Source organism: Nomascus leucogenys, chromosome 13 (assembly GCF_006542625.1).
Source record: "Nomascus leucogenys isolate Asia chromosome 13, Asia_NLE_v1, whole genome shotgun sequence".
Lineage (NCBI taxonomy): Eukaryota > Metazoa > Chordata > Mammalia > Primates > Hylobatidae > Nomascus > Nomascus leucogenys.
Window position 1 is genome coordinate 77361242 of NC_044393.1, and position 141941 is coordinate 77503182.

The window sequence follows — 141941 nt, forward strand, 5'->3', positions numbered from 1 at the left end:
ATCATTCTCCATCTCAGCTTTGTTTCCTTTGGCATTGGCTTTATTCTTAGATGGTGGCAAAGGTGATCATCAAAAACTCCAGGCCTATACCTTCCAGGTTGGCAACTCCCCAGGAAAAAGAGCTCTCCTTCCTAATTGTTCCAGCAAAAGTCCCAGAGCTGACTCCCATTGGTCTGGCTTGAATCACATGTCTATTGCTGAGCCAATCACTGGGACCAGGAAAATGCGGTACTCTGATTGGTTAGATTTGAGTCAAACCAAGGAAGGGGTCAATTGCACTTGGAATGAGAATGGGGATAGAGTCGTTTCCCAAAGGAAAAGAGGGTGTGTTACCAAAAAGCAGGAGAAATGGGTCTTGGGAAGGAAGAAACAACAGATTCCCTCCAGGAATGCTCTGAGCCTTTCTTTCCTGGCCTGTCTGATTCCTGACAGCTTTCTGGAACCTTATCCCAGTCTGGATTTCTTTCTGAGAGAAGGAAGAGACTCACTCCCTTTGACCCTTTACTTTTGTACTGAGAACCAAAACCAGCTCTGACTGGCTCTTAACTTCAACCACACGGCATCAAATAAAAAATAATGTTTGACCCCAGACTTAGAAAAGGGTGGAGTGATTGTCCTTGGCTCTGACAACTGCTTTTGATAAGAATGAAGAACATTTTTGTTATTGGTTATAGTGGATTGGGGCTTGATATTAAGTCATCCAAATTGCTATTCCTCTCATTGGGGTTATTTTACTAGTCTTTCTGCTTTGTCGGGGGTCACTCTTTTCCACTGGGAAATTTGTTCTTTTTTTCTTCCCTTATAATGGAGGTCGTGTTGTTGACACCTTATGTTATAGGGATGGCTGTTCTGACTGCTTTACAAAAAGCGTAATGATCAGAAGGATTCCTTACAGCAGAACAGCACCTTGCCATCTATAAAGCACTTTCACACACGTTATTACATTTGATGTCTACAATAAGCAGCGTTGAGGAGAACAAATAGTATTAGATCCACTTTCTATAGATATGGAAATAGACCCAGAGAGGTTAAGTGACTGGTTAAAGGTCACAGAGCTATGTTGCCTTAGGTAGCAGGAAAATATTGGCAAGGAATAAGCAGGCATTTATTTGAGGCTTGATTTATTTAATAAGACAAGGCTTTATTGTTACAAAGTTCATCAGGGCTAACTCCCCAGCTCCCTTCTTATTTTGGTACACAAACTACATAGCTCCAAAGGGACACACACACACACACACACATACACCCTGGGCCACCAATAGCAAGGTTACAGCCCAGCCAGGCATAAGCATGCAGGCTCACCCACAAGCAGGTCTGGGAGATGCAGGCCTGGCCCACGGTCAGGTGCCCAGGAGCCCACAGCTTGGTTCAGTCCTCCCACAGAGCTCCTCACCCCACCCAGCACCTTCTGTCCTCAAAGCGGGTGGTGGCTGGGGCTATGGGTAAGGCTGGAGCTTTGTCAGGAGGGAGGAGGCAAGTCTGGTAGGGCCTGGCGGGCTGTGGAAATTTCCTGAATGGAAACTCCAGGCTGATATGCTGGGGGCATTCTTTCCAGGGACTCTCCTCTCCCTCCACATCCTTGCCTTTTCTCTCTGTGCCTGAACCCTGGACAGAAAATGAGTATACTTTATGGGTCACGTGGAGACCAAGGGGTAGGGCTCACCCACAAGCAGGTCACAAGACAAAAGCAGAGAGCAAGGTCACCAGAGTAGGTGCTATCTCCACCGTCCCTCCTGTCATGGGAAGAAGGGCCTCGGGGAAGCCGGGAAGACCCCCACAACACCCCTTGCTGTGATCCTAGGAACCTCCAAGCAATCCTCCCGATTCCAACACTCTGCCTGTGTCCTAACAAACAAGGTAAATGGCAACCCCTGCAGAAGTGGGCCCTGACCCCGATCCTGTCATCTCGCCTCTAGGACTCATCGTGGAAGTCCTGGGCATTCAGCACGACAGACTGGCCAGCGGGGAAGTGACCAAGCCCCAGAGCTCTCTGGGAAACCTCTGCATTGGCCCCTGACCCCGCCCTGGGGTTTTCATAGGTCCAAGCACTTTCCCAGCATCCAGGTGAAAGGCCCAGCGCTTATTAAACCCTGCCCGACCTGGCCTGGATGCTTCCTGGATGTGCACTGCTGGGAGACTTCTATTCTGGAAGATCCTGTCACAAAGAAGAATAGGAAATGCCAGAAACTCATCTATCTGATAGGATTTGTTTTTTCCCCATAGGAGAAAAACCCAATCACACCATCTCCCGCTTGGAACAACTGCAATTACCCACTCCCCATAAGTGGAAGAACACCAGGGCCAATCAAATGACACCACTCCGGGAAGCCAATGGGTCCCAGTACCCATCTTTTTGAAAAGCCCATATGGAAAGCTACAAATTCTATTTGTCTTGTATGGGGGGAAAATGGGTTTTAAATATGTTGAATCAAAAATGATACATACCAGACACTACTGATCCAGAACAAACGCCTTGGGAGAAAAACTACTCTGAAAATGTTCAGTATTCAGGTTGCCAAAGAACTGGGAATTTAGGCTGACATATACAAGCACAGAACATTCACACTGGACAGCCACATGCCCCTTACTGGGCCTCAGTGGAATTGATCCTCAGACACAGCCCTGGTTCCTGAGCACTGGCCTCAGCAGCTTCCCCCAGGGACACTCCCTGTCCACCTCCTAGTGAGCTTCAATGTCTTCCTGCTGGGCCAGGCTGCCAAAGCCTGAAGAACTCAGGTCTGCCCTATGCAGCCAGCCTGACCGGGTTGAGGAAAGGCTGGGGAGGTAAAGAAGAGGTCCGCTTTCCACCAGATTCCCAAGCCCAGCAGACAATGATGCCATTAAAAAGTCAGTTTACAAACCATGGAGGGCACTGATTGTTCTCTTCCAAGACAAACCGGTGAGGTAGGAAGCTCCTGGGAGTAGGCACTGGGAGACCTGGGTTCTAACCCCAGCTCCACTAGTAGCTGCTAGGGCCAAAGGTCTTGGAGAAATCCCTTCTCCTCTCTAGTCTTTAGTTGATAAAATAAGAAACTGGATTTAAATGCTCTCTTTCGATTCTACAACCAACATATTTTTTTCCTTTTTGCTCTTTCAAGAGTCTGTAGAAAAAGATAGAAAAAGATCCCTCCTTTTTTTCAAGAGGGTAGAGAATGGTGAATAAGAGCAGCCTTTCAAATCAGCCTGCACGGGTTTGAATCCCAGCCCGGCTGCTTTCAAACTGTGTGACCCTGAGCAAGTAACTTAACCTCTCTGTGCTTCCATTTTCTCTTCTCTACCATGAAGATAGTAGTATCTTACTAACAGCCCTGTGAAAGGACACAATGAATTGGCATTCAAAGGCCTTTCAATAGCTCCTAGCACATAGCTATTATTTCTTCAGCAACTACTGGATACCATGCTCTGTCCCAGGCACTGCAGATACAGAAGTGATTGAGAGCCATGGTCCTTGCGCTCCAGGATCATACTGTCTCCTAGGAAAGTGTTGCCCTGGCAGCCTCTCTCTGATGGTCACATGTTTGCATCCCTAAGGGTGGGATGGTTCCTGGCCTTCTGCCCAGGCATGGGGTTGGGCATGAAGCAAGTCCCCCCACAGGTCTCTGAGGCGCATACCAGCTGCCTGACTCTTGATTTTTTCTTTCCCTGCTTCTTTACTGCTTTTCCCCTCCCAATTCCACTTGATGTCTAACTTCAAAGAGAATAGAAATAAATAAAAGCTCCTTCAAAAGAGGCTGTGGTCCTCCTCCCTCTGCATTCCCTCTCTAATATTCTCCCCAGTCTCTCCGCCTGTTTGTATTGCATCACTCCTGCTCACAGCCTCGCTCCATTTGCCCCGTTTAGGGAGCTACGAGATCCCTCGGTGCCTCCTGCCCTCCTAAGAACACACTCTGGCCTTGCTCTTCCTAGAACCCGACACGGCCATAATCTTCTTGGCTGGTGAGGACATTGGCTGCAGGAAGAGTCAGCTGTGTTTTCCCAGGGGATGGGGGTGGGGGCCAAAGAAATTGTTCAGCTCCTGCACAGTCAGCAGGGAAGGTAATCGGGATCAATCTGAGCACTGCCAAATGCAGACGAGTCCCCAGCCAAGGAGGGAGGGCAGGCAGCTACTGTCTCAGGGGCCAGCTGCGCTGCTGCCAGGGGGTCCGGGGATGAGGAATGAGGCGCTGGCACAGATCAGAGAGCCCCAAGCGGTTTGGACAGCATCGTGGAGGTCTGGGGCTGCCCAGCCCAGTCTGGCCAGGAGGGCTGCTTGGTAGCTGCCTTTCATGGCATGTTGAGAGCTGGCAAGCTAACTGTGTATGCACAAATGCACACTGGCTGTTTGAGGAATTCCCAAATCCCTTGCTTGAGCCTAGATTATGAAAAACAGGATTCTAGAGGAATCCTGTGGCCTCCCCTGCCACCATGCTCATTCTTGGGCTGCCAGGGGTGGGGGGTGCTGGGAGGAGGAGTGCAAATGGCAGCCCTTTGGCCAATTCTGTCAGGTTCTGGGTCAGATTAAATGATGGTAAGCAAGGAGCTGGGCAAATATTTCTGAGTACCTACTATGTGCCCGATGCTGTGCCAGGCTCCAGAGAAACAAAACTGAACAAATAGAGAAGCTCATAGCCTAGTGGGAAGACAGCGGCACAGGGGGACGCAGAGGCTCCCTGAGCTGTGGGAAACACGTGGAGGTGATCTTTGGGGTCCTGGTGCCCCTGCCACCCCTTCCTCCATGCCCCTCATCCCTGCAAGTACCATAATCCTTTTACAGTATTAGTGGCTGATGGAGAGTTACTTCCAGGATGATTTGTTTAAAGAGGAAATTCTTGAAGCCCTCAAACCCTCCAGTGGTAACAGGGGGCAGGGGATCAAAATGGCAACGTTTTAGGCCTCCTGCTACATCTGGGAAGGGGGAAGAAGTAATCACCCACTGACCTGAGGTCAGGATGTCGGGGGCCTGGTCCATGCCCTGTCACTCTAGGCTGGGTGAGCTGGGGCAAGTCACTAAGCTCTCAAAGCCTCCCTCCCAGGTTTCTGTGCAGCTTAGAGGAGATGCTGTAATTGGCAGGGAAGGGGCAGACCCTGGTGTGATGCACTGCAGAAGCCTCCCTGTCTTCATCTGGCAGCAGCCCTGTGGCCCTTTCCTATCCCTGGATGCACACTTGCTGCTGAGTTTCCTATGGGTCATGTTCACATTGATTTATGTGTAAACAGTTGTTGAAAATAATACAATATTTTATGAGGCTAAACATAAGACAAGGGGCCCTAATAAAAGCAGATGCATAAACCAGTGGAACAGAATAGAGAACCCAGGAATAAATCCACACATCTACAGTGAACTCATTTTCAACAAAGTTTCCAAGAACATACATTGAGGAAATGTATTTAATAAATGGTGCTGAGAAAACTAGCTATCCATATGCAGAAGAATGAAACTAGACCTCTGTCTCTCACCATGTACAAAAATCAAATCAAAATGAATTAAAGGCTGAAATAAGACCTCAAACTGTGAAATTATTACAGTAAAACATTGGAGAAACTCTCCAGGACACTGAAGTGGGCAAAGACTTCTTGAGCAATATCCCATAGGCACAGGCAACCAAAGCAAAAATGGACAAATGAGATCACATCAAGTTGAAAGCTTCTGCACAGCAAAGGAAACTATCAACAAAGTGAAGACAGAACCCACAGAATGGGAGAAATATTTGCAAACTACCCATCTGACAAAGGATTAATAACCAGGATATATAAGGAGCTCAAATAACTCTATGGGAAAAAAATCTAATAATACCACTTTTAAAATTGGCAAAAGATCTGAATAGATGTTTCTCAAAAGAAGACAAACAAATGGCAAATAGCTGTATGATCCAAAAGACAGGCAATAACAAATGCTGGCAAGGATATGGAGAAAAGAGAATCCTCATACACTGTTGGTGGAAATGTAAATTAGTACAACCACTATGGAGAACAGTTTGCAGGTTTCTCAAAAAAAACTAAAAATAGAGCTACCATATGAGATCTGCACTCCCATGTTTACTGTAGCACTGCTCACAATAGCCAAGATTTGGAAGCAACTAAGTGTCCACCAATAGATAAATGGGGCTGGGTACGGTGGCTCGCAACCATAATCCTAGCACTTTAGGAGGCCAAGGCAGGTGGACGGCTTGAACCCAGGAGTTTGAGATCAGCCTGGGCAACATGGTGAAGCCCTGTCTCTACAAAGAAATACAAAAATTAGCCAGGTGTCATGGCAGTGCCTATAGTCCCAGCTCCTTGGGAGGCTGAGGTAGGAGGATCAATTGAGCCCAGGAGGTTGAGGCTGCAGTGAGCCATGATTGTTCCACTGTACTCCAGCCTAGGCAACAGAGTGAGACCCTGTCTCAAAAAAAAAAAAATAGACAAATGGATAAAGAAAATGTTGTACATATACACAATGGAGTACTATTCAGTCATGAAAAATGTGAGATCCTGTAATTTGCAACAATGTGGATGGAGCTGGAGATCATTATGTTAAGTGAAATAAGCCAGGTACAGAAAGACAAACTTCATATGTTCACACTTATCTGTGGGTGCTAAAAATTAAAACAGTTGACCTCGTAGAGATAGAGAATAGAAGGATGGTTACCAGAGACTGGAAAGGGTAGTGGGGGTGGGGGGAGGGGTGATGGTTAATAGGTACAAAAAAAAATTGAAAGAATGAATAAGACCTAGTATTTGCTAGCATAAAAGGGACACTATAGTAAAAATTAATTTAATTGTACATTTTAAAATAACTGCTTGAGGGAATGAATAGCTTATTTACCTTGATGTGATTAGTACACATTTGCATGCCTGCATCAAAATATCTCATGTAACCCATAAATATGTACATCTACTATGTACCCACAAAAATTAAAAATTAAAAAAAATTTAAGGCCAGGCACGGTGGCTCACGCCTGTAATCCCAGCACTTTGGAAGGCCGAGGTGGGTGGATCACTTGAGGTCAGGTGTTTGAGACCAGCCTGGCCAACATGGTGAAACCCCGTCTCTACCAAAAATATTTTTAAAATAGCTGGCTGTGGTGGCGTGTGCCTGTGATCCCAGCTACTTGAAAGGCTGAGACAGAAGAATCGCCTGAACCCAGGAGGCAGAAGTTGCAGTGAGCCGAGATCGTGCCACTACACTCCAGCCTGAACGACAGACTCCGTCTCAAAAAAAAAAAAGAAAAGAGAGAAAAAAGAAAGAAAGAAAGGAAAGAAAGAAAGAAAGAATTAAAAAAGAAGACAAGGGACCTTTGTGGGGTGTGGGGAGGGAGTCTCTGTAACCCACACATTCTGTGGCCAAAGGGGCCAAGTATCTGAAAAGGCAGCCTCAGGATCATTTAAAATAGGCTTGATGGAACCAGGTACCCCCGGGGCCTGGACAGGGGAGGCCGTGGGTCTCCAATACGCGCTTGCCAGTCCTTTAAGCTGATTGAACCACGGTTTGTGCCCAGCGCCCGGTGGCTACCCAATAAACGTTGGCCCGTGCTCCTCTCGCCAAACTCAGCCACCGCATGGGTCGGGGCCGCGGTGCCTCAAGCCCTTCGTAGGCTTCCACCGCCAGGCGGCGCTCGGCCGAGAGGCCCAGCCTAGTCCTCCACGCCTGGATATGGAAAGCGCCCTCCACCTTCTCCGGGGCCCCCCTCTGCCTCACCGGGAAACCGCTATGGGTGCTGGGCAGAGGCAGTGTGTTCCCGCTCTGCCTCGCGGCTCTTCACGCGGCTGAAAGGGGTGGGGGTTGCAAAAAGCAAGGTCGGGGCAGGGACGCCGTCTTGGTCAAGGCTTTCCACGCCGGGCTGCGGCGAAGAGCGCAGCCACGTGGGAGAGTTAACAAGGGCACCCGCACTGGGATGCCAGCCACCAGGAGTCTAATCCTGGTGCTGTGTGGCCTGGGAACACGTTTTCCCCTTTCTGGGCCTGTTTCCTCAGCTGAAAAATCGCATCCTAGACCCATTTGCTTAGGTCAATTCTGCATCTACAATTCCACGATTCGGTGGATAGGTGTATCCGGTAGGATGACACCCAGTCAGACCCCCCCAGCAGCCACAGTCCTTTGCCTCTGAGCCAACATAACACGTTTGGAACACGCGTTCTATTTGCGGTGCCAGCCGAGCTCTGAGGCCACAGCTGGGTCCAGTGGGAGACAGGAGAGTACAGGGTTAACAGCTGGGCCGGGAGGCCGGGAGGCCGACGCCTGGGTTCTAGTGCCAGCACCCTGTGACCTTGAGCAAGTTACTCAATCCCTCCCTGCGCGGGGCATGGTACCGTGCTGGCCCCGCAGGGCTGGTCGTGGGAGTGGAATGAAACGATGTGCGCCAGGTCCGCTCGCGGGCCCGGCAGAGTCCTCGCTCCCCATGCAGGAGGACTGCCTGGGCGGACGTGGGAGGGCTGGGGACCCCAGTATCATCCCGGCTGTCCGCCCAGTGTCTCCCAGAAAAGGGGAGTAAGAATCTCTCATAAGGAGTCGAGTCAGAGGAGACTCGAGTCCTCTGGAAACCGCTGAGCTGCTGGGGTGCCTTTTCTTTTTGTCCTGGAAGAAATCTATCAGTACAGGAAGTGTCTTCACGATCCCCACCCCCGACTCTTCACAGAGCCCACCCTGTGCCCCTTTCTGACCCGGTCCAGGAGGGCTGGGGCCTCTCCCCAGGTGCCATCTCCGGCCTGGGGAGCCACGCACGGCCGCGGTCGGTGTCGGCAGGCGCAGAGCTGCGCCCTGACTCGCCCGTCTGGGGCTGGATGATCCCACCCGCTCAGCAAATTTCCCTTTTTTATTGTTGGTTTTGTCTGTTGGCTTTTACCCTCTTTCCTTTTCCTTCTTTCCTTGAGTCAGCAATGCTGAGCCCAGGGAAGCACAGGGGGCCAAAAGGAGAGACACACGGAGCGCCCTTGGGTCCCCCAGCCTCGGCGGCCCCCGAACCCCCCAGCCAGCCTCGAGCTGCGCTTCTGGGCCTCTTTTCTGCCGAGACCACTGAATGTCCATCCCCGAGGGCCCAGTCGAAGAGGACTGGAGAGGGTCAGGGTGGGAGGCGGGGCGATGGACAGCGGCGCCAGTGGTCCCGTGAGCGCTCCTGCTGCCCGCAGGTCCAGTACCCTCAGCTAACTGTACCTGGATGACTTCGGCCCCTTTAACAAGCACTTTACATTTAACTCATTTCATCATCTCAATTCTGTGAGTGGGTCCTGTTATCCCACACTGTTATTGTCAGCCACCAAGTCAAGCAATAACCATAACATAACAATGAAAGCCCAGCAAACCAGTAATTTTTCATCTGAGCGTTAAGATTTGAAGAGAATATTTGGAAAGTTCCTGCCCACAAAAATATCACCCTACACTCAGGTCTAAATATCTACCAGTGGTGATTTCTTCATTTGAATTAATTGCTGTTCTTTGCCAGGCTTGAGAAGACAAGTCTAGCTGTCTGGACTTTACATGCGTGTGCATGGGAGTGTGTGCTACGCAATAACACTTACACTAAAAATGCATCTGTTGTTTATCAGGGGCGTATTTACACTAGAAAACGATCTGTGGATAATCTGAAATTCAGATTTAACTGGGTGTCCTGTCTTTTTATTTGCTAAATATGGCAATCTTAGCCCTGTTGGCCCTGCACTCGGTCTCATCCAACTTGGATCTAGGTTGACCTAAGCAATGAAGTTGGATTCCTAGGACCTCACCTCCCTAGAAATTCCCTCTCCAGAACAACTACAGAGCACCTAGCTGTGGAGGAGCCCCCAGGAAGCCCTCATTTCTACCCCATTCTGCAGTGAAAAGGACTTGAGTCTAGAGACCTTTATTCTGCCCCGAGCTGAATACACTCCCAGGGATCTCAGAAAATGCCAGATATGTGGAGCCTGCATTCCTTCATCTGTAACACAGGGATAATCACACCCAGCTCACACTATTATAGTGGGAGTTAGACTAGAGAAGGCGAATGCCCGAAGACTGAATTAGGGACAAAACTGCAGATCTTCAACATTTCTGCTCCCTCACCTGCACTGACTGATTCAGGCTCCAGTAGGATAGCATTTACACCTTAGTAGAAACACCCCCCAGTGAGCATTTGATAGAGTCTTGAATGACAATGGTCAAGATCCAAATGAGCCACAGACTGAGCCTTCTGGAAGCCCCCAGCTTTGCTTTCTGACCCGCTGCTGACTCAGACAGCAGATGCCTCTCCCTCTAAGTATTGGCGTTGACTGCATCCTGCAAACCTCCCCTGAGTCTTCTGCCTTGTGGGACTCAGGAAGTCCTCAGCCCAGACTCTAGGATCCCATACGTGGGCCCATCCCTTGGGCCCCAGCATGTGTCTCTCTTGGAGCACACTTCCTCCTGGGACACCACCACGAGGCCCCAGCAGTGCCAGCATGGGTGGGAAAGACAGAAACTCTGCACTGTAAGGCCAGGCACGGTGGCTCACACCTGTAATCCCAGCACTTTGGGAGGCCAAGGTGGATGGATCACTTGAGGTCAGGAGTTCGAGACCAGCCTGGCCAACATGATGAAACCCCATCTCTACAAAAATACAAAAATTAGCCGGGTATGGTGGCATGCACCTGTAATCCCAGCTACATGGGAGGCTGAGGCAAGAAAATCGCTTGAACCCAGGAGGTGGAGGTTGCAGTGAGCCGAGATCATACCACTGTACTCCAGCCAGGGTGATATAGTGAGACTGTGTCTTAAAAAAGAAAGAAAGAAAGAAACTGCAACTCTGCACTGTAGTGAACCTCCCTGGTACTGCAGAAGCACAGGTGGAGTCAGGGTGCTCTTACGGAAAACCCCAAAGCTACAGCCTGTCTCCACTGACTCTTTCCTGAGACACATATTGGACACTTCCTTCTCCTCCAGCACTGGGGATGGGAAGACAAGAACAAAAGCAGCCTGGGCAACCTTCAGGAGTTCAGAAGGCCTTTCAAGGACTTCAGGTCTCTCAAGCTTTGCCTCTCCTAAACAAAAACTCCACAGGGCTATGAGCTGGCAGCTTCCCACTCTCCACTGCCTCCCACTATCCCAGATTCTCTGAGACACAGGGTCTTGCCCAAAGCCCTTCCCTACATTCCCCTATAATCCCATCCCGATGTCAGAGAGGAAAAAGACAGGGAAAGGATGAGAGGCTACACAGTGAGGCTTCGAGGTGCCTGTGCTGGATTCCCAGTGGACTCTGCCCAAGCTCCAGCAGATCTTGGTTTACTTCTTTTTTTTTGAGACGGAGTCTCGCTCTGTCGCCCAGGCTGGAGTGCAGTGGCGCAATCTCGGCTCACTGCAAGCTTCGCCTCCCGGGTGCACGCCATTCTCCTGCCTCAGCCTCTCTGAGTAGCTGGGACTACATTATGCAGCACATTTGTTGGCCTTTCCTGTGCCAGGCCTGGGTGAGGCCCTAGGGTACAGGAGTGAACAGAACATAGGGAGTTTACAGTCCAGTAGGAGAACAGCTTAGATCAATAGCAACCATATGATGTGATGAGGGCTATTCTGGGAGAAGTGAGGCTGCTATGGCATAAAGCAGGGGTCCCAGCCAAGCCTGAGGGTCAGGGATCTGGGTCAGAAAAGTGCCCGCCAAAGAAGGGATAATCAGACCTGAGGGCTGAGCAGGAGTTGTCCAGGTAGAGGGATGGAGGGGGCTTGCTGGGGATAGACAAACAGTGTTTTTAAAGTTCCCAGGCAAGAGAGAGACCCTGGAACCTTGAAAACAATATGTTCAGTGGAAGAAGCCAGACACAAAGGGCCACATGCTATGTGATTCCATCTGTAGACAGTGTTCAGGATGAGTAAATCCATAAAGACAGAAAGCGGGTTGGTATTTGCCAGGGTTGGGAGAAGGAATGGGCAATAACTGCTGATAGGCAGAAGTTCTTTTGGGGGTGATAAAAATGTTGTGGAATGAGACAGCAGTGACTGTTGTGCAATCTTGTGAATATATCAAGACCCATTGAATTTTATACTTTAAAATGGTGAATTCTATGGTATATGAATTATATCTCAATTTTTTAAAAAGAGAAGCCCTGAGGCCCACTGAGCAACTGAATGAAGGGCAGCTCCCTTGGCATGAAAGGGTGAGTTGGGCCAGGCCAGATCTTGCAAGGTCCACTTCAGATGGACTTTGTGCTGAGGGCTGGGGGAACCAGTAGAAGGCTCTAAGCTAAGAGGTGACATGGTCAGATTTGCACTTTAGGAAGGTCACTGTGACTGAAGTGTGGAGAATGCATTGGGCGGGTGATAGACCAGTTGGGAGGCTGCTGCCGCCACAGTCCAGATGAGGGATCCTGGTGACCAGAACCAGTGGCAGCAGGGAAGGAGAAAAGAAGGCTTCAAGGGAGAGGCAGGAGCAGAATGGACAGCTTTGGTGATTGCTGGGTGCAGGGGTAGGGTGAGAAGAGTGGCTGAGGCAAATGGGACTGGGGACCACTGATTGTGGGAGGAGTGGGGAAGAGGGGCTGAGCTCTGTGGGCTTGGGCCAGGTAGAGTTTGAGGCACCTGCAAGAGCCCCAAGGGGACTTGAGGAGGAGGTGTTCTGCTCCAGGGGCGGCACTGAGGAGACAGCCTAGATAGGCAGGGAGATCTGGGGGCGAGGCACCAGCAGGCAGGATCACCCTGCCCTGGGAGAGTATGGGGGAGAGAGGGCCGAGGGCCAGGAAGAGCCCTGGGAAATCCCAAAATGTGAGGAACAAGGACAGAGGAAGCAGAAACCAGGAACCAACCAGAAGAGAGGGGCACATGGGGGCCCAGAGAGGGAATGTCTCGAGAATATGGCGGGGCCAGCTGTGCAGAACATCAATGGAGATCACACAGGTGGGATTCGGGGACAGTTCAGTTGCTGGAGACCCTGAGGAGGACAGCTTCAGCACTGTGGTTGGACTTAAAGGAGACCAGAGTATATTGAGGAACAAGAGTGGAGGAGGAAGTGGAAACTGGTTCTTGGAACAAGTTAGTGAACGGGAGATGTGATGAGGGAGTGGGAAGGAAAGCTTGAGGGGGAGGCAGGGCAGACTGGAGCATGGGCCCGGGAAGCACATCTGTTTGAATTCTGAGAGCCTGGGCCTGGCCATCACGGTGGCTCATGCCAGTAATCCTAGCACTTTGGGAGGCCAAGGAGGGAGGATCACTTGAGGCCAGGAGTTTGAGACCAGCCTGGGCATATTGAGACCCTGTCTCTATCAAAAATTTTAAAAAGAAAAAAATTAGCCAGGTATGGTGGCACACACCTGTGGTCCTAGCTACTCAGGAGGCTGAGGCAGGAGGATCGCTTGAGCCAGGGAAGTTGAGGCTTCAGTGAACTATGATCACCCCACTGCACTCCTGCCTGGGTGACAGAGCAAGATCCTGTCTCAAAACAATAAAATAAATAAAAAGAAAATAAAAAGAATTCTGAGAGCCTAGAGAGCAGGAGGGATAAACACTGGGCTGAGGTGTCTAAGGAAGTGGGGGGCGGGGGGCAGAATTCAGAGCACCAGGTGCTCTGACCTCAGATGGGAGGAGGCTTGGGGTCTTTCCTTCCAGCAGGAGGGTGAAGGCAAGCACAGACCTGACGTGGTGGGCGTGCAGGTTTGTAGACTCGGAGATGAGGAAAGAGAATTGTCATGTGGCTACTATTTTGCCGCAGAAGCAGGGGACAACATCAAATGCTGAGGTTGTGGGGAAAACTGGAGGAGCTGACCAAACTTATGTCAGAACCTGCTGAGAGAGCCATGAACTGGTTGTTAAACATCGCTATTTTAAAAAATTAAATTACAATAGATCCACGCAAATATGCCCAACTGATTTTGACAAAGGTACAAAGGCAATTCAAGAGAGGAAGGAGAGCTCTTTCTTTCTTTCTTTCTTTTTCTTTCTTTCTTTTTCTTTCCTTTATTTTCTTTCACTCTTTCTTTCTCTTTTTCTTTCTTTCTTTTCTTTCTCTTTCTTTCTTTCTCTTTCTCTCTCCTTCCTTCCTTCCTTCTTTTTCTTTTTTTGAGACGGAGTCTCTATTGCCCAGGCTAGGGTGCAGTGGCAATATCTCGGCTCACTGCAACCTCCGCCTCCTGGGTTCAAGTGATTCTCCTGCCTCAGCCTCCCAAGTACCTGGGATTATAGGTGTGCACCACCACACCCGGCTAAATTTTGTATTTTTAGTAGAGATGGGGGTTTCACCATGTTGGCCAGGCTGGTCTCAAACTCCTGACCTCAGGCGATCCACCCCCCTTGGCCTCCCAAAGTGCTGGGATTACAGGCATGAGACACTGCACCTGGCCCTGGGAGAGCTTTTTCAACAAATGTTGGAGCAACTGGACCTCATAAAAATTAAAAAACTTTTGCTCTGTGAAAAATCTAGTTGAGAAGATGAGAAAACAAGCTACAGACTGGGAGAAAATATATGCAAACTACATATCTGACAAAGGACAGTATCTAGACTATATAAAGAACTCTCCAAACGCAACAGTGAAAAAACAATATAATTTTAAAAATACACAAAAGACATGAACAGACTTTTCACTGAAGAGGATATGAAGAGCACGCACATGAAAAGATGTTCAACATAGTTAGACATTAGGGAAATGCACAGTGAGCTATCACTGCACACCTACCAGAATGACTAAAATAAAAAATAATGATAAAACGAAATGTTCTCAAGGATGTGGAAAACTGAGGCCGGGCGTGGTGGCTCACTTCTGCAATTCCAGCACCTTGGGAGGCCGAGGTGGGTGGATCACTTGAGACCAGGTGTTCGAGACCAGCCTGGCCCAGCGTGGCAAAACCCTGTCTCTACCAAAAATGGCCAGGCGTGGTGGCTCACTCCTGTAATCCCAGCACTTTGGGAGGCTGAGGCAGGCAGATCACCTGAGGTCAGGAGTTTGAGACCAGCCTGGCCAACACATGAAACCCTGTCTCTACTAAAAATACAACAATTAGCCAAGCATGGTGGCAGGCACCTGTAATCCCAGCTACTTGGGAGGCTGAGGTGGGAGAATCGCTTGAACTGGGGAGGCAGAGGTTGCAGTGAGCTGAGATCACACCACTGCACTCCAGCCTGGACAACAAGAGTGAGACGCTGTCTCAAAAAAAAAAAAAGGTTATGGAAAACTGGATCACTCATCATGTATTGCTGCTGAGGATGCAAAATGGAACAGCCATTCTGGAAAAGAGTATGGCTGTTTCTTACAAAGTTAAACATGTGCAAATCATATGACCTGGCAACTGTACACCTAGATATTTATCTGAGATAATGAAAACGTGATGTTCACACAAAAGCTTGCATATGAATATTCACAGCAGTTTTATTTGTAATAGCCAAAAACTGGAAACAACCCCAATGTCTTTCAGCGGGTGAATGGTTAAACAAACTGTGGTACATCCATACCATGGAATATTAATCAACAAGAAAAAGAAATGAACTACTGATACATGCACCAGCTTGGATGAATCTCCAGGGCGTGTTGCTGAGTGAAAAAAGCCAGTTCCTCAAACATTACATACTGTTTGATTTCACTTATATAATATTCTTGAGATGACACAATTAAAGAGGTGGAGGACAGATAAGTGGTTGCCAGGTGTTAGGAATGGAAGGAGGTAAGAAGGCAGGTGCAGCTTTGAAAGGGTGACAGGAGGGATCCCTGTGGTGATGGCAATGTTCTGCATCTTGACTGTATCAGCATCAATATCCTAGTTGCAACATTGTATTAGAGTTGCATAAAATGTTACCATTGGGAGAAACTGGGTAGAGGTACAAAGGATCTATTATTTCTTACAACTCTATATAAATCTACAATTATCTCAGAATTAAAAGTTTAATTAAAAATACATTCAAAAGAGGTTACATACTGTATGTTTCCATTGATATAGCATACTTGAAATGACAAAATTATAGAGATGAACAGATTAGTTTCCCAGGGTTTAGATGGTGGGTAGAGGGAAGTGGCTATAGCTATAAAAATGTAGTGGGGGCTCCTTGTGATGGAGCTATTCTGTATCTTGACTGTGGTGGTCACCATGAATCACCACATGTAATAAAGCTGCATAGAATTAAATACACAGAGACATACACAAATGAATACATGTCACACTGATGAAATCTGAGTAAGGCCAATGGATTGTATCAGCATCAATTTCCGGGTTGTCATATGGCACCACAAAATGTTATCACTGGACGAAAAATGTAAGAGATACCTCTGCATCATTTCTTACAATGGTATGTACACAAACAATTATTACAAAAATCAGATAAAATTACAATAAATAAATTATATTTTTAAATATGTTTAAAATATATTAAACATATATATTAAAATAAATTTAAAATATTGAAGGACGTCTGCGTTGTTTCCAGTTTTTGGCTATTACAAATAAAGCTGCTATGAACCTTCAAATGCAGGCTTTGAATGAACATTAAGTTTTCATTCTCTGGAATAAATGTCTGAGAGTGCAATTGCTGGGTCATTTGGTAAGCAAACTAAAAACTCATCACTTCCTAATTATTTTACTACCTTTCCCTCCTATCTGTGTCCTTGAGATTATTTACATCTATTTATCTATCTGGTGGCCGACTGATGTCATGTTGGTATTTTGTTGTTGTTGTCATTGGTTCTGTTTTTGTGATGGATTATACTTATTGATTTGCATATGTTGAACCAGCCTTGCATCCCAGGGATAAAGCCAACTTCATCGTGGTGGATAAGCTTTTTGATGTGCTGCTGGATTCAGTTTGCCAGTGTTTTATTGAGGATTTTCACATTGATGTTCTTCAGGGATATTGGCCTGAAGTTTTCTTTTTTTTGCTGTGTCTCTGCCAGGTTTTAGTATCAGGATGATGCTGGTCTCATAAAATGAGTTAGGGAGGTGTCCCTCCTTTTCAATTGTTTGGAATAGTTTCAAATATTGGGGGAACCCGCCCCCAATATTTCAATGTAGGTTCTTTCTATTTTCCCTAAGTGTTGGCTGGTCTGAATTAAAGAGTACAAAGAGAGGAATTTTACAGCTGGGCCACTGGGGGTGACATCACATAGCGGTAGGACCATGATGCCCACCTGAGCTGCAAAACCAGCAAGTTTTTATTAGGGATTTCAAAAGGGGAGGGGGTGGACAAACAGGGAGTAGGTCACACGCTTTAAGGGGCAAAAAGCAGAGCAAAGATCACATGCTTCTGAGGAAACAGGGCAAGGACAAAATCAGAACTCCTGATAAGGGTCTACATTCAGCGGTGCACATATAGTCTCGATAAACATCTTAACAGAAAACAGGGTTCGAGAGCAGAGAACCGATCTGACCTCAAATTTACCAGGGCTGGGGCTTCCCAATCCTAGTAAGCCAGAGGGTACTGCAGGAGACCAGGGCATATTTCAGTCTTTATCTCAACCACTTAAGACAGACACTCCCAGAGTGGCCATTTATAGACCTCCCCCCAGGGATGCAATTATTTTCCTAGGGTCTTAATATTAATATTTCTTGCTAGGAAAATAATTTAGCGATATCTCTCCTACTTGCATGCCCATTTATAGGCTCTTCGCAAGAAGAAAAATATGGTTCTTTTTGCCTGACCCTGCAGGCAGTCAGACCTTATGGTTGTCTTCCCTTGTTCCCTAAAATCACTGTTATTCTGTTCTTTTTCAAGATGCACTGATTTCATATTGTTCAAACACACGTTTTACAATCAATTTGTACAGTTGACGCAATCATCACAGTGATCCTGAGGTGACGTACATCCTCAGTTTACAAAGATAACAGGATTAAGAGATTAAAATAAAGACAGGAGTAAGAAATTATGAAAGTATTATCTGGGAACTGATAAATGTCCATGAAATCTTCACAATTTATGTCCTCTGCCACAGCTCCAGCCAGTCCCTCCATTCGGGGTCCCTGACTTCCCATAACACAGAAGGAATGGTACCAGTTCCTTTTTGTACCTCTGGTAGAATTTGGCTGTGAATTGTCTGGTCCTGGGCTTTTTTTGGTTGATAGGCTATTAATTACTTTCTTTTTTTTAAAGATAGGGTCTCACTTTGTTGCCCAGTCTGGGGTGTAGTGGCACGGTCTCAGCTCACTGAAACCTCCACCTCCCAGGTTCAAGTGATCGTCCCATCTCAGCCTCCCGAGTAGCTGGGATTACAGGCATATGCCACCACACCCTGCTAATTTTTGTATTTTTAGTAGAGACAGAGTTTTACCATGTTGGTCAGGCTAATCTTGAACTCCTGGCCTCAAGTGATCCACCCACCTTGGCCTCCCAAAGTGCTGGGATTACAGGTGTGAGCCACTGGCCTCATATTCATATTCATATTCATATTCAATATGAGTCTGGCCTCATATTCATATTCTTGTGGGAATACTTATACCACAAGAATGGGCAAACACTACAAATCAGGGCTTTCCCTACCTCTTCCAGAGCCTGTTGTTAAGCATCTGCCAGCACACCACTGGGTTGGCCTGCTTGTCAGAGTCTGAGGATGTGGAGTGTGGTCTTTGAGGACGGAAGCAAGAGCTGAACTAGGAGCAGCAGGGTTGCTGGATGCTGCTGCAGGCCCAGCTGAGGGAGGAGACCACAGCTGGACAGGGCCAGGCCTGCTGGCATTAGCAAACGCCATTGGCTGCATTTGTTGAGGACTGGAGTTTTGCCAGGTGCCTATAAGGGAAGAACAATGGGGAGAGGGAGTTTAGAATGGAAAGAGTTAGTGTTTGGTACTGGAGCATGGATTTGAGATGGAAAGGGAGAGATGTGGAGAAACGGGGATTGAGGGATGGGGACGGCATGGAGGTGTCCACGGGCTGAAAGTCCCAAAGAGCCAGAGGAACAGTGTGTCACAGGTAACCAAGCTAATCTGCTAGAGTGGAGGCTGCAGTCAGGTGCATGGCTGAATGTGCTGTTTCCTGGCAGGTGGGTGGCCCCTCCAGGTGCACAGCATGGCTGCTGGCATGGGCTGAGGCAGAGGGAGGAGAGGGCCCTGAGGATGAGGAGTGAAGGAGGTGAGCGGTCAGGAGCTGGATGGGATGTGTCCAGGGAGGCTGATGAATCCTGGGGCTGTGGCAGGACTTGGAGCAGAGAAGGACAAGTAGAGAGGGAGAGGGGAGAATAGAGAAGGGAGAAAGGGAGGGAAGAGGAGGGGAGGGAGAGAAGAACCCAAGGGAAGAGAAAGAAAAACATTTATTTTGGGTAGAGGCAGGAAAGGGAAACTAATGTGTCAGGCTTGAGGCTGTTTGGGGGCATCATTTAGTGATAGTAAATGTCTCTATTTTAATCAATAAGGCTAAAGGACTTGATTGAGAATGTAAACCACCCCAGGGACCAGGCTAAATGTCTCCATTTGCAATTCTTAAATTGTCATAAGAGTCTGAAATGATCAGACTCTTCAGAGGTGTCCCAGATCACAGGACAAAGGGTACCCAAGAAAATGAAGAGTGGCTGGGACAGTTCACAGGGCCCAACCCGGCTGGCAGCCGCACACAGCTCCTGGCCTGAGGCTAATCTGAGAGAGGAGGCTTCAGAGGAAAGGGGTTGAGACCAGAAGGCAGGGGGTGGGACCAGATCTCAACTAGAAAAGTCTGGTCCCTCCAAGGACCCAAATGGGCACCCAAGAAATTCTCTCAGTCGGCTCAGAGAGTGAAAGAATGATGAAGGTTCTTTCAAGTTGCAGAAATCATGTTTTCCTTACTCAAATGTGGATTTGCTATACCCAGCCCAGTGTCTCATATAGAGCAGATGCTCAATAAATATTTGTATAATTAAGCAAAACTGATTTAACAGAAATAAGGAGAGGGTGTGTGCATGTTTCAACCTATCGGTTGGAGACCTGATATGTTCCCCTTCCAGACAGACTTTAAATTTAAGGGGCATATGTTTTCAGGATCTCCTGGGGCTGTGTCATGGAAAAAAAAAAAAAAAAAACTTTAAAGAAAAAAAGTTTAAAATGGAGAAGGAAGAAGGTATCAGTACAGTTAACTCTCTAATAGAGGACTCCCAGCTCTCAGTTGATGGTTTTCTTCTTCTTCTTTTGTTTTTTTTGTTTTGTTTTTTGTTTGAGGGGTGGGGGTTGAGACACAGAGCCATGACTTTTGAGCAGTCATGATCACAGCTCACTGCAGCCTCCACCTCCCATGCTCACACAAGCCTCCCACCTCAGCCTCCTGAGTAGCTGGGCCTAAAGGTGTGCGCCACCACACTGGCTAATTTTTAAAATTTTTTGTAGAGATGGGGTCTTACTATGTTGCCCAGGGTGGTCTCAAACTCCTGGCTCAAGCGATCCTACTGCCTTGGCCTCCCAAAGTGCTGGGATTACAGGCATGAGCCACTGCACCTGGCCCAGTGGATAGCATTCTATTCTCTTCATGGAGAATAGGTGGGAAGAGCCTTCCTTTGCTTCTTAAGTGACCCCTGACCCTGCTGTGCAGCAAGTGCAGCTGGCCACACATGCAGCCCTCACTCAGCTACTGCAACAGCTCTGAGTGCTGGGCACCATGCTGAGCACTTTCCAAGTAGCTGGACTTGCTTCAGCCTCACAGCACTCAGAGAGGAGGTTATTACCATTTCGTGTATAAATCAGCACCTTCAGGTCAGAGAGGATGCAGGGTGACACCACTGGCCAGGGTGGGCCTGAGCCACCAACCTTCTTTCAGTCCTCAGAGCCTGGGCCCACCACCCACCGTTGCCTGCCACAAATGATGGACTGTAGTCACAGCAGTCGCCCTCTTCTCCTCACCTGCTTGGAGCTGGTGCCCACCGATCCCTTTGGACAAACGCCTGCCCTCTCTGGTCACAAAGCCAAATCACTCTCCTCTTCTGTAGGTAGAGGCAGGGCATGGAAAACCCCAAAAATTCCACTTCGAAAAGAACTTCATTTTGCAGCAAAGGGAGGGGTAGAGGGAAGAGAGAAGTATAGAAAATGATTCAGAAACAGCTGAACTTTGAAAAACGAAGAAAAATCTCTCAGGCGCTGCAGAGAAGTGCAGTTTTAAATGAAGCCTTGCCAAGGGACTGAAAAATTGCTTATGAGCAGAGGACATCGGCTCAGGGAGCAGCTGAACTGACAGGGCAGACAGAACTGCTGGGATGACAGTTTGTTCAGCAGCAGCAAAGGAAACTCGAGCACGCTCTTTCTTAGTCACTGGATTTCAGGAGGCCACTGAATTCTACAACCACTAAATAGCATGACCACGAAATATGATCGATTCCAAATAGGATAGCCACTGAGTCCTATGGTGCTAATACCTGAAACTAAATACTAGAGTAACGAAATACTACAGATATGAAATACTACGTGTCCTAAATACTACAGCCACTTAATTCTACAGCCACGAATACTGTAGCAACTGAATCTACATCTCAGACGTAAAATACTGGTTGTTATGACTCCAGTACACCGGGTTGAAGGAAAATCAGTAACTTTGTTAAAAGAATAACAGCCTTGGCCGGGCATGGTGGCTCATGCCTGTAAGGGAGCCTGGGAGGCCGAGGCAGGCAGATCACCTGAGGTCGGGAGTTTGAGACCAGTTTGGCCAACATGGTGAAACCCTGTCTCTACTAAAAATACAAAATTTAGCCCAGCATGGTGGTGCATGCCTGTAATCCCAGCTACTTGGGAGGCTGAGGCAAGAGAATCACTTGAACCCGGGAGGCGGAGGTTGCAGTGAGCCAAGAACACGCCACTGCACTCCAGCCTGGGTGACAGAGCCAGACTCCATCTCAAAAAAAAAAAAAATGGCAATGAACTCCCAGAAAGGGCCCCCCAGTCCAGCAAGAGTGGTAGATGCTGGGGGAGGAAAGGAGAAAGGTTTCCAGAAAGAGTGATTGCTGAGCTGAGAATCAGCTGGAAGGAGGAGAGAGAAGGTGGCATTCTGGAGAGAAGCACAGAAAGGAGAAATCGCATATGAGTGGCAAAACCTAACAGAGCTCTCTGTTGCTGAAGCCTGAAGTTTTAAGTTAGAAGAGCAGGGAAATTTGGTCAAGCAAGCGTGGACCCAATGGGCAGAGTTCTTAGTGCATCAGGCTAAAGTTGAGCCTTTATTCCACAGTTGATGGGCAGCCACCATGAGGCTTTAGGTCAGGGAGAGGTCGACATGCCTGTTAGGGAGGTGACTCTGGCCAAGGCTGGCGTTTGAGATGGCTGGTGTGGAAACCATGGCACCTGTCCAGGGCAAGAAGTTTGAGAATCTGGGCAAATGGCTGGCAACAGGCAGGTCGAGGTGGGGCGGTCTCAGGAATTATTTAAGAGTAACATTTTACACCCTCCCCAAGAATCGGCAGAGCTTGGCCAGTGACATGGCATAGAGGTGAGAGCGGAGAAGTCGCCGACAACTGAAGTGTCTAGTGTGGATGATTGTGGATCATGGTGCCACAAACTGGGACAGATGATGTAGGAAAAAGAGTGAGCCAGAAAGTGTTTCATTTCCCTGTATTCCTGCATTAAAAACCTTCCTAAAATGTGGCCTTAAATAACAGTTTATTATTTCTCATGATTGTGTGGGCCAAGAAATGGTCAGGGCTCAGCGGGGCAGTTTTACTCCACACAACTTTACCTGGGGCCATTCTCTTGGCTGTGCCCAGCCAATGGCTGGGCTGGAAGGTCCATGTGTCCCTCACATGCTCAGCACCTTGGTGCTCCTCCACATGTCTCCTCTCTCTCCAAGTGGCTAGCTTGGGCTTCCTCACAGCATGGTGGTCTTAGGATAGCTGAACTTCTTCAATGGGGTGGCCTCCCAGAGGGTGTATTCTAAGAGTCAAAGGCAGATGCTCTATATCTTCCAAGTCCCAATCTCAGAAATGACACAAAGTCACTGTGCCACGTTCTATTGGGTACAAGAAGTCACTGATCCAGCCCATATTTAAGAAAAGGAGAAACAGCCTCCAACTCTGAATGGAAGGAGTAGCAAAGAACGTGTGGCCATTTTAACCCACAACAGCGGGTGCGGTAAATGCTGTGAGATGCCACCCAGGTGCCCCTTCGGAATAGAGGCATTTGGTTCCCTGAGGACGTATTGGCTGCTCATACCTGGGTCCCTCTCCAGGAACTGTCCTCCCCTAAAGTCACACCCCCTCTCCAAGGAGAGTTGCTATCCAGTGACTGGTGGTTGCGGGCATACCACAGCCCAGCTCCCAGCGTCTCTCTGCGACAGTTCTGAAGGATCATCTCAGCTCTAGAGCTGTGAGACCGGCTGATGGCTCCGTGTGTCGAAGTTCAAGTTCTCCCTCTGCCTGGTCTGCTTTCCTTACTCCCTTTGGATGCTGCTCCTGAGTCCTCCCCAGTCATCTCCTGCACTTAAATGCACCTCACAGCATTTGCCAAGAACCTGCCCAAGGTTGAGGAACCTGACCTCCACCAAGAGGCTGAGCTCTGACTGGGTGTGTAGTGGTTGGACAGCCTCTGCAATAGTCAGAGCCTCTGCAGTGGGCAGGGTTTGGGAGGCTGGAGGCTGGAGTCTGAGGGAGACATCTGGGCCTGTGATGGAGTCAGCAGAGTAACGGGATTGGGAGGCTGAGGTGAAAACCATGTGAACATTTACTCAAACAATCCGCTAATGGTTTTTTTTGTTTGGTTGGTTTTTTTGTTTGTTTGTTTTTTGAGACAGAGTCTCACTTTGTTGCCCAGGCTGGAGTGCAGTGGCATCATCTTGGCTCACTGCAACCTCTGCCTCCTGGGTTCAAGCGATTCTCCTGCCTCAGCCTCCCAAGTAGCTGGGGTTACAGGTTCCACCACCACACCCGGCTTATTTTTGTATTTTTAGTAGACACAGGGTTTCACCATGTTAGCCAGGCTGGTCTCAAACTCCTGACCTCAAGTGATCCTCCCACTTCAGCCTCCCAAAGTACTGGGAATACAGGTATGAGCCATGCACCCAACCGAAATCCACTAATGTTAATTATCCGGTTGTTTCCAATTTTCATTATTATAAATATAATACATGGCCTGATACCTAAATTCTTTCATTCACGGTTCTGATCATTTTTTTTCTCATATTTTTAGAGACTATGTCTCACTAGGTCTTGCTAGGCTGATCTTGAGCTCCTAGACTCAAGCAATCCTCCTGCCTAAGCCTCCCGAGTAGCTGGAATTACAGGCGTGCACCACTGCACCTGGCTCTGATCCCTTTTTTTAGTGAAAGATTTTGAGTGAAATGATTCATTGCTTGAGTGAAATAATGAATTAAAGAATATGAGCATTTTGAGGCTACCAGGATTTTCCAAGGCCCCTTTGCACACCGCATTTACACGGCATTCTCCTTCAGCCAAATTCCCTAAATTCACAAGAGGCCTGATTTAGGGAAGGTCACTGATTCAGCTGGAGAGTTAATTATTCATCTGAATTGGTTTGTGCAAAAAGCTCCGGAGAGCCCACAAGAATAAATTGAAAAGCTATTAGAACTAACAGGCAAATTTAATAAAGTGGCTGGATGCAAAATTCAATAGCTTCCTCATCAACTAGCAATAACCAATTAGAAGATATAATGGGGGTGGGTGGATGGGGAAGCAGAGATAGCAACAACAACAAAAATACCTCAGATCTACTGCATCAGTGTTAGAAATGGAAACTATCTCTTATAACTTTGTAGACTTTTTTTTAAAAACCCATGAAACAATTAATTCAATAGGAAATCATGCCATGTTCCCAAATGGAAAGGCTGCATGTGCTGTAGAGTTGACCTGTAGGTTGAACACAATCCAATTAAAAGTCCAAGGAGATTTGCTGCTTTGTTGTTGTTAAGCATGCCACAGTTATTCTAAAGTTTACTCTGAAGAAATACATAGGCAAGAATAGATCAGAAAAAAAATGTGAAGATGAATGAGGAGGAATTTTGCCTTATCAGATATTAAATATACAATAAAGCTAAAATAATGAAAATAGTGTAGCCATAATGCAAGAATTAGCAGACACATCAGTGGGGTCATATCTACAAGCAGGAGTTTGTGTACAAGAGGCTAGTGGCTAATGAAGATGGAATCACACTGCTGTGAGGCGAGGTGGCATTATTTGGTAAGTGGTACAGAGAAAATTGGTTAACGATTTGGGGGATAATACTCTCACATCTCACATTCAAATAAGTACATTCCGTGTGGATGAAAGAGTTAAACGCTGTCATGGGTTGACCTGTGTCCATAAAAAAATACACATGTTGAAGGTCAGAATGTGACCTTATTTGGAGACGGTTTCATTCCAGATGCAATTAATTATGCTAAATTGCGGTCATAGGAGAGTAGGGTAGGCCCCTAATCCAATATGACTTACATGCTTATAAGAAGATGGCATGTGGAGACAGAGGCAGGGACTGGAGCTCCACGCTGCTACCAGCCAAGGAAGTCTGGGGCTACCAGAAGCTGGAAGTGGCAAGGAAGCATCTTTCCTCTATGGGTTTCAGAGGGAGCGGCCCTGCTGACCCTTGATCTCAGACTTCCAGCCTCTGGAGCTGTGAGACCATACATTTCTGTTGTTCTAAGCCACCCAATTTGTGGCACTTTGCTTCACAGCCCTAGGACACTAATACAAATGTCTAATTATAGAACCATGTTAAAAATTCAGAGGAAATACAGGTAAAAAAAATGTATATACTGTACTTGCAAAAGCAGTAAGAAACTTTGGGAATGATAGCAAGAGGAGTCTAAAAATTTTAAAAAATAAAGCATTTTCACTGCACTCCAGCCTGGGCAACAGAGCGAGACTCCGTCTCAAAAAAAATAAAAATAAAAATAAAAATAAAAAAATAAAGCATTTTTTAAAAGCAGTAAGAACTTTATAAGCATAAAAGCAATGGAAAAAATCCAAAAGGAAAATCAAACTTTATATAAAAAACAGGTTTACCAAAATTAAAAGGTAAACAGCAAGCTTGGAAATTGAACCGCTACAAAATGACAACATGGCCACTATTCTTAATGAGTAAGGAGAACCTTAAAACCCCACTGGAAAATTGGGTGAAGAAGACCAGGCATGGTGGCTCATGCCTGTAATCCCAGCACTCTGGGAGGCCAAGGTGGGCGGATCACCTGAGGTCGGGAGTTTGAGACCAGCCTGACCAACATGGAGAAACCCTGTCTCTACTAAAAATACAAAATTAGCCAGGCGTGGTGGCACATGCCTGTAATACCAGCTACTTGGGAGGCTGAGGCAAGAGAATCGCTTGAACGTAGGAGGCGGAGATTGTGGTGAGCCGAGATCATGCTGTTGTACTCCAGCCTGGACAACAAGAGCAAAACTCTGTCTCAAAAAAACAAAAGAAAGAAAATTGGGTGAAGAAGATGGACAATTCACACAGAATATACATGACTATAAACATACAAAGGATCCAACCTTGTTAGTAATCAAATCCATATAAATAGAAGACATTTTTTTGCCTTTCAAATTAACTTAATCATGAGCGGGTACAGTAAAACTTGTATCCTTGTATGTCCATCCATAATACCATACATGGTACAAATTTCTACAATTTTTAGAATATAATCTGGTGCTATGTATAAAGAGGCTTTTTAAAATTCATACTCAGTAATTCTCCTTCTAAAAATCTATCTTAAGGAATTAATTAGAAAGTTAGGCCAATGTTTATCTACAAAGATGTTCATCACTGGACAGTGGCTCATGCCTGTAATCCCAGCACTTTGGGAGGCTAAGGCAGGAGGATCACTTGAGCCCAGGAGTTTGAGACCAGTCTGGGCAACAAAGGGAGACCCACATCTCTACAAAAAATAAAAAAATTAGCTGGGCATGGTAGCACACACTTGTGGTCCTAGCTTCTCGAGAGGCTGAGGTTGGAGAATCATTTGAGTCCTGGAGTTCAAGGCTGGCAATGAACTATGATTATACCACTGCACTGGGTGACAGAGCAAGACTCTATCTCAAAAAACAACAAAAAGATGTTCATCACTGCATTATTTATAGTAATAAAAAATTAGAAACTGCCTCAATGTCTAAAGGGAATCATGGCACATCCATGTGATGTTAAATTATGCAGCCATTAAAGGTGATGATTTCATTGTATTTAATGACATGGAAAATACAATTAAAATGTAAAATTCAAGAGCTCAGTATTACATGCATAGTATTATTAGCCAAATTTTATAAAACACATATCTACAGGGGAAAAAAGTGTTAAAATCAGCCAAAATACTTATTGTTTCCTCTGGATACCATGATTTATAGATGGTTTTAATTGTTTTCATTCCAGTAAAATATATGTAACAAAATTTACCACTTTAACCATTTTTTAGTGTATAATTCAGTAGCATTAAGTACATTCACAATATTAGGTAACCCATCACTACTGTAATTTTCCAGAATTTTTTCTTTCATCTTCCAGGACTTTTTCATCTTCCCACACTGAAACCCTGTACCCATTAAACAATACCTCCCTCCCCATTGCCCCTTACCCTCAGCCTCTGGTAACCTCAATGGCACTTTCTGTCTCTCACAAATCTGCCTAGTCTAGGTATTTCATACAAGTGGAATCATATTATATTTTCCCTTTGTCTGGGTTATTTCACTTAGCACAGTGTTTTTAAGGTTCATCCATGTTGCAGCATGAATCAGAATTTCATTCCTTTCTATGGCTGAATAACGCTCCATTGTACATAACTTAAATATCCCATTTTGTTCATCCATTCATCTGTTGATGGACATTTGGGCTGTTTCCCCTTTTTAACTACTGTGAATAATGCTATGAACAGTAATGTACACATTTATGTTCACATCCCTGCTTCCAGTTCTTTTGAGTATATACTGAAGAGTGAAATTCCTGGATCATATGATATTTCTATTTTTAATTTTTGGAGGAATAGTTGGTTTTTAATTTTTAAAATTTCCTTGTGTGCTGTGGGAAGTCAGGGACCCCGAACAGAGGGACCGCTGGAGCCGTGGCAGAGGAACATGAATTGTGAAAATTTCATGGACATTTATCTGTTCCCAAATACTTTTATAATTTCTTATGCTGGTCTTTACTTTAATCTCTTAATCCTGTTATCTTCGTAAACTGAGAATGTACATCACCTCAGGACCACTGTAATATTTGTGTTAACTGTACAAACTGATTGTAAAACATGTGTGTTTGAACAATATGAAATCAGCGCACCTTGAAAAAGAACAGAATAACAGTGATTTTTAGGGAATAAGGGAAGACAACCATAAGGTCTGACTGCCTGTGGGGTCAGGCAAAAAGAGCCATATTTTTCTTCTTGCAGAGAGCCTATAAACGGATGTGCAAGTAGGAGAGATATCACTAAATTCCTTTCCTGGCAAGGAATATTAATATTAATACCCTGGGAAAGGAATGCATTCCTGGGGGGAGGTCTATAAATAGCCGCTCTGGGAGTTTCTCTGTTATGCGGTTGAGACAAGGACTGAGATACGCCCTGGTCTCCTTCAGTACCCTCAGGCTTATTAGGGTGGGGAAAAACTCCGCCCTGGTAAATTTGTGGTCAGACCGGTTCTCTGCTCTCAACCCTGTTTTCTGTTGTTTAAGATGTTTATCAAGACAATACGCACAAAGCTGAACATAGACCCTTATCAGTAGTTCTGTTTTGCCTTTTGTCCTGTTCCCTCAGAAGCATGTGATCTTTGTTCTGCTTTTTGCCCTTTGAAGCATGTGATCTTTGTACCTACTCCCTGTTTTACACCCCCTCCCCTTTTGAAACTCTTAATAAAAAATTTGCTGGTTTGAGGCTCAGGTGGGCATCACAGTCCTACTGATATGTGATGTCACCCCTGGTGGCCCAGCTGTAAAATTCCTCTCTTTGTACTCTTTCTCTTTATTTCTCAGCCGGCCAACACTTATGGAAAATAGAAAGAACCTACGTTGAAATATTGGGGGTGGGTTCCCCCAATACTTCTGTATTTTTCAGATTCTCTTTACTGAGCATATATTATTTTTATAATACAAAAAAATGAACATATTTATTTTCAAATGCCTCCCATTGCTTTTCTTTAAATATACAGAATATATTCTTTACAAATAAAGCACTGCTCCTTCAGAGCCAAGCAAAGGATCACTCATTTTCCCCTTAACCGAGAGCAAGGCCTGTGCGTGAACAAAACGCCTGCTTTAAAATGTACCCATGGCTGGATGTTGTGGCTCACACTTATAATCCCAGCACTTTGGGAAGCCAAGGTGGGTGGATCACTTGAGCTCAGGAGTTCAAGACCAGCCTGGGCAACATGGTGAAACTCTGTCTCTATAACAAATACACCAAAAATTAGCTAGGCATGGTGGTGTGTGCCTGTAGTCTCAGCTATTTGGAAGGCTGACTTGGGAGGATCACTAGAGCCCAGGAGGTCGAGGCTGCAGTGAGCTGTGATTACACCACTGCACTTCAGCCTGGGAGACAGAGTGAGACCCTCTCTCTCAAAAAAAAAGAAAAAAAAAATATTTACCCAGATTTGTTTTCATCGGGTATGGTAAGATGACAGACACAGAGAAAATGATCTCTGCAAGAAGAGTTTGTTATGCAGTTCCCAGGAGGAGAGGTATATGTCACGCCTTGCAGGGCCACACAGGAAGAACTCGGGTTAGCCAGGAAGCAGAGGGGGTGAGGGAAAAGCACAACCCAGCGCCTTTAATGTAGTTTCCAGCAGAAAGGCAAGGCAAGGCAGGGAAGCAGGCTTAGGATTGGCTAGTTTGTATAACTTTGGCAGGCCCTGGCTATAGGGATGGTCCCTAGTTGTCCCATGCCTGGACCTGGAATGATTTAGGGCAGGGGGAATATTGGCTTGCTGTGTCAGAGTTTGATAAATGAGATGACTGGGAGTATAGGCCCTGGATTGACTGGTTTGCATACGAAAGGCATGCTCCCCAAGTTGTTTACTCTCTCCCCAAAGTAGCTAGCCCTGGGAGGGGCAGTCTCTCCAGGATAATGCATCATAAAAACAACAACAGCACCTGATTAGTATAATGTATTAGTATAATTAGTATAATTATATAGAATTAGTATAATTCTCTTCATAGCAGTTTGTAACAGCAAAGGTTGGAAACCTTTGAATGGGATTTCCATCACATAAAGAACTGGTTATGTAAATTATGTTACACTGATACAATCCAGTGAGCCTCCCTTCAGAGAGAGGCACCCTCATGGCCTAATCACTTCTTTAAGGCCCCCATCTCAATACTATCACATTGGCAATAACCTGAATTTTGGAAGGGACACATTCAAACCATAGCAGAGATGTAATCAAATTAAGATGAAATCATTGGGCTGGGCCTAAGTCAATATGAGTGGTGTCTTTATAAGAAGAGGGAAATTTGGACATAGACCTATAGACACAGGGAGAAGATGGCCATGTGACAATGAGGCAGAGACTGCAGTGATGCATCTATATGCCAGGCAATGCCAAGAAATTCCTCAGAAGGAACCAACCTTGCCAACACTTTGATTTTGGACTTCTAGCCTCCAGAACCATAAGGTGATAAATTTCTGTTGTTTAAGCCACCCAGTCTGTGGTACTCTCTTACAGTAGCCCTAGCTGACTAATATAGGCCCTTTCTCAACTTTCCCTAGAAGCCCAGGTTTCCTTGCTACAACCCACGCAGAGGCTTTGGCACATTTCACCCTTCCTCTCTTTGTGATTGGTTTTCACAAAGAAGCTCAAAGTGGAGGAATGATCTCTGGACATGAAGCCTGAGGACCATGCAAGCTCTTTCCTGCCAGAGGCTCTGTTCTGGGTTCTACCTGGCCTGGACTCTGAGGGCTCTGAGCAGGGAAGGGTTAGAACCCAGCATGGATCAAACATTTCAGATGAATCAGCACTGCTAGCTGGAATGTGAGCTGCCAAGTGGCTGGAGCTCACTCTGCTCAGGACCCTCTGCAGCTCCTGGGGGAGCACTGGCACAGAGGAGTGCACAGTTAATATTCAGTTAACACTGGTTGGCTGAATGAAGAGTGAGCTATCTTGAGCCTGACTTTTCTGATCCTTCAATGAGCATGCTAACATCATCCAACCCCTGACCTTGTGGTGAGGATCAAAGATGTTAATGCCCACTAAATGGTTTCTACGATACCTGGAAACAACTGTTATCAATACTGTGCTATGCTTTGGTAAAGAAGGCTGTTCCCTTACAGCAAAATTGGCAAGTGGGTCTCACCTCCCATGCTGACTCCAATTGTTGGGTGCGGTTGCATGGATTGATGTCAAAAGCCTCCCAAGGCCCAGTCTGGGCCAGACGCAGGGACTGTCATGATCCCTTAGCAGGGTTTGCTCTGGAAAAGGAGGAACAGGGACCCGGGTGCCATCTCTTCACAGTGCTCCACCCCTAGGGCCTGCTTAAATGGCACAGCCAGCTCCTCAGAGAGACAAGACACACTCTCCTTCTGCCTGCAGTTGTGAGGAAAGAAGGGGCACCAAGGAAGGTGGGTCACCCCAGAAGCAGAGCCTGGCTCATATCCTGGTATCCCTGCAGAGGCTGGAGGTGTGGACAGCGCCACCTGAGGACATGCAGCCTTCCCAGGATTCTGGCGTGTGTTCCCACCCCTAGCAGGAGAGAAGTGGAAATTAGCCAATCACCCTGGAAGCGGGCAACCAGTCTTTCTCCCCTTTCCTGTGAATTCACTCAGGACACTGGGGACAAAAGACATCACAGACCCTATCTCCCGTGCTCTTTTACAATGGCTATTTCATTTAGTACTAGGGGGCTTTTTGCCTCTATTTTATAAATGAGCAAAGAGGACTAGAGGGTCTGAGTGATTTGTCCAGCGTCATCCTCTGTCCTTTGGCTTTTACCTGTGTCACTGCAGCCTCCTGGGGAGATGGGTGTGAAAGTGGGCAAAGGGTGAGTCTCAGCTTCACGGGGCTGCAGCATCAGCAACCTCTCTTGCCTGTCCATCAGCACTGACAGGGGCAACACCTGGCCTGGCACAAGGCTCTCCGCTTCTTGCCCTCAGGACTTGGAGTCTCTTGGGAGGAGCCTCAGCCTTTCTCTTGGTTCCTGCTTTTGTCTCTAGCCTTCCTAGAGTAGCTCAGATCAGTTCACACCCCTCTACCCCCGACTACCCAGGAAAAGACATGATCCCTCATTAAGACCCAGCTATTGCCTAAGGGTCACTGAGGGCCTCAAACCCCAGAGGCAGGCACCTGGGAGCCCACTTGGTGGGCCTTGCCCTGGCCCAGACATCACAGACCACTCTCACTGCACTGGCTATTAAGTGCCGGCTCTCTACTAGGGATTCCTAGGGGGTGGCCAAAAGAAGGAAAGACACCCCCACAGGAAAGATGGTCCCAGAAAGACTTTCCATGGCTCCGACAAGGGGTCCTAAGGCACCCTATCAAAGTGCAAGTCCCTGAATCTGTGTCCCAAGCTCTGAAAATGCAAGAGGTGCTTCGGGCAAACAGGGAGTGTCCTGTCACCGAAGGTCTGCAAGCAGAGGGGTGAGGGACTGCTTGCTTTCTACAGATTTCCCTTCTTTTCTTCTGGGCCTCTAGGCCAGAGACAGGCATTTTACTTGACGAGATCATCCTCAGCACATACCTGACCCATAGTAGGTGCTCGGTAATTGTTAGCTGTTGTTATTAACCATTACGTGAGTTTAGAGTGCCCGTCCTATTGCAGAGAGGGAGAGAGCAGAGATAAATGGTGATTCTAAGAACCTGTCCCCTTCCCTGGGACTCACTCCAGTGGCTGGTCGCCAGTTGCACCCACACGCGGCTGGCTGCGGGCAGGAGAGCTGGGCTCATTCGTTCTGGCAGCTGTCCCTGCAGATGTGGATCGAGGGTATGTGACTGCCTGAACAGCCACTTCAATCCTAATATCCCTTTAATAGCTCTCGTCAAATTGCCACGGCTCTCCCCAGAGATTTTCATGGCTATGGAAAATAAATAGCCATTATCTGACCTCCAGGGGAATGAAGATGTCTGCAGAATTCGGGGAAAAGCAGTTATAAAACTGAGTAGAGCCAGCCCACCCTTTCCCTATTAGCAACCTCTAAGGGAGTCCTAGCTTCTGCCTAGGAAATCACAAAATATATGTATTCACTCCTCAAACTCTCTTTTTTCACCTTTTAGTATGTATATGTGTACATTTGGCTTGTGGTAGATCAGGAGAGAGAAAGAGAGAAAACAACTACAAAAATATGTAATGATTAGTTAGTCCTGGGGTAGTGGGAAAAGAAGCTGGTCAAGTAAAGGGTTTAATCCTTTTTTATTATTTTTTTAGACAGCATATCACTCTGTTGCCCAGGTTGGAGTACAAGACAGTGGTACAACCATAGCTCACTGCAGCCTCAAACTCCTGGGCTCAAGCAATCCTCCTGCCCCAGCCTCCCGAGCAGCGGGGACTACAGTGCACACCACCATACAAGGCTAATTTTTAAATTTTGGGCAGTTCACTACGTTGCCCAGGCCGGTCCTGAACTCCTGGCCTCAAGGGATCCTCCCATCTCAGCCTCCCATAGTGCTGGGGTTACAGGTATGGGCCACCAAGCCCAGCTGGAAGTTTTTAAAACATTTCAACATTCAAAGAATGTGAGAATGAAAATGCCCTTCCTTTTCTTACCACCTAAATTGGAAAAGAGAAACTATTTTTTTAATCCCAAAAACATTTGGTATAGCTGGCAAAAAGTGTTCTGTTTTTATATAGGAGACAGTTCCTGAAATAGGCCCTAGAGACAGCACTCAGGGCCAAGTGGGACCTTGCTCTGGTACTAGCTCAGGTGGCCAAGGGATTTCAGGAGAGGGTCTAAACTTCCCCACATCCTGCTTTCATCAGCTGTAAGACTAGGTGGTGACATCTGCTTCTCAATAACCTTCACCAGGCTTGCTGTGAAGGTCACCTGAGATAAGAGACGTGAAAGGGTGCCGAAGATGCAAAAGCCTAAGCCAGGCAGCCCTGCTTGGCCTGGCCTCATGGAAAGGGGCAATGCCCCAGCCCAGCACACAACCAAGGCCTCATGATGACAATTCTTCAAAACTGGTCCTTGGCTGGTCCTCCCTTGCCAGGATGAGACTGTGCAAAGCCCCACACACAGGCAGCTGCTCCAGGTGTTGTTTAAAGGCTCCAAATTCCTTCCAACTAAAAGTATCTTTCCATCCCTGTTGGTATAGTGGTTAGAGGAAAAAAAATTAAAAGAAAATGAACAATGTATTTTCCACATCAAGATGCCTGAACTTCCCATTAACAGCTGTCACTTTGAGAAGCCATAAGAGAAAGGGCCAGGTCTCCATAGGTCATTATTCTTACCAGGCAGGGTCAACTTCCTCTATTAACACCCATGCACGTATCAGAAGCTACCCATGAAAGGCCAAGGGCCTACAGCAAAGCTCCCACGACTGGAAAGTATTTAAGCATAAGGAACAGAATAGTTTTGAGGGAAGGGTAAGGAACAGAATAGTTTTGAGGGAAGGGTAAGAAACAGAGTCTGGAAGGCTGGGCAGAACACTACTTGGACAACTAAAAAAGGAAGTGGGGACATCCCAAAGAGTGGGCTGGCCACTCCCAGAACCTGTGTAAGTAGGAAACAAAAAGCATTTATTGCTGGTAAATGCTTAACAACTGGCTCTCTGGGATAAAAATGTATATGCGTACAGAAACTTATTATAAATGTCATTGATAAAAAGGATGTGCAGCACATAATTTATAAATAATAAAATATACAATGCCATTTATTGTAATTCTAGAAAAGTTTTTTACAGAATGCTTTCGTTGATTTTTGCTGACTCTTGTATCCAACCTGTTTGCAATTCAACCATGATATGACACAACCAGACTACAAATAAATGTTTGTTACTATCTGATTCAGCAAAGCAGTCACTCATTTCATGGAATGGATATGGGCTGTTACTCAGTGGAAAGACACATGAGATGGTTCAGTGCTAACTCACCCTTCTGATAGAAAATGCCAGAAAGTTTCCATCCCATTGACAGGCTTGGAGTCTTGAGTACCATCTGGGTGGGTGGAGCTGGCACTGGCACGATACCTCTCCACTGCTATCCTGACAGAGATGGGGCATGTGCTTCCCAGGGCCACTTGCCAACCTGGGGAGGTTTTCCATCTTGCTGGTTTGGTGAGGGAGGCTGCTTTCAGATTTCAAGTGGACACTGCTGGCCTGGATGGGGCTGAGCGGCTCTGCCTCCGAGAGGTGTTCTTTGCTTTGTGACATTACCTCTCTAAAGTACAGCAGGCCTGCTTTACTCCTCAGAATCTTGCTGCAGAGCTGAGGGCTGGACAATTTCATGTTCTCTGGCAACTGATGGCCACTGTGGTACCGGAGGAGGGATGTATGTCAGGGCACTTTCAAAAGTATGTTAATAGAAAGTTGCGCATCATGGCCGGGCACGGTGGCTCACACCTGTAATCCCAGCACTTTGGGAGGCCGAGGTGGGTGGATCACCTGAGGTCAGGAGTTCGAGACCAGCCTGCCCAACACTGGTGAAACCCCGTCTCTACTAAAAATACAAAAATTAGCTTGGTGTGGTGGCGCACACCTGTGATCCCAGCTACTCTGGAGGCTGAGGAAGGAGAATCACTTGAACCTGGGGGGTGGAGGTTGCAGTGAGCTGAGATCACCCCACTGCACTCCAGCCCTGGGCAACAAGAATGAAACTCTGTCTAAAAAAAAAAAAAAAAAAAAGAAAGTTGTGCATCAATCCTGTTGTCTCACTGTAAATAGCATAAGAACAATGTTCTGGCCCCTCCCTCCATTTGAGGTGCCAGGTTCTACGACAGGGTCTTCCCCACCATGGACCAGAATACAAGATAGCATTTTTTCTGCAGTAGTATCCAAAGCAAAAACTTCATCAGAAGGATGGCACTGGAGTCTCTTTCAGTTGAAAAGTGCATGCAGACAATTGAGTGCCAGATCCAGGGGAGAGGAAAAGGTGGCAGAGAACTGGGGAGACAGGTCGAGAGTAAGGAGATGAAGGGACATTTGAGAATCTGAATTTTTTCTTTTTTTGTAGAGATGGGATCTTGCTATGTTGCCCAGGCTAGTCCTGAACTCCTGGGCTCAAGTGATTCTCCCACTCTGACCTCTCAAAGCACTGGGATTACAGGCATGAGCCACCATGCTAAGCCGAGGGAACCTGTTTCTTACAGCTGGGTTTCTTGCACATCCAGACTTCACCATCCCGCCTTGTGCATACAGACTGGGAGTCCCTTGGGTAGCAGGGGGACAGGAATGGGATTGGCTTTGGCCATGAGGCAGATTAAGCAACATCTAAGGGGAGTTGCTAGTGGACCAAGGCCCAGACCACAGTGCAGGGGAGAGGGAGAAAACAGGTGGAAGAGTGACAGGAACTGACATTTTTTGAGCAGTTACTATGAGAGGAATAAAACTGGGCAAGAAAGAAAGAGAAAATACATAAAACAAGGACAGGTTGTTCAGCATCTCTTCAGATGACGACTGTCTGGTACATCCTTTACCACCATTATCCTCAATCACCAATCACTAAGCATTGCCATGTACCAGGCCTGGGGGCTGGGACTATGAGAGCTAGTTCTTATAAGGGGCTCATGATCTACTTGGGAAAGCAAGACCTAAAGAAATGACAAGTAAGCCACAATGGCATATGCTTTGTCAAATGAGAGGATACCAATCAGTAAGTGTGCCAGGGACTTAGAGGAAGGGGTCACAATGCCCTGGGATGGCTGAGGTCCCCAGGGAGATGTTGGGCCTTGAGCCAGAACTTGAGTGCTGGATGGCACTTGAGTGGAAAGGAGGGGCAGAGAGATTGTCCAGATTGGAATGGACAAGGCATAGCAGAAAGTACATAGATGGTACACTCTAGGCACTGTGAACAGCAGTTTATTATTATTTTTTCCTTCATGCTGTCTTCTGGGGTCCTTAGGAAATGACTCTGTTGTCCTTCACAAGCCCAGCTAGGCCCTGGAACAAATGGCCTTTACAGAGTTCAACAGTATGAAACTCCTACTACGAGTAAATCAATGTTAGGTGTTGTGGGGTATGTGGAAAAGTGAGAAAATAATAGTCCCTGCCTTGAAGGACAAGAAATGATTTTCCCTTTATCAAATGTCCAGGGAAGGAGACTGTGGGATGACACTGTGGCAGTGAAGTCTCACATCTGGTAAAAGGCAGTGGGCTGTGGGCAGCGTGGACAAGTTTAAGAAACACTGGATTTGCCATCTATCAAGATGCTCCATTTGGGGGTGGTCCAAAAGGTCTTTCAGTGACTCAGCAGTTCTCTTCTCAGAATTAGTTCCCAGTCTGTGCCTTCCAATCTTCCCAGTATATTCCTTTACCAGCACGAAAACTCATGTACAGCCAATGACCAGTTCAGAATCAGATGCCAAAGTAATCAGACTACACCAGTAGCTCACCCCATGTCTGGTCACCGAGTAAGCCATCACAGACTCTGCAAATAATCCTGGAAAGGAAGAGGTACCAGGACAAGAATGAAAGAACCAAAACAAGGATGTGAATAACTTCTAAACTGGTCAGCCTTGGACAAAAGGAAATCCGGAAATCTCAACTTGACCTGAGAGAAACCTCATCCTGGCCCTTAAAGTGCCAATTAAGGCTGAGTTGAAAAGGAGTTGGGCATCACCAGAGACAAACTGCAAACAAACTTAGCTTAGGCACCCACAGTGTGATGATGTGGTTATTTCCATGAAGGAGCAGTCTATGGAGAAGTGCAGGAACTTTCAAAGTTGCATGGGCAGAGCTGCTTCTTATATGACAGAATTGGCAGCTGCCTGTCACTTCACAGTGGGTCACATGAATATGAAGCAGAGAACTGGCTGTGTGGGTCAGTGGGAGAGCTTAAGACTGCAGATTCTGAAGAATCAGCACTCACTGTGACACATGTGATCCACTGTCTCCTCAGACAACTGAAGGATGATGAGAAAGGGATCTCTGGAGCCTTGACCTTCTGGGCCCCGAATTTCTAGCTGGAAAACCTCTTTTCAAGACAAAAACATACCAAAGTACATTTCGAAGTATTTTGAAGAATGAATCACATGCCCTAACTTTATAATAGAGGAAGGCACAGATCTCATTTTTGTGACAGGTGAAACATAATCCTTGCCACAGGTTAACTCCAGAAGAAGGAACTGTACAGCTGAACAGAGCAGATTCTTAGAAACTACAAACTAACCAACAAACAAACAAGGCAAAGAACAGCTGCACATCATCTTAAGATTCCTTATTTAAAGGTTATATCTCTAAGCCAGGCTATTATGTAATCCAGCAGGAAAATACTACTAAAACTTGATAGTTTTGACTGGTGGCTTTGTCTTGGATGTTAACAAAAAATTTGCTGTTGTTTTTCAAAATAATAGAGATGGGGGTCTCACTATGTTGGCCAGGTCAGTCTCGAACTCCTGACCTCAAGCAATCCTCCCACCTCCCGAAGTGCTGCAATCATAGGTGTGAGACTCTGTGCCCCACCTGTTGTTTTTTAACCAAGCAATCTGTAACTCAACTTTCATGTTAATTCAGAAAACTCCATTTTCTGACACATCAGGCCCTGAAGTGAAGGAGAAGTGAGCACAACTCTCACTGCACTAAAATTCCCAAGGCAAGGAGTCAATGGAGCTGACCAAATAGCCCATGGAAAGGTGTTCCAAAGGAAGACACCACATATGGAATTTGACTATTAAGAAAGGGAAGATTCAACCTCATATAAAGAACTCTTTAAAGACCTGTACAACAGCTCTCCAAGCAAGTGAATGAGGTTTTAACATACTGAGTTACTCAAGTTGTTAAAAGAAATATTTGGATCTAAGAGAATCTGACAATGTTATCTGAACGAACACCAACTTTGATCTATTCTAAGTGTTAAGATATATTTTTGAATGTTAAAGATATTCGTGTACTAGGGAAAAAAGAGTGGTGAGCAGACGGAGAGTTGGCCAAGGAAAAACGGATCAACTGACTGGCAGGTTATAGCTATTCTGACACTCTTAATAAAGTCCCTTACTTCCTCCACACTGTACAGACCAGGCTGAGAAAGACATGTTGCCAGGCTACCGTAAGAATGTTTGACAACTCAAGTCATGTCTCGAGGTGAACTTGGAGATAAATCACCTGTCCTTTCGATCTCTCGAAAGGTTTAAATATTTCCATGGCCTCTCCTTTATCCATTTCTAAACCAAAGGCATTTCAGAGCATTCATGGGTTCCCCAAGATATTGCAATGAAATAACCATGTCTCGACCAGGTGCAGTGGCTCATGCCTGTAATCCCAGCACTTTGGGAGGCTGAGGTGGGCAGATCACAAGGTCAGGAGTTTGAGACTAGCCTGGCCAACATGGTGAAACCCCATCTCTACTAAAAATACAAAAATCAGCCGGGCGTGGTGGCAGCACCTGTAATCCCAGCTACTTGGGAGGCTGAGGCAGGAGAATCGCTTGAACCCAGGAGGCGGAGGTTGCAGTGAGCCAAGATCACGCCATTGCACTCCAGCCTGGGCAATAGAGCAAGACTCTGTCTCAAAAAAAAAAAAAAAAAAAGAAAAAAAAAGAAATAACCATGTCTCTAGCTCAGCAATGGTTCTGTCAAAGCATTATTTCTAACACTCAACTAGACTAAGCAATCAAGAATTTTGGGCTATGTTCCCAACTTTTTATCTTGCCTACTGAATACTGTTTCTTCCTTTCCTACCTTATTTTTTTCATTCAACAAATATTTATTCAATACTTACTATATGCCTGAGTCAGTACTAGGTGCTGTGTCTACAGGAGTGAACAAGAGAGATAAAGTCCCTCTCACAAAGCATACATTCTAACTGGAGAGACAATTTCAGATAGAGATTAGTGCTAGAAAGAGACAAATGATTTCAGATAGAGATTAGTGCTAGAAAGAAACAGGGAAGCAGGCCAGGCGTGGTGGCTCACACCTGTAATACCAGGACTTTGGGAGGTCGAGGTGGGTGGCTCACCCCTAGTCAACATGGTGAAACCCCATTTCTACTAAAAATACAAAATTTAGCCAAGAATGGTGGCATGCACCTGTAGTCCCAGCTACTTGGGAGGGTGAGGCGGGAAAATCGCTTGAACCTGGGAGGTGGAGGTTGCAATGAGCTGAGACAGCGCCACTGCACTCCAGCCTGGGCAACAGAGTGAGACTCAGTCTCAAAAAAAAAAAAAAAAGAAGAAGAAGAAGAAACAGGGAAGCAGAATTCAGTAAGGGGGCAAGATAGAGGGGAGGGGAAGAAAAGCCCTACTTTAGATAGTCCGGGAAGAGCTCCAGGAGGAGGCGACAACTAGTGGAGATCTGAGTGACAAGTAAAAGATGCAAGGGAAAAACTCTCCAGGCAAAGGGAATGGATACAAAGGCTCTGAGGTGGTCAAGAGTCAAGAGATGGAAGCAAGGCCTGTGTAGCCAAAAGTGAATGAAGAAGAGAGTGGATAAAGACAAGCAGAGGTGATAGGGCTGGAGAGCCCAGGGAATCAAATGTTATAGAAGACAAGATTTCAATCAAAGTGAGATGTCAAACCCCTGGAGTTTTTCAGTAGGTATGAAGCCATCTTAAGGGGCAGACTTAATGAGGATCAAGTGTCCTCATTAAGGAGGACTTAGAGAGCTAGTGGGTACAATGAAAAACGAGGTGCTCTATGAGAGAAATGCAGGTCATCGCTAACCAGGCTAGTGTCTTTAGGCCACTGCAGGCCAATTCAACTGGAAATCCCCTCATTTGACAAACACATAAGTGCTGCTCTCTGCCAGGCCCCACCTCCCCCTATTCTTTTCCAAGTGTCTCCGCCTGTAGTGATTAGGTTAGAAAGCATTTCTCTCTGCTCTCACTTAGTCAGTTCCTGCAGTGTGTAAGACTACAGAGCTGAATTAGGAATGTTAAAGAATGTTCATACATAATAAAGGAGTCACACATATTAGAAATGACATTGTTACTAAAAAGCCACACACTATCTCATTTAGAGAATATGCTTAACAAAATATACATCTTAAAAATTCAGCACGCCAGAATGCTTTTTCAGGTGTTTCCATTTGAGAAATAAAGAATAAAAATTGGTAATAATTATAGACACAACTTCATACAATAATCTGGATAATATGCAAGAAGCATCATGATGTCTTTCAGATATTTCTCTTTGTGGCTAACGAACCACACATCAAAGGATGGACCAAAGTTCAGATGTAAACAGTCCAGGGCACCTCCCAGCACAGTGGCAGTGCCCTCGGGGATTTTCTTTCCCTCAGTGAGAGACATGGGGGATGGGGAGGAGCCTAGGAGTGTCACCAGCAGTACACAACCCAGCTTCTTACCCAGCCCACTGGCATCATCAACTATCAAACCATTTGCTCCTCTTTGCAAGAGGTGCTCCTTTTGAAGGTCCCAATAATTTCTGCTTATATTGTTCGACCAGCTGGTTGAAACGGGTTTCCGTCTTATTTCCCTTAGCTTTTTTCCTAGATACCTACAAATGAAAGGATTAGAAACATAATATAATCGATTTCAAAGACTATATATCACTTTACCCTCAGGACACCCAAGAGAGAAAGTAAGTGGGACAGAGATCATATCTACCAGAAAGAGGTAGGCTTCTAGAGAGAGACCCTTAGAGAGAAAGGCTCAAACAGAATCATCCACTGGTAAGAAATTAGACCAAGAGTGAGTGCACAGGGAGCAGAGCCTGACTAACCTCCCTGTCTGTTGGGGGTTCAGGGGCCTCTCTTACTCTAGCTCCCAAAGGCTCACTTTAGTCTCAAAGCAGATGAGCCAGCACAGAGTCCGGCCATTCTTGCTTGCCCGTTCCCTCCCCAAGAACACTGCTCAAGGGATTTCAGAGATCTCTATAATATAGTATGGTATAGGTCAGAAACTTCCCAGACACAGATTTCTTGAGTAGGATGGGAAGCTAATGCTGCTTTTACCCTTAAAGGAAAGAGACTAGGGAAGGGGAGAAGCAAGCTTGCCTTCAAGTGTTCAAGAATGTAGGACCACCGTTTTCTACTAAAAGGAACTAGGGCTCCTTGGGAAAATGGCTAATGTCAGGACTGGGGAAGAGGTACTTGAGCTGAGCCTGGGACATCCTGCACTAGAAAGCAAGGATACTACCAGACAAATAGGCCACATCAGAAAGACTCAGAAGCCAACCTGCAGGGGTTTCTGCCAGCCTTAGACAGAGTAAGAATAATGACAGTATTTGAAACATATCAAGCATATGAAAGCTCAGGATTTCATAATACTAAAAAATGAGCCAGTATGGCAACAGCTCATTACTCTGAAAACTAATACAGAGAGAAAAAAAAAAATCAAGCATTTGTCCTGTCTTTCCTACATAAATGATATTTTGTGGTAACCAAATAATTGACAAAGGAAGATTTTTCTTTCTAGAGTTCTAATTAAAAATGCAAAAGGATAGAAGTTTAAATAATCAGCATTCTGTAACCCATAATGAAATAATGGATCTGGTAACACTCATCAATAATTGCTAAGGCCATTATATGAAAGGCTAATTGGGGACTTCATCAATGGAGGGATAAGGCAGATAATCCTCAAATCTACTGATCAATCTCAGAATCACTAAAAATGGGCAACCAGGTAGTATGTGCCTCAGGTGATATAAGGAAACACACACACCACCTATGAAATACTCTCTTCAAGAAAACTGAACTTGAGGCCAAGCACGGTGGCTTACGGATGTAATCCCAGCACTTTGGGAGGCCGAGGCAGGCGAATCACCTGAGGTCAAGAGTTCTAGGCCAGCCTGGCCAATATGGTGAAACCCTATCTCTACTAAAAATACAAAATTAGCTGGGCATGGTGGCACGTGCCTGTAATCCCAGCTACTTGGGAGGCTACTCTGGGAGGCAGAGGTTGCAGTGAGCCCAGATTGCACCATTGCACTCCAGCCTAGGCAACAAGAGCAAAACTCCATCTCAAAAAAATTAAAAAAAAAAAAAAAAAAAAAGAAAACTGAACTTGATCAAGCTACCAGACTGAACTACCAGGTGACAGGCAATATGGGGGGTGTCACAGAAACAAGTTAAATGACACCACAAGGAAGCAAATGGCTAAATTAAAAATGTAACACAGATGACCTGGTTTCTCCAATAAATGAATAGTATGGAAAAAAGGGTGGTAAGGAAGAATGGATATTAGTGAAGAAAAAAATGATTTAAGAAATTAAAAACCCAAGTATAATGAGTGGACTTTGGATCCCGACTCATACTAACCAAATATAAAAAAATTTTTTTCAGGCAATTGGGGGAATTTTAATATGGCTTTAATGTATCATTTGTGTAGTAGATGATAAAGGGCTTATTAGTTTCATTAGATATTATAATGGCATAAGGTGTGTGTGTTTAAGGCCTGATCAGTTAGAGATGCACTCTGAGGTTTTACTGAGCAATATGTTTCATTTTCATATGAGACACATTTACATGTGAAATGGGCTTTGCTTTAATATACTCTAGTGGGGAAAGCATGTTATAGGGAATATGTAAAACAAGGAGACTGCTGAAACACAGGAACAGATACATGGAGGTTCACTTTACTTTTTTCTCTCCACTTTTATGATTGTATAGCTCAACATTCTCTAAAAAGTTACCATCCTACACAAAAGTCTTTCTTTTTTTCTTTTTTGCTCAACTAACCGAGGTACAAACATGGCTACGACCTGGCAGAACTATGCCATACCAAAGCTGTACGTCCTGCAGAACTCACCTGCTCGGAAGATAATTGCTGTTTCTCCTGCTTCCACTGGTTTATCTGGGGCTTTGGTTTTTTGGGATGGACGGGCTTCACTTTGCCTTTGTCCCGCAACCTGAAATAACATGGCTGTCACCTTGAATCCTTCTTCTAATTTGACACCTCTAGGTTCTCTTAGCTCAAGAGATAAAATTCCTCTTTGTACACTGGCCCTTCCCAAGCCCATGATAAGTTAAGTCATTCTAAAAAGGGATACTGCAACAGACCCTCTGAAAGCTCAACATTTGTGTACTTAGGACTGCTTGATGCCAGGAGTTTGAGACCAGCCTAGGCAACATAGCAACCCCCTGTCTCTACTAAAATGAAATTAAAGAGTCCCAGCTACTCAGGAGGCTGAGGCAGGTGGATTGAGTCCAGGAGTTGAGGTTACAGTGCGCTATGATCATGCCACTGCACTATAGCCTGGACAACAGAGCAAGACCCTGTGACATGGTTTGGATCTGTGTCCTTGCCCAAATCTCATGTTGAATTGTAATCCCCAGTGTTGGAGGCTGGGCCTGGTGGGAGGTGACTGGATCATGGGGATGACTCCTTCATGAATGGTTTAGCACCATCCCCTCAGTGCTGTTCTCATGACGGTGAATGAGTTACCACAAGATCTGGTTGTTTAAAACACTCCTTCCCCCTGCTCCTGGCCATGTGATGTGCCAGCTCCCACTTCACCTTCCACTATGATTAAGTTTCCTGAGGCCTCCCTAGAAGATGAGCAGCTGCTGTCATGCTTCCTGTACAGCCTGTGGAACCATGAGCCAATTAAGCCTCTTTTCTTTATAAATTACCCAGTCTCAGGTATTTTTTTTTTTTTTTTTTTTTTTTTGAGATGGAGTCTTGCTCTGTAGCCCAGGCTCGAGTACAGTGGCGCAATCTCGGCTCACTGCAAGCTCTGCCTCCCAGGTTCAGGCCATTCTCCTGCCTCAGCCTCCCGAGTAGCTGGGACTACAGGCGCCTGCCACCACGCCCGGCTCATTTTTTGTACTTTTAGTAGAAACGGGGTTTCACCGTGTTAGCCATGATGGTCTCGATCTCCTGACCTCATGATCCGCCTGCCTCGGCCTCCCAAAGTGCTAGGATTACAGGCGTGAGCCACCGCACCCGGCCTCAGGTATTTCTTTATAGCACTGGAAGAACTGAGTAATACACTGTCTCTAAAAATAAAATAAATAAATAAATAAATAAATAAACAAACAAACAAACCCCATGGATATCTCAAAAACCTTCATTTATTTAACAAATATTTTGTAAAGATTTATTTTTGTAGAGCACTAATCTGCTGCCCCAAACAGAAACTACAACTGAACCTCAAGTATATGGTCTCAGGTAGCAGAGATGGCCATCTGGACAAGAGGAAGCTCTTCAAAAGAGGAGAAAAGGGGCACAAAAGCCTGCCCTAGGAGGCCCCTCTGCCATTGATCTAAGAGTGACATCTCTGATGGTGTTGAAGACTCGCGTGTTAACCCCGTGTGTGGGACTACATAGCACCAAGCATCCTTTTCAACGAAACAAATGCCACAAAGAGAAAATAACTCAGCAAAAACAAACCCGCTTAGAACCCACCCACTGTTCTATGCTACCGCCCTCCTGCATCTCACCTGATTTTGGGGCCTCGGTGTGAGGGGAGCGCCAGGACCTTTCTTCTCTTCTTTCCATCAGGCAGCTCCACCTGCTCCACTTCAGCCTTGGTCTGGAACCCGGTCCATGAGGTAGAGCCCGCCTTTCCTTTCTGCTCTGGGGGCACCTTGCTTTGTTCCTCTGTGTGGTGTTGAGCTGCCTTCTGTTGCTGGTCTTTTGCAGGCTCTGGGTGCCCCTTCTGAGGCTCACCAGTTGCAGGCTTGGATCTCATTTTTTGCTGCATAAAACAAGAAAATGTCATCTGGCTTCTGGATGAGCTTTGTTTGCTGCAAATACTCAGCAGAAGATGAGCTTTATGTGAGCTAGATGAAAGAAGAGGAATTCTTCCCCCACACAACTGGTAACTAGAGGAAAGTGAATACATGTAGTTCACAAGCCCTGCCATAGTAACAGATGGTTACTGGGTGGGGGGCACAAAATAACCATTCCCCTTCCCATAACACAGAAATAAGGGAGAGTGCATGCCCAAAATTCAAAAGCCAGTAGGTGGGACAATTATCAAAGGTGTAACCTATGTAGAAGGAGAATACAAGAAGAAAGCAAGCAACAGAAAAGATAATGAAGTAATAAGGGCTGGGAATTTTTCAAAACTAATGACAGTCACTAAACCACAGATCTAGGAACTCAGAGAAGACCAAATAAGATAAATACTAAACAATTTACAACTAGTCATATCATAGACAAACTGCAGAAAATCAAAGATAAAATCTTGAAAGAAGCCAGACAGGGGAAAAATTTTACCTACAGAGGAACAAGGATGAGATTACATCAAATCTCTCTTTTGTTTTTAATAGGCACCCTCCCAAACCAGAGTAGGTTGAGAGAGATTTCCAAGACTTCTCTTCAGAAACCATGTAAGCAAGAAGGGAGTGAAGTGAGATATTTAATATCTAAATTTTTAAAAGAAAAATCACCAACCTACAATCCTGTATCCGATAAACTTATCCTTCAAAAGTGAAGGAAAAGACTTACGCAGACAAAAGAAAATGGAGGGAATTTGTTGCCAGTAGACCCGTCTGCAAGAAATACGAAATAAATCTCTTCAGAGAGAAGAAAAATGACATAGGTCAGAAACTCAGATCATTTTCAAGAAAGGAAGAACATCAGGAATGGAATAAATGAAGTGAAGACAACAAGGAAAAGATGCTGTGGGAAGGAAGGCATCAAGGAAGTTATAGAAGCATTTGCACTGAAGTGGAAGAAACAGAAGATTCAAGTGAAATTCATGTAATGATAAGTGTGTGTTGTTCTTCCCTTTCACCTTAGAAATCTAGATAGGTACAATAATACAATGAACATTTATTATATGCCTAGTGTGTGTCAGTCTGTTTCCAGGATACAAAAAAATAGTGTCTACCCTTCAGGACTCACAGCCAGGTGGAGATAAGAGATGCATACACAAATAAACCAAAGTAAAAAAAACCACACAGCTTAAGGAAGTTCATGAAAATCAAGTAAAGAGGGCTTTATATCTTTTGAGAGAGGTGGAGGAATGCAACTTGAAAGAGATCATTTGATCTGCATATGCAAAGTGAGTAGAGGCATTTTTACACAGAAAGAACAGTATGACTATAAATCCAGGCAACAAATAAAGTAATTTGGATGTTAAAAAACAAACAAGGCCGGGCTCAGTGATTCACGCCTGTAATCTCAGCACTTTGGAAGGCTAAGGCAGGCGGATCACTTGAAGTCAGGAGTTCGAGACCAGCCTGGCCAACGTGGTGAAACTCTGTCTCTACTAAAAAAATACAAAAATTAGCTGGACATGGTGGTGTGCACCTGTAGTCCCAGCTACTCGGGAGGCTGAGGCAGGAGAATCACGTGAACCCAGAAGGTGGAGGTTGCAGTGAACTGAGATTGCGCCACTGCACTCCAACCTGAGCAACACAGCAAGACTCCATCTCAAACAGACAAACAAAACTGGTAGCTTCAGAATCACCTCTGAAACAATGGCTAACAGGAATAAACAATTCTATTATCTGGGGAACAAAGTTGCCTTGAACAATAACCAGATCCCAGATTTTCCAACCTAGGGCCATTGCATTAACCACCAGAATGGCTCATCTGTTGGTAATCCTCTTGGTATACACCACAAAGACTACAAATGTTTGCTGTATATGCAAGTGAATTTTGCTGTGCAATATCAATGAGAGCTCTAAGAATGACAGAGTCAAGAATAATCTGGCCCTGTATGTCCTGGGGGAAGATGGGTAAGAGAATGAGTACTGACTGTGTGCTGACCATGCAGTATGCCAGACGATGGACATGTATTATCTCATTTAGTCCTCAGCAATCATGTGAGGCAGACGTTGTCCACCCATTTTACAAACTGAAGTTCACAGCAGTAATAACTGCAAAGGAACATGCAGCAAAAAGGGCAGAGCCAGAGTATTAGCATGAGTACACCTATTCCTAAAGTCCCTGCTCCACCTTCTATACCACACCAGATTAAAAACAGTACTAAAACTATCAGGCTTCACACTTCTGGAGCCAACTAATAAAATATGGAAGAGATAACTGAAATCTACAGGTAATGGGAAACCTTAACCTCAACCATTAATTTTGGCACGTACTATCACCAAACACTGTAAAGAACGGCTGACTGGAAATAACATTGGTCTGCTTCCTCTCTCCTTCCTTTCCCTTCTGCTGTAGAGCTATCAGACATGGCCCAGCAGATAAGAAGATGGCCTGGAGAGGCTTAGGGAACTGGGAGTAAAGGGAACTGGGAGCAAAAAAACCTAATTGAGGGGAGAACTACTCCAAGAGGACAGAAGCACAAATTGAACAAAATAGAAGAGTTTATGTCCTTAAAAATATGGACCATTTAATTTCTGTACCAAGCTGCGTTGGATCCTTAATTCCTTCATTTTAAGTTTTCTTCGATCTTCTAAAGAGAACTCCACTATTGGTCTCTGTCAGAGGGAGAGAGAATGCCAGTCATTAGATTTCTTAATCTGTGCATGCAATGAGCTGAGCTTTTCCCCTTCACACATCCTCCCCCAACCCACCTTTTTTTTTTTGTCCACTTGCCACTCTTTCCCACCCCTCAAATGTCAGAGGACACTAGGCATAAAGGAGAAGGCTGGTTTCCTGCAAGTGGTCCTAAAGGAACAAGTCTCCCCAGAGGACAAGGCCTACCTTCAGAGGCCCAAAGATTTCTGGATTGTTGTTGATGAGGCGGAGGGCTTTCAGGGCATGCTCGTGCTCTTGGAACTCTGCAAAGGCGTAGCCCAGGGACTGACCCTTCATGTTCCCATGAACTCCTTTGAGGTCTCGCATCACTCTACACTATGAGTAGAGCAAGAAAAAAATCAGTTAATTACAGAATGAGACTTGCCTGACATGAACTGCTTTAATAGAGTCAATAAGAAATCAGGCTATTGGGTGGGCATGGTGGTTCATGCCTGTAATCCTAGCACCTTGGGAGGCTGAGACAGGAGGATTGCTTGAGGCCAGGAGTTTGAGACCAGCCTGGGCAACATGGCAAAACCTTGTCTCTACAAAAAATACAAAAAATTAGCCAGTGTGGTGGCACCTCAGCTACTCAAGAGGCTGAAGCAGGAGGATCACCTGAGCCTGGGGAGGTTGAAGTTGCAGTGAGCCATGATGGCACCACTGCACTCCAGCCTGGGCAAGAGTGAGACCCTGTCTCAAAAAAAAAAAAAAAAAAAAAAAAATCAGGTTATTGAAACATAATCTTCATTTATACCACCATCACAAAAATCACACTGGAATAACACTTATGTGTGTCCATCTTATTAGAATTTACCTACTAAGACTATAAAACAGATTAAAATTATATTTTCTTGCTTTCTACTAGTTTATAGACATCAACAAAGACCTAAAAAAAAGCACATAAACAAAACTTCCTAAAGAAAATTTATAAAGCAGTTTGGATGTTAAAAAACAAACACAATACAAACACAACCGTTCATGATACATACAAATTGAGAGGTACATGGTATTTTAAGCGTGAAACAAGTTGTTGCCGAGGATGGAGTACTGTCCATAGATCTTACAACTGAAAAAAGCCCTCAGGAAGGAAATTATTGAAGAAGGGAAGGAGGAAGGCCTGATGGCTTTAAATAAGAAAGACATTTCAAGCATAGGAAAAAGTCTCTCCAACATACAGGCTCAGAAATACAGGAAGAAGTTTCAGCTCTCTTTGCTTGCAGCTAAGATCCTCTCTAGTGTGGTTTTCCCTTAAATCCTTAAGCCAGATGTAGTAAACATCTGGGGCACCAAAGTATGGTAGGATTTTTTGAGAAAATTGATCATTTACATGCCATTACTACCAAAGCTGTCGTTCTCATGTAATGGAGACGGCTAAGTATTGGGGACACATGGATGCCACATTTAGTTTATGTCCAGTGTCCACTCTGTGCCTAGAACTGTCATATACTGTAAGGGAATCAAGAGAAGCATATAATGAAGACCCTGTTCTCAAGATGCTTACCATCTTACTGAGACACTATACGTACACATAGGAAAGAATTAAGAGGAAAATTCAACATAATGCAAAATATTCTAGAATAAACATAAATTTCTCTAAATTACGACACGTGTTAAATGTGCAGACACTAAGTATTCGGATGATATGAGAAATTACACAACTGTCCCTCCCCTATAACCAGTAACACCGAGCAGTTTTACTAACTGTGGTGTCAGATATGTGCTGATATATTCACATTCTCTCACGTAATCTCCCAAATACCAACCCATACATTTTGAAGAGGTTTTCAGGGATTAGGAAAACAGTTTATGGTGGTGAAACAGAGCAAAGCAGACCCAAAATACTGGCAATGGTACTTTTAAAATAAATATTGACCAAGAGATGACTATGTACCAGGTACTACACCAAGGATTGCGGATAACAAGATAATGCTTGCCTCAAAAACTCAGTCTAGTGGGGAGAAGTGACTGACAGACAGTTTGAGGCCAGGGTAATAGTAAGCAGTATGACAAGAGATACGCAAAGCCAGGCCCAGTGGTTCACACTTATAATTCCAGCACTGTGGGAGGCCGAAGCAGGGGGATCGTCTGAGCTCGGGAATTTGTGACCAGCCTGGGCAAAATGGCAAAACCCTGTCTCTACCAAAAACATAAGAAATTAGTCAAGCATGGGCTGGGCGTGGTGGCTCACGCCTGTAATCCCAGCACTTTGGAGGCCGAGGCAGGTGGATTACTTGAGGTCAAGAGATCGAGACCATCTTGGCAAACATGGTGAAACCCCGTCTCTACTAAAAATACAAAAATTAGCTGGGTGTGGTGGTGCGTGCCTGTAGTCCCAGCTACTCGGGAGGCTGAGACAGGAGAATTGCTTGAACCCGGGAGGCAGAGGTTGCACTGAGCCAAGATCATGCCACTGCACTCCAGCTTAACGACAGAGTGAGACTTCGTCTCAAAAAAAAAAAAAAAAAAAAAAAAGAAAGAAAGAAAGAAAGAAATGAGCCAGGCATGGTGGTGTGTAACTATAGTCCCAACTACTTGGGAGGCTGAGGTGGGAGGATTGCTTGACCTTGGGAGGAGGAGGTTGCATTGACCTGAGATGGCACCACTGCACTCCAGCCTGTGACAGAGCAAGACCGCATCTTTAAAAAAAAAAAAAAGAAAGAAAGAAAGAAAGAAAAGAGAAATATGCAAAAGGGAATGTGGAGGCAGAGAGGTTCTGTACTCACACAGAATCTAACCAAGTTGGTGTGAACCCAGTGTTTTTCTAATTCAACTGCTGAACATCTACATGGCTTCCTGTGTTGACCACAGGGCATAGGGGACTCTGACCATAGGGTAAGAATCTAACTAGGGGTAAAATACTCTTCCAAAAAGCAAAGCAGATTATTTTCTCTGCAAGAAAATTCACATGATAGCACAAAGTATAATGCTAAGCACACAACAGGCATTTAATAAATGCTTGCTAAATTAATTCATGCAGACAGACTTCCTTGCATTCTGCTGTAATTCAGTCAGATGTAAAAGACAATTCTTAGAAGATAAAGAACAAAACCAAGAAACTGCTAAACTCAGCCATGCATGCTGACAACATGTCCAGAAGAAAGTCTGTTGATGGCCCGGCACAGTGGCTCAGGCCTGTAATCTTAGCACTTTGGGAGGCCGAGATGGGCAGATCACTTGAGGTCAGGAGTTCGAGACCAGCCTGGCCAACATGGTGAAATCCCTTCTCTACTAAAAACACAACAATTAGCCAGGCGTGGTGGCGCACGCCTATAGTCCCAGCTATTCGAGGGGCTGAGGCAGGAGAACTGCTTGAGCCCAGGAGGAGGAGGTTGCAGTGAGTCAAGATTGCACCACTGCACTCCAGCCTGGGCGACAGAGTGAGACTTCGTCTCAAAACAAACAAAATCTGGCACTACAGCCTGAGGGAAATGCTTGATCTGACCCAAGATCAGAATGAAAGTTCCAAATGGACAGGGCCACGTCTCACCTCCTTGATGCGCACCCCTTTCTCTCCACTAGTAGCACTCAGCAGCAGCTTTCTGAGCTGTTTGTCATCTACAGCCTTTGGGAGATTGTGCAGGCAGAGCCTGGTTCGGGAGACAAAGATATTCTGGTCCTTGAGTTTCTGATGCTTCAGCAGCTCAAACTGAAAGAACAACCAATGGTTAACAGTACAACCCACTCTTTTTAAGAAGTAGGCTCATAATTCTCCAAAAGGAAAGAATTATGATCCCCATCCCATAACCACACATATAGAAAACGGACGGAAACTGCTCACAACGCAGCTTTACAATGCCTAGTATAGGGAAAGAAAAGTCCAAGGGAACAAGATGGTGGGTAGGTAATAGTAAAATCATAGGCTCTGGAGACCCACCCCTAACTGGACAAATGACATAAAATTTTAGAGCCTCAATTTTTCATCTATAAAATGAAACAGTAGATCAAAGTCTGTGAGCACTGAGGTGAGGCCAAAATGAGATAATATAAGGCTGGGCAAGGTGGCTCATGCCTGTAATCCGAGCACTTTGGGAGGCCAAGGCAGGCAGATCACCCGAGGTCACGAGTTCAAGATCAGCCTGGCCAACATGGTGAAACCCTGTCTCTACTAAAAATACAAAAATTAGCCAGGCATGGTAGTGCATGCCTGTAATCCCAGCTACTCGGGAGGCTGAGGCAGGAGAAGTGCTTGAACCTGGGAGGCAGAGGTTGCGGTGAGCCAAGATCGTGCCATTGCACTCCAGCCTGGGCAACAAGAGTGAAACTCGGCCAAAAAAAAAAAAAAAAAAAAAAAAAAAAATCCCTAGCTCAAAATGTAGCCCAGAACAACAAATAATACTGTGGTTAACATCTATGCCCAGTCCTCATCTACCCACCAACTCAACTGATTATCTAATCCTTCCAAAAGGAAATGGAACTTACTCAAAGAATACTTGACAGAATGCTGTCTTGTCTCAACTCTGCCACCCTGAGGCAAAGGAATATCAATGACCACAGAACCATATTTTGCTCTTAGAGCAATACCCTCAAATATGCTGCCACAAAACCCCAGTTCCTGCGTGATCTGTCTAAAATGAAATGAAAGATGACATTCTTCTCCCATTTAGTTTTTTTTAAACCAAGTTGGTAGAAAAAAGTTTTCAATTAAAGTTTTTCTTTTGTCAAGTCTTCTCAGTCTTGCTGCTTCTTGTTTGGTAAAAGTACCAACAAATCACAAAATAAACAAATCCCCTGGAAAATGACTATTAAAGGAACAGCTGAAAAGGCTATCATGTTTAAGTTCAATAGACTATTTTTCTGTCAGGAAAAGCTGTGCCTGCTGTGAATTTATAATGCATACCTATCACTGAATGAGCTTTTTGCTAACAAAATTAGTTTTAAATTAAATATGTCATTATTGCACTGTGGTCAGACAAGGGTATATAAGGCCCTTATAAAATTGAGGCTTTAAAATTTTATGTAATTTCTCCAGTTAGGGATGGGTCTCCAGAGCCTATGATTTCCAGGTGTTCACTACCAGAAAAGTTGAAAACACTAGTGCAGAACCTGTACACACTGAAAAAAAGACACACTGCCTCCTGCTGTCATTACACTCTCACCCCTGTTCCTCATCTGCATGTTAAGGTTCCATAGCTAATTCTATCATGCATCTTTACCATTCTAGGCTGGCTTGGCTTTTTGAAAGTAAGTTATATGAGAAAAAGTAAAAATTACTGGGAACATTACCAAGCAGCAAAGGAATATAACGGTTACCGGTTAACATCGGAAACGTCCATAAGATGGAGTTTTTCTAAAATGATTTTATAATCTGGAGATACCAACTCCTCCCAACTGACAGCTACCCCTTTCAAGAGCCATATCTTCTTCCTTCTCTAATAACTCCAGCCCATTCTGATCTTCCCCTTTTATGTTATTCTGTGTTTATACTGACACCTAGTTACACGTAGCAATAGCCTCTGACTGTCTACTGCATGATGTAGCAGCATGTGTTCAGCAAACATTTACTGCCAAGCACTAGGGAAACAAATAATAAGGCACAGTTCTTTTATACTGGCATAGAAAGCAGATAGAATACTATGTATAATGTTGGGTTACTTGCTGTTTCACCTATGTGCTTTTCTCTCTAACAGGGCAATAAGTATGGTCTGTGACCATACTTGGCTCTTTGATGAGCACATCTGGCATTCGATAACTATTTTTGATTGATTTATAGGCCACGCAGAACCTGAAGGTCAATGCCTAATCTACTCACCCGTTCTCTTTTGGCCATATCAGCAGCACTCACACCCTCTGCAGCCTTCGTCCCAGCACGAATCACTGCAGAAAGAGGGAAAAAGGCCAAGATATCAACAAGGGAATTTTCACTGAGCAACAAGAGGAATGTGAATTGAATGATGCAAACTCTTTGTACAGGGCCCAGAGGACTATGTTGGCCAGGACACGGTGGCATTTGGTTAGGTCCAGAAATAGGCTACAGGGCTAAGTTCTGGGCTCAGAGCTGCTCTCAAGGACTAAAACTCTGAACATTTTGTGATTTTATTCCTCTTCTCCTTCTCTCCCCTCAAAGAATCTTCACGTACATGCCCAAAGTCAGAAGGAAAGGCCTGGAAGAAGTATGGAACATAAGTACATTTTAGGCATTTAGAATGCAAAATGTTCCACCTATAATCTGCCCTTGGAACTTAACTTTGCTGTTCCTTATATACTTGAGGTCCATTACTAAGCAATGAGATAAGCCAGCCGAAAACAGTTATGTTGCCATAGAGGGCTGGTGTCGAAGGCTAAAGGACATTACTAGTACAGGCTGTGAAGCTATGGAGGAGGTGAGCTGATAAATGCGTGTGACCTGGAAGAAAGAACTTTTTTTTAAATTTAAAGCTAATTTTTTTGTCTTTCTGACACTAAAGGAAAGTACTGGGTGCACATTTTAAATCCATGAATAATCCAAAAGAGTAATTTTAGTCATAATGAAAACCTCTTATTAGAAATGATGACAAGAAGCAAAGGTATTTTGAGTTCTTCCTCCCTCTTTGCCTTGCCAATCCTCTATTGAAAAAGACTAAAGGGAACCAGGCAGAAAAGATAATGGGACAGTTAATCCACAAAAATGAGTGAAGGTTTACTAACAGAGAGCCACATTTATTAAAGTGGAATGATCATATAACACTCTTAAAAAGAACATTTGGGTTTTTAATTTGAAACATGCTCCCAAACATACTATTGCTGGATCAATGATATGGCACAGGGCCAGCTACTTAGAAGCCTGGGTTACATCTCCCTACTCACAGCCTTCTCGGGCCAAATAGAGATTCCGGGTGCCAGTCGGCTTCTTCACCTTCGTCGTCTGAAGCTTTGCAGCCTCATCACGGGTCACCGCCAAGTCAACCTTGAGCTGCCGGCCATCCAGTTTAAGCCCACCAGCCTGTAACAGATCACAACCCTTTCTTAAAACACATAATGGCCGGGCACAGTGGCTCACACCTGTAAACCTAGCACTTTGGGGGGCTGAGGCAGGTGGATCACCTGAGGTCAGGAGTTCAACCTGATCCTGAGGTCAGGATCACCTGAGGTCAGGATCACCTGAGGCCAGGAGGCCTGGCCAACATGGTGAAACCTCATCTCTACTAAAAATACAAAAATTAGCCGGGCATGGTGGTGTGCGCCTGTAATCCTACTCGGGAGGCTGAGGCAGGAGAATGGCATGAACCTGGGAGACGGAGCTTGCAATGAGCGGAGATCGCGCAACTACACTCCAGCCTGGGCGAGGGAGCGAGACTCCGTCTCAAAAAAATAAAATAAAATAAATAAATAAAAAAAACAAAAACAAAACAAAACAACACATAATGAGTAGAAACTAGAAACTAAGCACCTGACAATAACACCACAGAAAGGGATACAGCAAACATCAATTATGCTATGGAAGCCAAGCCCTACGATGTTTCAGCCCAGCTAGCTACAAATGCATCACTGGGCCTCACAATACTTAGTATAGCTGTGCAAAATGCCACGTGTATTTCAGGCAGTCAGCAGTAAAGAATTTATTTTCTGGGAGTTGATTAGTCCCAAAGTAGACCCAAACTGAGGAAAATTATCTGTAAACAGGCAAATGTCTAGTATTGTAAAGAAAGCTAATGAAATAGTAGAGTACTTACTCAAGAGGACTTAAGAAGTAACAGCAATATTAGATAACATTATATTCGATTATAGAACAAATGGAGTAATTCTCCATCACTCACACACATTCTCTCTCAAACATCTACTCTGCTTCACAGACGACCTTAATACCTTCTTATCCTAGTCTTTCATGTTATCAGTCTAGGATAGAGGCTGACACAGATACCAAGCAACAAATATCAGATATGTTATCATCCCCTTTTCCTCACCTATGAAGTAGAGACCATAATTCTGCCTACCTCAAAGGGCTGATGTAATGATTAAATAAGATAATGCATGTAAAGTTCAATGCCTAACACAAAGTGCTAAATAAGTGTTAGTTTTATTATTACTGACAAGAATAATAATAATAAAGCTTTGTATAAATATCAGATGTTGCCCCTAAGAGCCAAACTGCCTCCTGTGTTATAAGGTAAAGGAAATATCTTCCTTACCTCATTCTCTGGAGAAGCAGCTAGAAGGCATTTCTGAGCTGCTTCTTGAGTTGTGAACTGGGCAAATGCACAACCTGCACAAGGAGACACAATTCAGTGAGATCCCAAACTCCCACAGATAAACCAAAGACAATATTACAAATGGCAGCAGCCTGACACAGAGTGGAAGGGGTAGGTGGCATCTATTTATTAAGTACAGCCATGTAGCCAGACGCGGTGGCTCACGCCTGTAATCCCAGCACTTTGGAAGGCCAAGGCGGGCAGATCACGAGGTCAGGAGATCGAGACCATCCTGGCCAACACAGTGAAACCCTGTCACTACTAAAAATACAAAAAATTAGCCGGGCGTGGTGGTAGGCACCTGTAGTCCCAGTTACTTGGGAGGCTGAGGCAGGAGAATGGCGTGAACCTGGGAGGCGGAGCTTGCAGTGAGCCGAGATGGCGCCACTGCACTCCAGCCTGGGCGACAGAGTGAGACTCCATCTCAAAAAAAAAAAAAAAGAACTTAGTGCTTTAGGAGAATGACTGCAATAGGTGAAATCAAAGATTATGAATGGGTTGGAAAGATGCTTACCTAACAACAGTATACTAGAATGAAGAATGGTCAATCCTTAAAACTCAAAAGAAATCACTTTCAGAAAAAAAAAAAACCTAAGACAGCACTCCTGCAAGATAGAATTTTCCTTCTAACGGCTGCCACTGCAACAGAGTTTCTCTGTCAGCTTCTACCTCTAACAAAAGCAACAGGAAAAAAAAAGATCCTGGTAATTTCAAGCAATGTGGAGTGATTAGTACCCAGGAGATACTATCACATTTGAAATGCAAAGAGCAAAAATGGAATTCATTACCCTAAAGTAAATAAGCAAGGGCTTAAAAAGCTTAGACAAAATTATGGCTAGCAGCACCATTAAAGATGCTGATTTTGACACCATTAAAGACAACCTCAGGATGTCCCTAGTACTTTTTTTTTTTTTTTTTTTTTGTGGAAACAGAGTCTTGCTCTGTGGCCCAGGCTGGAGTGCAGTGGCATGATCTCGGCTCATTGCAACCTCCACCTTCTGGGTTCAAGCAATTCTCCTGTCTCAGCCTCCCAAGTAGCTAGGACTACAGGTGCATGCTGCCACGCCCGGCTAATTTTTTGTATTTTAGTAGAGACAGTGTTTCACCATGTTGCCCAGGCTGGTCTCGAACTCCTAAGCTCAGGCAATCTGCCTGCCTCGGCCTCCCAAAGTGCTGGGATTACAGGCGTGAGCCAGCATGCCCAGCGTCCCTGGTACTTTTATAGAACCCAGAAACCTGGGCTGGATGGACTGTGAACCCCTCAAAATGGCACACATTATGCTCTTATAACCTAGTCAGTGCCCACGGCAGTGGTCTCAACCCTTTTAGGGCCTGGCCAGCTGACAACACATACCTTTAGAATGCTCTGTGTCTGGATGCAAGACAATGCGAACATATTTGAGTTCTCCAAACTGTTGGAGAAGCTCCCCAAGTTCTTCTTCTTCTGAGTCAAAGGACAGATTTCTATGGAAGATAACCAGATGATCACAAGAAAAGTCAATTACATAAGTGAGATCCTATGTTCCAGGACAATGTGAGTTAGATATCAACTCTCCCTTGTTCAGAAATAGCACTAATACATAGGGATGGCCCCCAGTGACCCTTGGGCCCAACTGACTTTCCTTTGTCAATGAGGTTCTCTTTCTCAGGAATCTGAAAACATAAACAGACACATACAAAGACCAGAAACTGTAGGTAAAGATTCATTTCCAAATACCGGTGCCCCCTGCCAGGGAAACTTCTGGGGTGCTGGAAATTTCTACATCTTGATCTGGGTGGTGGCTACATGGATGTATACATATAAAATTTTAACTGAGCTGTATGCTTAGATTAATGTACTTTACAGAATATATGTTATACCTTAAAAAAAAAAAACACGCCGGGCGCGGTGGCTCACGCTTGTAATCCCAGCACTTTGGGAGGCCGAGGCGGGCGGATCACGAGGTCAGCAGATCGAGACCATCTTGGCTAACAAGGTGAAACCCCGTCTCTACTAAAAATACAAAAAATTAGCCGGGTGTGGTGGCGGGCGCCTGTAGTCCCAGCTACTCGGAGAGGCTGAGGCAGGAGAATGGCGTGAACCCGGGAGGCGGAGCTTGCAGTGAGCAGAGATCGCGCCACCGCACTCCAGCCTGGGCGACAGAGCGAGACTCTGTCTCAAAAAAAAAAAAAAAAAAAAAAAAAAACGAAAAACAAGTGGTGGCCCCAGAGAAAAGACCCACAGCGTCCATCACCTAGGGCCCCAGAACTGCCCAGATTTTCACCCTCTTCCTGAGGCTTGCTCTTTGACAACTTTAATTCTGAAACCCTCTTTTTTCACTGAAATTGACCATAATTCGTTTCTCTTACTACAAACTAGAAGACTCACAGCAGACTAGTGAGAAAAGTCAAATTATCTCTCTCAATTAGCCATTTTTTCCTCTGTGTTGCTATTAAATCCAGGTTTCAATTAAAATCTTACTAAAGTCAGAAAAATCCCTCAAAATAGTAACACAAAAGCAAATACAGTAAACTTTACTAAGTCCAAAAAAAGAAAACTACTTACTTCTCTCGATGGGATTAAAAAAATGTTGGAAGGAAATTTTGTTGTCCTAAAATTTCAACACGGTATAAAGATTCCTCATTTCCCCAACTATGTAAATCCTTCCAGGGGTAAGAAAAACAGTCCCTAATAAGTATCTGTAATTTTACTTCTCTTATATGCACTGAATAGCCCCATGAATGATTCTATTTCATGGATAACCCAGACAAAAAAGGTTTTCTGCAATAAAACATATCCTAGCTACATTATTTCTTTTAATTTGCCTCATCTAAGATAGACATGGTTTTCTCTCTTCCACCCCTTTATTTCCCTAAGTTCTTTATTAATTAAAAGGTGTATATGGAATGGTATCCTTAGTACTGAGGTCACAGGCTTCTTCTTCACTGTGACATTTCTTCCTTCCTGTTAGACAGATCCTCCGCAAATACAAAATTATTTATACGGCAGTTCCAAATGATACAGTTTTTAAAATACATGGAAAGACATGCAGTTAGGTGAGGAAATGGGCTTCAGTATAGTATGTATAAATTCATCTCTGTGAATTTTTATGATGTGGGCATGTAGTGTAGGTGTTCTTTGAGTAGTGATTAAGGTTAATTTTTTTGATTTTTGCTCATGTATTTCATCAATTTCCTAGAATGAACATAAATTGTATAAGAAAACAAATCTTTTTTTTTTTTTTTAAGACAGAGTCTTGCTCTGTCTCCCAGGCTGGAGTGCGGTGGCACAATCCCAGCTCACTGCAACCTCCACCTCTGCGTTTTAAGCAATTCTCGTGCCTCAGACCTCCCGAGTAGCTGGGATTACAGGCGTGCACCACCATGCGCTAATTTTTGTATTTTTAGTAGAAATGGGGTTTCACCATGTTGGCCAGGCTGGGCTCGAATTGCCCTCGAGTGATCCATCTGCCTCAGCCTCCCACGGCGCTGAGATTACAGGCCTGAGCCACCGCACCCAAGAAAATAATTTTAAAAGATTGTACAAGAAGATAAAATATATACCGCTAAAATTGGATGCAAATGACCCTAGTACACTGGTACTTAAGAAGGACTAGAAGGCAGGCCTGAGGTATACTGAAGACATCCTGACCTCATAAAACCAGCAATCTATTGCAGTCAGTAGAGCTAACAGGCAACAGCAACACGAAATAAAGCCTATCACCACCCCCACTCCCACCTAGTTTTCCTGGAAACAGATGAGATGCCTTACTTTATTCTGGACACTGCGTCAGAAGATAAGTTAGGCATAAAGACAGAAATCATTTGAGACAAGCAGTGCCAATCCTCCCCAGCACTCCCCCTAAAACAAAGGCCGGAAGCAAGATGTTTCTAACAGTTGAACTGATTTCTTCCAAATGATGCCAACCCAATTACAAAGCATGAAATCTAAATGAAGACGTGATGTCAGGACCCATGCTATCTGTCTTCTGTGTTATAGTTCTGATTGTCCTACATTTCTCATTGTTTAGTATGTTCCTGGGACCGGATGTGCTTGATCTAATTTTCTGGGCTGGGTAACAGAACTAGTGCCAAAAAGAGAAGGAGAGGGAAGAGAGATCTATGAAGACCACGCAAAAGCAATTCTGGAGGCAGAAAGACGTACCTGATAAAAACAGTTTTCCCTTCATTCACATCAGAGGGTAATTTCCTCTTCTTTTTGTTTGAGGCTTGCACAGCTAAGGTAAAAAGAAAAGCAACAAACTGAAAGAGATTAGTGTAAACCACATGACAAAGAGCTAACTTCTTAAGTATATAAAGATCAGCCTGGCGCAGTGGCTCACGCCTGTAATCCCAGCACTTTGAAAAGCCGAGGCGGGCTGATCACCTGAGGTCAGGAGTTCGAGACCAGCCTGGCCAACATGGCAAAACCCCATCTCCACTAAACATACAAAAATTAGCTGGGCGTGGTGGCAGGCGCCTATAGTCCCAGCTACTCAGGAGGCTGAGGCAGGAGAATCCCTTGAACCTGGGAGGTGGAGGTTGCAGTGAGCCAAGATTGAGCCATTGCACTCCAGCCACGGTGACAAGAGCAAAACAGTCTCAAAATAAATAAATAAATAAAAATAAAAATAGACAAAGGACATGCTAAGTACATGAAAAGATGTTCAAACTCACTCTTAATTAAAGAAAACATAGCACAAGAAATGAGATACTATTTTTCACTAACAGACTGCAAAATCAAAAAGACTGATAGAATCCAATGTGGTAAGGGTATAGGAAAAAGACATTTCCATATACTACTATGACAGTGTAAACTTTCTGGAAATACTGTATAGGACATAGGAAACTTTGAGGAAAAGACATACACATAGTCACACACAAATTATAAATACACTATAGCTTGAATGTGTATGTGTGAGTATATGTGTACATTTTGCTTATAAATGTATTAAAATATCTCTAGATACATAAGAAACAAATAATCTTGGTTGTCTCTGGGGAAGTTCCCTAAGAAGCTAAGGATCTGGGTATAAGGGAGACTCGCTGTTTGTTTTCAAGAACAGACATATATGCTTACACATACAAAGAAAATATCTCGAAGGATGCACAAGAAACAACAGTGATTACTTTGGGGAATTGTTGGGATTGGTGAGAAACTTTTACTTTGTGTATTACACTCTTCTGTATTGTGTTTTAACTTTTTATCATTATCATTTATCTGTCTTACAAGTTTTTTAGGTGAAAGAATGGCATGAGACATGTACGTTGTAGAATACAGGATCTCAGAGTCCCTTCAGTGTAAAAGCTTCTTTGATTCTAAGGTGTATACCATTCTCTCCTCACAGAAAAAGCTTATTTCCTCAGATTTCTTGTATGGTCAAACCAACATGTCAGACTTACTGAAATGGAATCAGAATAAAAACAGCTGAAATAAAAATCTCCACCCAGACAAATCAAAGAACCAGTTATTAGCCATTTCTCATTCTGTAATGACCTGCCTTCCTCAGTAAACAAGTTGAATTTATTCTCAATAAAGGTAGCAATAAGGATTGGCTAAAATTATACAACATGTTCAAAGAGGTCCTTGTTATGGAATGCACTGTGTTCCCCCAAAATTCATACACTGAAGCCCTAACCCCAAATATAACTGTCTTTGGAGACAGAGACTTTAGGGAGGTAACTGAAGTCTTAAGGTTGGGCCCTAATCTGATAGGATTGCTGTGCTTACAAGAAAAGAGAGACCAGAGTACACTGTTACTTGTTCTCTCTCTCCCCTCGTCAAGCACACAAGAAAAGGCCATGCAAGCACATAGCGAGAAGGCAGCAGTCTGCAAGCTAGGAAGAAAGCTGCACCCAAAATGAATCAGCTAGCACCTGGGACTTCTAGCCTCCAGAACTGTGAGAAAATAAGTTTCTGCTGTTTAAGCCACCTAGTCTATGGTATTTTGTTATGGCAGTTCAAACTGACTCAACAGTTCTTTATCTCCATCTCAACTCAAAGGAGTTGTTTTAAAATCTACCTTGATGTTGAGATGGTTATATCATCTGTTTCATCTATATTATCTGTATAAGATGCTGTTTACCTGGTTATTCAATCAAGTTGGACAATCCAGAGAGAGGTAGAACCTCAGCATTAAGCTAGGTTTTCAATTCCCTAAGAATCTTAACCCTCAAACACCACTCCAAAACTCACTTAAAAAACAAAACAAACAAAAAGGAAACAACAAAAAAACCTTTGGAAGAAAGGAGTATAAAGGTTTCCTTTTCAGCATTTAAGCATAAATTTGATAGAACACCTTAGAGTCCTATTTAAAATGAGATCTAAGCAGAACTGATGCTCATTTCCGTAACTTCAGTAACTTTTTTAAAGTCTAAAGACATTTATGAAAATCCAAACAAACCTTTATCCTCTTGCTCCTCAGTGCTGGTATCACTCTGAGCCAGTTCCTCTCCATCATCAATACTATCGCTTTCCTCTAGGTCACTGTCCTCCTCAGAATGATCACTGCGTTTTTCAGGGGCTGCTCTCTTGACTGTTCTGCAATGGCACAGATCAGAACTAAGGATGTGGGCTGACAGAGGGCCTATTCAATTTCATTACACATGTCAATTCTGCAATGATGCAGGCAGAAAAAGATAGGAGAATTTTTCCTGTCGGAGACAATCTTGAATCTTCCTCTGCTGTCTCAGAACAGGATGAGCTGCTTACCTCTTCTGAATTTGCACAGGCTTGGTCACCTTTGATTCTATATTCTCTTCCTCTTCATCTTCATCTTCATCATCAAAAATCCCATCTTCTTCATCATCATCATCATCATCATCATCATCATCGTTTTCTTCCTCTTCCATATCCTCTTCCTCCCTGCCCTTCTTTTTAACTGATTCCTGATGTTTAGATTCATGGCTCTTTTCCTCACCTATGGAGGGAGGTAAAGAAAGTAGGAATTCATTTAATATCCAAAACAATGTTATTTTAACAAAAGTAACCAATACTCCAAGTTCTTGGTTTCTTCGGTTTTACAGAATTTCGTATATTTTTCTTACTGCATATAACAGGAGAAAGTATAAAGAAAAGAAAAAGCAAAAACAGAAATAAACAAAACTCTCATCACCCAGATTCCTTCAGAGTTCGTCCCATTCATATCAGCCTGAAGGTTCATCTGGCCCAGACTGAAAGAAGTAGCAACTGAGCCTCTCCAAACAGTCTACCATTCGTACATCATAGCCAGCAAAATGCTCACTAGAGAGCAAAGCCAAGCCATGAACTTTAATCTCAGTTCGTTCTATTCTCTGAGACCCTGGTGGCTTACCAGCCAATTGTTTTCTAAATAAACCTCAAGTTTTATGTTTCTCTATTCTTAATGTTCCATCACTCCTATTATGCACAGCCTGGAAAGAACAGCAAGTAAAGAGGACAATGAACTCAGGCTCACTCACAGCCACTCCCAGGAGGCGACTTAGACTCAAAAGAGCCTAGGTTTTGGGACCAGAGCACCAAATGGTACAATATGAATTGACAAACAGACCTGGACTCACTTCTGAGCCAGCAGGAATTCAGAGTTTTCCCTGAAAGCCCAGTCTCATTCTTTTGGTTAATCTTCCACAATAGTCTTACTCTGATAAGCAGGTTCTCTTACATTTTTTTTTTTTTTTTGAGACGAAGTCTCGCTTTGCTGCCCAGGCTGGAGTGCAGTGGGGTGATCTGGCTCACTGCAACCTCTGCCTCCCAGGTTCAAGAACTTGCCTCAGCCTCCCAAGCAGCTGGGATGACAGGTGCCCGCCACCATGCCCAGCTAATTTTTGTATTTTTAGTAGAGATGGGGTTTTGCATGTTGGCCAGGCTGGTCTCAAACTCCTGACCGCAAGCAATCCATCCAAAGTACTGGAATTACAGGCAAGAGCCACTGCACCCAGCCTATTTCTTACACTTTTATCATGAACACAGGAGTTGTTTCAACACTCTCACCCAGGTTATACAACACCCCTACTCACCCAACACTAACACATCTTACCTATAGCAGAAACAGGCTGTGTATCTTTATATTTATCCTTTGGCACGGCCCAATCCACAGCCACTGTCCGGCCTGTCAAGCAGAAAAGTGGCATCAGAAAGGCTCTCCTTTTAACATCCCTACCTCTGTAAATGACCTCTAGTCATCACAGACAATAATGGAACCAGTAGAGACAAAGAAACTGCCAATTCAGGGAATGCTGGTCTTTAAATAAAGCTCCTAGTCACTGTCTACTCCTTTTAACCCTTAATCTTTTTATCAATGTACAGAAATTTTGCCTTTCTACATAGCCACTACACCTGGGATAAGATGGTGTAAAAAAATAAAGAATTAGAACTATGCTTCCTGTTAGACTATCAGGAATCAAAACAGGCATTCTGGAATCATCTGCACCCTACTTGGAAGCTAGGACATCTCTACGGCAATAACTTCTTTTTTTTTTTTTTTGAGACAGAGTCTCGCTCTGTCGCCCAGGCTGGAGTGCAGTGGTGCCATCTCAGTTCACTGCAACCTCCGCCTCCAGGTTCAAGCGATTCTCCTGCCTCAGCCTCTCGAGTAGCTGGGATTACAAGCGTGCACCACCACACCTGGCTAATTTTTGTATTTTCAGTAGAGACGGGGTTTCGCCATGTTGACCAGGCCAGTCTTGAAATCCTGACCTCAGGTGATCCACCTGCCTCCTCGGCCTCCCAAAGTGCTACTAGGATTACAGGTGTGAGCCACCGCGCCTGGCCGGCAATAACTTCTTTAGGCACAGTACTTGATAAGTCAATATATAAGTCACAGTCAGTTTAATAAATAGCCCACAGATGCTGAACAGTGATATAACCAAGGAGGAACCTAGATACCAACCTGCATCTATCAGCAATTATCTCAGGGACATTTTTCACTAGGGATTTAAAAGGACACTCTCACCAAATAAAAGAAAGAATACTGGCAAGGGTTCTTTCAAGTTTAACCCTAAGATCAAGTTCTAGAGTATTTCACCTAAATAGCTACCATATTAGCAATGAGACTCTTAACAACGCAAACATCTTTTGAAAATGCAGAAAGTGCATTACTATACTAATTCACCAAAACACCAGAAATATCTGGGTCAATGACATGGGTATAGAAAGCTTACCTTTTATCTCTTTCATGTTCATGCCTTTGAGCGCTTTACCTGCTTCTAGGAGGTTTTTGAACTGAACAAAACCAAAACCACGCATCTTCCCATCTGTGTGCAAATGTACAAAGAAGTGAGAGGCAGCAGGAGGTAGCCAGAATACTAAGAAGTAAATTACTGCAATTCAGGCCCACAAGATGGCCCAAATTCTGCCAGCAGGTCAGCCCCTTCGCCAAAGCAATTGCTTACATCTTCTTACTGAGTATACTCTGACTTGGACCTGGGGAGAGCAAAACACTTTCTCAAACTAACTCATCTTCTAAAACTAATTCTGATCCAACAGAAAATATCATCAGGGGAATAAAACCATTATTTGGGTTTTCATTAGTTGTCAAGCACTGTGCCAAATACTTCATATATATCATACATACTTGTTCAAGGGTAACATGTTAACTAATGTAATCCACACCAAGTGAAGGTTTATTAGTACCTGGTTTCCTAGGGATATTTACTTCCAGGACAGCTCCAAATTGAGCAAATACTGTCTTCAAGTCATCTTCTGAACACTGAAGCCAAAAGTGAAGAAAGAAAAAGAGAAATACAATCACAGCAAATTAATTAACATAAAACATCAACTACTAAATTCATTCATTATGAAAAACATGAATATGTTTACTTCTTTTTTTATTTTTGATACTAGGACATCAAATGTTTCTAAATAGAAGACATTTTACTTTGTACCTAAGAGGCAAAAAGACAGACGTCTGAGAACTTTTTCTACCTTTTCTTTCTTAGTAGTAGTTTCCCCAAAAAGGAAAGCAGCTTCACACTTAGTGCCCTTATTACACAGGCCCACTTTCTGAATTCAACAGGGGTAAGGTTGATTCCCAGAAGGAATTAAGCTGGTATCATCTTGGTGAGGAGTTCTACTAATGATCACATCTTGGCTCTAAAAGCCTTCAAAACATGCAATGTTCGTTTTCTCTCTCACTTACCTTAAAGCTCAGGTTCCGAATAATTAATCTGGCTTTCTTATCTGCCACTTTGGCTTTTTTGGCCTTTGGCTCCTTCTTTGGGCACTCTGAGTTTTCTAAAAAATAAGAGGTAATGGAATAAGTACGCGAAAATCACCCATTTCTACGCCAGAACATCACAGAATAAAAAGCTACTGGCGACAGATGGCATTTACCACAGGGTTAAGTGTGGCAATAATACCAAGGAACACCAGATTTTTCCAAAGAACTAAAATGAGTATCACAATACACTGGATGATTTTGGAGATCAAAAAGAAATGCAAAAAGCTTTAAGTTCTAGAAGCTACCTCCATGCCTCCCTCTTTCATTTTCATAGTGCTCCTCCTCACCCTGGGAGAAAAACTTCTTTCAATTACTAGAAACTCACCATTTTTCACCTTTTCCTTTGTCTTGTTCCTCAGTTTTTTCTTGGCAACAGTCACATTGATCTTGCAACCTTCAAAGGTGGTAATCTCCTTGAGGGCCCTCTGAACATCTTCCAGCATTGAAAAAGTGACATAGCCAAAGCCTCGACATGCCTTACTCCCTGGAATAATGGAGGGGGGAGGGAGTGGAGGGGCAGTGTGAAAAGGAGAGAGAATTATAAGCCAAAAGCACTAAATGAGTAAATCCTCAAAGCCTAAGCTAGAGGATATACTGCCAACTAATCTTGCTCTCAGTTTGCCAAAAGTCTCAGGAGGGCGAGAAACAAGGGTGGTATCAGTGGTTCCCTCCCCACTTTGCTTAGAAACTGTTAGCCTTCCTCCTCTTTTAATTTGGTGTCTTTGCTGTTAGCTCCTCTTCTTCCCCCTTTCTTGATAATCCCAAGAATACAGTGAATCCATGACATATGAGGCCCTCAAAGAACTCAACATCAAAAAGAACAAAACATCACCAAAGGCAGGAAAGGTAAGTATATGCTATGGTTTGAATGTGTCCCCCAAATTTCATGTGTTGGAAACTTAATCCCCAATGTAGCAGTATTGAAAGGTGGAGTCTTTAAGAGGTGACTGGATCAGAGGACTCTGTCTTCAGGAATGGATTAATCAATTTATGGATTAATGGGTTAATGGATTAATGGGCTATCATGACAGTGGAGCTGCGGGCTTTATAAGAAGAGGAAGAGAGACCTGAGTAAGCACATTAGCATGCTCAGCTCCCTCGCCATGACACCCTGCACTGTCTGGGGATTTTGCAGAGTCCCCACCAACAAGAAGGCTCTCACCAGATACAGCCACTGAACTTTGGACTTCTCAGCCTCCAGAACTTAAGAAATAAATTTTTCTTTACAAAGTACCTAGTTTCAAGTATTCTCTTACAAGCAACAGAAAATGGATTAAGACAGTATGGTAGCTTCAAAAATCAGAACACAATAATGCAGTCACTCCTCAAAATAGATCAGCAATAAATGCCTGAGGCCCTGACAAAAGAACCTCAAACAATAAATACTGCTCAGAGAGACTGCAGATGTTATGACCACTATTACCAACGCCTTAGCTGTCGATATCAAATTAAACCTTTCCAAAGCAGCTGTGAATTCCTGTCTCATTTTATCTTTAGAACACCTCAAAACAGCTAAAGCAAATATTATCACCCCTTCTTTCCAAGTAAGTAATTTGAGATGGAAGAAAGTAAGTGAATTGGTTAATGTCACACGGGGTGTTAGTATCTGAATTAACTCCTCCTTACCATGTTCTTCCATAGGACTCCACAAATAATAATATTAGGACCAAGCAAATGAAAACTACAAATATCAACTGTAACCCACCTTTGCCCTTTTTGGTTTAACATTTTGTATAGTAAAATTTTAAATAATTTATTGCATCAAAAAGGAAAAGGACAGATCAAGAAGTCTGCCTTTACCTGAAAAGCACACATAGTTCATATGCTCTGCTTCTCTTTCCACTGCATTTGAATCTCCTTCAGGGTTTAAGCCCTTTGACACAGGACACTGATCTACATAAACTGGTTAAAGCAACATAACATCAGTTTTTCTCTTCTCTTGAACTCCTTATCATAAAAGCTGCCCACTCGGCCGGGCGCAGTGGCTCACGCTTGTAATCCCAGCACTTTGGGAGGCCGAGGCAGGCGGATCACGAGGTCAGGAGATCGAGACCACGGTGAAACCCCGTCTCTACTAAAAATACAAAAAAATCAGCCGGGCATGGTGGCGGGCATCTGTAGTCCCAGCTACTCGGAGAGGCTGAGGCAGGAGAATGGCGTGAACCCGGGAGGCAGAGCTTGCAGTGAGCCGAGATTGTGCCACTGCACTCCAGCCTGGGCGACAGAGCGAGACTCTGTCTCAAAAAAAAAAAAAAAGCTGCCCACTCACCTTTCAGAAAATGAGAACAAGAAAATTCACAGCCTTCCTGATCAGTACAACCAAAAGTAAAGCAGCTGAAATGTAAAGGAGTTTGACACCCAAATGAAAGGACATAAATACCACGCATTTTACATGTCTGCATAAAGCATGCTCACGTACATTTAGAGTCCCTGACAACCCTGTGAAATTATTCCCATCTTAAAGAGGTGAAGTGACATGCACTGCTATTGAGGAAGACTTCAATCCACATACCCTCCCTCCTGTTTCATTAAGTGCAGCACTCTTTCCAGTACATCTCAGCTGTCTGGATAGGAAAGTGCATAGTTTTTTAAAAGGAAGTAAGAGATTTTTAAGGATTTAGACCAAGTACACAAGGTTTAAGGTAAGGTTGCATGTAGCCTATATTCTGAGGACTCAAAGGAGAACTCCCATTCAATGGCCTGTTCTTCCCTGGAATACAACCACCTGGCACTGTGTAGTACTCACAGTATGGAATGCAACTTACACTGAAACCCAGTACATACGTATATTATTTATTTAAAACTTAAATAAAAGTTTTACAAATACTTATCCTTTACCATCTATGGATGTACTCCTATACTATTTAATTTTTTAAGAACTCTAGGCCAGGTGTGGTGGCACACGCCTGTAATCCCAGTGCTTTGGGAGGCCATGGTGGGAGGATCATTTGAAACCAGCCTGGGCAACATAGTGAGACCCTGTCTCTACAAAAATATTCAAAAATTGGCCAGGCATGGTGAAGCACGTCTGTAGTCCTAGCTACTTGGGAGGCTGAAGTAGGAGGATTGCTTGAGCCCAGGAGTTTAAGGTTACACTGAGCTGTGATCGCACCACTGCACTCCAACCTTGCTTGACAGAGCAAGACCCTGTTTCTAAAACAAAACAAACTCTAGTCATGACCCACTCAAGATTCACTAATAGGTAATAATCTGCACTTTAATAAACATTACTGTACAGCACTTTCGGTCTCTCTCTATTTTAAGTATATAAGCTTTTGTCCTATTCTCCAACAGTCTATTCGCAACACACCAGCCAGAGAATCTTTCAAAACGAATGCCAGATCACACTTACTGCTCTCTGCTTAAAATCAGTGGCTTCCTATCTCTGAGTAAAAGCCAGAGTCCTTGCAATGGTCTATAACATCCTACACGAGGCAGGCGGATCACCTGAGGTCTGGAGTTCGAGACCAGCCTAGCCAACATAGTGAAACCCCGTCTCTACTAAAAATACAAAAATTAGCCGGGTGTAGTGCCACTCGCCTGTAATCCCAGCTACTTGGGAGGCTGAGGCAGGAGAATGGCTTGAACCAGGAAGCAGAGGTTGCAGTAAGCAGAGATCGTGGCACTGCACTCCAGCCTGGGCGACAGAGCAAGACGCAGTCTTTAAAAAAAAAAAAAAAATCTTACATGATCTGCTACTCTAGATCTCGTCTCCTAATTCTCTTCCCTTCACTCACTTCAATCCAGTCACCCTGTCCTCCTTACTACTCCTCCAATATACCAAAAACACCTCTGTTTCAGTACCTTTGAGCTTGCTGTTTTCTCTTCCTGAATTGTTCTTCCTCCGGAGAGGCATGTGTTCACTCTCTCACCTCAGTCCGTCCTTCTCTGGCCACCCTATCTATATTGCCACTCTTCACTCCCTCTTCCCACTACACACATGCACATAGACTTCCTAATCCCTTTCCCTGGCTTATTTTTCTCCTTAGCATTTGACATCATTTTCACAGTTGGCTTGTTTAATGGCTGTCTTCCCCACCTTGAAGACATAAAATCAAAGACTTTTTTGGTTTGGTGTTGTGCACTGCTGCATCCCCAGGACCTACAACACTTCCTGGCACACAGTAGGTATTAAGTATTTGCTGAATAAATGAATGAACAAGTGGATAGCATCCTGGCTAAGATGTCCAGGTCTGAGGATCAAATTGGGGGTCCACTACTTAACAGCTGTACAAACTTAAACTAAAGTTACTAAATTCCCCTAAATCTCGGATTCCTGTCTGTAAAATGAGATTAAGACTCTCCATCCCGTAAGATTGCTGAGAAAATTAAATGAGATAACCTGTATCAAACTGATCACTGTACCTGCCAATCACGTGACTCTCAGTAAGCGTTACTGATGCTCTAGTTAACTATTTTCATTTTTAGCGCGCATAATCAACAGAAAGCGCTATAGAAACATAAGGGAATGCCTTGCCCTTCATAAACTGACCCCTATGAACGCACTAAAGCAGAATCAGTTTGTAAAAGAAACTCAGTTCCCTGTCCCTTCTCTTCGGGGCGGGTAAAGAATGATATGGCTCCCTGAAGTTTGGGAAGGTGCCCTCGCTCGCAGGAAACCCCAGCCCTATCCTCGACCGCCCCGCCCCCTACCTTTTTCAGTCACCACGAAGCACTGCTTCACCGGCCCCACCTGACTGAACAGTTCCTCCAGCTGCTCACTGCGGGCCGAGGGCGGGAGGCGGCCCACAAATAAGGTCAGGCCGGCCATGAGGCCGGGAAACCCAAAGCGGGTGAGGACGCGAGCAAACTAGGCCGGCGCACGCGAGCCGAGAGGCTGGCTTTGGTAGGACAACCAAGCTCACACGCCGAGAGATTCCGGAAGTGTTCGTTGCTCAAAAGAGACCGGAGGAAAACGTGGTCGGGAGGTGGGATAAAACGTTCCGGAATGAAAAAATAATGGCGCCCCGGGGCGTAGCTTCTGGAGCGGGGCTCCGCCCCCTGTCCTAGCATCGCCCTCGCCACTTTTGTGTAAACTTGGCATCAATAATTTCTACCTTAGTGTTACAGCTTTTTTAGAATTTGCCTAGCAGGCTTTCTGGTTTTTGCCGGAAGGCCTCCAAAAAGTAATTTTTTTCTTAATATAAAAAATAAAAATAAATCATTTCTACCATGTTTAAAAAATCTCACCTCCAGATCCTCCCCAAAGTTAGCAGGACAGGCAGAAGAAGTCGTTTTTGCCCCGGGCGTAACTCAGGATCTGATATACAGTGGGTGTTTGATATTTTCTGAAGTGCCTCCACAAATTCCCAGATTACATGCATAAAACACAACCGGAACACTAAGATGTAGACATAGATATATAATATACATCATTCGGACGATTCTCATTTTCGGAGAACATCAGCTGTCTGTCACCTCAGCCTCACAAATTGTAGCTACTAAAATACACGTAGACACAGATTGTACACAATTATTCTTTCAATAAATATATACTGAGCTCCAACTATGAGCCAAGCATTAGGGATAAAACTGGTGAGCAAAGAAAAGACAGGGTCCCTGCCCTCATAGATATTACAGTCTAGTGGTGGAAACAGATTTTTTTTTTTTTTTTTTTTTGGATAGGGCCTCACTTTGTCGACCAGGCCGGAGTGCACTGGCACGATCTCGGCTTACTGCAGCCTCGACCTCCCAGGTTCAAGCAGTCCTCCTGCCTCAGCCTCCTGAGTAGCTGGAACTACAGGTGCACCACCACACCCGGCTAATTTTTGTATTTTTTGTAGAGACAGGGTTTCACCATGTTGCCCAGGCTGGTCTCAAACTCCTGCGCCCAAGTAACCCGCCCCCCTTAGCCTCCTAAAATGCTAGGATTATAGGTGTGAACCACCACACCTGGCTGGAAAGACTATTAGTCCAAAAATTCTTACAAATAAATCACAGCACACACTCTGCAGGACCACATCAAACACACTCAAAGCAAACATAACATCCAACTTATACACAGAGACCTAGAACCCAGGTCCTTCTAGAAACAGAAAATCTTTGCCTCAAGTCAGCTCATCAGACAGACCCAAAGCTGAGAGATCTTAATTGGCTAGGAGATCTGGGCGCTCCTGGTTCTGGAACACAGGGAGTGTTTGCCATGCCACTGGGCTCAGGACCTGAATAGGTGTGCAAGAGAGCTACACCTTGCAGAACAACTAGCTCAAGAAAAAGTACCCAAGGCCATTTTTTAAGTAATTTTTTTTTTTAGCAGACTCTTGCTCTGTCACCCAACTTGGGGTGCAGTGGCACCATCATGGCTCACTGCAGCCTTGATCTCCTGGGCTCAAGCAATACTGCCACCTCAGCCTCCTGAGAAGCTAGGATCACAAGTGTGTACCACCATGCCTGGCTAATTTATTTATTTTTTTTGTACAGACAGTTCTCCCTGTGTTGCCCAGGCAAGTCTTGAACTCCGGGATAAACCAATCCTCCCACCGAAGCCTCCCAAAGTGTTGGGATTATAGGCGTGAGCCACTGAGCCCAGCCAAATCATTACTTTTAAATGATCGTAACATGGCAGATAGAAAACTCAAAAACTTTATAGTTTTAGTACCTTTTATAAGGCACTACAGTGAAAATTAAGTTTCATGATCTCCTCAAGCCCCATTCACTTTCAGTACATTTTGGATGGCTAGATGACTGGTTGATAGTGATGGGAGTGGAGATTAGGGGGACACTAAACATCAGATTTATGGAGCTCTAGTTGGAAGTAAGTAATCTATGCTTAAAATAAAACTTCACAGTTATTTTTAAAAAATACAACTCACGGCCAGGCGCGGTGGCTCACGCCTGTAATCCCAGCACTTTGGGAGGCCGAGGTGGGTGGATCACCAGATCAAGGGTTCGAGACCAGCCTGGCCAACACGGTGAAACCCCGTCTCTACTAAAAATACAAAAAGTAGCCGGGCATGGTGGCACATGCCTGTAATCCCAGCTACTCAGGAGGCTGAGGCAGGAGAATCGCTTGAACCCGGGAAGCAGAGCTTGCAGTGAGCCGAGATTGTGCCACTGCACTTCAGCCTGGGCAACAAAGGAAGACTCCATCTCCAAAAAATATAACTCACTTTGGCAGATCAAGATGGGTAGATCACTGGAGCTCAGGAGTTCGAGACGTCTGAAAATAAAATATAAGTTTATTTTTCTTTTTTTTTTTTTGAGACAGAGTCTCGCTCTGTCACCCAGGCTGGAATGCAGTGGTGCGATCTCAGTTTACTGCAACCTCCACCTCCTAGGTTCAAGCGATTCTCCTGCCTCAGGCTCCTGAGTAGCTGAGATTACAGGCACCCGCCACCATGCCCGGCTAATTTTTGTATTTTCAGTAGAGACAGGGTTTCACCAAGTTGGCCAGGCTGGTCTTGAACTCCTGACCTCAGGTGATCAGCCCTCATTGGCCTCCCAAAGTGCTGGGATTACAGGCATGAGCCACCACACCCAGCCTAAACCTTATTTTTCAACATTAGCTCCATCAAGTTCAAAACACATTTGTAAGCAATGATACCAGCCACTTAGTCCATCTCTAAAGAACTTAAGGTCTTTGGAACTTAAGCATGTCAATGCAGTCTCTCTCTCTCTCTCTCTCTCTCTCTATATATATATATATATATATATATATATAAAATTGAAGAAAAATGTGAGCCTTTTAAAGATTTTTTAAGATTAGGAAACAGGCCGGGCGCGGTGGCTCACGCCTGTAATCCCAGCACTTTGGGAGGCTGAGGCGGGCGGATCACGAGGTCAGGAGATCGAGACCATCCTGGCTAACACAGTGAAACCCCGTCTCTACTAAAAATACAAAAAATTAGCCGGGCGTGGTGGCGTGCACCTGTAGTCCTAGCTACTCGGGAGGCTGAGGCAGGAGAATGGCGTGAACCCGGGAGGTGGAGCTTGCAGTGAGCCGAGATTGCACCACTGCACTCCAGCCTGGGCGACAGAGCCAGACTCCGTCTAAAAAAAAAAAAAAAAAAAAAAAAAAAAAAAAAAGATTAGGAAACAAAACCAAGTCAGAAGAAGCCAAAATAGGACCTTAAGGTGGATGCCTAATGGTTTCCCATTCACACTCTTGAAAAATTGCCTTTGTTTCATGAGAGGAGTGAGCAAGAGCACTGTGATGGAGAAGAGCCCTCTCTGTTGAAGGTTTCCCCTAAGCATTTTTCTGCTAAAGGTTTGACTAACTTTCTCAAAACACTCTCACAATAAGCAGATGTTATCATTCTTTGGCCCTCCAGAAAGTCAAACAAACAAACAAACAAAATGCCTTGTAGGCCTGGTGTGGTGGCTCATGCCTGTAATCCCAGCACTTTGGGAGGCCAAGGCGGGCCGATCACCTGAGGTCAGGAGTTCGAGACCAGCCTCGGAAACATGATGAAATTCCGTCTCTACTGAAAATACAAAATATTAGCTGGGTGTGGTGGCATGCGCCTGTGGTCCCAGCTACTCTGAGGCTGAGGTGGGAGAATCGCTTGACCTGGGGAGGCGGAGGTTGCAGTGAGATATCGCGCCACTGCACTGCAGCCTGGGTGACAGAGCGAGACCCCATCTCAAAACAACAACAATAAAAATTTAAAAATAAATTTAAAAAAATTACTCAGGAAAGGAAGCTTTGAAATACAAAACAGATTTTTAAGGCTACTATGTTAATCCTATCCAGGATAAAGAGAAACAAATAGACAAAGGCAATGGGATGGGTCATGTAACAAAGTTGGTTTGGGACTCCACGTCCTCCCTCTTCCTTCTCCTTCCCTCCTGCCCACTCCTATCACCTTAGGAATTAAAATTCCACCCCCAAAGATTAAATTGTGAGCTTCAGAACCCCAGCTAAGGGGAAGCCTTCCTAGTCCTGGCTGCAGTCTGTACAAGGAAGACAATCCTGAGAAGATTGTTCCAGTATTCCTTTGTGAGACCCTCCACAAATGCTAAGTTTTAAATAGCTCTGATCCAAATCTTCCTTAATTTAGGACAAATCTAACTGCCCATCAGGGGGCAGCAGCCACCCACAGTGCAGGGTTCTGTGCCCTTCTGGGAGGACAGCAGTGCAGCTGACCCTTTCTACCCTCCCCATGGTTCAGACCTGGTTCCCCGATCTGTCTCTCAGCCCCATCCCCTCCAATCCATTTCTGTCAGGGCAGGCAATGGTTCTTTCCTCAGGAATACTTGCTCATCCATCTACCCAAGACACATGCAGCATTCTTTATTAAATAGCAGGCGCTGTGCTACCCTGCATCACACCAGCAATGTGGCTTCCAGGGGAAATAAACTGCTGGCCTCCTCCTCATCCATCACTGTGCAGGAGCCAGGAAAGGAAGTAAGAGAGGCCTGGGCTGTTCTCAGCCAGCCTCTTCCAGATCCCATCCCTCTAGCTCCACTCCCCCTGGCAAGCTAAACCTTCTTATAATACAGAATAGTTCTTGGCCTTAGCACTTGTCACAGCTATAATTAATTACTTGTGCTATTGTGATTATTTATGTCATTAGTTGTTTAACACCTGCCTTCCCCCAACAGGCTTTCAATTTCATAAATTCATGGCTGGTGTCTACCTCGCTCACCTCTCTATTCCCAGCACCTAGTACATCATAGGCATTCAGTAAATATTCTTTAAGAGATTGAATGAATGAATAAATGAATGAATGTGAGTTTGTCTTTCAGTCCCTACAATACCAAGACTTGGAACTGAAGGGTTTAGGCATTAGGATCTACCTGGATTCTTCCTGGGAAACCCACTCTGGGTAAGGGATGAGGCATGAGACAAAATGAAAGGGTCCTCTAAACAAAATCTTGGCCTCTATGAAGTAAAAGGGCTGAGGTTATCCTTGCTGAGGAAAATCAAAGAAGTGTTGGAGCTGGTGAACACCGAGCTGTATTCCCTCAACGCCCTCCTGCCTCCCCCCAACTCCATTTAGAGCTGCCACACAGAAAAGGAGTGTATGTGCACGTGTGTGTGTGTGTGTGTGTGTGTGTGTGTGTGTGAGACAGACCAACAGACAGGCCAACAGAGAGACTGGCTGGGGTATTCAGGGCTTGGACTGCTCTTTTGGGAAGTGTGTGCATGAACCCAAGGACCCTTGATGCGGAGAGTGAGCGAGAGAGAGAGGAGCTGGCAAGGACCAGTGTGAGGAAGAGATGGCATTGAGGAGCTCAGTGTGAGCAGAGGCAGATGAGAGGCAGATGGAAGAGTGAGTGGGAAAGAAAGGGAGCCGTTTCTCAGAGCAGCAACACTCCTTGCATGACACAAAGCAACTCTGATGCTGGGCCCACTGCAGCCACTACGACACCAGTGAGAAATGTCTCTAATTAGGAGGTTGGCAGTTCTCTGGGCCTCAGCCCAGAGTGAGGATGCAGCAAGAATTTCTGAGCCAAGCTGAGCCAGGTGATGGAGGAGACACAATCAAAACCATTCTAGTCCCATCCTTCCACCGTACCGGCACCACCTCCCTCCCATTTCTCTTCCCCACTGTGATTCTCCCTCTCCTCCAAACACAACTGATTCCCCTCCTCCATCTGCTGTCCCAGGCCCTGGACGCTTCTCTCAGCCACGACAGATGTTCATCTGCAAGAAGAGTAGTGCTTGAATTCTTCCACTCCTGCATTGGACCTGGTCTGGCTGAGGGCTCTACCCTCTCCTGGCTTCCCTGCCTACTTCCCTCTTGGCTCCCAAGCCTCCCTTCCAGTCCCCAGCAGCTGACGGGCAAAGTTGGAAGAAAAAATCACGAGGTTCCTGTGTTTCCACTTTGAGCCTAGTATGTATGCTCCTGCAGGTCTCCCTGTGATATGCAGGACAGCTGCCAAAACACTGTCAGATTTTTGTTTTCAAACCTAATCCACAACCCTGTTTTTGTGCTACTCGGAACCACTGCATTTTAGCCAAATGACAAACACACACCACAGACGGCAGAGCCAAATGCTCCAGGCAAGGGAGGGATTACAGAGTGCCTGGTGGTTGGATGTGTTTGTGGGTCTCTCACTGTGAATTTTGCTATAGGAGCTGGCTGGGCTGGACAGGCTTTCTCCAGGGAGGATCTGCACCTATTAGAGATGAGAGTTCTTCAGGAGAAGGGGGAGGGGGTTAAAGGGCCCCTGTTGGTGGGTGAACAGGTAGAAAGGTAGTTTCCTCTTTGTGGATCCCAAACTGTGGGAACATGGCAGGGAGGTTGCTGGGGATCCCAGCTCAAGGTGACCAGGACCTTTTACATGCGTCTCAATATTTCCATGAAGGACTTGACTCCTAACTAGTCCCCAGCCAATTGTCTACCAGGACCTGAAGCCGACTCCTAAGAATGCGGGCATTTCCACCAATGACAGTAGAGTTTCTGCCTCACCTCCCAGGGCGATGTCCCATCTCTGCGAAAAGCCACTTCCCAACGATTCAGAAGAGTCTTCGAGGGGCTGCTCCCAGTAACCCCACTCATCCCAGAAACAGGACAAGACTCGTTGGTCTTGTATGAAGGTCCCTGGGGTCTGGAATGGACCCACCCCACCCAAGAGCTGCTTCTCTTCCACTAGTGATGGAATCACTAGTGCTGTTGCTCAATCGAGTTTTCCCAAAAAAGTCAGACCTTGCTCCTCTGAAAATATTTTATTGATAAATTAACTTTAAGAGCATTCCCCTCCCACCCAACTGCTATCAAGTCTCCTAGATGGGTCATGGACCCCGTGGGTGTCACATGGAGGTTAGGGAGTCCCACTCACACAGGGGTAGGATTCCTAGGCATGGCAGAGGTGGGTAGGGGGCCTGAGGCAGGTCCCAGGGTCCTCTGAGGACAGCCCCTCTCACTCAGCACCAGAGTGGGGAGTGGTGGTCAGGAGTGGAGCACCTTGGAGCTTTACTGCTGGTGAATGCCAAGGAAAATGGGACCCCTGCCAGCCTAGATTTGCAGCTGAGGGCATCAGCACCCAGGGCTCCAGAGAAGGTGGCACTGATTCCCAATCAATAGAGCCTGGCTGCTGACCCACCCACCCAGGGACCCCTGGATGGGGAAGGAATCTGGAGAGGTATCTGAGCCAGGCAGGATTGGGGAAGGGTTACAGTGTGCAGGTCTCGGGCAGGGCAGGCGCCAGAAAGGGGCATATCGCAGGGTAGCAAGGTGAACACCTCTTCACAGGTCTATGGTGTCGCTGCCCACGCTCAGCTCGTCGATCTGTCGGCAGGCATCCAGGAACTGCTCCTGCAGCAGGGCCTCCTCGGCCTGCAGCTCAGAAGCAGGCTCCGGGGAGTCGCGAGAGGATGGGGAAAGGGCCTGGTAGGATCCTGAGGCGGGGAGGCTGGGGCTGCTTCCTGAGGGCCGCGGGGGACTGAGGACGCAGACCAGAGGGCAGCGCGGGGGCCTGTCGGGGCTGGAACACAGCAGCATGGACGAGCTGTCCCGCGACAGTCCGCAGAACGAGCCAGATGAGACGCTGCTGCCTGCGGGCCAAGCCCCAGGGGAGGGGAGCTCCGGGGGCGCAGGGGGGCCAGGGGCCTCCCCTGATCTCTCACTGGGCCTGCCCCCGGTCCCCAGCGAGGCGGTGCGGTAGAGGCCGAGCCCAGGCAGAGCGTCCTCGACGGCAGGGCCCTGGAAGAGGCCAGGCGCGAGCAGGGCCTCGCTGCAGAGGGCCTCCTCGATGCTGCGTCGCAGGTTGATTGGGGAGGGCGGGCAGAAGTCCACGGTGTAATCGCTGCAGGGAGAGGAAGCCGGGGACGGGGCCGGGTTGGCCGCCGCGCCTTCGAAGCCCCGGCAACCTCTGCCCTGGAGTAGGAGGTCTGGGCCTGGCCCTGCCAGCGCGCACAGCTGCAGCAGCTCCGCGTCGCCGCGAGCGATGGCGCTCCCCAGGGGTTCCTTGTCCGGGGGCCCAGTGACCCAGCCTCCCGGCAGCAGCGGAGCCGCGTGGCCCGGGGACAAGCGGAAGAGCTTGGCCCAGCAGCGCGGCGGCACGCGAGGACTGCAGAGCGCCGGGTAGAGGCCCAGCAGCGCCAACGGGAGCGCGACGCCCACCTCGCCCAGGCGCAGGCCTAGCTGGAAGGCCCACCAGGGCCAGGGCCCTTCCAGGCCGGGTTGGCCGCCGTAGCCCAGGGCGTGCAGCACCTCATAGCCCTGCAGGGCTCCGCTCAGCAGCCCGAAGGTGCCCGCCACCGGGGCGGTGCGCGCCGCGCGCCGCCAGGACTCGCGCGGGGCGAAGGGGCTGCGCGCCTGTGGCAGGGGTGTGGCGCCCTTGAAGCCCGACCCCCCCAGGGGCGCCCCGGCCCGCCGCCGCCGCCCGCCCCAGCAGGAGAGCGCCAGCAGCAGCCCCGAAAGGAAAGCGGCGAGGAAGGCGTGCAGCCCGCGCAAGGCGAGCCGCAGGGGCCGCAGCGGGCGATGCGCAGCGCTCCCGAGGGCGGCGGCGGCCGCCAGCCCCAGCCCCAGGAGCAGCAGCGCAGCCAGGCCGGCGGGGCACCGCGGCGGGCGCGGTCGGGCCAGCAGCAGGCAGGCCAGCCCCAGGCCCGCAGCCAGGCAGGGCAGCGGAAGGTCCTGCAGCAGCAGCCAGGCGAGCGCGGGCAGTCGATCCCTGTGCCCATAGGCGTCGTAGAAGAGCGGGAAGGCCCGCGTGGTCCCGGCCGACAGCAGCAGCAGGTCCAGCAGCGCCAGGCAGGGGGCGCCGGGCGGGCAGCGCCAGGGCAAGAGGGCCAGAGCCAGCAGCGCCAGCAGGGCAACCAGGCCGAACAGCGCGCCTACCCCGTACACGTGGGCCTCCCAGGCCAGCCCCCAGCGAGCCCTGGCCTCTGCCCAGTCGGCCTCCAGGGTCAGGAAAAAGAGGGGCCTCGGCGCCTCGGGAGGCTGCCCCTCGCGTTCAGGCAATTCTCCCACGCTGCAGAACCCTGGCCCACACTCTGGCTGCCCCGAAGGGTTCCCGAGGCTGGCGGGAGGAGAGAGGTCATCTGGGCCAGAGGTGGGGACTGTGGGGTCTGTGGGCAAAGAACGTTTGGCTGAGGCAATGATGCAGCCCTCCCCCCCTACCCACCCCACAAGCAGTAGCCTGAATGCCAGTCAGAGTCCCCTAACGTATCCAGGACACACTTGTCTTACATATGAGACTCACCCCACCTCTTGGCCTCTCACCTTTCCCTCCCCCGCTCCCCTATTCAATGTCTTCGCTGGAGTTTCAGCTGTCATCCTTCCCCTCTTCCTTCTCCTACTTCTCCCACTCTGCCTCGGCCCCCCCCTCCCAGCTCCCTGCTTGGCTCGTTTGTGATTCTACTAAAGAGTTTCTCTTTGAAGTCACAGAACTTTACAAGTGGAAGGAGCCTTAGACGCCCCCTCCAGTTCAATCCCCCCACCAGAAAGGAAGCTTTATGAGAACAGGGATTTTTGTTTCTTTGCTCACATCTGAATCTCCATACTTAAATTAGTTTCTGTCACACAGTTGGAATTTAGCAGATATTAATGACTAAATGAATCCCTGTACTTGCTGGATGCAGATACTGAAGCTCTTCTGAGAGGCAAAGTGACCTGCCCAAGGTCACAAATGGGCAGAGCTGCACCTAGAACCCAGGTCTGAACATCAGTCTGAGCCCCTTTCTGTGACTCCAAAGCCTCTTTCTAACATTAGTGTGCTTATCTCTTGTTCTGCACCCCTGACTCCCAACCCCCAACTTAGTGCTAGGAGGAGCTTCCTCTGCCCTTTTTCAACTACTCCCCCACCTTGTCTCCATCTCAAGGAAAAGCCCACACGTGTGCATACACACACACGCACACACACACACACATACATCAGGGGAGAGGTAAGACAATGCTGTCTCAGCACTCTGAGGAAGACATCATTTCTCCTTATTCATTGGCCTTCCTACCTGCTACACCCCAACCCTTAGCCTATCCATGGCAGTGACCCCTATCCTGCCTCATCCACAAAGCCATTGGTCTAACTGTCTTAATATAGATGCCTCCATGCTTCTCCCCACACTGTACAGAAGGTGACATTGAGATGGACTCCCCCAGGTCTCAAAAGGTGCCCTTAGGAACTCCCAGGGAGAAACTCTTGGGGACATCATAGTGGGATGAAATGCCATCTAAGTAAGTGAGCCCCTCAGTTGCTCTGGGGTTTGCTATCTTGGGTCCCTAGCCCCATCCTGTGCTCCAACACCTTCCTATATCCCTTGGAGAAAGGGAAGTCAACTAAGAGAGGGTGAGGAGTAAGATCCTTAATTCTACTCTTCTGGAGCAAGAGAGGAGTTAGGTAGAGGTAGACTCAAGGATTCTCCCCAGGGCCGGGTAGCAAGGGAAGATGCCAGAAGCTGAACCTCTATCTGCCTTCACCTATAGATTCAGCAGGACCGCAGCCACAGGCAAGGGTGGAAGAAGAAAGGGTGGTGGTGAGGGATGTGGACAGCCTGGCAGGGATGGGTAGGTGGACAAAAGACAGATGTGGAATGTGAGGGGAGGGTGCCTGACAATCACCCAACTGCCTGGCCCTGCCTTGGCCATGCCCTAGCTGGACAACACAGGAAGACCCCAGCAGCACCCCCAGCCACAGGCAGGGCCAGCTCATGCAGGGGACACTCAAAACATAACAGTTCTAGGCCGGGCGCGGTGGCTCATGCCTGTAATCCCAGCACTTTGGGAAGCTGTGGCAGGCAGATCACCTGAGGTCAGGAGTTTGAGACCAGCCTGGCCAACACGGCAAAACCCCATCTCTACTAAAAATACAAAAATTAGCCAGGCATGGTGGCACACGCCTGTAATCCCAGCTACTCTGGAGGCTGAGGCAGGAGAATCGCTTGAACTGGGGAGGTGGAGGTTGCAGTGAGCAGAGATCGCGCCTCTGTACTCCAGCCTGGGTGACAGCGAGACTCTGGCTCAAAAACACACACACACACACCAGTTCTTAAAAATAATAAATACATAAAAAATAAACAAAAAACAGAGTTCTGAGAACAAGGAAAAGGAAGGCGTGAGGGAGCTGGGAGGTGGCTCTGAGAGAAGGAAAGGGAAGATGGAATTGGACAACTGGGAAGGGCAGAAAGGAAGCAGCCAAAACATTAAATATACACAGCTCACCACCAACTGCAAGTGGCAGCATGCACCCTGGTTCCCATTGCATCACATCCTCAAATCTGAAATGAGTAAGAGTACCTACTGCATAGGACTGCTGTGAGAAAAATGAGACAACGTGTGTAAAACTCTGGAGAACCTGGTGCATAATGATCCTTCAATCAAGATTGTGTCGTTATCATGATCATCAGCTAATGTTCATCATTGATCAATCATCTGTTTGTGCGTGTGTCAGTGTGACTACCTCTGGTCTCAAACAGGTTCTTGATTCAGCTAACGAAAGGCTGCGGTCTGTTTTCAAAGCCTTTCACAGTCCTAAACTTGCTTAGAAAGACATCAATTAGTCAGATAGTGAACATCAACACATTGTCTCACTTTATGAACTCTGTTTAACTAATACCTTTGGGTTTTTGTTTGTTTGTTTGCTTTTGAGACGGAGTCTCACTTCATCACCCAGGCTGGAGTACAGTGGCATGATCTCAGTGCACTGCAACCTCCACCTCCCAGGTTCAAGCGATTCTCCTGCCTCAGCCTCCCAAGTAGCTGGGATTACAGGTGTGTGCCACCATGCCTGGCTAATTTTTATATTTTTAGTAGAGACGGAATTTCACCCTATTGGCCAGGCTGGTCTCAAACTCCTGACCTTGTGATCCATCTGCCTTGGCCTCCCAAAGTGCTGGGATTACACCACGCCCGGCCAAATAATACTTTTCTGATGGCCTACCCACCCCTTAACACTAATAAAGACACCAGCCATCAATTAAACGAGAAACTACTTAGCTGGGAATGGAGAGCTTGCCGATCAGGTGGCATAGGTCTGGCAATGGCAAGATCAAATGCACACACCACCTCACCCCTCATTCTTTGGTCCCTTCAGATGCCCTTGCCCAACCCACTTCCTCTGCAAAGTGATTGGGTTTGCTCCATCTCTCTTTGGCCTCTGTGGCCTCTGCAGAGGGGCAGGAAGACATGACCTCGGAGCCCACAGTCTGCCCCAGCCTGTCACCCCCTTACCACACCCTCTTTGATCACTGTACAGATAAGTGCAGCTGTCGGAGGTTGGCTCCAATTCACCCTCTTCCATCTTTACTTCTCACCCATGGGCCACAGGAAACCTTATCTCTCATCTCTATACCTAAGCTCTATGGCAACTACAGCAAATTTCAACATTCATAAGAATCCAGGCTGGGCTGGTGGCTCACGCCTGTAATCCCAGCACTTTGGGAGGCCGAGGCAGGCAGATCACAAGATCAGGAGTTCCGGATCAGCCTGGCCAACATGGTGAAACCCCGTGTCTACTAAAAACACAAAAATCAGCCGGGCATGGTGGCAGGCACCTGTAGTCCCAGATACTCAGGAGCCTGAGGTAGGAGAATCGCTTGAACCCAGAGGATGCAGTAAGCCGAGATCACACCACTGCACTCCAGCCTGGGCAACAGAGCAAGACTCTATCTCAAAAAATAATAATAATAAATAAAATAAATCCAGAAAGGGAATAAAAACCAGATAATAGGCAAAGTACACGGATGGCTCAAGTGTCATAAAAGGAGTTCTGAATTAGAAAAACTGATCCCGTACTCTGCATGCCCCACACTGGTCCAAGTGTGAATGGGGACGGGTGGAAAAAAAACCTGGCTTCTGCCTTTGTAGGGTCCACTTGACCTCATCTCCCATCTCCCCATTGGAGGCTTCTCCAGAAAGAGCCTTCAGTTTTCCCCAAAAGAGTCCAGAAGATAGTCATCTCTGTTTCTCCCTTCCCAGGATCCCTCTCCAGAGCAATCCTCCTTTACTGGGAGGTCCCATTCTGGCCCTGTGGGCCCTCTTGACCTCAGTGACAAGGAGGAGAGGAGATATCAATGTGAATAACTGGTGAGGCAGGCGCTGGCTGGGGAGGGGTTGTGGGAGAGAACAGTTTGATTCATGGAAAAGTCAGGCCTGATTATCCACCAGCTGCCCAGATCAAAGGGCTGGGAATCATGTCTCCACTCTGGATGCTGGAAGCTACAGCCCATTCAGTGGCCTGGCCCCATCCCTCTCCCCACCCCCACCTCCAGCTTCATGGAGGGTGGTTACACTTTGTAGGGGTGACACTCAAAATATTTAGCAACTGAGTTGGCACAGGTGCCAGCCAATCAGAACTGACACCAGCCAGAGTGGTCAGGGAGTGGAGGGGAACCCTCTGTGGACTAAGTGAGATGGGCACTGATTAACTGGTATGAAAGCCGCACACTGATTAACTTGATAACTGTTCTGGTATGTATGGACTGAATACAGGCTCTGTCTGAGGTGAAGGGGACCTAATGCAAGGAGGGCCTAGGAGTCAAAGGTTAGTTGCATTTAGGTTAGAAAGATTCTAGAGGCAACACAGAGAGACTCCCTTTGTATGGTAACTGCTTGATACAACTACACACACACACACACACACACACACACACACTGCTGGCAAGAGCAAGGCCCACTGGCGTTCTCTCCAGGAGGCCTATAGCTCTCCTGAGTTTATTCAGAGGGGCAGTATCAGAGGCTGGGTTCCTGCAGCTACCAGGGAGGAGGGGGAATGAGGTGGGGCCGCCAGCCTGCCGGGCTGCACTGCCTCTGATACTGTCCAGACTCATTAAACCTGCCTGGCCAGCGCTGTCACCAAGGCTGACAGACTGCCAGCCAGCATCCTTCCCCTGAGGCACAGAACCTGCCCCCCACCCCCAATCACATCCTGCCCCTGCTGCACGCTGGGCTGGACAGGGGCATAGCAGGCCCCTCACCCACCATCCAAGGGAGTGCAGTGACTGTGGCTGGAGTGAGCCAGAGAACCAGGTCATGGGTTAAGTGAGGAGCTGGAAGAAGCTGGGGAGACCAGTGGTTTCCACTGCTGAGCCTAGTGTGAGGTGACTGAGAAGTTTCACAGCCACGGTAAACCTTTTGCAGAGCAAAGCTGGGCCTGAAAGCCCCTCAGTCCCTCTCCATGACTCCCTGCCTCATCCACCAGAACCTCTCCTCCAGCAGCTGTGCCCTCTGCTGTGTAGTTTGTGTTGTCCCACCACTGCCTGAGGCCAAGGCTGAGGTTTCTGAGAGGTAGGGTCTGGAAGTGGATTTGGGATGCAGTGGGGGACAGAAGCAAGGTTAATAGCTACTATTTAATGAGCCTCTACTTTGTGCCCAGCATCATGCTAAGAGCTTTGCAATAACTAGCAAGTTCTATTATTAAACCCTGGGTCTATGAGAAAATTTAGGTTCAGAGAGGTTAAATAACGTGCCCAAAGTCACTAGCTAGTGAGTAAATAAATTGTGATTCAAAGCCAGGTCTCAAGATTCCTGAGCCTGTGGTCTTTCCTCTGTACCACCAGCTTGTCCGTGTGCATGTTCTGAAAGGCTCCCTTGAACGAAGGTGGCATCTGCCTGCTCAAGGTCTCCTCCTCAGTGTCTTCCCAATGAGAGACCCAGCTCTGCCCATATCTGACAGCATGTCATGTCAGATCAGATGGCAAAGGAAAGAGCCCCAAGGTTGGTGGGGAGTCAGGTCAGGCAGACTGGAGTGGAGGGTGGGGTTAGTGCCAGGGCTGTGGAAATCATAAAGAAGTTCCTGTGTCTGTTTGTCCCTGAAACATCTGTCTACATCCTGCTCTGCCTCTCAGTGCAAAACTCTCAGGGGACCATTACTTAACTCTGTGTGGGACTTTCTCCAGAAATACTTGTTCTCAGACCATTCATATATATCTCCATGGTGATGATGAAGAGAATGATGATTATGATTATGATGACAACAAAATAAAAGGGTCCCAGAACACTGATGAGTGACTAGCATGTAGTAAGTGCTCAATAAATAATTGTCAAGTTCAAATGAATTGGATACTTACCTAATGATGTTGTTGCAATCGAGGCAAAACTTAGGGAAGCAGCTGGGTCCAGAGGACTTGGGCTGGAGAGCTTCCTCTCCAGGGAGTATGGGGGCGGGGACAGAGTGGTACCAAGGAACCCTGCAAAGGGAGCACATGGGGCTCAAGTGCCACCCCACCAACCAGCCTTGCCTCTGGGAGTTTGGAGAAAATTATGTCCTTCCCCAGAGTTTGTCCTAAGGAAGTCACTGTCCCAGGAATTGTAGCCACTTGCTAAGCTCATGTACACCATGAGCTAAGCTACAAAGAGCAAACCAGATTCAGTATGGCAAAGAGAATACTCCTTCCGTGGAAGTAGTAGCCCATATCCTAGGGCCTGGAAGAAGCAATGCAAGAAAGTAAAAAAAGAAAGGTACTTGTTAGGCTCCTAGCATAGCACTTGGCACGTAGAGGTGTTCCACAATAGTTTATTGCAATGAAATAAACTCACCCAGAGAACCTGAAACTCCAGAGGCAGAGCTTGTGGATGTAGTTTCACCTGGGGTGCTCAGGCCAGAGAAGTTCTGGAGTGGGGACAGAGTAGTGCCAAAGAATCCTGCAAAAGAAGCCCAGGCTGAAGCTGCCTCCTACCTGCCAGGGGTGCCCAGCAGGGGCTTTCCTTGGGATGGGGTGGTTACTCACCAAAGGGTCCCAGGCGCCCGGCAATCTCCGCCAGGCTGGCCCGCAGGCTGGGCAACAGGGGCAGCGTTCGATGCCCAAGCGTGGGGGCTGCACCTGCTCTCAGTGCCATGTCAAACTTCAGCTCCAGCTCGCTCTGATGGGGCCTGGGAGCATTGGATGGAAGTGCTGTCACCATCAGAGCAGTGTCCCAGGTCACAGTGCTCCTCCTGGGCTGATAGGGGGCAGTGGGCCTGTCGCTGGGCCCAGAGCGCCGGGATGTGGACTCCGGAAGCAGGGAGGAGGCCCGGGTCTTTGAGCCGCCTTCGGTGGAGTCCCACTCAGTGAGAGAGTTCCCTGAGGAGCCCACCAGCAGTTCCCAAAGGGGGTCTGTCCTCAGCCCACTGGCCACCTCTTCCCCTGGCTCCTGGCCTGGCCCAAGAGAGAGTGGCTGGGTCTCTGTGACTGGGCTCCCCCAGACACCAGCAGGTCCCCGAAGATGGAATTTGAAGTTAAGTCCCAGGTTGAGAGACAGCATAGAGGCCTCACTTTGAGGTGGGGGCGTCAAAGTGGTGACAGGAGCACCTGGGACAGAGGAGGTGGGTTGCGGGCCCACAGTAGCAGCAAAGAGGACGCAGCAGAACAGTCCCAGCGCTAGACAGCCATGCCTGGCCATGGCCCCACCTGGCTTCAGGTGGCCTTGGTGGGCAGGGACTCAGTTATTCAGCACCTTTTGAGCAGGAAGGTCCTGGAGAGAGGAGAGGCCCTGTGAGCCCTAGCTGTGGCCACCCTCTTCCCTTTCCCACGATTGGATGCCCCGGAGAGAGGCTTCTGATCTCAGAGGAGCAGGTAGTGTGGGCAGGATGCAGTGTCCTGCCCATGGCTCTGGCTCTTCTTGCCGGGCCCTTCTGTACCTTCAGGCCCCAGTACAAATCCCTGCCTGGGGGTTCCTCCTTCCCCCTCTGCCCATGCAGAAACTGGGGTCTGACTGCAACCAGGGGCCCTCATCCTTAACTAGTAGCAAAAGGGATGGACATGGGCTTCCAGAGGTGGATTCCTTTCTTCCTTCCCTCTGCTGAGCCTCAAGTATTTACGGAGGCTTACGGTTGGCCAAGCACCCTTCTGGGCATATAACTGTGAACAAGCAAGCCCTTCCATGTCTTGACCTATTCCAACCCCCACCTCCCGCCCCAGCCAGAAGTGCTGGAGCTCTCACTCTCAGACTCCAGGGGGCACAGGGCCTCGGGAGGGGTGAAGCCAGCGCTGAGTGATCTGGCCCAGTCAGAAGTCCGCCCAGGCTCTGGCCAGAGAAGCAAGATTCCCAATCTGGCAGAAGCACCTTCCCTCCCGCCCCTCCCCTTTCCTGGGGCTGGGCCTGTTCCCTTCCCTAGGACCCTTGAAGTATTCGGGGGAGGGGCAGCTTGGCGATCTCCGGCTTCCTGGAGGAGAACGCCAGGCAGGCAAGCTAAGCGAACCGCAGGCAGCTGCGGCGGACTCCTACCCCCTCCCCAGAACTCTCTCCTCCATGCGCACACATCTGGTGGGGGAAGGGAGGGTGAGCCAGGGACACACGTGCACCCAGCACCCTTACATCACACACATAGCCACACCTAGCGCCCTTGACACACTCACCCTTCACACACCCCTGCCCCTGCACGCGCGCGCGCACACACACACACTCCGTCCTGCCGAACCCCTCTCCTCCCTGCATGGGTTCAGACCCAAGCTCTGTGAGCCCCCCGGCCTCCCCTGTCACACACACACACACACACACACACACACACACACACACACAGCATGTACTGTACAGAGAGATGCACACCCCCTACACACATTCACACACACAGACACATGCCACACACCGCCATCCCCCCACACTCGTACACGCCCACCATCCCTCGCAGGCACACAGGCACACACGCGCGCGCACACGCACACACACCCCCAGCCCGGATCGGCCGACCTGCTCCCCGGGGTCTCTCCCGCAGGCAGGTCTCCTCGCCGAGTCTCGGAAAAGGGGCGGTCGTGGCGGCCCTGGCGCCCAGCTGGGCAACGCTCCGTGGTGTCTCACCGCTTCTCTCTGTTGTGCCCAGCGCCCCGACTGAAGATCCGGACCCCCAGTCTCCGGCGCCCCCTCGCCTAGTCCAGAGACCGCAGTCTCGCCGCCCCGCTGCCCCTGATCCGCCCCCGGCCCGGCCCGCGGCCCGCAGCGCTCTCACCAGGCGGACTGCCCGGTCCCGCGCTCCGCACTCCGCGCTCCCTCCCCGCGGCGCCGCCTCCTGGCTCCGAGCCTCGCTCCCCGGCGAAGCCGCCAGCGCCGGGGCTCCGCGGCAGCCGGCTCTGACGGCCCTCCCGCCCGCCCGCCCTCGCTCCCGCGCCCTCTCTCCTCCTACTCCTCCTCCTCCTCCCACCCAGCCCGCCGCCCGCGGTCCCCCCACACCCGGGCAGGCAGGCAGGCGCTCACAGCAGCGCGGAGCGGCGGCCACCTCGGTGCCGGTCGCCTCCACGCGCGCTCATTCACCCAGCGCTGTCAATCAGCCGCGGCGGGCGCCTCGCTGTGAGCCTGGGGAAGGCAATCACACACTCCCAGGGCGGCCCAGCACACACATCCACATGCGCGCCTTGCCCAAGAAACACACTCGCAGGTCGTAGGGCGCGCGCACACATGGCAGCCTTCCCCAGGATGGCACCCCGGGCAAAAAGAGCCCCAACGTTTGCTAAGTAGAAGTACAATGGGCAATTCTACTTCCTTTATCTCATGAGTCCTCACCGCAACCCTGTGTATGTCCCCACCTTGCAGAGAGTTAAATGAAGACACAGAAAATTACCTAATTTGCCCAAGATTGCACAGCTTGGTAGAAACTGGAACCGTCTCCCTGCCGGCCCTCTCCACCACCTGGTGGTTTTCAACAGTTGAACTGCTACACAGCAGTGCCTCCAACACTTCACAGGTGAACTGCCAAATGCCAATCCCTGTGTGACATGTCTTTTCGCTAAAACTGATCTCTCAAAAATACTATTTCAGAAATGTCTGCCAGAAAGAATGGTGAGCTAAGCTGCTTGTGAGCAGTGGATTACAACTGGTTTCTAGTAAGAGGTGTGGGGAGAACAGTAAAATCAAAGGCTGGGCTCAGTGGTTCACGCCTGTAATTCCAGTGCTTTGAGAGTCTGAGGCAGGATGATCACTTGAGCCCTGGGGTTCAAGAACAGCCTGGGCAACATAGCAAAAGATAAAACAAAAACAAAGAGCGAGCAAGCAAGCAAGCAAGAAAGAAAGGAAGAAGAAAGAAAGAAATTAGCTGGGCGTGATGGGGTATGGTGGCAGGCACCTGTAGTCCCAGCTATTTGGGAGGCTGAGACTGGAGGATTGCTTGAGCCTGGGAGGTGGAGGTTGCCGTGAGCTGTGATCATACCACTACACTCCAGCCTGGGCAACAGCAAGACCTTGTCTCAAAAGGAAAAACAAAGAAAAAAGAGCGTGACCCTTCACAGAAAGTAAGAGAGCTCAGGCAAAAGCTGACACATGTTGAAGATGACCAAGAAAACTGAGCAGTCACTATGTATACTTCATGAAACCTGTTAAGTTGTAGTAGTGACTAATTTAAGTAGTACTGACTCATTCATGTGGTTTTGAGTCTCTAAATCCCTGCATGTTTTCTTCCAACAATGATAGTAATTTAAAAGTATCAGAACATGAAACACTTCTGTCTCCCTGCACCATTTAAAACTTTCCCTCAAAATCTAAACATCTAACTGTGTGCCAAGAATGATGGTAGATGCTTTATAAGAGTCTCCTTACTTATTCATCATCACGAGCCATAGAGAGAGAAAAATTATTGTCACCATGTTATAGCCTTGTATATGACCCTGAATTCCCTTCCCGTCTATATCCCCTCTCTTCTTCTCTTGAAGATTGTGGGAGTTGCAGGGTGCGGGGTGGCGGGTGGGGGGTGCTGGTGTTGCTTAAAGAGTTACCTAGGGCGGATTCTGTCTCAGTAATTGAGAGCTAGCTTAGCACTTTGTGGACATGGTCCATGACTATTTGATAAGTGAACAATGATGAATGGTTCTGGGGTCCATATGGGCAATGGGTTGCTTTTCAGAAAGGCATCTTCCTTATCACAGAGCCCTGCCAATTCATGTAAAATCAAATCAGGCCACCAACTGAACTACTCTCAGGGTCATCAGCGATAAAGTCTGGGATTTATTCCAGGTCCCTTAACAAAGCATTGCAAAGGACATCTCCAGATGTGCCCCCAGGGGTTATCATACCCTGCCCCCACCCCCAAGTCCATTAGGGGCTGCCCAGAGGCTGCAAACTGGGATTCAGCCTCTAATTTTCTCTCATATGCTTAATAAAAGTTATCCTACTGGAGACATTTTCTTTGAATCCTTCTCATAGAAAAGCCCATTTCCTACTAATCATGTTCACTTAAAGACTTCTACATGGAAAGACAGAAATAAACATATCCCAGTACATTAAGATAGCAATCCTCCATGACCCAGTGGGGTTATTCCCAGGAATAATTTTTAAAATATATTGAAAAAGGAAGTAAGGGTTCTGGGTTAAGATGGTAATTGAATGCATATTCAATTACCTCCCAAAACCCCACTAAAACTTCGGTAAAGAGATTTTCAAATTAACAGATAAACCTACAAGGATGCAAAGATCAGGAAAGGAGAAAATAGCAATAGTATTTTTGAGACAGGATGGCAGGCAGTCATGCGGTTACTGACTTACCAGCCCTGAGGAAAAAGACATCCCAAACTGGCAGTGGGGAAAACCGAGAGCCAACTTGATTTAAATTGCAAGGCTCTCAGAAGGCACAGAAACTGGCATTCCAAGGTATCTCCAGAACTGCGGGAAAGATTGCTAAAGTAGGGACTGAGCTGAAATACAGTTAGGTCCCTAGACCTCTTCCCTAACTCCGAACCACTGGGCAACAGTCTTTCTCATATCGCAGGCGTCTGGAGGATTTTCCTCTGAGGAAGATAAGATTGAAGGTATCTGGACTGGGGAAACTTCCGGCACAGTTGTGAACAGATATGCCAGACTGAAAATGCTGAAAACAAGGGGATTAAGTAACCAAGTCATATTGAATGCTGAATACAGAAACCCTGAGCCTTCTCCCGAAACTGTTTCCCAAAGTCGTAGGAGCAGGACCTTTGCTTCCAGGCTGGAGACTAGAAGATTCTATACTGGGGGCATTTTACCAGCCTAAGAGGAAAGATCTAAAGATTCTGACATGGGGGTTCTCCAAAAACAACCTGGTTAGATCACCCTACTGTAGCAAACCCATCATGTGAGCTTGGAGTTTCCCACCAACCTCCTACCCCCATCCCTCAACCTTAATCATGACCAAAGATTACCAGATATGCAGGACATTTTCTAACACAGAAGTGTGAGACAAAACAATCAGAAAACGTAACTGAGAGAAACAAGTTATACAAAGAGAACAGGGCACCGAAAAGATCATTGTTAATATCCTCAGAGACGTGAGAAGATACTGTATCCATGAAACAAGAATAAGATGCTGTAGAAAGGAACATTCAGAGAACAGTAACAGTAACAATAATGCCTTGGAAAATAAAATAAAGACAGCATAAGCCAGGCACAGTGGCCCCATGCCTGTAATCCCAGCTACTTAGGAGGCTGAGACAGCCAGATGTCTTGAGCACAGGAGTTCAAGACCTGCCTGGACAACATAGCAAGACCACCTCAAAAAAAAAAAAAAAAAAAAAAGATCATGACAGCAGAAATAAAAACCCTCAATGGAAAGATTAGAAGATAAAGTTGATTAAATCTCCCTAGGAAGTAAAGCAAACATACTAAAAGATCAAAAATATAGGAGAGAAAAGATAAGAGCATTAAAAGATAATTCCAGGAATTCAGCATCAACATAAATGTTCTAAAAAGAAAAAAAGGGCTGGGTGCAGCGGCTCACATTTGTAATCCCAGAACTTTGGGGGACCAAGGCGGGAGGATCACTTGAGCCCGGGAGTTCAAAACCAGCCTGGGCAACATAGTGAGACCTGGTCTAAGAAATTTTTAAAAATTTGCCGGGCCTCGTGGCGCATGCCTGTAATCCCAGCTACTTGGAAGACTGAGGTGAGGATTAATTGAGTCTGGGAGGTGAATGTTGTAGTGACCCATGATCACACCACTCCACTCTAGCCTAGGGAACAAAGGGAGACCCTGCCAAAAAAAGAAAGAAAGAGGGAAGGAAGGAAGGAAAGAACGAAGGAAGGAAGGAAGGAAGGAAGGAAGGAAGGAAGGAAGGAAGGAAGGAAGGGAAGAACGAAGGAAGGAAGGAAGGAAGGAAGGAAGGAAGGAAGGAAGCAAGGAAGGACGGGAGGAAGGAAAAAAACAAAGAAAGAAAGAGAGAGAGAGAGAGAAAGAAAGAAAGAAAGAAAGAAAGAAAGAAAGAAAGAAAGAAAGAGTCCTGTATCAAGTTGATCATTGACACTTCGAATGCACTTATGGCTCTGGGTTCCTCCCAGGGCTATTAAAAAATGAAAAATGATGAAAAAAAACAAACTGAAAAAAAAAAGAACCAGAGGAAAACAGAACAGAGAAAATAATCAATTATCGAATATGAAGAAATTTTCTAGAACAGAAGGACACAAGTTGCCAGTTCATAAAATGGTCCACCAAGTCCCCAACACTATAGATTAAAATAAACCCACACCAAGATGAATTAAAGAGAAGAGTCTAGAAATTTCCAGATAGAAAGAAAAAAACATAATATACAAAGACTCAATTATCATAAATGTTTTGAATTTCTCAACAGCAACACTGGAGGTAAAAAGCAATACCTTCAAAATTTTGAAGAAAATGCTTTCAACTGAGAATTTATACCCATTCAAACTATTAATCAAGTAAGAAGTTAGAATACAGTTATTTACATACTTGGACATATGAGATTTCAAAAGGTTTGCCTCCCATGCACAGTATCTGAAAAAGCTACCAGAGAAAGTGCTCCACCAAAACCAGAGAGTCAACCAGGAAAGTAGAAAGCATAGGGTGCAAGAAATAGAGATCCACCACAGGGTAGAAGCAAAGGGAGGCCCTGGGAAGACAGCGGAGGGGGATCCCAAGATAGCAGCTGTGCACCACATGCAAAGGGATCCTAGTTCAGATTGGAGCAGTGTTACTAACTCGGGAGACAGGCACACTGGCAGCTATCACCACCAAGACCACTGCTATCAGTGTACCATTTTTGGAACCTGACTCAGATCAGAATGTCTGGTGAGTCTGGCCCTGATACTGAATTGTACTAGCCTTAACTTGACCAAGTGCTATAGAGCTCATGTTCTTGCCACACCCTGCTGCCTGATCAGAAAGTTTGCACTTGACCTGCCCATGAAAGAAGGAGATGGAAGTGAGCTCGCAGGCAGAAAGCACAGAGCAGCCAGCTGCCCCTGACTGTATTCCATCCAGATGTCCAAGGTCTGGCTGATGCTACAGCCCGGGCACATGCCCTCATTGCAGGGAGTCCTGTGCTTCCCAGGACTGTAGATTAAAATAATCCTGAGAGTCTTCATCTAGCACAAAATTGTCCTTTCCTTTCATATTAGGATTATGTTTGCTTCCCAATATTGTTTAGGAATATACACATATGTGGTAAAGACCATAGACAAAAGCAAGCGAAGGATTAACCTAAAAGTCAAGAGAGTCATTCCCTGGGGTAAGGAAGACAAGGAGGGAGTGGTTATGACTCAGGAGGGGAACCCAAGGGGCTTCTAAGATACCAGTGATGTTTTATTTCTTAATCTATGAGACAGATACATGGATGTTCATTTTCCTTCCTTCCTTTCTTCCTTCCTTCCTTCCTTCCTCTTTCTTTCTTCTTTTCCCTTCTCTCTTCCTTCCTTCCTCTCTTTCTTTCTTTTATCGAGACAGAGTCTTGCTCTGTCACCTAGACTGGAATGTAGTGGCACAATCACAGCCCACTGAAGCACCAACCTCCTGGGATCAGCCTGACCCTCCCACCTCAGCCTTGCAAAGTTCTGGAATTACAGTCATGAGTCACCAAGTCCAGCCCATTTTCTTATTTTTTTAAGCATACTTATGACACCCAGATATATAAAGCAAATATCATTAGAGCTAAAGAGACAGATAGACCCCAACACAATAATAGCTAGAGATTTCAACACCCCAGTTTCAGCATCGGACAGATCATCCACACAGAAAATCAACAAAGAAAGAGCAGACTTGTTCTGTACTACAGACCAAATGGACCTAGTAGATATTTACAGAACATTTCATCCAATGGCTGCAGAAAACACATTCTTCTCAGCACATGGATCATTCTCAAGGACAGACTATATGTTAGTCCACAAAACAAGACTTTAAAATTAAAAAAAAAACAAACTGAAATTATATCAAGTACCTTCTCTGACCACAATGGAATAAAACTAGAAATCAATAAAAGGTACTTTAGAAACTATACAAGCACATGGAAATTAAACAAAATGCTCCTGAATAACCAGTGGGTCAATCAAGGAATCAAGAAGGAAATTGAAAGATTTTGAAACAAATGATAATGGAAACACAGCATACCAAAACCTATGGGATACGGCAAAAGCAGTACTAAGAGGAAAGTTTATAGCTATAAGCACCTACATCAAAAAAGTAGTAAAACTTCAAATAAACAACCTAATGCATCTTAAGGAACTAGGACAGCCAGAGCAAACCAAACTCAAACTTTTTTTTCTTCTTTCATTTTTTTCTTATTTTTTTTTTACAAGCCAAGGCGACAAACCCAAACTTGGTAGAAGAAAAATAATAATACAAATCAGAGCAGAGGCCAGGCGCAGCGGCTCACGCCTATAATCCCAGCTCTTTGGGAGGCCGAGGTCGGTGGATCACTTGAGGTTAGGAGTTCAAGACAAGCCTGGCCAACATGGTGAAACCCTGTCCCTACTAAAAATACAAAAATTCGCCAGGGGTGGTGGCATTAGCCTGTAGTCCCAGCTACTTGGGAGGCTGAGGCAGGAGAATAGCTTGAACCAGGGAGGCCCAGGTTTCAGTGAGCCAAGATCGTGCCACTGCACTCCAGCCTGGGCGACAGAGTGAGACTCTGACTAAAAAATAAATAAATTAATTAATTAATTAATGAAATTGAAACAAGGAAAACAATATAAAAGATCTGTGAAATGAAAAGTTTTTTTATTATTTTTATTTATTTATTTTTTGAGATGGAGTCTTGCTCTGTTGCCCAGGCTGGAGTACAGTGGCTCGATCTCAACTCACTGCAACCTCTGCCTCCTAGGTTCAAGTGATTCTCCTGCCTCAACCTCTCAAGTAGCTGGGATTACAGGCATGCACCACCATGCCCAGCTAATTTTTTGTGTTTTCAGTAGAGACAGGGTTTCGCCATGTTGGCCAGGCTGGTCTTGAACTCCTGACCTCAAGTGATCCACTGCCTCAGCCTCCCAAAGTGCAGGGATCACAGGCATGAGCCACTGCGTCCGGCTGAAAAGTTGTTTTTTAAACATAAACAAAATTGACAAACCCTTTAGCCAGACTACCTAAGAAGAAAGAGCGAAGACCCAAATAAAATCAGAAATGAGAAAGGAGACATCACAAATGATATCACAGAAATTCAAAGGATCAGCCGGGTGTGGTGCCTCACACCTGTAATCCCAGCACTTTGGGAGGCCAAGGCAGGCAGATCACTTGAGGTCAGGAGTTCGAGACCAGCCTGGCCAATGTGGTGAAACCCCATCTCTATTAAAAATACAAAAATTAGCCAGGCATGGTGGCATGTGCCTGTAGTCCCAGCTACTAGGGAAGCTGAGGCAGGAGAATCTCTTGAACTTGGGAGGCAGAGATTGCAGTGAGCCGAGATGGTGCCACTGCATTCCAGCCTGGGTAACAGAGTGAGACTTCGTCTCAAAAAAAAAAAAAAAAAGACTTAAATCTAAGACCTGAAACTAGGAGACCACTAAAAGATAATACTGAGGAAATTCCAGAACATTGAACTGGACAAAGATTTATTGAGTAATACCTGACAAGCACAGACAACAACAGAAAAAATGGACAAATGGGATCACATCAAGTTAAAAAGCTTCTGCACAGCAACAAAACAAAGTGAAGAGGCAACCCAAAGAATAAGAGACAATATTTGCAAGCTATTCATCTGAAAAGAGATTAATAATCAGAATGTATAAAGAGCTCAAACAACTCTATAGGGAAATATCAAATAATCCAATTTAAAAATTAGGCCAGGTGCAGTGGCTCAAGCCTATAATCCCAGCACTTTGGGAAGCCAAGGCGGGGGGGATCACCTGAGGTCAGGAGTTCGAGACCAGCCTGACCAATGTGGTGAAACCCTGTCTCTACTAAAAATACAAAAATTAGCCTGGTGTGGTGGTGTGCACCTGTAGTCCCAGCTACTCGGGAGGCTAAGACAGGAGAATTGCTTGAACCCAGGAGGCAGAGGCTGCAGTGAGCCAAGATCATGTCACTGAACTCCAGCCTGAGTGACAGAGAGAGACACTGTCTCAAAAAAAAAAAAATTAAATTAAAAAAATTAAAATGAGCAAAATATCTGAATAGACATTTCTCAAAAGAAGACATACAAATGGCAAACAGGTATATGAAAAGCTGTTTGACATCATTCATCACCAGAGACATGCAAAGCAAAACTACAATGAGATCTCATCTCACCCCAGTTAAAACAGCTTTTATCCAAAAAAACAGGCAATAACAAATGCTGAAGAGGATATGGAGAAAAGGGAACTCTTGTACACCGTTGGTAGAAATGGAATGTAAATTAGTACAACCACTATGGAGAACAGTTTTGAGGTTCCTCCAAAAACTAAAACTAGAACCGCCATATGATCCAGCAATCCCACTGCTGGGTATATACCCAAAAGAAAATTAATCAGTATATAGTTGGGGGCGGTGGCTCACACCTGTAATCCCAGCACTTTAGGAGGCTGAGGCGGGCAGATCACAAGATCAGGAGTTCAAGACCAGCCTGGCCAACATGGTGAAACTCCATCTCTACTAAAGATACAAAACTTAGCCGGGCGTGGTGGTGCAGGCCTGTAATCCCAGCTACTCAGGAGGCTGAGGCAGGAGAATAGCTGGAACCCGGGAGGCAGAGGTTGCAGTGAGCCAAGATCGAGCCACTGTACTCCAGCCTGGGCGACACAGTGAGACTCTGTCTCAAAAAAAGAAAGAAAAAAAGAAAACTAATCAGTATATCAAAGAGATATCTGCACTCCCATGTTTATTGTGCCACTATTCACAATAGAGAAGATTAGGAAGCAGCCTAAGTGTCCATCAACAGATGAATGCATAAAGAAACTGTGCGGCCTGTCAGGGAAGTGGGGGGAGGGAGAGCACCAGGTGGAACAGCCAGTGGGTGCTGGGCTTAATGACCTGGGTGATGGGTTGATTTGTGCAGCAAACCACCATGGCACACATTTACCTATGTAACAAACCTGCACACTCTGCACATATACCCCGGAAATTAAAAGTTGATAAAAAAAATTTTTAAGAAAAAATTTAAAAAGAAAAGAAACTGTGATACATATACACAATGGAGTACTATTCAGCCACATGAAAGAATGAGATCCTGTCATTTGCAACAACACAGATGGAACTGGAGGTCATCATGTTAAGTGAAATAATCCAGGCACAGAAAGACAAACTTCCCATGGTCTCACTTATTTGTGGGAGCTAAAAATGAAAATAATTGAACTCATGGAAATACAGACTAGAAGGATACCAGAGGCTGGAAATGATAGTGGCGGCGGGAAGAAGTGGGGATGGTTAAGGGTAAAAAATATAATTAGATAGAATGAATAAGATCTAGTATTGATAACCCAACAGGGTGACTACAGTCAACAATAAGTTATCGTACATTTTTAAAAAACTAAAATGGGCCGGGCGCAGTGGCTCACGCCTGTAATCCCAGCATTTTGGGAGGCTGAGGTGGGTGGATCACTTGAGGTCAGGAGTTCAAGACTAGCCTGGCCAACAGGGTGAAACCTCTTCTCTACTAAAAATACAAAAGTTAGACAGGCATGGTGACGTGTGCCTGTAGTCCCAGCTACTCGGGAGGCTGAGGCAGGAAAGTTGCTTGAACTCGAGAGGCAGAGGTTGCAGTGAGCTGAGATTGCGCCACTGTACTCCAGCCAGGGTGACAGAGCAAGACTCTGTGTCAAAAAAAAGAGAGAGAGAGACAGAGAAAGAGAGATTCTATCAATATTTACGTTTAACTTTGTTTTACAATTTGTAGCCAATGCAATAAGACCAGAAGAACAAGGAGGAGGATAAAGAGAATAGAAGGAGGAGGGGGAGAAGATTAAGGAGGAGAAAAAGAAGGAGGAGGAGAAAAAAATAACTATAAAATATTGGAAAAGAATAAAGGAAAAGTTAAAATATTATTATTGGCTAAACAAGCCCCCTAAGTAGCTGGGACTACAGGCGCATGCCACCACACCTGGCTAATTGCATTATGGCAAAACCATGTTTCTACAAAAAATATAAAAATTAGCTGGGCATTGGCCAGGTGAGGTGGTTCATGCCTGTAATCTTAGTAGTTTGGGAAGCCGAGGCAGGCGGATTACCTGAGGTCAGGAGTTTGAGACCAGCCTGGCCAGTATGGTGAAACCCCTTCTCTACTAAAAATACAAAAATTAGCTGGGTGTGGTGGCACGTGTCTGTAATCCCAGCTACCCAGGAGGCTGAGGCAGGAGAATCGCTGGAACTGGGAGGCGGAAGCTGCAGTGAGCTGAGATCGTGCCACTACCCTCCAGCTTGGGAGACAGAGTGAGACTTCTTCTCAAAAAATAAATTAAATAATTAATTAACTGGGCATGCCCGTAGTCCTAGCTACCAGATAGACTGAGGCAGGAGGATCACCTCAGCCTAGGGGGTAGAGGTTGCAGTAAGCCGAGATCAAACCACTGCACTACAGCCTGGGTGACAGAACGAGACTCTGTCTCAAAAAAAAAAAAAAAATTCTTTGGTGAAACAGAAAACTATTAGAAAAAAATGTGATTAGATTAAAGCTAAATATCCCATTCCATATAAACAAAGCGCATTAAAGACAGAAATACGTTTATGTTTATCAAAAAATGAAAAGAACTTTTGTGAAGAAAACCATACAACTTTATTGAGAGAGATAAAAGAGGTTTCGATAAATGGAGAAGCAACTCTTATTTATGGATAGAGGCCCTCAAAATTTTATAAGGTTATTCTCTCCAACTTGATTTCTATTTTTAGTACTATTTCAATTAAAATATCAATATATGCCAGGAGCGGTGGCTCACACCTATAATCCCAGCACTTTGGGAGGCCGAGGCAGGCAGATCACTTGAGGTCAGGAGTTCGAATCCAGCTTGGCCAACATCGTGAAACCCCGTCTCCACTAAAAATACAAAATTTAACCAGGCGTGGTGGCCTGTAATCTCTGTAATCCCAGCTACTCGGGAGGCTGAGGCAGGAGAATCACTTGAACCTGGGGGGCAGAGGTTGTAGTGAGCCAAGATTGCGCCACTGCACTCTGCACTCCAGCCTGGGTGACAGAGTGAGACTCCGCCTCAAATAAAATAAAATAAGATAAAATAAATTATCAATATATTTTTAAAGTTTGAAATAATTATTTTAAAGCTCATTGGTGAGAATAATGGGGGAAAATAAACCCTTTTGAAAAAGAAGAGTAGCAAGTGGGATGTATGGCAGAAACTTGCTCCTTTGGATGGTTTGTATGTATTCATTTAGTTAAACTATACTTACAAAGCTACAATGATTCTGTGATAAATAAACAAACAAACAAAAACTGTGATCCTGGCATAAGAATCGCCAGGAAGTTCAAAGAAATGGGAAGCAGCATTAACCAAGTTCCCACCCCATTTCCCTGCTCTTCCCAGCACAGTTGTCTGCATGTATCGTCTCCACATTCTCACCCCGTACTCCAGTCTGGCATCCATCTTACTGCTTTACCGAATAGCTCTTGCCAAGTCATTCTGACTTTTAGGCTGCTGTGTCCAGTGGAGCTGGGTCTTCTTCCTCGACCTTGTTGAAACAGTAGATCTCACTGATCACCGTATTTGTCAAGGTTCTCCAGAGAAACAGAACCAAAAGGATATATGTAGGTATGTAGGAAGAGATTTATTATGACAGATTGGCTTATGCAATTAGGGAAGCTGAGAAGTCCCACAATCTGCTGTCTGTAGGCTGAAGGCCCAGGAAAGCTGGTGATATAGTTCTAGTCCAAACCCGAAGGCTGAGAACTGGGGAAACCAATGGTGTAAGTCCTGGTTCAAGCCTGGAGAAACAGGAGCACCAATGTCCAAGGGCATGAGGAGATGGATGACCAGCTCAAGCAGAGAGAAAATTCATCTTTCCTCTGACTTTTTGTTCTCTTCAACCTCTCAAACAATTGGATGATAGCTATTCTCATTGGTGAGGGTAAACTCTACTCAGTCTTCTGATTCAACTGCTAATCTCTTCCTGAAATACCCTCACAGACACACCCAGAAATAATATTTTACTAGCTATCTGGGCACCCTTGAGCCCAGTCAAGTTGATACATAAAATTAACCATCACAATCATTTACTGTTTCTTCTTGAAGACTCACTCTCTTGCCTTCAGAGACAATGCATTTTCTTGGCTCTCCTCCTTTGCTGCTCTGCCTCCTCCATCTATAGTTTTTCCTAGGTAATCTCATCTATTTAGGGAATGCCAACTCCGAGCTCTAAACCGCAGACTAATCTTATCTAATCACCTACCTGACATCTCTACCTGGCTATCTAAGAGATATTTCAAACTTGTCATGTTCAAAATAGAACTATTTTTTCTCAACCATTTCTTACCAAAACAACAACAGCAATAGTCAATCTCTCTACCAAAAGACATTTTCCTTTCAACCTGTAATCCCAGCACTTTGGGAGGCTGAGGTGGGTGGATTGCTTGAGCTCAGGAATTTGAGACTAGCCTGGCCAACATGGTGAAACCCCATCTCTACAAAAAATACAAAAATTAGCTGGGCGTCATGGCACATGCCTGTGGTCCCAGCTACTCAGGAGGCTGAGTTTGGGAGGCGGAGCTTGCAGTAAGCCGAGATTGCGCCACTGCACTCCAGCCTGGGCGACAGAGCAAGACTCCGTCTCAAAATAATAATAATAATTAAAAAAATAAATAAAGTGTTAAAGATTATAATAAAATGAAAAATAATTATGTTACAATGTTAATTTTTCAAGCCAGGTGGAACTAAAATACTAAGCCTGCAAAAGAGAAAAAAAGCAAGACATAAAAGCATATATACAATAGCATCACAATTATTACATTCATTTTTCTGTGTATTTCTAATTGTCTGGCCTGAACATAGATTTTTTTTTACATATAGAATACTATTTTATTTGTATTTGTGCTTTTAATTTACGTGAATGGCATTGGGTAATTGGCCTTACTCTGTTTCCTTTTTTACTCAATACTTTAAAAAAATTGTTAATAGGCCGGATGCAGTGGCTCTTGCCTGTAAGCCCAGCAATTTGGGAGGTGGAGGTGGGTGGATCACCTGAGGTCAGGAGTTCAAGACCAGCCTGGCCAACATGATGAAACCCCGCCTCTACTAAAAATACAAAAATTGGCCAGGCATGGTGTTGGGCATCTGTAATCCCAGCTACTCAGGAGGCTGAGGCAGGAGAATCGCTTGAACCCAGGGGGCGGAGGTTGCAGTGAGTCAAGATCACGCCACTGCACTCCAGCCTGGGCAACAGAGCAAGACTCCATCTCAAAAAAAAATTTTTTTTAATAGACTTTACTTTTTTACAACTGTTTTAGGTTCACAACAAAATTGAGTGAAAAGTACAGAGATTTCCCATAAGCTCTCTGCCCACACAGAAGCACAGCTTCCCCCATTATCAACATCCCTCACCAGGATGGTACATTTGTTACATTACAATAGATGAACTACATTGACACATTGTTATCACCCAAAATCCATAGTTTATATAAGGGATCTCTCCAGGACTGTACAGTCTGTGGGTCTGGACAAATGTATAATGACACGTATCCACCATTATAGTACCATACAGCACAGTTTCACTGCCCTAAACATTCTCCATGTTCCACCTACTCATCCCTTCCTCCCCTCTAACCCTTGGCAACCAGTGATCCTTTTCATGTCTCCACAGTTTTGCCCTTTCCAGAGTGTCATACAGTTGGAACCACATAGCGTGTTGTCAGATTGGCTTAGTCATATTCATTTAGGTTTCCTCCATTTTCATGGCTTGATAGCTCCCTTTTTTTTTTTGGAGACAGGGTCTCACTCTGTCACTCAGGCTGAAGCTGGAGTGTAGTGGTGTGATATTGGCTCACTGCAACCTCTGCCTCCCAGGCTCAAGTGCTCCAGTGATCCTTCCACCTCAGCCTCCAAGTAGCTGGGACTACCAGTGCATGCTACACGCTGGCTAATTTCTGTATTTTTTTTTATAGAGACAAGGTTTCACCATGTTGCCCAAGCTGGTCTTAAACTCCTGAGCTCAAGCAATCCACTTGCCTCAGCCTCCCAAAGTGATAGGATTACAGGCATGCGCCACCATGCCCACCCTACCTCTTTTTAGCACTGAATAATATTCTGTCACCTGGATGTACCACAGTTTATTTATCCGTTCACCTACTGAAGGACATCTTGGTTGCTTCCCAAGTTTTCAATGATGGATACAGCTGCTGTAAACACCCTTGTGCAAGTTTTTCTGTGGACAGTTTTCAATTCATTGGGGTATGCCAAGGAACACAATTGCTGCATCATATGGTAACAGTATGTTTAGTTTTATAAGGAGCTGCCAAATTCTCTTCCAAAGTGGCTGTACCATGTTGCATTCCCACCAGCAATGAATAAGCGTTCCTTTTGCTCTACATCCTTGCCAGCATTTGGTGTTTCGGATTTTTGCCATTCCAGTGGGTATGTAGTAGTTTCTCACTGTTGTTTTAATTTGCCATTTCCTAATAACATACGATGTTGTGAATCTTTCATATGCTTATTTTCTTTCTATATATCTTCTTTGCTGGGCTATCCTTCCAGCTCTTTTGCCCATTTTTAAATCACATTGTTCTTTTTCTTATTATTAAGTGTTAAGGGTTCTTGGCCAGGCACAGTGGCTCATACCTATAATCTCAGCACTTTGGGAGGCCAAGGCAGGCAGATGACTTGAGGTCAGGAGTTCAAGACCAGCATGGCCAACATGGTGAAACCCCATCTCTACTAAAATACAAAAATTAGCCGGGCATGGCCACAGGTGCCTCTAATCCCAGCTACTCAGGAGGATGAGGCAGGAGAATCTCTTGAACCTGGGAGGCAGAGGTTGCAGTGAGCCAAAATTGCATCACTGCACTCCAGCCTGGGCAACAAAAAAAAAAAGAAAGGAAGGAAGGAAAGAAAGAAAGAAAGAAGGAAAGAAAGAAAGAAAAGAAAGAAAGAGAAAGAAAGAAAGAAAAATTTTTCATAACAGTCCTTTATCAGCTACATCCTTTGCAAATATTTTCTCCCAGTCATGGCTTGTCCATAGACCACTTTTTTTTTTTTTTTTTTTAAGAGACAGGGTCTCCCTCAATTGCCCAGGCTGGAGTATAGTTGCATGATCATAGCTCACTGTAACCTAGAACTCCTGGGCTCAACGGATTCTCCTGCCTCAGCCTCATAAGTAGCTATGACTACAAGTGTATGCCATCACGCCTGGCTATTTTAAGTTAGCCCTACGTTGTCCAGGCTGGTTTTTAAACTCCTGGCCTCAAGCAATCCTCCCACCTTGGTCTCCCAAAGTACTGGGATTACAGGCATGAGCCACTGCACCCGGCCCAAAGGTTACATTGTAATCACAATTTAAAGAGTGATATTTAGAATCAATACCAAACAAATCACCCAGGTGTATATCTCAACACCCTGAACACTTCTGTCATCTAAGAGCCCTGTCATCTTTCTGGGTCCCAGACTCTGATTTCCCTCACCCCCTCCCAGTGGCCCTAGCTAACATCTTTCCAACAGCCGCTTCCTCGTCTGGCCTCTCTGAGCTCAGCAGTTTGCACTTTCTCCCTCTTTCAACCACACTCTGAGGCTTTCTGTCCTTCTCTAGGGGCAGAGAGTGAGGCCACATTCTAGGGATACTCCTGCAGCTGAACCCCTTCTGGGAGGGGACAGTGGACCAGGAACAGCACAGAACTCAGGCACCAACCACGTGAGAGTAGAGTTTGTTTTGGGTCTGGGAGTCAGAGCGAAGGGAAGGCAGAGGGGAAGGACCACGGCAGGGATGTCAAGAAAAGACAGGCCTGGAATGAGGGCATGACAGGCCTGGAATGAGGGCACCTCAGCCCAGCTCTGCGGGGCTGCCCCCTCCAAGGCAGGCCAGAACACCTTTCCCAGCACCCACAGGGCCAGGCCCAGCTCTCTCCCAAGAGAAATGAAGAAAACTGGAGGTGAACAAGAAGCAGAGTGGTTAGGGGAGTGGCTTGAGGAATACAGCCTGGAACCCAGGAGCCCTGCTGGCCTTCTCCCCTCCTGCCCTGGATTCTAGGACTGGAGAGTGGGAAGAGGCCAGCAGAGGGGCCCTCCAGTGGGTACCTGATTTTTTTTTTTTTTTTTTTTTTTTTTTTTTTTTTTTTTTGAGACAGGGTCTCCCTCTGTAGCCCAGGCTAGAGTGCAGTGGTAAGATCTCTGATTACTGCAACCTCTGCCTCCCGAGTTCAAGCGGTTCTCGTGCCTCAGCCTCACGAGTAGCTGGGACAACGGGCACGTGCCACCATGCCCAGCTAATTTTTGTGTTTTTAGTAGGGACGGGGTTTCACCATGTTGGCCCGGCTGGTCTCAAACTCCTGACCTCAAGTGATCCGCCTGCCTCAGCCTCCCCAGGTGCTGGGATTATAGGCGTGAGCCACCGTGCCCAGCCCTGGGTGCCTGTTTTTCATCCCTTTGTGTCTTTAGCTCTTGGGGATCAGGAGTGGGTAGGGCAAGGGTCAGGGAAGTCTGCTGCACACATTACTTTGTAATGACAAAAAACAAGTCTTTTCATCTTTGGATAAGGATGACTGCTCCCAAGGCCTGCTTTGCTGGTCTCTATCTCCTTCCTTCTTCAGCCCTTAGGCTTAACTTACTGCTTCCCAATGTAACAGATTTCTCATTTGCAAAACTGGGGTAATAATTGTCTCTCCCTCCTAGAGTTACTGCCACCATTAAATGAGTCAATATATACAAAGTGCTTTAAACAGTGCCGGGCACATAGAAATGCTGTCTGAGTGTCTGCTACTGTTCTTACTACAGCACTAGGATTCCAAGGAGTGAAAGATGAAGCCGCTGGGTGCAGTGGAGGAGGTGGAGAAGTCTGGGTCAGTGAACAGGAGAGATTGGTAGTGGGGGGCACCAGGACAGGGGCCGGGGGGCAAGGAAGAGATGCAAGTGGCCAGGAGAAGAGTCTTACCAGGGGCTGGGCCACAAGGCACACTCTCACCAGCAGGTAAAGAGGCGAGGAGGCTGGCAGCTGGGAGGAGCTATGCACCATCTGCAGGACTGATCTGTTTTGTAGGGCAAAGTAGGCCCCAGGGCAGACTGTCCTGGTTCTCCTGTCACTGTGAAAAGGCACACAACTTGCCCACTTAGAGCAGAGTCCCCCACTCCTGCCCCTCCCACCCTGCCAAAGACCCCTGGACCACCCAAGCACAGGGTAAGGGGGATGGGGTGGTAGGTCAATGTCAGCACTGGGGGCTTGGATCCAAGCCCCTTCTCCTGCACCAACACCAAAGTAGAAACAAACCTCAGTGAGGCTTTGGCTTTTGACAGCCTGAAGGCTTTCCACAGGTGCGAGGCGAGCTCAGCTGTTTCTTGCATCAGAGGAGTGGAGACCTCCTGCCTGTGACTCCCTCCCCTCCCAGGTCATGATCCCTCAGGTCCTCAGAGAACAGAGGAGCAGCTGAGGGGCCTGTGGCAGGGGGAGGACCACAACAAAGCTACCAGGTCAGCACCCACATGAGGCCTAGTCAGGGTGTCGATGCATAAAGGAACACCTTATGCTCCCTCTGGAGCCCCAGTCAGGTCCCCAGCTGACCTCTGCAGGCCTCGCCACTCCTGCAGCCAAGAGCTGGGGAGGAACCTCATGGCAATCTCTGGCTCCTCCTCTCAGCCCTCCTCCCTGTCTCCTCTGAGATCTGAGGCCTTCGTGATGTAAGTGGCAGGATTGCTAAATGGCAATGTTGGTGTTGGGGCCACTGATCTCCCTGACCTGTGAGAGAGCCTGTCTGGGCAGCGAGGCTGGGAGCAGGGGCTGGTGGGGGACATGCTCTGTGCCTGGGGCTGCTGGGGGAGAAGAGAGGAGCCCTTCCGATGCCCTCCATTCCTTTTCTCTCTCCCCTGGCTCCCCAGCCCTCTCCTGGGCAGTGGGTGGGCTGCTGGATATCTGGAGTGCAGGCTGTGCGTGCAAACAGCTTTCGGTCTGCACGATTCTGCACTCCCCACCCCACCACAAGCGGAGCCCTGATTGTGTGGCCTGTAGGGGGCGCTAGAGGAACCCTTTCTAAGACCTGCCTAGGAATGAGGGCTTGGGTGAAGGGGACACACCCGAAATACTAGTGCCTCCGGCTATTGGAGCAGATTGCTCAAAACACACTTCCTGTTTTACAAGGTGTAATAAACCATTCATCAAACTCCACCCCAAATTCTGAAATCCTAATAAAGTGTCTGGATCAGCCTTCCCTGGGAATGGAGAGAGCTGTGTTCCAGTCCTGCGCTGGCAAAGCTGCAAAGGCCGCTCCACTCTCCTTCCAGGCGGAGTCACTGCTGGTTGACAGGAGAGTGAAGTCATGTCTATGAGGGCTGAGGGCAGGAAAAGCTGGGAGGGCGGAGACCACAGAGACGCAGGGCTGGCAGAAACATGGAAGGTGACGAGGAAGCCCAGCGGAGGAGTGCTCGCTTCATCCTGGCGCCATGAGCAAGGCCATGCCCGACCCCCGAGGGACCAGACCCTGCCAGGGAAAGGAGAGTGGGCAGCCACTCCCCCCACCCCCCGCCAGGCCCTCACAGCCAGTGCCAGGGGTGAAGCTGGTGGGGGGAAGGTGGCGAATGACATATTGTGGGAGCTCCAAAGATACGAATCATTGAATGAATGCAGAGGAGAAACGGACGGAAGTAGGCTCAGGTCCTCTAGGTCCTCGTATTCAAAATGTGGCCATGGACCAGCAGCACCGGATGCTTGTTAGAAAAGCAGACTCTCGGCCAGGCGCGGTGGCTCATGCCTGTAATCCCAGCACTATGGGAGGCCATGGTGGGTGGATCACTTGAGGTCAAGAGTTCAAGACCAGCCTGGCCAACATGGTGAAACCCCTGTCTCTACCAAAAATACAAAGTAGCCAGGCGTGGTGGCAAGTGCCTGTAATTCCAGCTACTTGGGAGGCTGAGGCAGGAGAATCACTTGCACCTGGGAGGCAAAGTTACAGTGAGCTGAGATCGCACCACTGCACTCCAGCCTGGGTGACAGAACAAGACTCCATCTCAAAAAAGAAGGAAGGAAGGAAGGAAGGAAGGAAGGAAGGAAGGAAGGAAGGAAGGAAAGAAAGAAAGAAAGAAAGAAAGAAAGAAAGAAAGAAAGAAAGAAAGAAAGAGAGAAAAGCAGACTCTTGCCCCCTACCCCTGCAATCTGCATTTCAGCAAGTGGCCACCTGCCTCACAGACAGATGTGAGCAATCTAGAGGAGAGAGCAGGGTTGCACTGCCATCCCTACCCGTGTCCCTGCACACATTTGGCTGCCTTGGTGACCTGCCTTGGCTTAAGGTGGCCCAGAAAGTTCCCCTGCCTTCTGGCCAGACAGGTCTGAGTGGGTCCTTCTGGAATGCACAACAGGTGTGGAGTGGGGGCAGAGTGGAGCAGCCTCTCATCCCACTCCCTCTCCACCATCCCCCGCCTCATCCCCTGGTGCTGAGTGAGCCCTGGTGACAGGCAGGTTCAGAGAAGGGAGCCCAGGAAAGGGAGGATCGGGGGCAGCCCAGAACAGGATTATCTTGATCCTTGGAGGTGGAGCTTCCACTGAAAATCTGGTGGAAGTTCTGCTCCCTCTGCCAGAAAAATGGACAGACACACAATGTTGCAAATATGGCAGGGGAATCATAGATCCTCCAGAGCCCACTTGTCCCACAGCCCACAAAATCCCCTGTTTCCTTCCACTCTGATGGCGGCTGAGTGCCTCCTCCTCCACTCCCCATGCCAGGGCCCCTCTGCCTCAGGGAGCTTGTAGGCCAGACCAAGATGCAAACCCAAGGGAAGCAAGCCAAAGCAGAGGGTCCGTGGGGGAGCTCCAGGTGGGAGGGGTTTATTTCCAATCTGGGAGGCAACCTTGAGATTGCAACAAGGCCACAGGCTTTGGAGTCACCTAGGCTTGCCGTATGTACTGTGGTGATCCATGCTGCCCCACAAGGATGGCATGAGATTATGGTAACGTGTTGAGAACTGCTCCCTCTAGTTAGGGAGGAGGTCACCATCCTAGCTAGGTATGGCCCCTACAAAGATGTCCAAAATCCAGGGCCTGTGAATGTGTTACCTTACATGCCAAAAGGAACTCTGCAGGTGTGATTAAGTTGAAGGTTTTGAGATGAGATTATCAGAGGTTATCAGGTGGGCCCAATATAATCGAAAGGGTCTTTATAAGGGAGACAAGAGTGTCAGAGTCAGTGCAGGTGTGAAAATGGAAGCAGGGTAGAAAGACAGGGAAATTTAAAGATGTTACGTAGCTGGTTCTGAAGATGGAGGAAGGGACAGCCGCTAGAAGTCAGCAAAGGCAAGGAAATGAGTTCTCCCCTAGAGCCTCCAGGAGGAACGCAGCCCAGAGGACCCACTGCAGACTTCTGGCCTCCAGAACAGTAAGATTGTGCATTTCTGTTGCTTTCAGCTGCTAAGTGTATAGTGATTTCTTACAGCAGCCAAAGGAAACTAATACGCAGGGCCTTGTCAGGTAGAAGCCAGAGCCTGCTGTGGAGCAGGAGGGAGGTCAGAGGGGAATTTTGCAGAAGGGCAGGGCAAGGGCTGAGCCTGCAATGAGAGGGAGGAGGGGCCAGGCCCCGAGTGCTCAGCCTATGACCTCACCCTTGGCCAGCTGAAGCTGCCTTGGCACCCGGATGCCTGTCAGCCTGGGCTTATATGCCTGACTGGACCAGAAAGGGATCCCTGTGTAGCCAGTCCTGAGGCAAGCGTGGGGGTGTGACAAAGAAGTTCGATGCCAGAGAGGGAGTCCAATCAGCCCCAGGGCTGCAGAGCACACAAGCAGAGGGAGGAGGCTGGTGGGGCTGGCACAGTGCCCTGTCGCCCAGGGCCCCCTGCCAGCTCAGTCCTTCTCTACCTCTCTCCTACTGACAGGAAGAAACTCCACCCCACTCTTCTCTTTCCTTTCTCCATCCCCAGGCTATTCTGCCCTACCCCAGGAGAGTGGGAGGAGCAGGGACTTTGGGGCTAGAGATTGAGGCTGTGGACCAGGTGGTGGCTCATGCCTGTAGTCCCAGCATTTTGGAAGGCTGAGGCAGGAGGATCACTTGAGGCCAGGAGTTCGAGACCAGCCTGGGCAATATGGTGAAACCCCATCTCTACACAAAATACAAAGAAAAAATTAGTAGATGTAGTGGCATGCACCTGTAGTCCCAGTTAATCAAGAGGCTGAGGTGAGAGGATCACTTGAGCCTGGGAGGTCAAAGCTGCAGTGAGCCATAATCATGCTACGGCACTCCAGCCTGGGTGACAGAGTGAGACCCTCTCTCAAAAAAATAAAAATAAAAATAAAGAATGAGGCTGGGTCACAACCTCGGCTCAGTGGCTGAGAAGCTGGGTGACCTTAGGCAAATTACTATGCCCCTCTGAGCCTGTTTTCTCCCCTGGAAATGAGGATGATTGTAGTCCCCACTTCCCAGGGCTGTATTAAATGGCACCATGCATGTTAACACAGTGCCCACCATGGAGTCAACCCTCCAAGTGCCATCTTTGTGTTATGATCCTGTATACACTGTATTACCCACAAATACAAAAGAAGGTTGGTCTCCCCTGCCAGCTGCCTGGTTCCTCAAAAGAGCACGTGTCCTCTAGATATCTTTATATCCTCAGCCTTGCTGTATACTTCCTTGTGTGGACCGGGTGATGAATATATATTTTATGTATTCATTCAGCATTTAACAGGTATTTATGGGTGACAGCGTTTTAGGGGATAAAAACACATAAGGGAAAACAAACACTGCATATATTTATTTGTGTTTTAGAGTCAGGGTCTGGCTCTATTGCCCAGGCTGCAGAGGCACAATCACAGCTCACTGCAGTCTTGAACACCTAAGCTCAAGGGATTCTCCCGCCTCAGCCTCCTGAGTGGCTGACATCACCATACCTGCCTTTTTTTTTTTTTTTTAATTGTAGAGACAGAGTCTCACTGTGTTGCCCAGGCTGGTCTCGAACTCCTGGGCTCAAGCCATCCTCCTGCTTTGGCTTCTTAAATTGCTGGGATTATAGGCAGGAGCCACACGCCACACAGGCCCGGCTCTATGCATACAAAGAGAGAGTATGTTTGTGTTGTGTTATGGAGAAAAATGAAGCAGGAGGGGCAGGGATGGAGTCAGAGAGTGAGAGTGTGTCAGGGGTGGCAAGAGGGTTCAGGGAAGGTCTAACACGATGCCCTTGAGCAAAGACCCAAAGAAAGTGAGGGAGTGAGCCACGGGGCCTGGGGTGAAGAGGAGGGCACTGGCATTGGAGGACAGCAAGAAGGCCAGCATGACCAGGATAGTATGGGTAGGGGACAAGCAAGAGAAAGCCTGAGACAGTGGAAGCCTGATCATGAAGGACCTGTAGGCCCCAGCAAAGACTGACATCTACTTTGACTCCAGGGAAACCAGTGGAGTGTTTTAAGCAGAGGAACGACCTGCTCTCACTTACATTTTAGAAGAATCACCTTGGCTGCTGTGTATTGAGAAAATTCTGGAAGGAGGCAACGGTGGGTGCTAGGAAAATTGGAGCCCTTTGCAGTAACCCAGGTGGAAGATGGTGATGGTTGGAGCAGCATTGTTGCAGAAGAGACCGGAGGAAGTGGTCAGACTGAAGGCAGTGCTAATGGGATTTGCTGATGGATTAAATATGAAGTGTGTGCCAAGCATGATGGCTCATGCCTGTAATCCCAGCGCTTTGGGAGGCCAAGGTGGGAGGATCACTTGAGGTCAGGAGTTCAAGCCTAGCCTGGGCAACAAAGTGAGACCCCGTCTCTACAAAAATAAAAGATTAGCTAGGAGTGGCAGTGCATGTCTGTAGTCCCAGCTACTCAGGAGGCTGAGGTAGGAGGATTGCTTAAGCCTGGGAGGTCAAGGCTGCAGTGAGCTATGATTGTGCCACTACCCTCCAGCCCGGGAGACAGAGCAAGACCCTGTCTCTTAAATAAGTAAATAAATAAATAGAGAAAGTGGAGTCAAGAATTACTCCAAGGGTTTTTGTTTTCTTTTCTTTATCTGAGCAACCAGAGGAATGAATTTGCTGGTTTTTAAGACAGAGTAAATTTAAGGAGGACCAGGTCTGTGAGGGTGGCAGGGAATGTAATGTTAATTATATGTGTCAACTTGACTGGACCACAGAGTGCCCAGGTATTTGTTTAAATATATTTCTGAGTGTGTCTGGGAGGGTGTTTCTGGATGAGATTTACATTTGAATCAGCTGATTGAATAAAGCAGACACCCCTCCCCAATGTGGGTGGCCCTCATCCAATCCATTGAAGGCTTGAATAGAACAAAAAAGGCTGAGTAAGAGAAAATCTGCTCTCTCTGCCTGTCTTCGAGCCGGGACATCAGTCTTCTCCTGCGTTTGGACTCTGGACTTACACCATCAGCTCTCCTGGTTCTCAGGCCTTTGGACTCGAACTGGAACTACACCATTGGCTCTCCTGGGTCTCCAGCTTGGCAACTGCAGGTCTTGGGACTTTTCAGCCTCCCCAATGATGTGAGCCAATTCTTTATAATAGTCTGTCTCTCTCTCTCTGTCTCTACAAACACACGCATTTTTCTTTTTAGGAAAATATTGTATGATTGGTTCTGTTTCTCTGGAGAATCCAGACTACTACAGGAAGTCTGAAATTCAGCATTGGTTATGGTCAGTGTGAGATGTGGAGTAGGGAGAGGAGAGCTCAAGGGAGCAGAGAGTAGGTAATTGAACTGGATTTGAATCCTCCAAATCTGTCCCTTGACCTACTTGAAGTCGGTTTTCTCCTCTGCACAGTTCCTGGAATGGAATCCCTTCCTGCATCTCCTCTCCCCAGGTAGTCCTGGATTCCAGCTTTGTGTCCTCCTTGGCAAGCTCCCCTGTCCTGAAACTGCAGAGGGACCATATGACCTCCACAGTCTGAACTGCTATTCCCTGTCCCTCTGTGGTCCTTTGCCAGGAGAAGTCCCCACCACGAGGTCAGGGGAGACCCTGAGCAGAGGGGTCTCCCCACACCAGGCCAAGCAAGGAAAGAGCTCAGCTGGAAGGGGCTGGATTCATTCTCGCCTCTCTCCAGCCACTCCTGCAGCTCCTGGCTTCCTCGCAAGCCTCTCCACCAGCGCCCTCACAGGGCTGGGACACTTCACAGCTGCTGGGAGAAAGAATGGAATGGACCTAAGGACATCCAGGCAGGCCCAGGCCCTACCCGCTGGCAACTCGGGCAAGTCACTTTCTCTCTCCGAGTCTCGTTGTCCCATTCATCATAAAGGAACAGGCATTACTGCTATAGGGTTGCTGAAGATAAGATGCACCTTGTACAGCATAGTAATGAATGGTGGCAGAAAACAGGTCTTTTAGGCTCCTCTCCCCACCTAGTCAGCCTCTTTCCTTTCTGGGAGATGAGATTAGTTTACCCCCAAGCCCCGCCTGTCCTTCAGAAGCCAAATTTTACTACGGATGCAGGCAACCAGGGAATGGTTGCCAAGGGCCGGGCTTTGAAAGGAAGGGCTGCTTGTTGCCTAGGAAACTGCCCCACTCCGGGTTCCCTGGGGTCCCACCGGTCGATGGGTCTTGGCGCCATCTGCCGGACACAGTACCACACTGCTTCTGAAGCTCCCAGACCCGGAGTCCCAGAGCCTAGAGCAGGGAACACTACTCTTCCCCTGCCCATTCTCCCCCACGACATCTCCACACGAAAGCTCTTTGCTCCTTTTGCCGCCAGACTTTCCCAGAGATTAGAGGCATGGGAAGGAGTTGAAGTACTGTGGAGGGTGGGAGCGGTGTCTTTCTCTACACAGAAAGAAAGAGGACAGGGAAGCAGGACTCCTGGTAGCCTGAGGTCCAAGAAAGTCTCTCCCCTAATTGCTTTCCTGAGGCTTGCAATCCGCTTGGAAACTTTGTTTCCCACTGTCTGCCTTTCCACAGGGAGGGAGCCATGGAAATGAAGAGGTTAAAGTTGAGGTAGGAGAGTGACATGTCGCTCACCGCAAGGTCCTGGTGCAACATCCCCTCCAGGGGAACCGCTCAACTCCCACTGCTCCTGGACCCGAGTCCCCTTTTCTTCTCTGGGAGAACCTTCCTACCCACCTGACAGTTGCCAGGTGAACCCCTTGGAGCCTCAGATCGTCCTGCCCACTCACAGAAGAGGGAGAAGCAGAAAGGTGCCTGCTATAAGACCAGGATTCCTGAGTTCAATACCCGCCCAAGGCAGACCCTGGGCTTGGCCACCCCGAGATCAGCCTGCCCTGAAAGGTGAAGGGGGAAGTGAAATATCTGAGGTTGAGATGCCTGGGGGTGGGGGTGTGCCTCTTTCCCTTTTAGGATCACAAGTAGAGAAACTGAGGCACAGAATGAGCGAAAGGCTGCTCTTTACCTGCTCCAGGCTAATACCACATCTTGCTATCTAGATGTCCCCTCTCCAATTCTAGCTGGGCTGGGGTGGGGATGGGGGGCAAAGTTGACTTGGAAGCTGACACCCCGGCCCTCAGCCCAGAAGCTGATGTTGTCAATGGGCTTAAGAGCAGGTGGAGCAGGAGGCTGGGGACCAGGTCTCCTGGGTCCCTGACCGCACCTGTTTTCCCTCCTGAGCTGAGCCAGAAGGGTAAGCAAGGAGGAGGCTGGCGATGATGATGCCTGCACCCTGCAGGTGAGAAGCCCTGCCCTGAGGACAATAGGTGTGAGAGGTGGGGCTGGGTGCTCTGGCCTAGAAGAGGCTGCATGTGGCTGGAGGCTCCGACCTGGCCGCTGCCCTCTGCCCAGGTTCCCTGCCTCCAAACTCTCCTCAGCAGGAGGCAGGAGGGCTTCAGGAATAAGGTGAGGTGGGCAGGGTTGGCCCCCCAACCTCCTGATTAGCTGAGTCTGAGTGTCAGACTATAGTGGGGTCAGAGAGGCTGAGGTTGGAATGTGACCCTTACAAGCCAGAAGGGATCCTGAAAGAATAAAAAGCTCCAAGGAAGGGGAGAGGGAGGAGATACCTCCCTCAACCTGCCATGCCCCAGTGGCTGGGTCCGTCCTCTCCAGCCCTGACTCCAGATGTGAGGAGAGGGGTGGAGGGAGAGACTGAGGGGAGCTGAGTGGCTCACAGCTGGGACACTGCCCCTGCCTCCCCTCTGTGGTGACTGCCCACTTCCTGACTGGCACTGGAGCCACATAAGCTGAAAGGAGCCTCCGAGGGCTAGTCCAGTCCCCCCTGAATGATTGGATCATGCCATCTGAGGGCCGTTCTCAGTCCTTGGAGCCTGGGAGACGGTGAGGCCAGAGGTGAGGGCCACCCACTCTTCCTCCTCTTGGTCCCCCAGGGGGCACCAGAGATGTCCCCAGTGCTACCCCCTGTGGGGGTAACTTGAATCTCCTGCTCCACACACCTGCACTGAAGCCCGGGCCTCCCAGTCCCCTGGCTCTACCTGCTACCCTGTTCCTTCCCTGGCTGGGGGCAAGGCCAGCTGCCTAGGCTAAGTCCCTGCAGCTCCACCTGGCCTGCAGCTTTGACGCGCTGGCTGGGAGAGTGCACTGAGCTATTTCTTTTGCGGTGGCCTGGTGCAGGCTGCCTGAATGCTGATGTTGCTGCAGGGACCCTGGGGCACTGGCTGCTGCACGCTGGCAGCGCACCCTCTCCCTGGGTGGCTACACCTTTGCGCAGATGCCACTGCCCACAAGCTGGAACCTGGGGCACCACAGCAGCATGGTTCAGCGCCTGTGGAGCCACATCTTCGACAAGCTGGTGGTGAGCAGCCTGGACCACATGGTGCTGGGTGTGTGCCAGGGAGGGGTGAGGGGGCACCTGTGCTGCACAGACCTGGTTGAACCTCAGGGGGGCAGGTAGTACTGCTGACCAAGGCATCTCTGATCTGCATTTCTCCCAAATGTGGCTCTGGGCTGCCTCTGAATATTCACCTGCTGTGGCCTTCCTACCCAGAGTGTCTCTCCCTTTGTCCCACTTGAGCTTCTTGCACTGTGGCTGAATTTGCAACCCACAGTGTGTTGCCTGGGTCCAGACTTACATGCGTTTATCACCCAGGCAAGGGGAGGGCCCATAGGACACAATAAGACTCATTTACTCACACCTGTAATCCCAGAACTTTGGGAGGCCAAGGTGGGCGGATCACCTGAGGTCAGGAATTCAAGACCCGCCTGGCCAACATGGTGAAACCCTATCTCCACTAAAAATACAAAAATTAGCTGGGCGTGGTGGTGGGCACCTGTAGTCTCAGCTACTCGGGAGGCTGAGGCAGGAGAATCGCTTGAACCCGGGAGGTGAAGGTTGCAATGAACCTAGATTGTGCCACTGCACTCCATCCTGGGTGACAGAGGGAGATTCTATCTAAAAAAAAAAAAAAAATAGACTCATTTACTGAGCACCTGTAACCTTCCTCATTCGTTCTCACATAATCCTTGCAATGAAGCCTGGGGGTGGGTGCTGTGTCATCTGCTTTTCTTAGGACGTGTGCTGTGGCAAGTCTCAGACCATATAACTAGATGCATGGAATTCCTCTAAAATAGTAGTTCATTAACTTTAGAACGTATCAGAATTGAGGGGCTGAGGAACAACCCAGAGGCTCAGATCCCATCCTACTACGGCAAGCCTAGGACTTGTTATTAGCTCTCCGGGTGATTCTGACATGCACCAAACTTGCAGGGCCACTATGCTAAAACCTCCTCTAGAAGGGCCATACTAATGCTACCATACCTTAAGGGGGAGATCACTGACTTACAAGGTAATTCATCCTATTGGTCAGCTCTATTAACCAACTAGGCTTAGTTCAAAATGGAACTTCTCCCTTTGAACCACTCACGCTCTTGATTCAGAGTGACTTGGAATTTACCTGAAAACACTTAGATCTTTCCCATCTCAACGGCTGGTCGAGCTGCTTCCTGCATGATTTTTGTAAACCAATGCACAAGACAAACCATGAAACATGGCCCTGTTTTGGTCCATCCCCTCTCATCTTCAACCATCCCCTGGGACCTGGGCATTGTCCTCCCTCCCCGCTGGGTCACCTCTGACTCAGGTGCTCATCAAGGCCAGACTCCAGGGCACAAGGCCTCCCAGTACTGTCAATGACCCATTCACTTTGCAAGAACTCCTGGAGCAGATGTTGAACCAGCTCTGAGCCCACCTGATAGTCCTGCTGTCCAGTTCTTTCCTTTTTGTCCCTAGAAGCACAAAGCTAAAAAATGATGCTGTGAAAGGCTGGCCCCTGAGCAAGTAGCTCTTTGGCAGAAGGGGCCTGGGAGAGGGCAGGTATTAGCATGGCATGGCAGCAGGGAGCTGAGGGGCCCCTCCCTTAGCCATAGGAGTGTATCCAGATCTTCTCCTTGGTCTGCTCATTCTCGCCACCCGAGCATCCCCCGGCCATCTTCCCTGCCTCTGCCCAGTTAAGTGGTATCTGTACCTTCGATGGACAGCTTTGTGCCACTGCCCAACAACAGAGGCATAGGAAGACAATGTGAATGTTCCAAAACCCCTCAACTCTAGGGGTATTCAGCAGCCCACGTGACAGTACTGTCTCCACCGGCCGGGGTTGAGGCTGGGAGGCAGGTCCTGAGCCACATACGAACAGTGGGAGCTGACCCACTCTGCTTTGTACCTACAGGTGTGTTTCGGCAGATGAGACCACAGGCCCTGGCCATGCTGTACTTCCACCTGTGCCCTGGCTGCACCATGTGGCATGATGAGGCTGTGGAGGGCATTTTCCGGCAGCTGGGTGTGATGCCCTGATGCTGGAATTCTACAGCCGTGATGACCCCTCAACAATGCTGCCTGGCTGCAGGAGTGGCTGAGCAGCTTGCAGCAGGTGAAGCATGGGAGACCTCCTGACATGGGGCCCACCTGCACCAGCACACCCCCCACCCCACCCCCAGTACCGCAACACCCTCAAACCTTCCTGGGGAGGCAGGGCCTGGTGCCATACCCCCCAGCCCAACTCTGATAGGGCTCCAGCCACCCAATGGACAGGGCATACAGACAGGATGGTGGAGGCGTTGAGACCTGCTTGATTTATTCCGAGTATTTAATACACAATGACGCAACTGTGATCCCAAGTGTGCAAAGTTAAAGCCTTCAACTGCAGCTGAGGAGAGGGGAGGAATGGTTCATCTGGGGATGGTGGTGAGTCAGGAATGACAGGCAGGCGGCCATGACCAGGGGAGCCTCCTCCCCAGGGCCAGGGACTGGGGAGTGGCCTGAGGAGCAGGACCCAAGGGTAGCCCAGGGCCGGGGAAGGGGGCAGAGACCTCCCCTTTGCCTAGGTCAGGAGCTCAGAAGTGCCACATGGCTGAGGGGCAGCGGCCCGGGAAGGGCCAGAGGCAGGGCCAGGAGAGCACCATTTCCTGGGGGGCTAGGGGCAGGGAGGTGCCCTACAGGAGAAGCCAGGAGGGGCCGCCTGCCCCTGGGGTGGGGGCCAGGCTGGAGCAGGCTGCAGCAAGAAAGACCTGAGGCAGGCGCAGGGCCTGAGAGCCTGGCTGGCTGGGCTCTGGGGGGCTCCCAGGGCTGCCTGGCCCAGGGAGCAGTCCTGGCTCTGCAGGGGATGCCGAGTGAGGGGCAGCAGTCCCCTCAGGACCTCCCCTCCTCTCTCCCTGGAAAGGAGCTGGGGAACCCGTAGTGCAAATCTGTGGACCACTCAGTTATGGAGGGAGGCTGTGCCCAAAAGTGGACACTGGGGTGCATCCCCTCCACCACCTCGGCCTCCACCGCTGTCCTCAGTACAGCCGCTTCTCGTAACTGTGGGGACAAGGCAAGAGGGGGAACAAGAGTGGGTGTGTGGACCCTGCTCCCTCCCAAAACCCTTTCCCCAGGGCCCCCAGATGCAGGAGAGAATGGAGAGCTGAGGAGCCCTGAGATCTCAGCCGCAGGGGGCAGGAGGAGGGCCTGGAGCAGGCCCTAGGCCTCTGTCCTCCCCCAGGCCAGCGTTCCCTGAAGAACCATGCTGGGTCCAGAGATGGCCATGCTCCTTTGGGCCATCGCCACATCTGAGTGGACTGTCCTCAGTGCCCCAGGTGGAGGGACAGCTCAGGCAGGCATGGCCCATCCTCATGGAGCAAACTCCAACCTGGAGCCGAACCTCTGCTGCCCGTGTCTGCACCCAGCCCCAGCCCTGCAGACACAGTGGCCTAGGCTGCTTGTGGTCACTGGGTCCAGTCTAAGATGGGGCAGCCTCAGGCCTGAGGTCACGGGCATCTCTGCAGCCAGAAAGGGATATGTGTTTCAGCTGGATGAGGGGACACTGCTGGTTTCCTCCATCATGGTGTTGGAGTTAGGGGGCCGGGGGGCCCAAACCCAGGGTCCACGTCTCATGGTTACACCCCAGCACCCTCCCACCCCCACCCAATACCCACCCCCACCTCCAGCCCAGGTCCCACCCAGACTGCCCCTGCTCTACTCTACGCTTGGCCCGGGCAGCGCGGTTACTTACACGGCAGAAAGGTATAGCTACGGAAGGGTGGAGCGGAAAGAGACACAGGTTAGACGCCCGCTGATGCCTGGGGACAGGGCTCCTGACCAGGGTGGGGCACATGCCTGCAACTACTGCTGCCAACGAGCACTGCCCCCGCCCACGGTTGCCCCAGCGCTGGCCCTGGCATTCGTCTCTCTGCCCTTGTCCCCGCCAGAGGGGTCACACCCGCATCTTCTGCCTGGCTGCCTGGTGCCACCACAGCCCCTGCCACCAGCCACCAAGCTTCCTGAGCAAGCAAGGGCTGGGAGTCCAGGTGCAGTGAGTGGCCACACCTCCTGTGCCCTGCTCGGGAGAGGCCCGAGGGGAGGGGAGGGCCTGCTTGCATGGGGACTAAAGGACAAGGAATGGGGGGCTAGGCCCTGGAAGAGAGGGTGAGGGGCCATCCTGCAGCAGCATCTGTCCCTGCTGCAGGTGGTCCATGGGGTCCCTGGAACCTCAGCTTGGCCTCAGAACCCTGGCCCCACCTGCCCAACCCACTGCCTGCAAGTGACAGCGAGGAGGCCACCACACTTACGAGTGCAGGCCATGGACGCCACCCTCGATCTGGGCCGACATGGTCCGCTTCTCAAACTTGAGCTCTCCTGAGTACATCATGGACCTAGGAGGAAGGTAGGTGGAACAGGTCAGGGCCAACAAGGGTGGAGAAGAGCGAGAGAAAGGAAGCAGGAGCCGCCCCCAGTCTCAGCACTCACCGAAGGACAGACAGGCTACGGGCCCCGATATCCTGGCAGCCGTGTTGGATGCCCGCTATGAGGTAGGGCACGAACTTCTGAATGGATCCTTTGTCCTGGATGGAGCCCGAGACCCCCTGCGCGATCTTCACTTTATCCCCCTCACTGCGTGGAGGGTGGAAGACTGAGCCCAGCAGCTTGAAGCTCAGAGGACCCCACCCCACCTCTCTTAAGGGCAAAAATGGGATACCGCCCAGGAAGGTCCCCTAGGCCGCCCCTCGCTGGGCTCTGAGTCAGGTGGCCCAGGGGCAGATCCTGTGTCTGCTACTTATGCCCTGTGCCTCAGTTTCCAGAACCACCATATGGGGACTGGCTGCCATCTGGGGAAGTCAGTGGCATGGGCGGGCCCCGAAGGGTTGTGGGCTGATCTGCCCAGGTGGGGCCCAGGGTCAGGGAACCTGAAGTATCGTTTCTGGCTGCTGCTGCTCTTCTCCATGGCATCCAGTGAGCCCATGCCCCGGTACTTCTTGAGCCGCACCCCGTCTGAGAAGAAGTACTCGCCAGGGGCCTCCGTAGTGGCGGCCAGCAGGGAGCCCATCATCACTACAGTGGGTAAGAGATTAGTGCCTCCAGCCCACTAGTGCCCCCCCCCCGCACATCCCGGCTTCCAGCCCTCGCCTGCCCAGTCCCCAGCACGTTCTCCCCTCACCTGTGGAGGCTCCAAGGGCCAGGGCCTTGACCACGTGCCCCACGGTCTGGATGCCGCCATCGGCTATGATGGGCACACCAAAGCGCCGGGCATACTCAGCCACCTTGTACACAGCAGTGCCCTGGGGCCGACCACAGGCCATCACTGGGGGAGGGTGGGGTGCACAAGGCAGAGAAGAGTCAACAGCAACTCAGGGGCCTGGCGCGGGGCCAGCCCAGCTCTTCCTCCTGTGCACTACCTCTACTCAGGAAAAGGGACAGGGCTGGATGGTGTGTCTGAGGCATAACATAAGTGCTGGCAAGTACCACCAGGATGAGTGTCACTCCAGGGATCTGGGCCACCCCACCCCTAAGAACATGACGTGGGATTCTGATGGGGGAACCAGAAGTGGCCTTCAGAGCCCAATGCCCCCAGACAGGTGGCCCCAGCCTCACCTGCTCTCAAGGCACAAGTTCCCCTTCAAGGCTTTTGTTTGCAAAAACTGTTACCAGGGTTAGGTACTATGGTCCCCTTCGGGATACTGGTTTGCATTTCTTCAAGTCTAAGTGTCCAAGGTCCTTCAGTGTCAGGTTTTAGGTGGAGACTATAAGGAACCACACCTGTCTAGGGACGGATGCAAAGCTGGATAAACCAGAGATGGCACCTCTCATTCGTTTTGTCCCTACTCTACCTCAAAGCTTTGAACAGTGCCTGAGACAAGTAGGTGCCTAATGAATATTTGTTAAGTGGGTGAGAGAGGGCCCTCATTTCAACATGGTGGCCAGCTAAGGCGAAGGGCACAAACCTAAATAGCAGAGGCTCTGAGGACCAAAAGGGAGAGCTGTTTGGGGCAGGAAAGGCCAAATGCATCACTCAGTGTTTTGGAGAAATTGTCCTAACAGGAGGGGCCAGGTAGACCTCCTCAGGCCAAGTGAGGACCCAAGTCTTCCAGGCAGCCACCCCACAAGTCAGATACCAGCCTCCAGGGAGCACCTCCTCAATAACCACATGGGGAACACATGTCAGGCTCCCCCCTTCCCACTTCATGTTCAGGAACCCACCCTGCAAAAGGGCTTTGTAATTGGGTGGCACTCCCCATGCCCAACCACACGGTGAAGCAGGTGTATAACATATCCTCATATATTCAGGGACATGTCGTCTCTGTGTCTTCAATATCTACCTTGTCACAAATCAAATCCAAACCCTGAGGTTCCAACAAGCCCCTTGGACAGTCACACCAGCCCCAGGCCCCAAGCCCCAGGCAGAGCCCCCTTGACCACACTCTGAGAAGCAGGCTAGAGCTCTCGCACCCTACTTACACCTGCCTTCCCCTAAGTCAGTGGGCCTGACAGGGTGGGGCCTGTGCCTGGGTCACCCCGGAGCCCACCATGGCAGAACAGGGCCTGGCAGAGAGAGTACTTGATATGCATCTGGGGAACAAAGACGAGGCCCCTGGGCCAGCGGGCACTCGCTCACCTCCTGACACCCACCTTCCTGGGTGATACAGATGGAGCCGCAGCCCATGCCCACGCGCAGCCCGTCCACACCAGCATCAATCAGGTTCTTGGCCTGGGCTGCTGTCACCACTGGGGGTGGGGATGGGGCACAGAAACAATGTGAGGATGAGATGCCCCTGCCTGCCCAACGGCCTCTTGGGACCCCAGTCTAGCACCCCCTAACCCCCTACAGTGACCAAAGCCCATCATGCTCCCTGCCACCCATGCCAGGAGCCATACCATCACCTAGGGATGCTGAAGGACAGAAAAGGGTTACTCAGTGGAGGGGCAGGAGCAAGCGAGTGAGAGGCGACCCCACACTCACCGTTCCCCCCAATCACCTGGAGGTGGGGGTACTTCTGTTTGATGTAATGCACCATGGCGATCTGATACACAGAATTCCCTTGGGATGAGTCCTGTGAGAAAGGACGGAAGAGCTTGGACTTAGACAGCTGAGGACTCTCAAGGCAGGAGGGAGAGCCTGAGTGGATGAACCCCTCAAATCCTGTGAAAACTGTTATGAGAATGCTCTTTCCTTCTGGTTTTTTGTTTTTTTTTTTTCCTGGAAATTCACTTGACAACTTTCAGTCAATGCTCAAAGGGGACTGCTTCCCTGAAAGGTTAACCAGCACTAATGCAGTCTTAAGAGTAGATAAGGCCTTTACTATCCGTTGTACAGACTGATCCTTAAAGCAAGGAGACACTGCCTGGAGCCGTATCCTGTTCCCACCAACTCACTAACCAAATGAAATGACTTAACTTCTTTAAGCCTGTTTCTTCATCTGAAAATGGAATGGCGATTGTTCCTCAATGGGCTGATACACATAAAGGTCTTGACGCAGTGCCTGGCAAACAGGCGGTTCTCAGTGAACATGAGCTAAGTTATTAGGGTCAACTTATGAGCCAAGAAGGCCCTCAGAGGCCTTTGTTTGCAGTCTGTTGTGAGCTGTTGAGAGGGTGCCAGTGACCCTCCTAATTTCTCTTCCTCCTAGTCATAGAATACAGATAAATCTACATGTATGGTCCAGATCACTCACAAGGGATCAATAAGCCTTTATCCTTATTCTACCTCCCTTTATTGGGGGGTGAGGGGGGATTCTTGATTTGCAATTGTTGCTTGCAGCAATTTGTCTTTTTTTTTAAGGATTCAGTGGGTACAATGTGCTTGTTGCTTAAATGGGCATACTGCATACTGGTGAGAATTGGGCTTCAAGTGTACCTAATACCCACATATCGAAAACTGTGTCTGATAGGCAATTTTTCATCCTTCATTCCCCTCCCACCCTCTCCCATTTTGGAGTCCCCAGCGTCTATTATTTCCATCTTTATGAACACGTGTACCCTCTGTTTAGCTCCTACTTATAAGTGAGGGCATGCAGTATTTGGTTTTCTGCTTTGGAGTTAGTTCACTAAGGATAATGGCTTCTAGCTCTGTCCATGTTGCTGCAAAGGACAGGATTTCATTCTTTCTTATGGCTGTGCCATTGGAGAATTTTAACTTGTTTTCTTTGTATCTCAGATGACACAAACCATTGTTTGTTTTTTGAGACAGGGTCTCGTTCTGTCCCCAGGGCTGGAGTGCAGTGGCACGATCCTAGCTCACTGCGACCTTGAATCTCTGAGCTCAGGCAATCCTGCTGCCACCCTCCTAATTCTGACACGAGGGAGCACTCAGAAGCAGAGAGGAAGAGTAGCAAGGGACGGGCACAGGCTTAATCAGAGGTGAACCTGGGTCCTCATAAACCTCCACTCTGCTGAACCACTCATCCACCTCCCCCACCACTCAGGCGGGGGCCTTACCAAGACTATGACGTCGACGCCCGCCTGGGTGAGCAGGTCCAGACGGTATTTGTCATCCTCACGGGTGCCCACAGCTGCCCCGCAGAGCAGCTGCTTCTGGGAATCCTTGGAGGCCAGAGGGTAGTCTCGGTTCTTCTTCAGGTCGGTGCGGGCGATGATGGCCACCAGCTCATCGCGATCATTGACGATAGGAAGCTTCCCTGACAAGGAATGCAGGGGTGAAATGAAGCAGGCTTGGTGGGGAGAAGTTTGGGAGATGTTTAGAAGGGTGAAGATGAAAGTGGACCACTCCAGAGATTCCACTGAAGTACCCCAGCCAGCCACTAGGTGACAGCACCCCCCGCCAGGAAGTGTTCCTAGGGACCTAGCCCTCTTCCCAAGGAACAGGGAGCAAAGAAACCTCTCAGCCCAGCAGGTTCCTGGGGGTCTGTGGATGCGCATTCCTGTGGCCTGGGATGGGCAGCCCCTGAGCACTGGCAGCCTTTCCCCTGCTGGGCCACAGTGGCCGAAATCTCCTAGCCAGGAGTGATGCTGTCCTGCAGGGAGAAGCATGTGCCCTGTCCAATATAAACACCAAACAACCCTCCAGTATGGACCAGGGAAGCATTTCCCAGTATAGCCAACAGGGACCTGGTGAATATTTAATTTTTCCTTTTTTTTTCTAACAAGCGAAAGTCAGCTGGGTGTGGTGGCTCACAGCTTCCTCACTTTGGGAGGCCGAGGCAGGTGGATCACTTGAGGCCAGGAGTTCAAGAACAGCCCGGCCAATATGGTGAAATCCCATCTCTACTAAAAATACAAAAAAATTACCTGGGTGTGTTGGTGTCTGCCTGTTGTCCCAACCACTCGGGAGGCCGAGGCAGGAGAATTGCTTGAACCCGGGAGGCAGAGATTGGAGTGAGCCAAGATCACACCACTGCACTCCAGCCTGGATGAGAGAGCAAGACTCCAGCTCAAAAATAAATAAATAAATAGAAGCCAAAGTTGTGGCCAGGCACGGTGGCTCACGCCTGTAATCCCAGCACTTTGGGAGGCTGAGGGCAGATCGCTTGAGGCCAGGAGTTCAAGACCAGCCTGGCCAACATTGTGAAACCCCATCTCTACTAAAAATACAAAAAAAAAAAAAAAAAAAAAATTAGCTGGTATAGTAGCACATGCCTGTAATCCTAGCTACTCAGAAGGCTGAGGCCATGAGAATTGCTTGAACCCAAGAGGCGAGGGTTGCAGTGAGCTGAGATTGCACCACTGCACTCCAGCCTGGGTGACAAAGTAAGACTCTGTCTCAAAAAAAAAAAGCTAAAGTTGTTTCTAGCTGGTAAATATTATAGAAACAGCTTAGTGTCAAATAAATTTAACTGAAGGACTTCTGAGAGCATTTAATAAGTGAATTGCAATTCTTTATGCAAGATAGGGGATAGAGAAAGGAGTTATTGCTCAGAAGTTTTTTCTGATGAGCATCTCATAGGACTAGTTTTGGGAAACATACTGTGAAGATGCTGCATTAGGGACAAGCTTCCCTAAGCTAAGAGAAGATGGCAGGAGTTGTGCTCTGGCCTGCCTGAGGTTATTTGAACCTTCCCCAGGGCCCAGTCTGGTTGCTGGGATAACCTGTGAGGCTGTGAAGGAACAACGGGACTGTGGACAGGGAGTCAGGCTGGCGGTTGAGTTTTCAACTAGCTCCCTGGTACCTTTCTTGCTACGCTGCAGGATCTCATTTGCCTCTTTCAACGTCACACCTGCTGGAGCCACCACCAGCTCAATCCTTGGCGTCATCACCTGTGGGGCCAGGAACATTTGCCTGCAGGTTGGCAGGTGAGAGAGAAGGAGCCAGGCCTCCCTCTGGTCCCTGGTCACAGGCACCAGTCTGAGGCCCCAGCATGAGGGTCCTCTCTGCACCCAGCCCTGCTTCCCCTGCCCTGCAGGTACCTCACTGAGGAGGGTGGTGTGGTCCTTCTCGGCAAGAAAGTCGATGTCTCGGGAGGTGACGATGCCCACCAGCTTGCTGCCCATGGTGCCTGTCTCAGTGATGGGGATGCCAGAGAAGCCATGCCGCATCTTGGCCTCCAACACATCGCCCACAGTGTGCGAGGGGCTCAGCACCACGGGGTCCGTGATGAAGCCCTGTTCAAACTTCTGCGGGCAGAGATAGGGGGAGGAAAAGGCTGGAAGAAAGCCAGGGATGAAGTCCAAGCTGGCCACAGGGAACAGGGGATGCAGCTGTGCCGCAGAGAAGCCAGCATCCTCAGTGGGATGAGGAGCCAGTGGGAAAATGAGGGCTCGGCCCCAAGGCTCCACTGAGAGGGAGGACACGCAGGGAGTATAACAGTGCAGGGCTGGCAGGGGAGGCTGGGAGGGCCTCTGAGGTGGGGACTGCCAGGTGGCATCTTGCTGGGGACAGGCCTGGTACTTGCCTTGACCTTCCGCACCTCGTTGGCCTGGAACTCTGGGGTGCAGTTGTGGTGAATGAAACCAATACCTCCCATCAGCTGATGTAGAAGGGAAGTGTGGTCAGAGCCGGGGCCCATCCCTCCTCAGCCCTTTCCCTCAGCACAGCCCACCATGGTCAGTTCCTGTGTGCCCTGGAGTCCCCATGCAGGTGCGTAACTCACAGCCATGGCAATGGCCATGTCAGCCTCTGTCACAGTGTCCATGGGGGAGGAGATCAGCGGCGTCTTCAGCGTGATCTTCCGGGTCAGGGCTGAGGTCAGGTCCTGAGGATGGAGGCACAGCCCATGTGAAGAGTTTATCACCCACTGGACACTCATTCACTGAGCTCCTACATGCACCAGCACCAGGACAGGCCCTGGGGACATGGCAGTGAACAAGGTGGATGAGTTCCCAGCTCATCTAATGGAGCTTATGTTCTACTTGGAAAGAAAGATGACAGACACAGGACACATGCTCAAGATGACGTCAGTCAGGATGAAGGCTGCACAGAAAAACAAAAAGGCCAAGCGACCACTGGCAACAAGGTGACTGGGGAAAGCCTCTTTCCTGGGAGGTGACTGGTGGGAGCCGATCAAGTAGAAGTCAGAGGGGCAGTCACTCTCAGCTAAGGGGCTGAGTGCAAACCCGCCTCAGGGTCCAATTCTTTCGGAGGCACATTTAAGAAAGAAAAAGAAGGCCAGGGTAGTGGAAGGAAGGGAGAGGCGGGAGGAAGGCAGGGGCAGCATGTATGGCCGTGAAGACCATGGACAGAAGCTCAGATTCGATTTGGAGAGAAGCCACTGGAGGGTCTTGACAGAGAAATGATCTGATTTATGTTTCAAAAAGGTCACTCAGGCTCCAAGGTGGAGAATGGATTCTGGGTGACAAGGGCTGAAGTGGGGGTAGGCACGGAAAAGAGTCTTTTAGGCATCCAGGAAAGCAAGCAACGAATGGTCTGGAGCTCAGGAGAGTGGTCAGGATTGCAAGTGTCCATTTAAAAGCCACCTGCCCATGGAGGAAAGGCCAGAGCACATACCCCTCTGAGGGCAGGCCAACAGTAGTGGATCCCAGTCCCCAAGACATTTGTGCAGACTTTGCTGTGTAATTTTTTTAGATTCAAAGTCCCTGAAACCCATCACTAACCCTGGTTCAGACCTCTGACCCCATGATCTAGAAAACACCATCCTCTCCCCTTTCATCATGCCAAAGAAAGGCCACAGCCTTCCTGATAGAAGCCACAGGACAAGGAGACCCTTGCCGGCCAGGTAGGGGTCTTTTTTTTTTTTTTTCTCTGATGGAGTCTCATTCTGTCACCCAGGCTAGAGTACAGTGGTGCAATCCCGACTCACTACAACCTCCACCTCCCAGAGTCAAGTGATTCTCCTGCCTCAGCCTCCTGAGTAGCTGGGATTACAGATGCCCGCCACAACGCCCAGCTAATTTTTGCATTTTTAGTAGAGATGGGGTTTCACCATGTTGGCCAGGCTGGTGTCAAACTGCTGACCCCAGGTGATCCTCCTGCCTCAGCCTCCCAAAGTGCTGGGATTACAGGTGTGAGCAACCATGCCCAGCTGGTAGGGGTCTTTTCAATCCCTCCCTTCCTAGCAGCCAGCCCAGGGTCTGACACAAAGCCACACTGGCCAGTAAACTTTGTTAAACTGAACAGCTGCACCAAGTAGGCTTCTTGGTTGTTGTCATAAGGGAAACAACCAGAATCATTCGAATTTCGCCCTGAAAATCTGTCTGGGTCAGCTCTGGCTACACACCGGCTGGATGTGAACTTCCCTCACGTGTAAGTGATCCAGGCACACTCAGGCCCTCTGGCCTTTCATGAGAATCAGACCAGAATAAATAGCAATAATAATAGCAACAGAAAAGAAATGGTTTTTTTTTTTTTTAATGTGTATTTATTCATCATCGAAACATGGCACTTTTTCTTGAAATGACTTACACCACCACCACTACCCACCTTGGCTTCTCTGAGTTTATCATATGTTAATTGTTCATTGATTCAGCTCATTGATGAGCCCCTCCGGGAAAGCAAGGCACTGCGTTTCCTTGTATTTATCCAAAATGTAACTCTTTTAAACCCTCTTGCCAGTTCTTGTACATTGTGTATCAGTGAACAAGTCTGTCTACCGTTTTCAAATCTCCGTAATTTTACTGGCTTCTATCACGTCCTTGTTCAGCATTCCAGACAAAATCCAATCCTTATGGTCTCTACAATAAGGCAGCCACTCCCAAGCCCACCCCCTTCCCAGGCCTCTTCTGAACCTGCCCACAGGCTCTGTCACTGACAGAGAGCCACCCAGCCCTGGGCCAGGCCTCACTCAGGACACTCCTGTGTTCCCATAGCTGCCTCTGCCCCATCAAGTATAACCCTTTGATCTCTGCCTGTTTCTCTGGCAACAATAAAGGCTATATCTACCCATTCCAGCTGGGTGGAATCACCCCTGTAATCACAGCATCTTGGGAGGCTGAGGCAGGCAGATCACTTGAGCTCAGGAGTTTGAGACCAGCTTGGCCAACATGGCGAAACCCCGTCTCCACTAAAAATACAAAAATTATCGGGGGGTTTTGGCACGTGCCTGTAATCCCAGTCACTCAGGAGGCTGAGGCAGGAGAATCACTTGAATCTGGGAGGTGGAGGCTGCAGTGAGCTGAGATCACACCACTGCACTCCAGCCTGGGTGACAGAGCAAGACTCTGTCTCCAAAAAAAAAAAGGAGGGCTATATCCTATCCACCCATTCCCAAGAAAAGTCTCTCCATGCCCTGCCCCTAAGCAAGAAGTCAGCCTCTTCCACCCCACACACAGCCCCCTTCCCTTGTCAAAGGAAGAGGTACTCACCACCTCATCAGCTATGAAGTCTATGAATCCTGGGAGAATCAGGAAGTCGCTGTGAAGACAGAGAAGTGAGTGTTACTAGTGGAGAGGGGTGCCCCAAAGGGACAGAGCCTGCCATGCCAGAGGAGGCAGCAGGGGGGTACAGAAAAGCCTAGAGGAGCAGAGGCTACAGCCCCCTATCCCTACTTCCCCATCAGGGCAGTTCCCACCTCGTGTACCCCACTAGAGTCTGGCAAACTCCAGCCCCGAGAGCTGGAGCCAAAGACAGCGAAAGGTCTGCTGGGGCGCCATCAAGGCAATAGGCCCAAAATATCCATTGCCTTCAAGTCTCAGAGTTTGTCCAGCGACACAGAAGTTTCCATATCGCCACACACAGCAGACACAGTGCCTGCCTTTGAAAACTTCCCAATCTTGATGGGGAGAGAAAATAAGTAAACACTGGGAACAAACCTGAGAACAATTTTGTGGCGCTCAACACAGCACGAACATGACCCAGCACAGGACAGGCTGCACGCCCTGGTGCCTGGGCTGCTGAGTCACACAGGGCTCGGAACAGCATGGAGGGACCCCGGGGGGCTGAGTGCAGGGCATGTTCTGACAGAGCAGAACAGAAATGGCTGGGATGGGAAAGGGGAGGAAAGAGGCCTTAGAGGTGGGACCAGGACACTGGGGCCCCAGCCAAAGCATGGCAGCTGCCAACACCCGGGTGGGCCACAGTCACAGCAAACCCCGGAAGGGAAGTGCAGGCCTGCATGGATACATCTAGGTGCAGGGTCACAGCTCAGGGGCCCCAACCTGCTAAAATCACAGCAGGCCTTGAGAGACACACCCAAAAGCAAATATCCCACACTTCAGGAACACTCTGAACTGAGCTAAGCAAAGCAGCAGGCATCCCTAGCGCAGGAAGGAAAAGCCACAGGGTGGAGGGGGAGTGGGTCGTTAATCTGCCCTAAGGCCTAGAGAAACTCCTAGGCGTTTCCCTAGGGAGTTCTCCTAGAAGACTTCAATGACAACTGTATCAAACTCAATCTCATCACCAAAGACCACCAAAGAAACAAAGAATTTCGGCTGCTCCCAGCCTTTGGCAGCCTTTCTTCTGTATAGCAAGGAGGCCACAGAATAAATGCTGGAGTCTGGGCCTTGTAGCATTTTCTAGGTATTCTATACACCCGTCGCCTATGGGCAGGTAGGAGGAGACACTCCTCAGGAGTGACTGGGTATCCTGGTGTTTAGGGAAACTGCTGGCCAAGCAGGAGTGCTTACAAGCCAGGGCAGGGCTGGCAGGAGACAAGGCAGGGATGCTCTTGACTGGCCAGCATCCCCACTCTGCCCCTTCTGATGCTCCTTCCTGGCAGGGGCACAGTCCTGCAGCCAGGAGGCAGAGCTAGTGCCAGGCCTGCAGCAGGCAGGGCAACTGGCCTAGGGCCCACGGAAAAGGCAAATGAAGCAGGAGGCAGACGGGTAGGTCTGTGTCCTCCTCCAAAACCCCATGTAGGGTGGGCTTAGGGGTGGCAGTCACAGAATAATTCGCGCCTTGGGAGGGGCACCAGTACCCAACCTGTGGACAGGGAGGGACACAACTGGAAAAAGCGCTGGACTAGACAGTTGGAAAAGAAGCTACCCCAACCACCTGGCTGGGCCTCTCCTGGGACCACGCGGAAGCAGCTGCTTAAGCTTGGCTCCGGGGACCCTCTGCCCTCGTGGTGAGGCTGGGAGGGGGCGTCCTGGACCAGCGGCTGGGAAAAGTCTCCCCATAACGCCCACATCTCCAGTTCCCACACGCCCGAGGGCCCCTCCATGCCCCTGAGAGGAGGAAGGGGACAGGCCGAGCCCGGATCTGGCCAGAAACGGGTCAGGGCTCTGAGGGCCGCGGTGTCGCCGTGCCACGTCCGTCTGCTCCGGCGCGGGCCTCCTTCCTTCCGTGCCCAGCCCCCAGCGCCCACAGCAGACACTCGCACCGGCTCAGGAACGCCGGGGGAGCGGCGCACGTGCAGGGCCGGCCCGGGGGTCGCGGCGCGTGGATGCGCGCACCTAGGGGTACGAGCCCCCACGCTTACTTGTAGGTGAGGCCGTCGGCGCTGGCGAAGAGCTGCTGCGCGGTGAGCCCGTCCTCGGGCACGTAGCCGGTGCCGCCGCTGATCAGGTAGTCCGCCATGCTGCCGCGAGACCCCGCGACCCGACATAAACACCCGCGCGGCCGCCCGCCGCTGCCGCCGCCGCTGCTGCTACTGCTGACGCCGCGCCGCGGCCACGCTGCTGCCGCGGGCCGGGCGGGCCGGGGGCGGGGGCTGCGGCAGCGGCGGGGCGGGCCAGGGCGCCGCCCTCTCCTCCCGCCCCTCCCGCCCTTCTCGCCCCTCCCGCGGAAACCGCCGCCTCCGCCCGCGCCGCACAAAGGGCTCAGCCGCGCCGCGCGCACGCCCCTAGCCGCCTGCAGCGGCGCTGCGACCCCGCCAGCCCGGACCGGGTAGGAGGTGCGGGGCCCGCGGGGCAGAAGACCGGGTCAGGCCGGGACACGCCCCCTCCGCCGCTCCACGTCCAGCCTCCCAGGACCCCCAGCAGAGGCCCCCCCCCTACCCCCGAGTTATCCCCCAGCCTGGGCCACCCACCTTGCCCTTCTCCCCAGGGCACCTCTAACACGGTTCTGCCGTTCCCCAATCCCCAATTGGGGTCTTCCGCGGACCCTGATCAAGGCCCGGAGCCCTGAGAAACCGGTCCTGGGCTCTCAGCTCCCCAGCACTAAGGACTTTGAGGTTGGATCGCTATGCCCCATCCTGACATCCTAGGGAGCGGGCATTCTTCACAATGACACTCCTTGACCTTTGGGTGGCCTTGGGGCCCTCTGCAGTTTACAAAGCATTTTTCATAAATGAGCACATTAACTCCACAATCTATTAATTGCCAAGTGTTGGGTACCCATTCCCTTGACAGAGGCAAAATCTATAGTTCGGAAAGGGAGGGAGGGGTACTGCTTCTGATTCATGGCCCAGTGCTTCAGCTCACCGCCCTATCTCCGGCTGAGAAAATGGTGTTGGTACCAGGGCTTTTAACCTCAAGAGAGCAGTTTGTCATTTGGGAGGGTCCTGCGGTGGGAAGATGGGGGAGGATCATAAGCCTGGCTTAGACAAGTGTGCATACAAATAAGAACAAGGGCTAGGGAACTTCTGAAAAATCCCCAAAGCAGAAGTTGGTGGCCCTGGGTGCCCAGCAAGATCCAGATTTCTACATGTGGGCAGTGACTGGGTACAGACTGATTCACATGGGGAAAGGTGGGGTGGTAGGAGGTAGATCCTTCCCTCTTATGGGACCAGAACTGCCAGTGCTCTTCCCAGACCAAGAGTGGATGCCCCCACCCGGACTTCACAGCCTCCTCCCTGTGTCCTCCTGTGGCTCCCACAGCTCACTTGGGGAGAAGAGAATAAGGTGGCGTGGGACACAGTCCCTTCCCTGGCACGGTGGCTGGCTGTGGCCCTGGGAGGCTGGGTTTGTTTACCTCTCAGCAGTGTGATGGCAGCTAGGCCCAGGGGAGGCTTGGCCTCCAAGCCACGAGGTTCCCTGGGATGCCCAGCCTCCCCCATTAATGCCCCCGGGACCCTGCCAGGAAAACACAGACTGTTCCATCTGTGTGCAGAGGGGAGGCTGGGGCCAGATTGCCAACGATGCCTGGGAAGCACCTCTGAACCTTCAGCATTCATGGGCTCACGCAGGGAGCCCGGGCCACATGGGGGACCAGGGGAGCGTCCTGAGGAGCACCAGCACTAGGACCTTTCACTGGCCACGTGGAGCAGAGCAGTGAGACCAGCTGCAGAAAGTGCCCGACCATTCAGAGCTGCTCTGTGGTACCTTTCTGGCCACAGAAGAACAGAGCTATCATGCCAACTGCAGGCACAGAGCAGAGATCAGCACACAGCAGAGACCGGCCCAGTGGTCTCTCTGGGTCACTGGGTCACTAAAGGACCTGCTGTGGGTCACTGTCCCCTACAGTATGGGTCAGGAATGGCTAGAGTACTATTCAGGATTCAACCAGAGCCGGGGCCCAGGAAAGCAGCTGGATTTGACCATCTCAGGTGACCTGTGACATCTGCCCCAGCCTTCTTAGAGAGGCTGCCTGGCTGAGGCAAGGGAAGGGTCACCTTCCCAGTGATTACAGACTTCATGGCCCCACTCCCCTCTCCTGCTCCCCTACGCACCTCCCGCTTTGACCTGTGTTGGGCTCCTCATCACTCTAAGCTGCTGGGCTCAGCCCTGGGTTAGGCTGTGCTTTTCCAGAGATTCCGCTAATCCACCCTCAACCCCCGCTCTCATACACCCTCTTCCTGATCTTCCCCAGCTGCTTCCTCCGTGGGGAGGAGACACCGAGGCAACCAGTGGGCCTCCGAAGCTGAGGAAGGGCTGTTGTCCCCTAAGACCCCCACCTAGCAGCTGTGGGGATAGGAAGGCAGGTCCAAGTCCCTTCCTCAGGGTAGCAGGGCAACAGTGCCCAGCTGGGTACTGAGGTTCAGGCAGGGAGCCCCGAGGGCTCTATCAGGCCTGGGGCTGTTTGAAGGAACAAGATTTCAAAACACTCTTGAGGGGAAGATGGGGGAAGGGGAGAAAAGGTAATAACATTAGCACTGCTGAGCTGGGACGGGGGCATAGCCTGTCCAAGTTCAAGCCAGAGAGCAATAACACTGGATTCAAACCCAGGACTGCTCACGGAATCCTGTCCACTTCCCACAGCTCCAGGTTGGCAAAGGCAGGTGGAGGTCTGACCAGCAGGTTTTGAATCTCACTACACCCCCTGGCTGGGGCTCAGGTTTACACAGGCTCCCTGAGCCCAAGTTGGGGGTGCGGGTCGGGTTGGGGGTGGGGGTAGGGATGGCCCCTTGATGCAGAAGTGCAATCTGGAGAAAGGATGCACTCACATGGCTCCGGCCTGAGCTCTGAAACATTATGTTTGCAACCCCTGCTCTAACCAAGCACTGCCTCTGTCAAGCCCTAACCGGCTCCTTCAGCCCCTGTGGCCCCTCCCTATCACCCCGCGTCCTGAACCCCAGGAGCTGGATTTCTAGGATAGGAGAAAGGCTGGGGGTTGCCTAAGCCTGAGTCAATTCTAGAGAGGCAGCCTGCCGGGACAGGGGAGCCTAACTCAGCAGCCCCACTGCCGAGGAGCCCCTTAAGCCGTTAAAAGTTCTTACATAAGCGGCCAACCCCTGGGCAGAGCTGCCGGGCTAATTCCCCCAGACCACCCCCCCACAAACCCAGCTGCCAGGTCACCTCCCCAAGCTGATGAACACCAGCAGATGGGCAGAGAAAGAAGTCCAAATCCTCTGGACCGGAAGGACAGTGGGATTGCATTTCAAGCTGCGATACAATCCAGAAATTAGCTGCTGTCTCCTTTTCAGCCAGTCCCCCTGGGGCCTAGCTCACTACCCTACTCTTCCTCCAGTGTGCCTCATTCCCCTACACACCCCAGCATGGGGGCCTGCGTCTTCGGAGAGACCTTGAGGTGAGCTGCACTGGCAGCCTCATCAGATCTCAGTGCATGGTGAGGAGAGGAGAGTGTCCTCACCTAGCCCTGCGAAGGCGATCCATCTGGACACCAACACCTGCCAGTAAGACCACTGAAGATAGTTCTAGGAGGCAACAGCTAAGGAGGGGTAAGCCAAGTCGGACAGGACTCCAGCAAGCACTGTTTGAACCCCAGGAGTTGGAGCCACCTGAACGGGGTGCGTCGGGTGTATGGCGAGGTCCAATCTAGGGCTAAGATTTTAGGGAAGGTTTTTACGACCTGTTCCCTCTCCTCTGCTCCCCCGTGCAACGAAGCACCTAATCCTTCGCACAGTGCCCGTCTGCATCCCCCAGCCAAAGCCGGGAGCGTGGCGTTTCGGGAAGTTAGAGGCTGAGGCGGTTAAGAGGGGAAGGGTTTGTGGGGCCTGCCCCTCCCCTCCCCCGCAGCGTCGCCGGGTTCCCGGAGCCGCCGCGCCCTCCTCGGCCGCCCGCCCCGGATGCGCCCCGCGCGCTCTGCCCTGGGCGTCACCTCTCGGGCTCGTAGCCGGCCTGCAGCAGTCGGGCGCTGTACCGCTGCGCCGCCGTCTCGTGTGCCGGGTGTTGCCGGGCTCCGGGCTCCGGAACAGCTGCGGCTCCGCCTCCCTGCAGCGGTGGTGGAGTGAGTGGCCCCTCCATGCGGAGGCCGCAGCTCAGGGCGGGCGGGAGCCTCTCCTCCTGGAGGCTCCCGGGGCCCCGGCTGGGCAGTGAGCGCAGCCCGGTCGGATCCCGAGGAGGGGCGGGGCCGCCGGGGCGGGGCCTCGTGCCGGGGGCGGGGCAGGGGAATCCGGGAGTCGACTGGGCTCCGCCCTGGGCTCCCCGCTCTCCCCGGCGCTGCTACGCAGATGCCTAGACTCGGTTCGTCTCTCCCATCCCGGATTCAGCGAGGGTACATCGGGGGATGAGGGGAAGAGGTGTCCCCACACGGGTGGGACTGGAAAGAACTCCGTCCCTTCCCTGCTGTCTGGACCTTCCAGTGTCTCCTGGCCCCTTCCGAGGAAAACCAGAAGAGGAAAGGAGCGGGGCTCCAGAGACAGGGCTTCTCCTCGCGTCTCCTCGAGTCCGCTACTCTGCTGCACACCGACGATGCCAGGTCCCCTGGAGCGCCTCCTACCCGCAGGCCGCAGACCTCCCGCGCTGGGGAGAGAGAGTCGTGCTCAGCCGACTCCACGTTAGAGAGCGTGAAGAGGGATTTCCACAGCCTGTAATCTGCCAGGGAAGGAACAGAACAGACAAGGCTGCGGGCTCCTTAAGGAACAGGACCTAGTCTTGCCTCGCTGTGGAGGTACTTTGCCTTGTTATGTTACCCCGTAACAAGGGAGTGGGGCAGAGCGGTGTACTCAAACTTGTTTGTCCACTTACTAGAAGGCGCACTTTCTCCTACTGTTATCATTGTGAACAGTGATTGAACACCTAGCAAAAATGGCAAAGAAATGTTAGAGTCCTTGCCCTCAGGCAATTTATTTCAGGAGACAAAGTAGATTAAAATAAACAGCTGATAATTCTCATGCCATATACAGATGGTCCTCGACTTACAATAGTCGACTTATGATTTTTCAACCTTACAGATGGATTTATCCAGAAGTAGCCCCATCTTTAAGTCGAGAAGCATCTGGACTTTTTTTTTTTTTTTTTTTTTTTTTTTTTTTTTTTTTTTGATACGGAGTCTCGCTCTGTCGCCCAGGCTGGAGTGCAGTGGCGCAATCTCGGCTCACTGCAAGCTCCGCCTCCCGGGTTCACGCCATTCTCCTGCCTCAGCCTCTCCGAGTAGCTGGGACTACAGGTGCCCGCCACCACGCCCGGCTAATTTTTTATATTTTTAGTAGAGACGGGGTTTCACCGTGGTCTCGATCTCCTGACCTCGTGATTCGCCCGCCTCGGCCTCCCAAAGTGCTGGGATTACAAGCGTGAGCCACCGCGCCCGGCCCTGGACTTTTTATTTTATTTTATTTTATTTTATTTTTTTCTGAGACGGAGTCTCGCTCTGCCGCCCAGGCTGGAGTGCAGTGGCGCAGTCTCGGCTCACTGCAAGCTCCGCCTGCCGGGTTCACGCCATTCTCCTGGCGCAGCCTCCCGAGTAGCTGGGACTACAGGCGCCCGCCAATTTTTGTATTTTTAGTAGAGATGGAGTTTCACCGTGTTAGCCAGGATGGTCTCGATCTCCTGACCTTGTGATCCGCCCGCCTCGGCCTCCCAAAGTGCTGGGATTACAGGTGTAAGCCACCACGCCCGGCGCATCTGGACTTTTGTCTGTCAAGTCTGAGGGACCAAATGGTAAACACTGCGTGATTGAGGAGTGCTAAGATGTATTAGGGGTCAGACTTTCAGCAACGATTTCACAAAGGAAGCTGAATTTATGCAACAGTAAGATCTTCGACTTTATCCTTCATCGTGCCTTTTCCTATGCACATACACACCCACTCCCCAGAATCAGGATTATTTTTTAAATTATTTTATTTAACTTTTTTAAAATTTAGGTTGGGCGCAGTGGCTTACGCCTGTAATCTCAACACTTCGGGAGGCTGAGGCGGTCAGATCACCTGAGGTCAGGAGTTTCAGACCAGCCTGGCCAACATGGTGAAACTCCATCTCTACTAAAAAATACAAAATTAGGCTGGGCGCAGTGGCTCACACTTGTAATCCCAGCACTTTGGGAGGCTGAGGCTGACAGATCACGAGGTCAAGAGACTGAGACCATCCTGGCCGACATGGTGAAACCTTGTCTCTACTAAAAACACAAAAAATAGCTGGGCATGGTGGTGCGCACCTGTAGTCCCAGCTACTCGGGAGGCTGAGGCAGGAGAATCGCTTCAACCCGGGGGGCGGAGGTTACAGTGAGCCGAGATTGCACACTGCACTCCAGCCTGGTGACAGAGTGAGACTCTGTCTCCAAAAAAAAAAATTGCCAGGTATGTTGGTGCATGCCTGTATTCCCAGCTACTCAGGAGGCTGAGGCATGAGAATAGCTTGAACCCGGGAGGCCGAGGTTTGCAGTGAAGCAAGATCGGGCCACTGCACTCTAGCCTAGATGACGGAGTGAGACTGTCTCAACAACAACAAAAAAGCTAAAATTCATTCATCGATTATATTCAGTGTCCTCTGGTACTTTATATTCTGTCCCTTTTTTGGTGAGGGGCCCAATAAATTGATTGTGGACTCACCATTTAAAAAATACTACCCTAAAGCCAAAGGTTTCTGTTTGGAAGTAAGCAGATAAGGTACCCATATGTGTTTATAAAGACTCTGAAGGAGAAACTAGTCAAAACCAATCAATTACTCAACAGATGAAACTTAGAACTAGCTATAGCCTAAACTTTAAAGGATTGTCTGTAAACATGTTAAACTGCAGAGAAAACCCAAATCCAAATAAAGTTACCAGGACAGTAAGAATGACATGAAAGATAACTGTAACATAATTAAATGCATTATAACACAGTGAACAATGTTGTCACATGAAGGCAATGTACTGAAAAAAAAGGGCCACAGAGCAAGTTTCTGTCTCAAACAAACAAAATTCATGGAAAAATGGAATTAAAAGATAAGAAGAAAAAATAAACTATAAGTTCCATTAAATTCAAGACACATTTGTAAGCCATGATACCAGCCATTTAGTCCATCTCTAAAGAACTTAAAGTCTTTGGAATTTAAGCATGTCAATGCAGGTTTTTTTTGTTTTTTTTTTTTAGTGAGACAGAGTCTCGCTCTGTCACCCAGGCTGGAGTGCAATGGTGCGATTTTGGCTCACTGCAACCCCTGCCTCCCGGGTTCAAGAGATTTTCGTGCCTCAGCCTTCCAAGTAGCTGGGATTACAGGTGTGGGCCACCATGCCCAGCTAGTTTTGTACTTTTAGTAGAGACGGGTTTTGCCATGTTGGCCAGGCTAGTCAAGAACTCCTGACCTCAGGCAATCCACCTGCCTCAGCCTCCCAAACTGCTAGGATTAAAGGTGTGAGCCACTGCACCTAGCCAAGATTTTTGTTGAGATTAGGAAACAAACCCAAGTCAGAAGGAGCCAAATTAGGACTGTAAGGTGGATGCCTAATGATTTCCCATTAACACTCTTGAAAAAATTGCCCTTGTTTGATGAGAGGAGTGAGCAAGAGCACTGTGATGGAGAAGAGCCCTCTCTGTTGAAGCTTTCCCCAGGACATTTTTCTGCTAAAGGTTTGGCTAACCTTCTCAAAACACTCTCACAATAAGCAGATGTTCTCATTCTTTGACCCTTCAGAAAGTCAGCAAGAAAAATGCCTTGTGCATCTCAGTTAACTGTTGCCACGACCTTTGCTCTTGACCAGTCCACTTTTGCTGTGACTGGACCCACTTCCACCTCTTAGTAGCCATTGCTTTGATTGTGCTTTGTCTTCAGGATTGTAATGGGAAAGCTATGTTTCATCTCTTATTACAAGTCTTCAAAGAAATGCTTCAGCATCTTGATCCCATGTTTTTAAAATTTCCATTGAAAGCTCTGCTCTTATCTGTGGCTGCTTTGGGCACAGACCTCCCAAGCTAGGGCAAGATAGGTGGAAGATACTATCCATCTCCCTTTGCCTACTCAACAGACTTCAACTTAGATGGGAGAAAAATAGATTTTCCACATCCCTTACCTGCCATTGAGGAACAGTTTTGGCACCCATTGAGCGGAAAGTTTGCTCAATTTTAATTTTTTTCAGTCAGAATTGTGTAAACTGAATCAATTGAGATGTCTATGATGTTGGCTATTGTTTTTGCTATTAATCATCAGCCTCTTCAGTTGTGGCACAAACAAGATTAATTTTTTCATTGCAAATTGATGTAGATGGTCTGCTGCTTTGGGTTTCATCTTCAACATCTTAACGCTTCTTAAAACAAGTTATCCATTTGTAAACTGCTGATTTCACTGGAGCATTGTCCCCATAAACTTTGTATAAAGCATCAGTAATTTCATCATTCTTCCACCTAAACTTCATCATATATTTAATGTTTGTTCTTGCTTCAATATTAGCAGAACTCCTTTGCTTTGATAGGAGCTCTTTTTTTTTTTTTTTTTTTTTTTTTTGAGACAGAGTCTAGCTCTGTCGCCCAGGCTGGAGTGCAGTGGCGCAATCTCGGCTCACTGCAATGTCCGCCTCCCAGGTTCACGCCATCCTCCTGCTTCAGCCTCCTGAGTAACTGGGACTACAGGCACCCGCCACCATGCCTGGCTAATTTTTTGTATATTTAGTAGAGACGGGGTTTCACCGTGTTAGCCAGGATGGTCTTGATCTCTTGACCTCGTGAGCTGCCCGCCTCGGCCTCCCAAAGTGCTGGGATTACAGGCATGAGCCACCGAGCCCGGCTGAGAGTAGCTCTTTTCAAACTGATATCTTATCCTTTGCAGTGCCTCAAATTAGATCCTGTTCAGACACGTTATAAAAAGTTAGTATGAGTGTATTTTGTTGCAAAAAAAATTGAAGTCCAGGCATAGTTTTTTTCATAATATACATTTTCCATGAACTTTTTGAAGACCCCTCATATATCAAAGCAGACTAGGGCTAGATTCTGCAATTAGGTGGGCCTTGGTCCAAATCTGGGCTTACTATATAATTACCCAAGTCATGAACTCTCTCTGAGCCACAGTTTCCTCGTCTTTCAAATGGAGCTAATACTGTCTATAAGGTTGTTTTATAATTAACAAAATAACATATGGAAAGTTCTTGGTACATAGTAGGCTCTTAATAAACACAAGTAATGATTATTGTAAACTAAGTAAGCTGTAGCTAACTTCTATACTTTTGACCCCCAGCTCAATACAATACACAATTTCTATTATATAGCCATTCAACAAATGTTTATTGGGCACCTCTCAGGTGCCAACTAGATGCTGGGAGTATAATGGTGAGCAAGATGTTCATTGTTTTTACTGTCATGGGCCTTAAAGTCCAGGGGGCTGGGAGACGAGCAGGCAACTAGAAGACAATGTGGGAAGGGCTCTGGCAGAGAAGGACACCCCTCCACACAGCCCAGACACCCAGGCAACACACAGACAGGGCCAGATGTTCTGAGAAAGAAATGCTTTGGGACCACTTTAAAAGCTCCTGGAGGTAGGCAGAATATAACACATAAATGAACACACATACATAATGAGAGTACTCAAGTAGTGGCTGAGACCTGGCACGCAATACAGAGCAGCTCTGCCTTATCTCCAGAGCTTGTTGGCTACAAATGAGATTTGCTAGCAAACTATTCATTAAAGCAATCATATTGTGATGGAGTAACCTGAGGGCCTCAGCATTTCATATGAAGGGATTTTACCTACAGTAATGGCTAAGCCAGTAGTTCTCTGTGGGACATTTGGCAATGTCTAGAGGCATTGTTTATTGTTATGACTAAGGGGAGAAAGGGTGTATTCATGGCATCTAGTGGGTAGAGGCCAGGGATGCTGCTAAATATCCTACAGTGGCTTTTCACAATAAATAATTTGGCCCCAAATATCAATAGTGCTGAGATTGAGAGGTTCTGGTCTAGAGGAACTACTAGACAAAAGTAGAACTAGACCGGTGCAGTGGCTCACGCCTGTAATCCCAGTTCTTTGGGAGGCCAAGACAAGCGAATCACATGAGGTCAGGAGTTTGAAACCAGCCT

General features: G+C 48.1%; 3 protein-coding genes, 1 long non-coding RNA gene and 1 other non-coding gene across 9 annotated transcripts; 2 read left to right on the plus strand and 3 right to left on the minus strand.

Moving 5' to 3' along the window:
• Positions 1-40699: 40699 nt before the first annotated feature.
• RBM28 (RNA binding motif protein 28) lies at positions 40700-71365 on the minus strand. The gene is made up of 19 exons (XM_003261292.4): positions 71132-71365; positions 66804-66962; positions 66398-66492; positions 65893-65968; positions 65421-65513; positions 64298-64369; positions 62995-63202; positions 62687-62823; positions 60448-60520; positions 57658-57767; positions 56244-56317; positions 54922-55057; positions 53888-53952; positions 51626-51784; positions 48322-48471; positions 48021-48095; positions 45141-45397; positions 43507-43606; positions 40700-41254 (listed from the first exon to the last, which is right to left on the minus strand). The coding sequence occupies exons 1-19, from the start codon at positions 71247-71249 to the stop codon at positions 41120-41122; spliced, it is 2292 nt and encodes a 763-aa protein (XP_003261340.2). The 5' UTR covers positions 71250-71365; the 3' UTR covers positions 40700-41119.
• Positions 71366-71537: 172 nt separating this feature from the next.
• LOC115838111 lies at positions 71538-71599 on the plus strand. Its single transcript, XR_004033157.1, has one exon. It is a non-coding gene; the product is annotated as a U7 small nuclear RNA (small nuclear RNA).
• Positions 71600-78077: 6478 nt separating this feature from the next.
• Positions 78078-89338, minus strand: PRRT4 (proline rich transmembrane protein 4). Of its 2 annotated transcripts, XM_030826596.1 has the most exons (6): positions 88969-89338; positions 87030-87753; positions 86839-86943; positions 86370-86489; positions 80206-80435; positions 78078-79171 (listed from the first exon to the last, which is right to left on the minus strand). In XM_030826596.1, the coding sequence occupies exons 2-6, from the start codon at positions 87679-87681 to the stop codon at positions 78989-78991; spliced, it is 1290 nt and encodes a 429-aa protein (XP_030682456.1). In that variant the 5' UTR covers positions 87682-87753; positions 88969-89338; the 3' UTR covers positions 78078-78988. The 2 variants fall into 2 exon arrangements, with proteins under 2 accessions (XP_030682456.1, XP_030682455.1); XM_030826595.1 differs by having other exon boundaries at positions 78078-80435.
• A 23494-nt stretch (positions 89339-112832) lies between these two features.
• LOC105740733 lies at positions 112833-118478 on the plus strand. The gene is made up of 2 exons (XR_004033017.1): positions 112833-112958; positions 118031-118478. It is a non-coding gene; the product is annotated as an uncharacterized LOC105740733 (long non-coding RNA).
• Positions 118410-136061, minus strand: IMPDH1 (inosine monophosphate dehydrogenase 1). Of its 4 annotated transcripts, XM_030826077.1 has the most exons (16): positions 135836-136061; positions 131877-131975; positions 129823-129871; positions 127155-127256; positions 126957-127031; positions 126472-126678; positions 126234-126321; positions 124546-124745; positions 123071-123161; positions 122740-122835; positions 121271-121414; positions 121020-121164; positions 120583-120726; positions 120405-120488; positions 119849-119865; positions 118415-119157 (listed from the first exon to the last, which is right to left on the minus strand). In XM_030826077.1, the coding sequence occupies exons 1-16, from the start codon at positions 135979-135981 to the stop codon at positions 119057-119059; spliced, it is 1788 nt and encodes a 595-aa protein (XP_030681937.1). In that variant the 5' UTR covers positions 135982-136061; the 3' UTR covers positions 118415-119056. The 4 variants fall into 4 exon arrangements, with proteins under 4 accessions (XP_030681938.1, XP_030681940.1, XP_030681937.1 ...); XM_030826078.1 differs by lacking the exon at positions 119849-119865 and having other exon boundaries at positions 118410-119157; XM_030826079.1 differs by lacking the exon at positions 131877-131975.
• Positions 136062-141941: the final 5880 nt, after the last annotated feature.

What these genes read in the sequence shown, in the direction of transcription:
- RBM28 (XM_003261292.4), bottom strand. Translation starts at nt 71,249, where the DNA reads ATGGCCGGCCTGACCTTATTTGTGGGCCGCCTCCCGCCCTCGGCCCGC. An exon ending in AAATATCCCTAGGAAACCAG is followed by an intron (nt 65,514 to 65,892) that starts GTACTAATAAAC and finishes ATTTGCACACAG; the next exon opens with ATGGGAAGATGCGTGGTTTT. An exon ending in AGACACAGAGCATTCTAAAG is followed by an intron (nt 56,318 to 57,657) that starts GTATGTGTTGTC and finishes CTCCTTGTGCAG; the next exon opens with GTTGTGCATTTGCCCAGTTC.
- PRRT4 (XM_030826595.1), bottom strand. Translation starts at nt 87,681, where the DNA reads ATGGCCAGGCATGGCTGTCTAGCGCTGGGACTGTTCTGCTGCGTCCTC. An exon ending in CGGGCGCCTGGGACCCTTTG is followed by an intron (nt 86,944 to 87,029) that starts GTGAGTAACCAC and finishes CTTCTTTTGCAG; the next exon opens with GATTCTTTGGCACTACTCTG. An exon ending in TGGAGTTTCAGGTTCTCTGG is followed by an intron (nt 86,490 to 86,838) that starts GTGAGTTTATTT and finishes CTCCCTTTGCAG; the next exon opens with GGTTCCTTGGTACCACTCTG.
- IMPDH1 (XM_030826077.1), bottom strand. Translation starts at nt 135,981, where the DNA reads ATGGAGGGGCCACTCACTCCACCACCGCTGCAGGGAGGCGGAGCCGCA. An exon ending in GCGTCGACGTCATAGTCTTG is followed by an intron (nt 123,162 to 124,545) that starts GTAAGGCCCCCG and finishes CCTTTCTCACAG; the next exon opens with GACTCATCCCAAGGGAATTC. An exon ending in AGCCAGAAACGATACTTCAG is followed by an intron (nt 120,727 to 121,019) that starts GTTCCCTGACCC and finishes CCCTCCACGCAG; the next exon opens with TGAGGGGGATAAAGTGAAGA.